The sequence below is a fragment of the Acomys russatus genome, chromosome 26 (assembly GCF_903995435.1).
Source record: "Acomys russatus chromosome 26, mAcoRus1.1, whole genome shotgun sequence".
NCBI classification, from domain to species: domain Eukaryota; kingdom Metazoa; phylum Chordata; class Mammalia; order Rodentia; family Muridae; genus Acomys; species Acomys russatus.
In genome coordinates, this window is record NC_067162.1 from 20,855,659 (window position 1) to 20,994,832 (window position 139,174).

The window sequence follows — 139,174 nt, forward strand, 5'->3', positions numbered from 1 at the left end:
CGCTGAACTGTATGTAGCCTCGCTCTGTACTCACCCCTGCTGTCTTGTCCGCCTTCACCAGTTAAGGGATGTCAGGTTGGACATTTCCGGCCTAGCGAATGGGCCGTTTCCCTACGGGGATTCCATGCCAGTCTCCCAGCTTATCTCTGCCAGTGCTCCCTTCCATACCTCTGTTCCATGCCCTGGGTATGAATGTCCCTTCCCGCTCCTCCGGGTGGGTAGGAATTCTACCTGCAAAAACCTGCGAATTGCCACCTCCTCCTTAGCAGGCCTCCACTTCCTGGGTAATCTCCCCAAGCGCAGAGGGTGGGCTGCACGGACCTGAGGGCACACCTAGGCAACTGGCTCTGCTGCCCTGCCCCCCTCAGGTCAGGAGGTGGCCCCGACAGAGCCTTCTGTTCTTGTTGCCTGACTGCTTCCCTAGAAGGACGGGGGATTTGGGTCTTTCTGGAGAAAAAAGATCTGAGTGTGCAGTCAAACAGAGGCCTTGAAACCCACACGGGGAGTTTCCCAAGTGGTGCTTTAGGCTGTGTCCCCAGCAACAGCGTTGTTGATTGCCGCATAATCAACCATGACTGTGCTGGGAGCACACAGCAGCGTGTGCTGGCCTCTGCCACAAGAGGCTGGGCAGGGCCCACTGGGAAGAGGGTGCCAGCGGGGATAGGTGCGGGCGGGCGGGCGGGGAGGCGGGGAGCGAGGGGTGAGCACAGTGAGGTTAAGAGATACTTATAAGCGGCAGATCAGCAGACAACTCCCTCCCACCTCTCTCTCTCAAGCTTGGGGCTCCCGTTTCCAGGCTACAGCCTCCTGCCCCGGACTTAACTGGGTCGCGGCTAGGCATAGGTCATTTCTTAGGGCGTGCACCCTCCCTTGCCTTCCTCTCTGAAGCACCGGAAGCCTGGCCTGAGGTGGGGGCGGGTGGGGCGGGTAGGGGTACAGCTTGAGGAGCTACGGGGCTGTAGGAAGGGCAAAGAATCTGGCAGCTGTGAGACTCCAAGGGAAACAGAAGAGTTGCTCAGATGAGGTCTGGCCAAGGAAGACCCCATCTTTGTCAGTTCTTTTTTTTTTTTTTTTTTTTTTTTTTTGGTTTTTCGAGGAGACAGGGTTTCTCTGTGTAGCCTTGGCTGTCCTAGACTCGCTTTGTAGACCAGGCTGGCCTCCGAACTCACAGCGATCTGGCCTACCTCTGCCTCCCAAGTGCTGGGATTAAAGGTGTATACCACCACACCCCAGCTTTGTCAGTTCTTAAGGAGGTTCCTGGGAATTGTCTGGACTTCCCTCCACAGGGGATGAAATTGAGGTGGGGAGAGCATTTGTGAGATGCCTTAGGTCACACAGCGAAGCAGCGCAACGCATTGGCAGGGGAGCCTGGACAACAAGGAAGTTTAGCTAAAGTAGGGGAAAGTCCAGGCCTCAGGACCTGAACCAGCCAGCCTCCTGCAGGGGAGGAAGAATGCCTGGACTTTCTCTCCAGCTCAAGAATGTCCCACGGACTGCTGGGTTTATATTCTGACCACTGTTGCCAGGAGTCAACAGACAATGGCTGCCATTCTTACCACCACCACTCCCAAGACAGGGTTTCTCTGTGTACCCCTGGGTGTCCTGGAATTCACTCTGTGGACCAGGCTGGCTTCGAACTCACAGAGACCCCCACCTGTCTCTGCCTCCCGAGTGCTGGGATTAAAGGCGTACACCACCATCACCAGGTTCCTACCATCACTTCTAGTGAAAATTTAGTGGCAGTTCACAGGACCAGGACCTGGCAGCATTGGGGTTGGGGGATGGGGGAGTACAGGGTTTTGTTGGGGGATGGGAAGTTTAGCATTTTGTTGCAAACTGCCTCTGGTTACCTGTAGGCACTGAGAAGCCAGGCACAGAATTCAAGTGTCAGTATCAAAGCCCAAACACCTGCAGGCCTCCACCACCCTGCCGGCCAGAACGCTGCACACCTGGGACAGGCGTTTAGAGGATGGAGGCTTTGGCTCGGAAGGCCTCTTAGTCTGGGGGACAGAGCAAATTCAGTGATGCTGTGGCCTTGGGGTAGGGTTGAAAGAAAATGGAGATGTGGGAAGGGAAAGGGGCCCCTCACTCTGGGTTTTTCTTGCTGGCTGAGAGCCAAGAGTCCTAACACAAATTGCTGGGTGGGGCTGAGATGTGTCTCAGTTGGTAGAGTGCCTGCTAGCACATACATGTGGAACGTCCATACACATAAATATAATAAAAAAAATTTAATAAAATAAATAAAAATTTAAGAGTAAAAGAAAAAAAAAAACCCAAACATCGAAACTGGGCATGGTGGCACATACTTTGTGTGATGCCCTGGGTTACACAGCAAAGCAGTGACATTCCCCTTTATTTTGTGATAGAGCCTCACCAGGACCCATGCTTTGGTAGCTGAGGCTGGCCTTGAACTTGAAACCTCCTTGTCTCAACCTCCCCAGTCACTGGGATTCCAGGCCTAACTAGGCCTGTTTCTTTTTCTCAATAGACCCTTACTTTGCTTCATAGTGACTCATCCTGAAATGCTTTTCTGGGCACTGATGTGACAGTCTCAGAGCGACGCTGAAAGTGCCACATAGGTTTTAAAAGTGTGCTTGGAGCCTAGAAATGCTAATCAGGCTTCCAGGGTGGCCTCTGGTGTGTGGCACTCTCTTCATATCAGAGGCAAAGGGGCCCCATTTCTGGGAACTGGGCTTTCCAACCCCCTGAAGTGCAGATGTGGGTACACAGTGATTAAAGCCCCACTGGGCTTAGCCTCCTGGGGTCAGGGTCAGCCTGCGGAAGAACAAAGACAGTCTCTCAGCCTCGTGTGAGCATCTGGTTTCCTCAGGATGGAGCTAGGCCTTTTCTACAGAACTGCCCCCCCCTCCTGTGGACCTCCTGGACCCCAGAACTCTGACTGGCACAGTCCCTAAGAGCTCTGTCTGGTACCCCTGCCCTGCCCCCTGCCCCCCGGGGCACTGGGCATGAAGGAAGTTCACCAGCACTAGGACAGGGGATGAAATGAGTTGAAGCTGAGGCCCTGAGTCTTGCTGACAGAGGAACCAAGAAATGTTCCCTTTGAAAAGAGAAGTATGTCATTGTCATGGCCCCACGGACCCCACCTCTGTCCCAAGTGGGGTGCCCATTCTCCGGAAAGCCACAAACATTCCCAGGCAGACTTCTCCTGAATTATCTCAAATTCTCTGAATTTCTCTGATCTGGAAGGATTAAAGGAGGGGACAGGAGGTGTAGGGTGACCACCGAAGAGGTTAAATAGGTCATTTCAACTCTGGACACCAAGGCAAGCAGAAGGACCCACGAAGATCGTCACTTGGGCTTCTAGCACCATGATGTCACTTCAGATGCTGCTCCTGGCTGCCCTGCTTCTGGGGACCTCACTGCAGCATGCCAGCGCTGGTGAGAGCTGGGCACAGACAGGACAGGGGAGGGGAGGAGCCCCACAGCCACACACAGACCACAGGCAGAAACACCAGCTGTGTGACTTACACCCTGTCTGAGGCCACAGGGTTGGCAGCAAAAGCCCTGTGGGGAGAATAGTGGTGCTGGGATGATGAGGACGCCTGCCTGGTGACACCATGGGCAGCACATCTCATCCTGAGACGTTAGGACATAGCAGCCTTGGCTGTGGGCTCATGATACAGAAGGAATGATTCTTAGAATGGCAATCCTTTGTTTCATTAATGGGCTTTCACATATCATCAGGGACAGCATAAAGAGGGAGAGTTGGTTCCAAGAATGTATGAAAAGAGATTTTTATATTTACTTTAGAAAGGGAAGTTGAAATAAGGTTCCTGGGTACAGACAGGCTGCACTTGCAGACGCACACAGATGAATATGCAAACATGCAGACGGAAGGAGACCATATAGACACACATGTACACAGACACCCAACCTCCATGATAACATACATACCAGGAACAAACAATACAAAGAGAGGCACTTGCAGCTATCATCACCCATAGGCTTACACATATGGGGACACTCTATGGGTCCTCAAGCACATGTCCAGACCCTTATAACTTCTTCTTATTGCTCTTCTAGCCCGAGCCACCAATGTAGGCCGAGAGTGCTGCCTGGAGTACTTCAAGGGGGCCATTCCCATCAGGAAGCTGGTGACATGGTACAGGACCTCACTTGAGTGTCCTAGGGATGCCATCGTGTGAGTTCCTCTCTGTTCCATTCCTATACTCGGGACCCAGAGTGGTAGTGGGAGGGCCTTGGAGTACCCAGGGAGGCCACTGGGACAGAGGGAAGGAAAACACAGCCTTCTTCCCGTGGGCCAGTAGCCCTGAGCATTCAGGGAAGTCCTTGTACCCCACACAACTGAAAAGGGTTTCAACCTCTTCATTTATTTATTGTGAAATGGAGGCGGCAGGATGGATAGGGCATCCCAGGTAGCAGAACCAGTAGACAGCAATGCAGTCACCTCTTCCTCTCGGATCTGAGTGTCAGGTCACTTCTACTTGCCAGGCCCGAGGTGCTGTGAGGCGCCAGGCATGAAGTCCTGCAGCCCCGGCCCTTGGGAGGCAGGAATGGAGTCAGGACCCCAGTAGGAGAGAATTGCACAATGGCACGTGTGACTTCGTGGAGGTCTTGCCTAGGGGACCTCAGTGTTCAGGTCAGCGTAGGTGTGGCTGGTTGCAGAGTTCTGGAAGGGCTTCCTGCCCTCGTACTCACTACCTTCTCCTGTGTAGGTTTGTGACTGTCCAGGACAGGCTCATCTGTTCAGACCCCAAAGACAAGCACGTGAAGAAGGCCATCAGATACCTGAGAAGCCTAGAGCAGTAGCCTGTGATCTCACCCGCACACCCCATCTCACCGCGCACTTGGAGACTTGGTATCCATGTGTCCATTGGCATCCATGATCTCAACCTAAAGCTGCCTGTGCCAGTGGAGGCCTTAAGAGCCTAAGAGGAGCTGTAGAGTGGGAGTTCCTGCCCCCTCCCCCTTATGGACTTGAGCTACAGGCACCAAATAAATAAATAAATAAATAAATAAAGCCCACACTGATTAAAGTTCTCTTCCTTCAGTCTGGGTCAGTGTGCTCTGTCCCCACAGTGCAGAACTCCTTCCACTTTGATGGGTCACACTGGACAGCTGGTCCTGCTCTGCCAAGGCTAACTGAGGCTTCAAGGGAGGCATGGCCTCATACAAGTGAGAGGTGGGACTGAGGGAAGATGGGGCAGGGGCAGGGGCAGGGGCAGGGGCAGAGCAGAGGTGGTTAAGGAGCACAGCAGGACTCTCACAAATGGTCCCTCCTCCCTCTGTAGTCCATGGAAAGTGTTTGAAGGAGTTCCAAGGAGGATCTGTCTTCTCTGCACCCCAAGTCTCCCGATCACCCCAAGGCCAGCCCCTGTGCGGGACACTGTTGTAAACATGTCCAGACCCTCCTGCGTGTCTTCCTGTAGACCCTGTCTCTCTCCTCCATTTCTGAGTGCCCTCACTGCCATGTCTCTGGCTCTGGGACATTGTTGTCCATCCCTTTCCCATGGATTGGGTGCCTCTCTATGTGCTATTTAGCTGTACAGCTAAGCTGGCTTCATGGGGCCCGGGGTCCCCTATGGTTCCTGGTCCACTTCATCTTCTTCTGGCCTCAGGTTCCAGCTGGCCCCTGGCCCACGATTCCTCCTTAGTCCCCTCTGTACATGTGGAACACTGCTCTGATGCCAACCTCACAGGTACTGGGGATTTCCTCCCAAGCTCTTAAGGGCTGCCTTGCCACTGGCCTGTGGTGCTGGTGGTTCACCAAAACTATGCCTGTGTGTGTTTGTAGACCTGGCTCTGCCATTCCACTGGGGCTCTGTGAGCACTCTAGGACCACTGTGAGCCACTGAAGAATTGGCACAGGAGTTTATAAGGCCCCTCTGTCCACGCCTAGCTCAGAGCTGGAGCCACCACGGCCTGTGGGGAGAATTAAGGTTTTAGTATTCCAGATCAACTTTGCTCAGCCAGCAAGCCTCTCTTTCTGGATCGTGTTATAACACAAGCAAGGGTCCTCCTCCTCCCAGGACTCTGCCAGGCTGAGCTGCAAGTTACCTGGGGGGAAGGTTTTTCAATCTGCTGCTGCCACCTTTTGGCCAGTCTTTGCCACAGACCAAATGCCAAGATAAGCAGAGGCCTGTGAGAGGTAGGTTTCCTGTGGTCACTGGAGAGAGTAAAAGGGCTGTTTCAAGGCCTCTGGGTAGGAAAAGTGTGGGGTCACAAGTGGGAACAAAATGTTGGGTTAAAAGGAAGAAGGTGTAAGCTATGTGTGGTGATATACCAGCACGTTCCTGGGGGGCACGTTGAGGAACTGTGGCTTGAAGACTCCTGCTTAATAAGAGGGGAACAGGCATGAGAAAGCTGGGTGGGCAATGAGGGAGGAGGCTAGGCATGTGTTGGTCCTTCTGTCTTCAAAGTGCCTCCTCTGTCCACTTCTAAAATAACAGTTTCCTTTTGGTGCTCAGTGCAAATATGGCCACCTTCAGGAGACCTTCTATGGTCTTCTTAATTTTGTAGGATACTCCCAGCCCAACATACACAAGCCTAATCTTGGCCAAATGTCACCTGTTAATTAGGGGGCTTAGATTTCCCCCAATAAGTTTATAGTCTCCGTGTACTCAGTAAGCAAATTGTTTATATAGTGGACATTTGATGATATATCTTGTCAGCAACGGCTGGATGAATTTTAAAAGGCACACCCATGGGGAAATACATTTCCAGAGATTCTCTAAGACCGGGGTTTGACGCATCCTTCAAGATGTGGAAATTGAAAGTGGGCAGTTCTCCAATTGGCCACCACGGGGCATGTCAGCATTGAAATAGAGGTCTTGGCTGATTGAACCTACAGAAGATCTTAGCTAAACAGAGGTGTCTGCAGCTGGCCCGGGGGATCCCTGGAGGATCAGAGGTCAGCAAGACACCAGATACACTACCAGAGCTAGCAGGATGAAGGTGGGGATCACGGGGACTTGCAGGGCCACCAACACCAGAAGGAGCTAGGGCAATCTCCAAGAGCACTGAGCAAGAAGCACCCAGGCTTCCATCTCCTTCACCTGTCATTGTCTATTTGGCATCCATTTAAATACCAGTGTTTGTATGTCTGTGATCCAACTTTTGTGAGTTTTAAAAAATTATTATAGCTGGCATAGTGGTGCACACCTGTAATCCCAGCAGCACTCAGGGAGGCAGAGGCAGGAGGATCTCTGTGAATTAAAGGCCAGCCTGGTTTACAAAGCAAATCTAGGACAGCCATGGCTACACAAAGAAACTCTGTCTCGGAGGGGAAAAGACAATAAAACGAAGAAACAAACAAAAAACTAGGCATGCTGCCTCATGCTGGTGTGAATGTCTCCAGAGTCAGCAAGAGCCATGCAGGTCCAGCTTCGGAGACTTCTGAAGTCACACCCTCAAGGGGGCTCTCCAGTTCCTCCTCTCCTCCTTCTGCCTCCCCCTCTCGTTCTAGGTTGGGTCTTACTATGTGACCCTGGTTAGCCTAGAACTCAGAGATCTACGTGCCTCTGCCTTTGGAACACTGGGATTAAAGGCATTCATCACCATGTTAGGCTAGGAAAATTTTCAAATGAGATCATAGGGTGGTTTCTAGGGTGACCTGGAGAGGAGTACAGGCTGGGAGATGAAGCCAAAGACCCTGAGGATTAAAGAGATCCTTACTATCCTAGGGAGTTAAGACATGTTTTGACTACAAAACAAAACTCACAGTTGTGTTTGTAAGATTCTCTCTCTCTCTCTCTCTCTCTCTCTCTCTCTCTCTCTCTCTCTCTCTCTCTGTTTTTTCAAGACAGGGTTTCCCTGTGTAACCCTGGCTGTCCTGGACTCTCTTTGTAGACCAGGCTGGCCTCAAACTCACAGAGATCCACCTGCCTCTGCCTCCCGAGTGCTGCTATTAAAGCCATTCACCACTATGCCTGCTTTTATCTTTCTTTTTTGTAGACGACAGTTTTCTTTGAAGATCTTTGTGTATGTGTGTGTCAGTTTATGTGTGGGTATCAAGAGGCTAGAAGGTGTCAGATCCCCTGGAGCTGGATATACAGGCAGTGTCAGCCATCTGTCTTGGGTGCTGGAAACTGAACTCAGGTCCTCGGGGAAAACAGTAAAATTTTAACTTCTTTTTTTTTTTTTTTTTTTTTTTTTTTTTTTTTTTTTTCAGCTCGGTGGTTTTCTCTTTATTGATGTGCCTCCTCCCTCCCGCTCCCTGTTCCAGTCCCTTCCATCTACCCCAGAAAAAGGTAGTGAAAGGAAGGGATGGTTGGGGTTCTAAGCCCAATGGGCAGTTAGAAAGGGAACAGAAACCAAAACAATCAGATGTGACAGAGATTGACAGTCAGGAAGTCTAAAGCAGAGTGGGGGCGGAGGGTGAACAAGGGGAAAGAGAGATGTACAGAGGCTGCATCTACCATTACCCCTCTTGCTGAGAGGACTGGAGAGGCAGCCTCAAACATTAAGTGCAGGTCCTGAAGAAAGGAGATGGTGTTCTCGCCTGAAGGAGGAAGTGCATGTCAAGGAAGGAGTGCCACCTCCTTGCAGAATGGAGCCCCCTCCTCGGGTGCAGCAGCCTCACAGACCGTAGACGCTCTCATCACTGTAGGCAATGTACAGAAAGAAGTCTTCTTCATGGTGTTCCTGGTATAACTGGCCCATCGTGGCGCTGGTGGGCGGAATGACATTGTTGACAAAGAAGAACAAGGCGTCCTCAGCACGGAGATGAATTCGCTTCCGGATCAGGAAGTAGAACTGACCAACTGTAAGATCAGAAGGCACCAGGTATTTCTTTTTGTCCAGATCTCCTATCCGAGCTTTGGGGGCTTTTTCCACAATCACCGGGACCCGGTCTGGATATTTCTTTCGGATTTTCTCGCCCTCAGAGCGGCGCTTCTCGAACGGATGCTCCTCTTTGTACACGAACTTCATTCTCCCGAGAACCGGGCTGGACCGAGCTGGGCTGAGGGAACCCAAGGGGGGGGAAAATTTTAACTTCTGAGCCATCTTTGCAGACCTTTATTTTTTCTGGCTAATTCTTGAATTGTGTCTGTAATTACTTTGGTATTTTGTGTTTTGTTTTGTTTAATTTTTCCATTTCACTTTGGGCTTTTACTGCCTTCTTCTGCATAGCTCTGATTCCCAGCCTTTTTGTATTTTTAGGGTGGGGAGATGGCTCAGCGGTTAAGAGCACTAGCTGCTCTTCCAGAGACCTGGTTTGGATTCCCAGGGCCTACATGGCACTAATGCGCATCTAACTCTAGTTCCTGGGGATCCAGGCCCCTTCTGGCTTCTAGGAGAACTGCATACACATGGTACACATGTAGATTCTGGAAAGACACCCACACATAAATCTCAAAAAAGTTTCATTGAAGGTGACTCATAAGATGGTGTGTGCGCGCGCACGCGCGCATGTATTAGGTAGTGAGTCACTCCATGTGATGAGACCCTATGTGGCTGACATGCCCATAAATTTATGGGGAGAGGATCTTTTACAACAATGGGGTACTCAAATTAATATTCCTATAATCTCAGAGACAGACAATGATGAGATTAGGGGTGAAATGGTGACGCTTCTGGGGTAGGTATTGACATGTGAAATCAAGAACAATCACAAGCTGTGCCCATGGCCCAGACACGAGTATTGAACTTCACAGGTATTTAGTTTCCAAATGTATAAAAAGAAATAGTTTTTAACCCTATCTTTCCTATCTAGGGTAGGTGGGTTGGAAAAGATGTATAAGCATTTAAAGAGCCTCAAACAAAGTAGGTTTGGAAAAGGTCGGCGCCTACATATCCTAAAATACAAAATATGTGTATGTATAAATCAATGATAAAATACTGATACCGGCAGTGGTTGGGTCTGCAGCTCAGTAGTTATGTGTGCTGAGCACGTGTGAGGGAAGCCTTGGGTTGGATCCTCACTACTGCAAAAATAAACAACCTTAGCCAGGTGGTGGTGGCGCACGCCTTTAATCCCAGCACTCAGGAGGCAGAGGCAGGTGGGTCCCTGTGAGTTCGAGGCCAGCCTGGTCTGCAATGTGAGTGCAGGACAGCCAAGGCTACAACAGAGAAACCCTGTCTCGAAAAACCAACCAACCAACCAACAAACAAACAAACAATCTTGCTAGTGGATGTGGTGGCCCAGTCTCATGTCAGCACTCAGGAGGCTGAGGCAGGAGGACAACCTTTTGAGGTTACCCTTGGCTGCAAGGTGAATTCAAGGCCAGCCTAGGTTATCGAATGAGACTTAAGTCTCCAACCAACCAACAACATTCCTGCGGCCCTGGAAGCCTACTTCTCTATCTCATCTCCATTTCAGAACAAACATACTTTGTGTTCACCAGTTTTCTGGAACTTCTTTGATGTGTACTCAAGTTATATGTTTGTGTCCTTCAGATATTTAAACTTTTCCTTTCACCCCCACCCATCTCTTGTGCGCTCACTGCACACCCCTCTGGCACCTGTAGCTCTTCCACACCCACAGCTACAGCTCACCCCTACAGCTGTAAGCCCTATGATGTGCCCCATAACTTGCTCCTACATTCTCTTAATGGTTACCTGATTCCCCTAGATTCTTGCTCTTGGAATATAGCTGCTTAGTTTGTTTGTTTTGTTTTTAACAGTCTCATCACGTAGCCGAGCCTGACCTAGAACTTTTGCCCAGGCTAGCTTCAAACTTTCAATCCTGCTGCCTCACCTTCCAGAATGCTAGGATTATGGATGTGCACTGTAACCATTGGCTGCTTTTTGTTGTTGTTTTTGTTTTTAGCTTGTTTTATGCTGCTGAGAACAACTTTCTCTCGCACAGAATGCACTTTAGATTCATCTGGGAAAGCTCCACAAAACACTGATGCCCTTGGCCCACTACAGAAGGTTCTGATGTAACCGTCTTTGTTAATAAAACCCACACACAGGAGTTTGGGGTTTTGCTGTTGTTTGTTTTGTTTTTTTGGACAGCCACACCTCAACCCACATCGGGCAGGGTTTCTGCTTAGCCTTTCCCATCCCCACACACTGGTTGAAGCACCAGCTTCAAGCAATGGCAAGGTTCCCTGTAGCCTCCTCTCAGCCAGGAGTATATGCGATGCCTAAGCCCTTCACCTTTGCAGCCTGCCTCACTTATTCCCCTCCAGCCCCTTAAGTCCCGGCTGTCACCAAAGCCCAGGGGAAATGTGGCTTGTTTCTGCTGCCTATACCAACAGAGTGCTCTTAGAACCAGGGGAGACTTGATGCCACACTACCCGATTCTAAGCCAAAGACCCTAGAGAGCCAGGGAGGACTCCTCAGTGGTTAAGAGAACTGAGTTGCTTTTGCAGAGGACCTGGATTTGATTCCCAGCACCCACACAATGCCTCACAGCTCTAACTCGAGTCCCAGGGGATCTGATACCCTTTTCTGGCCTCCATGGACACTGCACAAAGCTGATCCAGACATACACATAAAATGAAAACTTTTATTTTTAAAATCAGGTATAACATGATGGCACATGCCTATAATGCCAGTATTTGGGAGGCTGAGGATCACTGTGAGTTCCAGGCTAGTTTGGGATACACAGCAAGACTCAGGCTAGGGTAGCCGGACCTTGTTTCAGACAGGGGGAAGAGAGGAGGGGAGGGAGATGGAGGCCAGCCTGGCCTACATGTAACCCAAGGGCCAGTGAAATTGCTCAGTGGGTAAAGGCCATGACTGTCAAGCTCAATGGCCTGACTTTGATCCCTGGGACCCCCATGGTGGAAGGAGATCCAGCAAGCTACCCTCTGACCTCCACATGTGCACCATGGCATGCATGCCTGCACACACAAACACAAAATCATATTTACTAAAAAAACAAAACAAAACAAAACAAAGGCTCCCAGGCCCACACACGCATTCATGTAAACTTTAGGGTGAATTCAGTGACAGCCGACACTGTTTTTAAATTCTATACTATAAGCTAACAAATGGCTGAAACTTCCCCTTAGGCTGGCACCACGGAACCAAGACAAACAGTTGTGCCCCTGATTCCTCAACATTCAGCTGTAGCCAGGATGAGGCCTACCTGTGCTCTGGGAAAGGGCTGTCTCCTAGGGCCTAACGGAGCTGGCTGCCTTCCTCTGGGCCTTGTGGAAAGATAGACTGCCACCAGGGCCCTACTATCCATGCCAACCGAGCCATTGTCCTTTGTGCCAGTCAGAGCTGGAAATTAGCAAGCAGGTCTGGCATTTAACCCACAAGGAAGCTGTCAGGAGCTCCTCCTCGACCCAGAGGCCAAAATGTTTGTGCCTCACTTTGGTAACTGCAGCAAAAGCAATCAACAGGTCTGCGGCTGGGCCGGTTGGTCAGAGCTAACCCTAAACCCATGCGGGGCTGTTAGTTTTGGTTGCTGTGTGACAAATCATAGTCAGCCACGCACCCTCTTATTATCCTGGCTTTTCAGTCAACTGCTCTGTCCTGAGCAAACCTTTTTTGGTACTGGGAACCAAAAACAAGGCCTTGTGTATAGGCAAGCGCTCTAGCCACAGATCCTAGCCGCTACCTCAGGCAATGTGTTCTTATTTGAACCTCTTACATCCCGTTCCAACCTGGCAGTGCTGGCAGAACCCAGCTGCTTGTAGTTATGAGGCTGTAGCCCCACGTTCTTGTTTGCCATGTGCCAGGCCATACCGTGAACCTCTCAAAACCTCAAAGCTAAATTCTGCATGGGCAGCAAGACAAACCCTTTGTTTTCTAGTTCTTTTAAAGGATCAGCAGGGTGGGCCAGGCTTACTCAGGATAATCTTCCTTGTAATTAACTTTAAGTCCAGCAAGGGCTGTGAGTCCATCCCCAAAATCCTTTCATTCAGGCCCAGAAGAGAAGTAACACTGGCTTTCAGGTCTTGCTGTAATTGGAGGGGAGGGGATACAAGGCAAAGGTCATTGTGGTCAATGGAAATTCTTCTCTCTCTCTCTCTCTCTCTCTCTGGATTTACTTATTGTATATGATTGCTCTATCTGCGTGTACACCTGCATATCATAAAAGGAAATCAGATCCCAGTATAGATGGTTGTGAGTCACCTATGGTTGCTGGGAATTGAACCCAGAACCTCAGGAAGAGCAGACAGTACTACTCTTAACCACTAAGCCATCTCACCAGCTCCAAATTCTGCTTCTCAAAGGTGCTTTCATCATACCCATAGCTAAACTTCACCAGCAGGGACCAGCACGCTAGGAAAATCAAGTTTCAAGGACAGGTAGCCGTGGATCCTTTAATTCAAAACAGACGATCAGGAATGATGGATTACAGGTGTGTGGACAGGCAGCAGGGCGACTGAAGGGGTCTTCTGCTGGTCCAGCCTGCCCTGTCCTGCACTCTCCTCAACTTGGTCTCTCCTACAGGAGATGGAGACAGGTCCTAATCTATAAAGGCAGCTCTGGCCCCACTCTTGTGTTACACTGACTTCTTCAAAAACAAGTTTCATAGTCCAAATTGAATGTGGCAGACTGATAGATCTCCCTCCCCCAACTCTCCTGCCACACACACACAAACACACAATAAAAGATACATAGAAACATGAAAGTTTAATACTTATTTAACGGAAATGACCACAGGACATAGATACAACACTACAATAAAATGGGGCGAGGTGTGAAAGGCAGAGGGACACAAGATGGATCACAGCAACTGGGAGAGTGACTTCTTTGGTGCCCCTGAGGTCTTTTGAGAGCTGGTCCATAGCTCCAAGAATGATATACTGAGGAAGATCAGAGGGTGGCAGCATCACTTAGTGGAGCCTGGAGCTTATACAGCATAAGTATTCAAGGATGTCTAGCCTCGAGGTTGGAGAGGGTCAGCCCTGTAACGTCAGGGGTGGAGCTCCCTGGGGCGCGCCCTTCTCCTAACGCTGTTAAGAGGCAGGCTCCCTCACACCTTGGTCTTCATAGCAGCACCACAGCCCACTGCGTCACAGTGGCTTCACTCTGCGACAAGCCTCTCCCTGCGAATGTTTTCAGAGTGACTGAACCCAGAGGTGGGAGGAGGCAGTGGCAGGAGCTGAGGAACAGGAGTTGGCTGGAGGAGGAGGAGGAAGAGGAAGAGGAGGAAGAGGAAGAAGAGGAGGAGGGTGTGTGCTTGAGGTTTCTCCTAGGCATCCTGGAGGTTGCTATTGCTCAGGAGCACCTGTTCTCCAGGCTTGAAGGCTGGCATCCCAAGGTAGGGGCAGTTAGCGCAGCGGAAAGCATCACCCAGGTAGCACTGTGGAGAGAACAAGTCACAAAGAAAGGCTAAGGGGCAAAGGAAAGGGCACCTTGGTATGGCCATAGGTCTCTTGCTTTATGAGCAGTCAGTAAAGGTTCCAGCCAGGTGAGGCGATACACACCTCTCGTCACTGGGCTTGGAAAGCTGAGGCAGGTTTACAGGCTGCCTGAGCTATACGAAGCCCTGTCAGAAGGAGGCGAGAGGGCTGGTAGCTGAGGTAGCCTCTGCTACAGGATCACAGCAAGGTCAGCAAGATATGGCTGAGTAAACCATATCCCACACCAAGTTAAGAGACAAAACGGCTAACAAAAAGAAATGATAACCACCCCTCAGCAGGGGCATGAGAATGCTGACGCCCTCTCGGGATGCCCTCTTCCCATTACAGCTACATGCACGGCCTTACATTGGCCCACTATGGCAGGACTTAATGACAGATTCCTTAAGTTCAGCTAGTCTGTGTCCAGTTTGGGGTGGTGGCAATACCACCCAGAGTCGGCGAATGGTGAGTGAGGTGCAGGTACGTACATTTCCACAGGCTGACTTGGGCTGAGTGCTCTGCTCCTTTGACTTCTCTTTCTCCAGCTCCTCTGCAAGGCCACAGGTGCTAGGAGGGGAGCCAACGGCTGATGAGTGAGACTTGCTGCCACCCAGAAACTTTCACTCTCCCCCAGTGTAACACACACTTCAGACTTCTCTCTTTCTGACAAGCATCAAGTTAAATGCTATGGAAGCAGCAGGCTAGAGGTGAGGCTGCTGAGGAAGACGGTGCAGGGAGAGGGACGGAGAGCCATACTGCTGACTTCTTCCATGGGAAGCAGACCTAGAACTGCCATATTTTCCAAATTCAAAAACAGAAGGAGCTGAGATGCAGCCCAGCAGTAGAGCACTTGCCTAGCATGTGCAGAGCACTGGGCTGTAGCTCCAGCACCATAAACATACAAAAATAAAAAAAATAAACAAGAAAATCTGGATTTTTAGTTGAAATCCTTTTACTTGCAAATGTTGAGAAATTGGACCACATAAAGACTGATGAGGGCTGCATATGGTGGTGCAGGCCTGAAACCCCAGTGCTGGGGAAGTAGACAAAGAAGAACTCCAAGTTCATGGTCAGTCTGAACTATATTGTGAGACTATCTCAAAAAACAAAACAAAAATAAATATAATAAAAAACATCCAGTGGATGAGTAAGCAAGCACGAGTACAAATACCAATACAAGGCCTCCATGGCAGGACATAACGACAAGGTACTTAACATTTTACTTTCTCTCAAGGCCCCCGCCCCCAGCACTACAAGGACGACAGCAATACTCTGTTGGAAACTGTAGGGAAACATAAACCACCACGCCTGCTGCTTCTGAAACCTCCAGGTGCCAAAGGGCTGCTAGTATACATAGAAGACTTACCCTGAGGAACCCAGCCCCTGTAGAAGACACAGGGCCTGGAATTTAGAGCCCTAACCACCAACACTTGCCTAGGTTCCCTTCAACAAAGTGAACAAATAAAACCACTTAGATGCTGTTACATGACCAGCTTGTTTTTGTTTATTTTACAAAGTTTTTGAGACAGTCCTGCTATATAGTCCAAGCTAGTTTTGAACTTGCAACCCTGGCTCAGCCTCCTGCACGCTGGCCTGGAACTCTCTAAGTGGCCCAGGCTAGCCTTGAACTCAGAGACATCTGCCTGCTTCTGCTGGGATGCCCAGCCAGGCGCTTTTACTTCTTAATCTACACCATGGTGTGTGGGTCTTTGCTATTCTTTAAGGTTTACCTTAAATGAGGCAGAATGAGGCAGAGAGATGACCTGACAACTAAGAAGTACCGAGCAGACCAGACCTGCTCAGCCAGCACATACCAGTTCTTACAGGCCTTCCTCTTTTTCCCCTCCCCACATGAAGGAGCCTTCAGGGATGCTGGATCGGGCTTCTTCAAATCTTCTGGATCTAGCAGCTCGTCTGAGTCAATGAGATCCTGGAATGATCAAAGCAATTAGTAGCACAGCCACGGTCTCTCTGATAAAAAGCTGAGGTAATCACAGGCTATGAGCGCAAACATACACAGTGCAAAGTAAAAGTAGCACTGTGAGCTAGGCCACAGGCTGAAGAGGCCAGTGGTCTACAGGAGACTGCACGAGCCCAGAAATAGCTGCAAAATTAGCTGGTAGTATGCAGAGAATCTCAATCAATCAACCCCCTCCCCTGTGTGTGTATGTGTGTGTGTGTGTGTGTGTGTGTGTGTGTGTGTGTGTCTGTATGTGTGTCTGTATGTGTGTGTGTGTGTGTATGTGTGTCTGTGTGTGTGTGTGCATGCACGTGCATGGGGAGGGTGGAAGTAGGTAAAAAAGAGGAGTGCTGTATTTATTTCAATATATGAATAGTCATGGGAATAAAACAAAGCCAAAGGAAAGTAAAACATTTTCCATAAAATTCCAGAGGAAAAAAAAAGCAAATAATTATACAGATATTTGTGTTAACTTTTTTATAAATGTGAAGACAGTTATGTCTGTAAGTTCTGAGAAAATGAACCATATTTTGATGGCATATTTTATCACTCAATAGTAAAAGGTATAGAAACAAAAAAAAAAATTTTTTTTTTTCTCTTTCCTTATTTTTGGTTTTTCAAGACAAGGTTTTTCTGTGTAGCCCTGGCTATCTTGGAACTTGCTCTATAGACAAGGTTAACCTCAAACACATATCCACCTGCCTCTGGCTCCCAAATGCTGGGATTAAAGGTGTGGCCACCACTACCCAGCTTAATTTTCTTTCTTTCTTTCTGTTTGTTTGTTTTTTTGTTTGTTTGTTTGTTTTTTTTGGGGGGTTTTCAAGACAGGGTTTCTCTGTGTAGCCTTTACTATCCTGGACTTACTTTGTAGACCAGGCTGGCCTTGAACTCACAGCGATCCACCTACTTCTGCCTCCTGAGTGCTGGGATTAAAGGCATGCGCCACCATGCCTGGTCCCCAGCTTACTTTTCTTATAGGTAGGGTAGATCAAAGGTGCAAACACTGAGTTTAAGACAGTGAACATTTGATGACTTGCCTAGACAGAGGCCAGTAAAATGTCTCAGCTGCCATTCTTCCCTGGCTTATATGTCTACAAGAATCTTTACTATTTTACGTAAGGGAAGAAAAAAAAAATCTATGGGGAAAAAAGATAATTTAAAAAGTACATGCAGTAGCCATGTACGCTGATGCACGCCTTTAATCCCAGCACTTGGGAGGCAGAGGCAGGCAGATCACTGTGAGTTCTAGGTTAGCCTGGTCTACAAAGTGAATACAGGACAGCCAAGACTGCACAGAGAAACTCTATCTCGAATACAAAAAGAAAGAAAGAAAAAAAAAAAAACAAAAAACCACATGCTGCTCTTGCAGAGGACGTGGGTTTGGTTTTGAATACCCACACAGCAGCTAATAAACTACCTGTAACTCAACTCCAGTTCTAGAGGATTCAGCACCCTCTTCTGGCCTCTAAGGGCACCAGGCATGCATACATGCATACATACAAACACACACCCATAAACATGAAATTAAGAAATCTAAGGTCACTTTTCACTACAGCTGCTCACACTTAATGTAAGGCCTGGGGGTGAGAGGGGCCATCAAGTGACTAGAGGGCCAACTCACCACGCTGTCATCCTCCATGTCATTGGCTGAGAGGGTCCAGAGCTTGGCAGCATCGGGATCCACAACAGGCTTCACTGAGTCCAACAATGAAAGAAAAAGAACTCTTTGAACAGTCAGAAGCAGACTACAAGCCAGCAACAGCACCTGTGGAGACTAGCTGAGGCGGGAGGGCAGGCTGGGTGCTCAGCTCCACTATGGGCTGCAGGCAGCACTAAAGGAAGGCTGCATCCATTACATGTTTGCCCTAAGCCAGGCATTCCACCAGCACTTCCATCATTTCACCTAACCATGCTGCAAGCCGTGCGAAGTGCTGGCACCTTGTTTTATAGCTGTGGGTCTGTTATATGAGGGCACAACTTCCACTCCACGCTGCCTGTTCCTCACTACCCGATTCACACCCCTACACCAAGGGTTGTTAGCACTCCCTCTGCCTACTGTAGGTAGTTGGAGAATCAAATGAGAAAGTACCAGAAACTCCATATATAGCTAAGATTTAGCTCACGTAAGCTTGTTACAGAAGAAAACTGACTCCAGTGCTGCTGGTGGCCAGGTAACAGTTAGTGACAGAACATATCCCATCTAGGTCAGGACACAAGAAAGAATCTATGACCTTGGAGCTGAAGATTTAGAGGGGCAAATTGTCAGTAAGGCCTTTTGGGTAAGCACACACCAGGATCACCACTGCCATAGCTGGATGCTCAGAACATCCATAAGATCAATTGCTGATCTAAGGTGTCATGGGACCATGAAATCAATGGTCCAAGTATTTCCTGAGAACACAGGCCTATAATTCCTGCCACTCAAGAGTGCAGAGGAGTGAGGACTGTAAATTGAGGTCAAAGTACTTCATAATAATTGAGACTAGACAGCAAAAGACTGCAGTATGGACATGCCGGCTAACATCTGTTAAATCTCTGCACTCCTCACAGCCTAGACACAATTGAGACATGAGAAAAGTCAGAGGCAGGATGGGAAATGAGCAAAATGTGTGTGCACACAAACATGCACATAATTTTTTGAGCAGAAGAAACACAAGTTTTGTTTTTAAGCATTTAAACAGGATGCATCCTGAAGGGTGTTCCATCAAAATCAGACCTGTGGTTATAGCTCTGACAAACACACTGAAATAATATCTACAGGAGATAGTAGTGAGGGAACAAATAGGAGCAAGATACAATGATGTGTATGAAAATGTCATGATGAAAACTATGTATGAATATGTTGTGTATTAAATTGTTAATTTAGGGGCTGGGGAGATGGCTCCGTGGTTAAGAGCACTGACTGCTCTTCCAGAGGACCTGGGTTCAATTCCCAGCACCCACATGGCAGCTCACAACTGTCTGTAACTCCAAGAACTAACACTCTCACACAGACATATATATGTGAAGCCGGCAAAACAGCAATACACATAAAATAAAAATAAAGACATTTTAAAATGTTGATTTAAAAAGGCATGTTAAAAATGGCTGTTGCACATAAAAATTTACATAACTATATTTTTTAAATTCTGAAATATATCAAACATGCACAAATCAAACTAACAAGCAATCTTTAGAAACAAGTTCCTGACTTTACAAGCACAGAAAAAGTCCTAGAGCCGGGCAATGGTGGTGCATGCTTTTAATCCTAGCGTTCGGGAGGCAGAGGCCAGAAGAGCTCTGTGAGCTTCAGGCTAGCCTGGTCTACAGAGCGAGTTCCAGGACAGCGAGGGCTACACAGAGAAACCCTGTCTAAGGAAAAAAAGAAGAGAAAAGAAAAAAGAAAGAAAAGAGAAAAGAGAAAGTCTAGGAACTGAACGAGAGGTGCTATCCACTATTAGCACCACTGAAATCTCAAGGATAAACCCTACCTCCCAGAGTCTCCCTAGGGCAGAAGGGGTGCACTAGGATGAATCCAGTTCACTTCAGGTTTAGACACTAGCATATTCAAGAGAAGAGCACAGAAAGCATCCTGCACTGTGCAAATGACAGAAATTAAGACTATTTAGAACAGGCCCATCACAGAGAAGAAAGTCCCCAGGCTAGTCTTACCTGAAGAAGACTTCCTGTTGGTGAGAAGCTTTAGCTGGCTAGAAGAGCCCACTTCAAAGTTTGGCTTCCTGCCAGTGATATGGACGGAGAGCAGGCTGTCACTGTGGTAGCCCAGGTGCTCCTGGACAGATTGTACCTCCTCAGGACTCAAGGGCTCCCTTTGCAACTACAATTGAAGATATCCTAGGTATCAGTTCATAAGCCTCCATCCACTGTTTCGCCAAGCTAGCCATGTGGCCAGTTTGGCCAACATCCAACAGTGAGTCTCTGTCTCAAAAAAGAATTTAAGGCCCTGAACCACATAAAAAAAAAAAAAAAAAAATCAGAAATATAATAATAACAACTATCACGGAACAACACCTCTCCCAAACCAAGGAAATGCTAATGTTTTATATTTTATTTTCTGGAGAATACAGAACAATAAATGCCTCTGCTCAACTGTGCTGAGCGCACAGCCCCCAGCCTTAGTCTCGACTCCACCAAAAGGTCTGATGGGCAGTACTGCATCTGAGTTGTACACACCGAGATGGACAAAGCAGCAAGCACCGCTCTCCCTGCAGCACAGCCACCACTGCTATACAGCTCTAGGAAGACCAGCACGAGCCACCCAGTCTTCAGACAGGATTTGCTCCAAGGGCTCCTTCTTCAAAGCATCCCGGATCTATGTCTCAGGCAGCAAGTCTCAAGTTACTCCCTGGTTCTGTGCAGCAGCTATCACCTCACGTGCCCCTGCTATTCTGACTAACACTCTGTGGGTTTCCGTCATCCAAGGCTTATATACCTAACAAGGAAGGCTATCTACACACCTACCTCTTTTACTTCCACAAGGCCAGAAAGAGTCAGGGCTGAACACAGCTTAGAGGCCGTCTTCATTTTGTCATTGTTAACTGTCAAGGAAAACCCCTATTAATGGCTCCATATGTCAAAGTTGGGAAAACTATAAAGGCTCTATCCTTTGTGAGTCATCAGGCTCTCAGACAGGAAAACCTACTGTAATGTACACATACCTTAGTAAGAGCATTTTAACCTAAAAAATCTGTCAGTTGTTCCAAGTATTCTTACTTAGGCTGATAAGGTCATAATTCCATTACTATTTATAATTCTGCTTTTTGGAAACCCCTCCCAAACGATGTTAGATAGTGAATAAAGTTACAAATTGTGAAGTACAGAGAAACCAAGTCTCTGTAAGGTTCTGTCAGGGATACCATTTAGTGACCCAAGGTTTACATTTCCAGCAAGCAGGGGCTAGAGAGACGGCCCAGTGGTCAGCAGCACATACTGCCCTTGCAGAGGACGAAAGTCAACTTCCAGCACCCACATCAGGAGGCTCACAACCACCACAGTTCAGAGTGGGGCCCAGCACATCTGGCCTCCTGCACTCCGTTCATATAACCACATGCAGACCGACAGACAGACAGACACACACACACACACCCCTCTCTTAAAAATAGTGAAATCATAAAAATATATTTCTAGCAAAAAAGCTGGTGTCTTCCATAGACATCATAAGGTCACAGCTGTAAATACATAATACATCTTTAGTCACTCCAAAATACTTTAATTTCTACTATTTCACTTTATTTGAAGGAATATATTTCCACATCATGATTGAATTTAGTGAAAGGGGGAAAAAAAGCTAAAAATGCAGAATTAACAATTCTGACAGCTACACTATTGAGGCAAAAAGGTTTAATTTTTGGAGACAAGTTGTAGCTTCCTACATATTACTCTTTACTCCCAGAATTCCAGCCATTACTTTAAATATCTTTATTCTGGAATAACTACAGACTCACAGGAAGTTGCTATGTGTGCTCCCCCTTTCTGCTGCAATGTTCTCTGTGTCAGAAACATGACAAAGATGAGCCTTTCATCTGGTGACAGTCAGCCACTTTAGGTGGCAATTTCCATCTATTTATGACCCAGTGGGTCAACCAACCATCACACTGTTTTCAGCTCAGTTGCCTCATCTTTCCCTGAGAAGGTTCTACTACACGAATACTCATCTCCAAGTGCTCCCTCTGGCTCAGCAGACAGTGTGCACATGCAAAGACTCAGCGGTGTTAAACAGTCATCTTCTGACTAGCGATATCCTTACCTGCAGCTGTCTCCACTGGTTCTTTGAGAAAAAGACAACCCCCTGGCCGAAGGATCCGGGCCATCTCCGCCAGAACCTCAGCACTGTGCAGAGAGGTGCTTCCTGGGACTATACCCGACAGAATGACATCGAAGCTCGATTCTTTGTGGGCAGCTGCAAAGAGTAATCGACAGCTGCCTAAGCAGGGGGAGCAATCTCGCAACCTTCCCACAACGACCTCCATAGCAACAGGGTGCTGAGAGTGCTTTGCTCTGTATCTTATTAATTCTTAAGCTCAATAAGATCAGGGAAGAAGGGAAAAGAGGCTTTTTAGGCCAAAGAACAGCCTCCAAAGAACAAGAGCATGCAGGAATCACCAACCACGTGTCTGGCCCACCATAATTCATCCAAACAGCAATGGGGAGACTCCAGACAAACTGCATTTCCATCGAAACTCTTCTAGCCCTATGGGGAGAAAGGGGCAGGTAGGTACTTACAATGCAGCAGCTGGTTGATGTTTTCCATGAATACTTGGCCCTCGCTGCCAGTTAACCCTTGAAGTCTATCCACCAGTTTTTTCAGGGCCTCTTCAGGAGATGACTTGTCCCAGAACACTGCCACAAGCTGCCCAGGGGAGATCCCAAACTCTGCCATTTCTGCAGTGCTGCTGGACCTAAAAGATACTGGCAGAAGAAATCAAGACAGCGGTGCAATTTAATCCATGGGTCATCGCCAAATATTGGTCAGAATCATAGTCTACCTCCAACGGCCCCTCCTAAGGATGGCATGGCAACACTTGGTGTAGACCCTAAGAGCCTGACTAAATGAACCTGGATCCTCAAGGCTTCATTAATCCCAACATCCCCCGACACAATAGGTAGATATGTTGGATAAGGCAGTCAAGACAAGGGCATTAGAGGCCAGTTCTTACTTAGGTCGGAGACAGAAAGATTATTTCATCTCTGAGATGATCTAGCTTGAGCCGACTATAGACAAACAGGGCATTCATCAGGCAGAAGGGAATCAGCGAGGAAGGCAATAAGTGGGCAGATAACCCAGCCCATAGTGGTCTCTTTTTAAAAGGCACTTAAAATTTACAAACCAAACGCGTCTTATCATTACTTTAGAAAAGTTCAACTCCACTGAATCTGTAGTAACCGGCACCACCTCCAACATTTAACCCTGGCTAGCCTCTTCACAGCACCTCACACACACATCACCTCAGCCGACCCTGCACACAGCCTGCTATTAGGTTATTCCCAATGTCCAGGTAAAGAACTGGGTCAGCCAATACCATACACAACCAGTATTATGTAGTGTAAGACCAAAGTGGGATTGGAATCCAAACCTATGTTTTACCTATGAAAACTTCCCACCCCAGGTCAATTTTCTCGTCCACTTGATCGGAAGGTCTGCATACAAGAGGCTTACTGCGAAGGAGGTCAAAGCACACCCCTGTTCAGCTCCTCCCTCCTTAAACATTGATGCTACCAAGTGTCTAACTTCAAGTAAGTGAAACCAAGAAGCAGTGGCAGGAGGTTCATCCTGAAGGCTTTTGACTTCTGCACAGATGGCCAACTCTGTGACAATGACACCACACTCCAAGGCTGAATTTAAGTCACATGCGTTACACTTTCCTTCTATAAAAAGTCACTTCAGGCGCCAGCATGATAGATCATCAAGTAAGGCTACTCGTTGCCAAGCTTGATGACCTGAGTTTAAGTCTTCATGAACCCACATGGAGAACTGACTTCTACAGGTTGTCCTAAGACCTCTGCATGTGCAGGTATGGCATGCACACATGCACAAATAAAACATAATTTAAAAAATTTGTTTCATAGCCAGGCATGGTGGTGCACACCTATAATCCCAGCACTAGGGAAGGCAGAAGCAGGCAGATCTCTGTGAGCTCAAGGCCAGCCTGGTCTACAGAGTGAGTCCAGGACAGTCAAGTCTACACAGAGAAACCCTGTCTCGAAAAACAAAAACAAAAACCGAAACAAAACAAAAATTCGTTTCATTTTCCTATTACCTTTTGGGGGAAGGGGTCCAGGCTGACCTTGAACTTCTGATCCTCCTTCCTCTAATTCTCAAGCACTAAGATTACAGGTATGCAACATCTTGTCTGGCTTTTAAAAAATGTTCATTTCAAATAACTGTTTCCTTTGCGTCTAAAAACTATGACCTTTAACCAGTCACCCTTGAGTACACAGTGCTTTGTCATTTCAGAAATAAGTTACTAATGGTTTCAATTTCTACAGCAAAATTGAGCTCCTTAACTGGCTAGATTAAAATCCAGTTTCTATTCCAAAATGACTCTCTCCTTATTGCAGTTTCTCTCAGTCATACCTTTTTGTTTAGTTTCTTCATGTGAACACTAGCTCTGTGCTACCCTCACTCAGCAAAAAGTCCAAGTAAAAGGATGCCTCAGGGTTATCAGACAAGCAGGGTCCTTGGGTTTTTAGTTTTGGATTTTAAGTTCTTTAAAAGTACAGCATCACCAGGCAGTGGTGGCCCACACCTTTAATCCCAGCACTTGGGAGGCAGAGGCAAGCAAATCACTGTGAGTTCGAGGCCAGCCTGGTCTACAATGTGAGTCCAGGACAGCCAAGGCTACACAGAGAGACCCTGTCTTGAAAAACAAAACAAAACAACAACAACAAAAAGTACAGCATCAAGAATGAACACTAAGCTTTTAATTGTCACATGATGCTGAGAAAGAATCCCTGTATATCTTCAAGTTGGGTAACTTGGGCTCCGTCTCACACTTAAGAGCCTGCCAGTGAAGACAAGAGGACTTACTGCTGGGCAATAAATTATTAAAAACAAGCAACCTGTAGCAAACCCACTGCTTGTTTCATTAGACACATGACTACGGCAAGTCAGCTTTTCCTGTCAATAAACAGGAACAGTAAAATAGCCTAACCCTGGGACAGTAAGTCACAGATAGCACTCGGCAGATGCCGGGACACAGGGTTCAATGTGACACTGCTTTGACAGGACTCGGAGCCTCTTGCTTCTCTGCAGCCAGTTTGTTTCTGTTTCCAACAGTCTTGGTAAAACCCTTCTCTTCCTCCTTAAGGCTGCTTGTAAGGAAGGTGTGCTAAGCATCCTTTTCTCCTTAGGACCTCACAGCAGAGCCTCGCCTTTTCATCCCAATAGGACTGTGTCAGCAAGTTACTTAAATAAAGCATTCTGCTTCCCATAACAAGAGGAACCTCATGAGTAGATTCACCTTAAACCCACCCCTCCACCAAAATACACAGTTTTCTTTCAGTCAGCATTTCCTAAATAGACAATGTTCTAAGTGTTCTAAGTGACCATTCCCATCTGATTTGTTACTGTGGCAAATCTGTTTAGAAGAAAAAAACCAAACCAAACCAAACCAAACCAAACCAAAAAACCAAAACCCATCAATAACAAAACCAAAACTATTTTTAAAAAATCCAGGGTCTAAGCCAGCATACTTAGGAGCTGTGACTCAGGGCTGTTTCACAATTACAAAGGTGAAAGAGAAGTCAATGTCACATAACTGACCTTGCATTTTGGATGCTTCTCCAACTGAATTCTACCTATGGGTTTTTAAAAATGTTACTAGCAACCAGGTATGGTGTCATTTGCTTTTGATACCAGTACTCCACCATGACAGAGCCAGGCAGATCTCCAGGAATTTGAGGCCAAGTTCAAAGGCTACATAGCGAGGCCCTATTTCAAAAGTCCCCAGCAGGCAATAAGAGCAGATGTCTGAGAATCTTTTGGAGATGGGCTGACCTTTAAGGCACCTACCAAGCATAGATTCTAAGGTTTGTGGTACCACTGAAGTAGCTGAGGGGCTGAAGAGGACTCAAGTGGTCGCAGGTGTAGATGATTAGGCATAGGGGTACCTTTCAGTGGTGTGAGCTCACCTAGCTTGTTCAAAGCTCAGTGCCATAAAGCCAAACAAACACCAACTTAACAGCCAAGAATGGTGGAGCGTGCCTGTAATTATAGCTCTTGTGAGTTCTTTAGACAGGTTGGGCTGAAACTTTTTCCTCAAAAACCATTATCAGAGGTCCGGGGATGGCTCAGTGGGTAAAGCCCGTGCTTTGAACACACAAGGACTTCAGTTTGAGTCCCAGAACCCACACAGAAAACCTGGCTGTGTGGGCCATCCTCGGAACCCAAAATGGAAGTAGAGAATCAACTCCTGAAAGTCGCCATCTGAGTTCTACTTGAGCACACAGCACCCCCCCCCCAACAAAATATAATATATGTGTATTTTTTAAAACTCTCATGTGGCTGGGTTTGTAATCCTCCACTGGGGAGATGGAGGAGGGCAGGCTTAGACTTAAACTGTCAAGCTCCAGGACAATGACAGGCCTTGTCACAAAGGAGATGGATACAGTTTGATGAAAAACGAATTTGTCCTCTGGCTTCCACATATACCCATATGGACATACCTACACATACATGTCTCCCCTCCATGACCATGACAATAAACACATTCAGTTTACTTCTTTCTAACAAACACTTTGCTTTCCCCTGGAAGACCCGCAGCTTGGACCCAGGCACGCCAGACACTAAGAAACAAGACTCTCTCAAGCTTGCAAATGGCTTGTTAATGCTAGATTACCTGGCCCACACCCTGGCACAGGGTCAACTCCAGGACAAAAGGCTGGGTAGTTCGTTTTATAAACAAGGATCCTAGGTAAGTCGGCCCCACATAAGAAATAAGTGCCAGGCTCAAATGGACAACCTGTGACTCTAGGTTCTCCCCAGCTTTCGAGCTTTCCGCTAAGTGTCCTGAAGGAGACTCAAGGTCGCCGCAGATGGCTAAGAGTAAACCGGCGATCCCGATGTCAGCTCCAGATTTTACGCGGAAAAGAGGCGGCAGACGAGTCCCGGTGTCAGGCACGCCGCCGCATGCAGGGGCCCGATCGCCGTGGTCCTTCACATCGGCTTTCCCAGGCACGCCAATGACCGCGCCGGGAGCCGAAGGGAGAGGACGGAAGACCAGAGAGGCCCCGAGGAGAGCCGTTAAGTCGGGTCGGGTGCTCGAGCTGCCCCGATTGTCCTCACCTTCCTTGTAGCCTGAACACCCACTCTGCAAACGCGCCGGCTTCTCGTCTCCGGTCTCTCGCGAGAAGAGACCGCACAGCACCTAGTTCTAGCAGGTAGACGCGCCCCGTGACGTCATGACGCTGCTCGGCACGTTGCCGCCGTCGGCGTGAGTGCCCACTTGCAAGATGGCGGCGGCAGCGGCAGCGTCTGGCGTCCTGGGCCGGGTGGGCTGGAGGCTCCTGCAGCTGCGGTGCCTGCCCGGTGAGGTGACAGCCAAGCCGGGGCGCGGGGGGGAAAGCAGGGAAGGAGGCGCGGGGCGTTTCTGGGCTTGGCGTGGGGCGACAGAGGCCGCGGTGAGCTAGCAAGGTGAAGGGCATCGGCCTGGAGCCGCTGGAGTCGCGAGTTGGAAAATGCCACTTAGTGGGTTTCAGTCTCCAGACTAGAGCTGTGAGGGGCAAAAGCAGCAAGGCAGGCCAATCACCCCAGTTCTCCCGAGGTAATGGAGCTTCAGAGAGGGCTCGGTGTGCCCAAGGTCACACAGCTCGTCCGTTGCAGAAGCGTTCTCAACTCGGTTGCCATGGGCGCTGGGCCAGCCTTGCTGGAGGGACCCACGGAACCGCCAGAGAGCGCCCTGTCCGTTCCTTCTCCTGAGTCAGTCATTGCCACACCATTATCACTGAGTTGGTGACATTCGTCATTGCTGCCATATGCCCAGTATTTTTATTTCCACATTAATATAGACATTTACCTTTAATACTGTCATTAAGTGGAAAAGTAAAAATCACTGCCCATAAGTAGAGTATTTCTACACTGATACATTAACATAAATATGCAACTAAAATCTCTTGAAAGCCGCAGAGATTTTACAGCCCTACTTTGAGGGACTCCTCACTTCAAATTTTGTGGATATTTGCTCCATTTTCTCCGTATATGCTAAAATGCTGGTGTTTTTAATGCATGATTCGCTGTGTTTCTTTCCACATTATTGTTTTCAGTGACTTTCTTTTTGTCACTTTTTTTTAATCTAAAGTTTCAGACAAAATATGTTTAGTAATCTTAACGCCTCATGACCCAACAAATCCAGTCTTGGGTATTTGCCCAAGAAACTGTCCGCAAAACGTTCTAGTGTATTCACCAAAACTTTATAATGGCTGAATCATGAAAAACCAAACATTCATCTTTTTCAGTACTATGCAAACAGGCTACAACAGGTACCTCCAAAGCAACCCTCCCCTTTCTAATATTTTTTTGAGACAGGGACTACCAGTATTCCCTGGCTGACCTGGTACTTGATACTCTCCAGACTGACCTTGAACTCACAAAATTGGCCTGCCTCTACCTCCTGAGTGCTTAAAAGCGTGTGCCATCATGTGTTTCTTTTTTATTCCTTTTTTTTTTTTTTTGAACTTGTGTAGTACTGTCTCAGCCTGAGTTATAGAGAAAGACTATCTCAAAATAATATGGGCTGATCTTTTGATTGTGTGTGTGTGTGTTTAAAACAGTTCAAGTTTAACAAAGGGATTTTAATGTAGGCTTAAGCACAAGGCTAAAGGAAAAGACACACACACACACACACACACACACACACCCAGGAGCATGGCTCTTCGGAGAGTCACAGAAAATAAAACATTCCCCAAGTGTTATACATTCCTCAAAGAGTTACCTAGTGTGATCTTAAAAAAAAAAAAATTGCCAGGCATGGTGGCACACCCCTTTAATCCTAGCACTTGAGGCAGAGGCAGACGGATCTCTGTGAGTTCAAGGCTAGCCTGGTCTACAAAGTGAGTCCAGGATAAAGAAACCCTGTCTCGGAAAAAGTGTGTGGTGTGTGTGTGTGTGTGTGTGTGTGTGTAATCAGGGAGACTAGGGAGATAGCTCAGCAGTTAAGAGTACATGCTGTCCTTGCAGAGAACCCTAGTTAGATTTCCAGCACATAGGCTGGGCTGTTCACAACCATCTATAACTCCACACACAGACTGACACCAATATACATAATTTAAAACTAAATCATGGGAGAGATGACTCTGGTTAGGAGCCCTGGCTGTTCTTCCAGAGGACCCAGGTTAAGTTCCTACCAGTCACGTGGACCCAGCAGCCTCTTTGGCCTCCATGAGTACAAGGCATGCACCTGTAGCATACATAGAGGCAAAACACCAATACACAAAAATAAAAAAATAAATTAAAAAATATAAAAGGGCTTGAGAAATGGCTTATCAGTTAAGAGCACTTGCTGTTTCTGCAGATGTGCCGGGTCCAGTTCCCAGCCCCCTCTTCTGACCTTTGTGAGCATCAGGCAGACATGCGGTACGCATACCTACATACAGGCAAAACACTCATACACATACATAAATGTCTAAAAATTAGCTGGACAGTGGTGGCGCACACCATTAAAAAGCCTTTAATCCCAGCACTCTGGGTGGCAGAGGCAGGCGGATCTCTGAGTTCGAAGACAGCCTGGTCTATTAGAGTGAGTTCAACGGCAGCCAGAGCTGCACAGAGAAACCCTGTCTTGAAAAAAAAAAAAAAAAACAAATAAAAAAGTTACATATAAAACAAAATAAACTTTAGAGAAAAATTTAAAGCAAATAGATAAAATCCAAGGACAAGCAAAAACGAACCTAGGGTGTAAGTTTCAGAACAGTTATATGGGGCGCTGACTGAAGGAGTTTCTGGGGTGATAGTACCGTCTGTCTACGTAGGATTCATGTTACACAAGTGAATGTGTTTGCATTGCTCACAGGATAATGTGTTTAAGATTTGTATATTTCACTATGTATAAACAGGTCATAAAGGAACATAAGCAGTGAGCTCTAATGATACGTAGGCTAAAATGTTGGAGATGAAGAACACTGAGGTCTGCAATAAATAATCAGAAACCAAAGCAGATTAGTGAAAAACATGATACATATGTAGAGCTAGAGTGTCCACAGTTCCTTCAACTTACCTACATGCTTGCAATTTTGATGATATGTTAGGAAAGAAGAAAGGAGTATGAAAAACCACTGATATTTCATAAAGTAATGGCTGCAGGGGCTAGGGAGACAGCTCAGAGGTTAAGGTGCTTGAGTGTGAGGACCTGGGTTAAAATGCAGGATGCAGTAAAGCACACCTTTAATCCCAGTACTCAGAAGGCAGAGAAGCAGATTTCTGGGAGTTTGAGGCCAGCCCATTCTACATAGTGAATTCCAGGCCAGGTAGGACTACATAGTGAGACCTTGACCAAACATAGAGACGAGGGATTTTTTGTTTTGGTTTTTCGATACAGGGTTTCTCTATGTAGCTTTGGCTGTCCTGGACTCGCTTTGTAGACCAGGCTGGCCTCGAACTCACCGCAATCTACCTGCCTCTGCCTCCCGAGTGCTGGGATTAAAGGCATGCACCACCACGCCCAGCTATACTCTGGGTGTTGTTGAGAGACCCTGACTATAGGAGAACAGATGCTTTTAGGGTAATTCCCAAAACTGACCTCAAGCCTACAGATGCTTGTGCATGCTTACCCACATACATGCAAACATACATACGTACACCCGTGCACATAAACATGAAAAAGGATAAGAAATGCTTTGTAAACACTTGGCACTATTATATGTATATAGGTATAGCATTTCACATGGGGAGCATACCTCAACATTGTCATTGAACAAGTACAAATCAATATTCTTAGTTAGTGGGGTTTTTAAAAGCTACATATTGTGGGGCCAGCAATGTAGTTCAATGGGTAAAGGTGCTTGACACATAAACCTGGCTGTCTGAGCTCCATCCCCAGAACGGATGTAAGAGTAAAAAGAGAGAACCAACTCTGCAAATGTCTCCTCTGCACCCTAAACATTCGTCACCCAGTGAATATCTATGCACATGCACACACCGTAATAATTAACTATTTTAATCTGCATATTGAAGGAAACAATTTCTACAGAGCCATACAGCTGACTAATGGTAAAAACAGACCAAGAAGACAGCCAGGTCTTCTGTTAGTAGGATTACATGTCTCAAGGTTTCTGTTTTACTCATGGCGTCTATGGGGGAGCAACACTGGAGTGAGTGGCTGCAGAGGCATCCCTTCTGTGCATTTCCTCATCATTCTTAGCATCACTCTGGGTCACAAAGGGTCTTCCATGACCAATGTCCCTGACCAACAGTCTTGTTTCTGTTTCAGTGCCCCGCTGCCGATCACCTCTGATGCCACGTGCCTTCCACACTTCTGTGGGGTTCAGGTCTTCAGAAGAGCAGAAGCAGCAGCCTCCCCACTCTTTTTCTCAGCAGCACCCTGAGACACAGGGCCCAGAGACACCTGGCTCGGAGTTTCCTCGTCCACCCCCCAGGTCAGCATTCATGTCCAGACCTCCCCAATACTGACCACTTCGCATGCATCAGAATGTACCCTTTCCTCACCATCTCCTCTTGCCTTCTTTTCCTTCTTTCTATTCCAGTCCCTTCTTCCCTCCCTCCCTGTTCCTCCTCTTCCCTCTTCTCTCCTTCCCTCTTTTCTTTCTGATAGGGTCTTGTTATTTAACGACTGTGGTTTTTGAGACAGGGTTTCTCTGTGCAGCCCAGGCTGGCCTGGAACTCACTCCATGCATCAAGCTGGCCTTGAACTCAGAAATCCGCCTGTCTCTGCCTCCTAAGTGCTAGGATAAAAGGCGTGCATCACCACTGCCTAGATTTATATATATTGCTCCTACTGAGCTGGTGTACTTACTATGTACCCCCAGGCTGAGAGCCCAAACTTGCCTTGAACTCTGGGGATCTTTCAACCTCAGTCTCCAAAGTACTGGGATTAGAGGTGTGAGCTAATGTCCTAGGCTACTTTCAGTCATTTCTAAGGCTAAAAACAGTGCCTTTCCATTTTAGAAGGTCTAAGCATAACAGAGATAACTCAGCTGACATAACAATGCCTTTTGGATATTTCTATTTTTGAGGGTTTTGGTTTTTTAAAATTTATCATTAGTGCTCTGCCTGCATGTACACCACAGGCCAGAAGAGGGCATCAGATCTTATTATAGATGATTGTGAACCACCATGTGGTTTCTGGGAATTGAACTCAGGACCTCTGGAGGAGCAGAAGTAAGTGCTCTTAACCTCTGAGCCGTCTCTCCAGCCCTTGTTTTTTGTTTTAAGCTAAGCTCTCACTCTGTAGCCTAGGCAGACTTTGAACTCAGCAATCCTCCTGACTCGGCCTCCCATGTGCTAAGATTATAGATATATACCACAGCCAGCTCAACAGTAGATTCTTAGTATTTTTTCACTGTTTGTGTGTTTTTAATAGTGGTATAATACTCTGGTAAGGAATGAACCAAAAATGTATTAACCTGTCTTATTGATGACTATTTAGATTTCATTGTTTGGTAGAGACAATATAATAAAGCACGTTGTGTCTCTCTCCTTAGGAGTAGGAACTTTAAGTCAGGCCTGTAATCCCAACTACTGAGGTGTCCTAGTTAGGGTTTCTATTGCTGTGATGAAACACCATGACCAAATGCAAATTGGGGAGGAAAGGGTTTATTTGGCTTACACTTGCACATCATAGTCCATCATTGAAGTAAGTCAGGACAGGAATTCAAACAGGGTAGGAACCAGGAGGCAGGAGCTGATGCAGAGGGCATGGAGGGTGCTGCTTACTGGCTTGCTCCCCATGACTTGCTCAGCCTGCTTTTTTATAGAATCTAGGACTGCCAGCCCATGGATGGTACCACCCACAATGCGCTGGGTCCTCCTCCATCAATCACTAATTAAGAAAATGCCCTACTGCCAGAACTTACTGAGGCATTTTCTCAATTGAGGTTCCCTCCTCTCAGATAGTTAGCTTGTATCAAGTTGACATAAAACCATCCAGCACAATAGCTAATTGTCACTTGCTGTTGTCTTCACATACTAGGTTTGCTACTTAATACTTTAGCTAGGATATTCTTCTTATATTTGTTTTCAAATTAGCATGTAAAATAATCCATTATGTATTTTATATATACTGTGATCGGTTTTTGTTTTGTTTTGTTTTTCCTCTCAAATGACAACTAGCTATTGTTCATTGGTAAGAGACTCTGTGCTAAGGACTTTGCAGGCTATAAACATTGCAATATTATGAAATAAACATGCCTTCCTTAAAAAAAAACAAAACTATCCAGCACATAAGAAGTCTGAGGAAGGAGGATCATAGGTTCCAGGCCAGCCTGGGCTACCAAGCTGTTCTGAGCAAGTGGCAAAAAGATACACACATTTAAAGTTTCGTTGCCTGTGTGGGGCAAACTTGGCTTCCACAAGGTAATAATAATTTAGTTTCCATTAGATCTGTTTTTCTTATTAATCCTGCCACTGGAAATTGAACTTTCCTCAGTGGAAATTGTTAAGTGTTCATCAGGTTTTCTACAGTTTTGTTTGTTTTGAGAAAGGTCTCCTATATAGCCCTGGAACTTACAGAGATCCACCTATGTGTTTCCATACCCAGACCAGTGTTTCAAGTTTTTTGAAATACTTAAAATAAAAAGTATGTGTCTGTGTGTTTGTCCATGTGTCTGTTATGGTATGTATACATGGGTGTTGGTGCCCAAAAAGGCCAAAACAAAAGGCATCAGATAACCTGGAGCTTAAGTTACCAACAGCTGTGAGCTGCCAAGTGTGAGTGCTGGGAACTGAGCTCAGATCCTCTGCAAGAGTACTAAGTTCTCTTAACTGCTGAGACATTCTCCAGCCCTGTTGTTCGTTTTACTTATTTGTTTGGGTTTTTTTGTGATATGTTCTCATGTAGGTGAAACTGGCCTGTAGCTCATGAACTTCCTCCTGTCTCAGCCTCCCATGTGCTGGGATTGCTGCCATGTACCCAGCTAAAATACTTAGCAAGTCAACAAAATTTTTTTGAGGATCTATACTTGTGAATAGAATAGTCATTTTTCTTGCAGACATGAGAAACCGCCCCCGCCCTTCCTTTTCCCAAGACATGGTTTCTCTATGTTACCTTGGCTGTCCTGGACTCGCTTTGTAGACCAGATTGGCCTCGAGCTCACAGCGATCTGCCTGCCTCTGCCTCCCGAGTGCTGGGATTAAAGGCGTGCGCCACCATGCCTGGCTAAGAAAACCTATAAACACCATGTGTTAGCAAGTGTCCCACATAATCTTGTACTGAGCCATATCCATTGCTTTTCCAGGTCACATGTAGCCCATGGGCCCCAGGTTGTCTGAGGATGATAAGCAGAAACCCAGGCTGCCACAGGATCATTGTCTTCATATCATAAGAACTCAGATCCCTCGACACTCTCTAGTGTGGGAGGAGGGGAAGTGTGATAGGATCTAAACCTTGTTGGTATTAAAACTTCCATACTAATGCAGAAGTGAAGCCCCTCTTAACCTGCTTAGAGGAGACCCAGGACCTCTGCTCCTAGTTGAGCACATTCTGCATGCCAGGCTGTAGACAGTGAGGTGTGATGTGTGCTTGGCTTTTTGTCTCAGGTACACAGACCAGAGTGGAGAGGAGGAAGAGGACTATGAGAGTGAGGAGCAGCTACAGCATCGCATCTTGACAGCAGCCCTAGAGTTTGTGCCTGCCCATGGCTGGACCTCAGAGGCCATTGCTGAAGGAGCTCAGGTAGGGAGAGGTGAGGGTAGGCAGCAGACCCAAATGAACCCAGAGCCACAACCACAAAGGGCCTCATGCTTCCTTCTACCCTAGGCCAGGGCTTCACGTCTACAGAATTGTCTGGTTTCCTTTTTCTTTCTTTTCTTCTTCATAAGATAGGGACGGCTTGGGGCTGAAGAGATGGCTCAGAGGTTAAGAGTGCTGCCCACTCTTCCAGAGGTCAACTCCCAGCAACCACATGGTTGCCATCTATAATGAGGTCTGATACCCTCTTCTGTTGTGTGTGTAAAAAAAAGAAAAAGATAGAGATGGCTGGCTGGTTGGCTTCCTCCCTCCTTCCCTTCCTCCCTCTCTTTCTTCCTTTCTATTTATTTGTTTGCTTGTTTGTTTGTTTGTTTTTAAGATTTAAGATTTAAGATTTATTTACTTATTACATATAGTGTTCTGCCCCCCATCCATGAATGCCTGCACACCAGAAGAAGGCACCAGATCTTATTATAAATGGTTTGTGAGCTACTGTGTGGTTGCTGGGAATTGAACTCAGGACCTCTGGAAGAGCAGACAGGGCTCTTAACCAGTCCCCGCTTGTTTGTTTAATAGATGGAATCTCTACATAGTCTTGGAACTCACTCTGTAGACTAGGCCAGCCTTGAACTCACAGAGATCCTCCTGCCTCTGCTTCGCAAGTGCTGGAATTAAGGCATGTGCCACCACACCAAGCTATTTTTTAATAATTAAAAGAATGAGTCCAGGACAGCCAAGGCTATGCAGAGAAACCCTGTTTCACAAAAGAAACAAACAAAAAGAATGTAGTGTAGAGTTGGCTCTTGAGAGGTATATCCTTAAGCAGCTTGTTTTGTGGCAGCCATGTTTGTGTGTTTGTGACAAGGCCTCTTTCTGTAGTCCTAGCTACACTGGAGCTCACTCCAAACACTAGGCTGGCCCGGAACTCACAGAGATCCTCCTGCCTCTGCCTCTAAGTTCTGGGACTAAAGGCCTGTGCCACTATACCTGGTTTAAGAAGCACTGTTTTGTTTTGTTTTTTAAAGATTTATTTAATATGTATACAATGTTCTGCCTACATGTACACCTGCAGGCCAGAAGAGGGCATCATATCACATTATAGATGATTGTGAGCCACCATGTGGTTGCTGGGAATTAAATTCAGGACCTTTGGAAGAGCACTCTTAACCACTGAGCCATCTCTCCAACCCCAAGAAGCACTGTTTTTAATTCATTGGTTTAAAAACAAATGTTGGGCTAGGCATATAGCTGTAGTACAGTGCTTTTCTAGCATGCATGAAATCCTGGGTTTAATCTATAGCAGCTCGTAAAACCAAGTATGATGTCACACATCTGTAATTCCAGTATTCAGAAGGTATGAAAATCAGAGGTTGAAGGTCATGTGTGTGGTACAAAGTGAATTCAAGGCTAACCTGCACTATATGAAATCCTACTTCCTCCCATTAAAAAGCAATTAAACTGATGCATCACCAATTCTGTAAAGCACACTGATTTTTAAAAATTATATTTATTTGTGTATATATATCTTTATTTGTGCACATTTGTACAAGTTAGAGGAGCAGGTTCTCATCTTCTGCCATGTGGGTCTCAGGGATTGAATTCAGGTGGTCCAGCTTGCCTTGGCGATCTTGGGGCCTTTCTCTGCTGAGCCATCTTGATGGCCCCTATTGCATGTTTTTGTTTTTCTTTAATTTAGAGACAGGAGTTAACTGTAACCTTGGCTGACCTGGAAGTCACTATGTAGAAAAAGGCTGGCCTCAAACTTGTCCTGCTACCTCAACCTCCCAAATACTAGGATTATAGGCATGTGCACCATGCCCACACCTTTCAATGCCTATTCTTTCAACATGAAAAAAATTTAAGAAACTGTTAGTATATTTTTAAAATATTTATTGAGCAATGATGTGCATCAGACTAGGGACTGTGACAATGCACACAGGTCAACATTTTTTCCCTTGTTGAGCTGAGTCTAGCAATATTTTTCTTTAAATTTAAGTATTTATTTATTTTATGTGTGTATTTTGCCTGCATGTATATATATTCACCATATGTGTGCCTGTGCCTGAGGAGGCCACAAGGCAGTGCTGAATCTCTTGGAAGAGATGGTTACAGATGGTTGTTAGCTGCCATGTAGGTGCCAGGAACTGAACCCAGGTTGTCTGTCAGAGCAGCAAGTATTCGTAACTGCTGAGCATTCTCTCCAGTCTCCCAAGTCCAGCACCCTTCACATATGCTATCGCTGGGATTGAACTAGAGCCTCATGCCTGCCAGCTAAGCACTCTTCACCATTGAACAGTGACCCAAATTTTCTTTTTTACCTTTATTTTATTTCTTTAATTTAAAAATTACTTTTGTTTCCATGTGTGGGTGTTTTTTGTTTTTTCCGAGACAGGGTTTTCTCTGTGTAGCCCTGACTGTCTTGGACTTGCTTTGTAGACCAGGCTGGCCTCGAACTCACAGAGATCTATCTGTCTCTGCCTCCCGAGTGATGGAATTAAAGACGTGCACGACCACTGCCCTGCTTCCATGTGTGGTGTTATGGGTGTGTGTCTGTGTGCCGCATGCATGACTGGTGTCTGTAGAGGCTGGAAGAAGTTGTTAGACCTCCTGGAATTAGTTGTAAGCTGCCATGCGGGTGCTGGGAATTGAACCACCACCACCACTCATTCCACCCCGTCCTCTGGAAGAGCAGCCAGTGCTCTTAACCACTAAACCATCTCTTCAGTGCCTACCCTTTATTTTAAAACAGGGCTGTCTTTTGCTACTTTACCCAGACTGCCTTAAACTCACTCCAGCAAGTCTTGTTTATTGTGTATTGAGAATGGAAACTTAGCTTTATGTATACTAAGCAAGTGTTCCATCACTGAGTTTTTACTGTCCTGAACTTGCTTTGTAGACCAGGCTGGCTTTGAACTCACAGAGATATGCCTGCCTCTGCCTCCCAATTTCTGGGATTACAGGAGTGCACCACCACACCCGGCTCCTATGTTACCCAGAGACAGGGTTTCTTTGTCTAACATCTCTGGCTGTCAGTAGGGCGTGGTGGTACATGCCTTTACTCCCAGCACTTGGGAGGCAGAGGCAGGAGGATCACTGTGAGTTTGAGGCCAGCCTGGTCCAAAAAAATGAGTCCAGGACAGCCAAGGCTAACACAGAGACCCTGTCTCAAAAAACAAACAAAACAAAAAACATCCCTAGTTGTCCTGGACTCACTTTGTAGACCAGGCTGGCCTCAATTCCACAGAGATCCGCCTGCCTCTGCCTCCTGAGTACCGGGATTAAAGGCTTGCACCACATGCCTTCCTGAATACAATTCTTTTGTGTATATTTGCCTCATTTTCTTTATCCATTCATCTTGTTAATGGGCAGATCAGGACTAGATCCATATCTTGACTATTGAGAGTAGTATAGCAATAAACACAAATGTACAAGTATCTCTGTAAGTGATGATTTAGACTCATTAAAGTATACACCAAGGTGTGGTATACTAGATCACAAGGTAGTTCTTTTTTTAGCTTTTTGCAACCCTCCATACTGATATCCACAGAGCCTATACCAGTTGACATTGCCACCAACAGTGCCTAAAGCTCCCACTGTCTTTAAGGACAGGCACAGTGCCTCACACCTGTAATCCCAGTACTTGAAAAGCAGAGGCAGAAGTATCACTGTAAGTTTGAGGCCGTGAAACCAAATTCTTCTTTTTTCATATCCTTGACATCATTTCTTGTCACTTGTTTTCTTTCTTTCTTAATATTTATTTGTTTATGTAAGCTCAATTTTCTTAACAATTATACTTTATTATGAACCCACTAACAGAGCGTACCTCGCTTACAACCCAACTAATCCAAACAATAGGAAAAGGAGATTAAAGAACGCAATAATGAAACCTTAAGGCTATCATTTCAAGGAACTATTCTCCTGGCGTAGTCAGCAGGACCTCAGCAAACCTGCAGTTCAACCAAGGTTGCTGCTGGAACCTGGAACAGCAGCTGAGCCTCAGCTGGAGCCCAAAGCCTTTAAGCCTTCCCTGGAGCAGTTATCTCTAGGAGCATCTCTTGAAGTGCAGGGATGAACAGCCGAAACAATCCCAAGTACTCCCCCACACCCCCCCACACCCCGTCTCCCCAGCCTCTTGTTTTGGGCATATATATATCAATCAGAGTCTCTACTAGGATATTTTCTGCTGGCAACATCCAAGCTCCCCCATGAAGTGGTTTGACTTCTAAGGAGATAAACATTCTGCTCTCTCACTAGTCTTGTTCCAGCTTCTGGCATGTGAGAGCCTCAAAGCACAGGGTGTGGCACCTAGCCTCTTGAGCCCAGGGGCTTGCTCTTGTAGAATTTCTTGAGGTTTTCTTTCTCCTTTGCCTTGAATGCTGGGATTGAAGGTCTGAGCCACCACACCCAGCTCCTCCTGACTGTAGTTAATGACTAATGAAAACATGGAATCTGCAGACAACTTGGAGTTTAAAGAGCCAGGATTTTGTGCCACTTGTCACTTTAGTGACATGCAGCTGGGACAGCTCCACCTTTAGATGTCCTAGCCATTTATCAGTTTCTCCTTGCCAGGAAGGTCCCAGCCCTTCATCTAAGCCATAGCTGACCTTGTGGTCGTGACACTGCCTGCTCTACATGAACAGCTGTAGTTCTTTTGAGATGCCAAATGTTGATTCTCTGCCCAGTGTAGTTAGCAAAGCTTTCCCCTCAGACTGTCTCTTTGCTCTGATGACTGCTTCCTCTGCTATACAAAGGCCTTCTGATTTGATATAATTCTATCAGTTAATTCTTTGTTTCCTGTACTGTTGGTTCTTGTCAGAAAGTCCTTGCCTGTGTCTATATCTTGAAGTGCTTTGTCTGTGTCTTCAATACCCAGTAAAAGTTATTCACTGTATGGCTCAGATGAAACTGTGGCAGTGACCTTAGGCGGATAAATAGCTCCAGTGGTTGGTGGGTCCACTGCCCTTAGCCTTAAGGTTGCTAAGCTCTAGAGCTGTTCTCATTGATGCTCTGCTCCTGGAAACTGGGGTGGCACTGTGGTTCTTAACATGCTTCACTTTCTGGGCCAAGCATTTTGCCTTGTGTACTTTTGATTTGTTAACATCTGGCTGTCCTCCAAGCTGGAGTTGTCCAGCATATATATGGTCTGAACTTGAGGAGCTAGCAGGTCTCCAATGGCTATTTTGAGTATTCTAGCGTATGCCTGAATGTGAGTATATGGCGAGAGTATAAAGTGCGGAAAGAGAATTCCAGTATTATGTGGGGGCTCACACCTGTAGTTTCCACACTGGGAATCTGAGGCAAGAGGGCTGCTGCAAGTTTGAGGGCAGCCTGGGCTACCTATTGAGAGCCTATCAAGAGAAGGGCTGGGAAGGAGGGTAATAAGGTCTGGCTGGGTTAGAGCATCTTAGTAGATGAGAAAGAACAAAAGGTACGTTCCACAGCCAGCTATTGGTTATTACAGCAATAGCTATTGGGGTTCTGGGTCAGAAGTCAGAGGGAGGGGCTGTGGCATGGAGGATGTAAGGAACCATTAGGCTGAAAAAACTGTGCCAAGCAGGATGGAAATTGAGCGTGATTGAATACTTGTGAAAAACACAAATGAGGGTGGAGATAATAGAAGAAGGCAGGCAAACCAAGACCATGAGGTTCCTAAGGCAAGAGTTGCAAAATCAGCTGGGTATGGTGGTGCACGCCTTTAATCCCAGCACTTGGGAGGCAGAGGCAGGCAGATTGCTGTGAGTTCGAGGCCAGCCTGGTCTACAAAGTGAGTCCAGGACAGCCAAGGCTACACAGAGAAACCCTGTCTCAAACCCCCCCCCCCCAAAAAAAAAAAGAGTTGCAAAGGCTGGAAAGCAGGTAGAAGGATTAGCCTTAGTTTGGGGTTTAGTTGTTTTGTTGTTTGTTTTTTTTGAAACAGGGCCTCTCTATGTAGCCTTGCCTGTCCTGGAACTGGAACTTATGTAGACCAGGCTGGCCTCAAACTCACCAGGTTTAGTTTCTAAACTTCTGAACTTTAGGGACGTTCCCATGAGATGACTTTTTTATTTTCTTTGTGGAATGCATTTGTTTTGTTTTGTTTTGTTTTTCGAGACAGGGTTTCTCTGTGTAGCCTTGACTGTCTTGGACTCGCTTTGTAGACCAGGCTGGCCTCGAACTCACAGAGATCCACCTGCCTCTGCCTCCCAAGTGCTGGGATTAAAGGCGTGCGCCACCACGCCCGACTTGCGGAATGCATTTGCTAGCCTGGGGAACCTAAAGTTAGGAAGGAGTAGGAGAAAGCAGAAATGTGTAGAGGAGGGAAAATTTGATGAAACAAACATGAGAGAGATTAATAGGATTGTTTGGAGAAGGCGGATGAAACAGAATTCTCTGTTAACCAGCTTTCCTTACCTGCTTATCTTCTTTCATACATGTGCATAATACCTGTAGACTCCGCCAACCTAGTTTGTGGGTGAAGCTGCAAGCCTCAGTTTCCTGCTTTGAATAGAGCTGGTATGCACTGCAGTGAGACACTGTGTGTAATGTGCACAGCGGCCTACAGTGATCGTGCAGCTGCCATTCATGTCAGAGCGGCTGCACCCTCCTTAATGGCCCTGCTCTCCTACAGAAGAGAGGCAGTTCCTCTGCCCAGCAGGAGGAAGTCATCCTAATGTATTTTGTTCCTTTCCTGTCGTCTATTTCTGTTGCCATCTCGGTTCTGTCTCCAGTAGATGCACAACAATCACTTGTTTAGCTCCTCAATGGCGCTAATGAAAAACTTGTGTTTTAAACACTGCCAGAAGCTTGGGGTGTAGCTCATTGGTAGAACGCTTTCGCAGCATGTACCAGACCCTAGGTTTGATCCCCACACTACAGAAAATAATTGAACAAATGAAAGACAGGCACCTGGCAGGCCATTTTGCTGGAGCTCGGGGTGAAAGGAGTGTGTCAGAAAGGGAGTATTCTCTCTGCAGCCCCTGCAGTGTTAGTTAAGGCCCCAGTGCTGAAACTCAGCCCTAATGGGCCTGTGTTAGAAAGGGCTCTTTTGACACATTTAATAAAGGGCAGTCTGGAAGAAGCCTGTTTCAGTGTTTTGGGCAGTGTTGCTAGATTGTGTTCACTGGGAGGATCACAGAAAGGTCCTCTGAGTTCCTTTGCAGCAGGCCCCCATGCAACAGGGCTCTAATGGACTGTCCCTTCCTACCATGGTTAGCTGCCAAGTTGCCACAACCTAGAGTCACCTGAAAATGTTCGGTTGAGAAATTATCTAAATCAGGTTGGCCTGCGGGCGTGCTGCTGGGGGTTGTCTTGATTGTTGCTAAGGTGGCACTATATGAAGTGATGAGCTCTAGCTGTGTAAGAGCAGAGGCAGCTCTCAGTACTCAGTACACACAGCAGCTAGCTAGCGTGGGTACACTCTCTCTCTGCTCTTGACTGAGTATTAAAGGACCAGCTGCTTGAGTCCTTGCCCTAAATGATAGCATGTAAAACCTGGAATTGGAAGCCAGGCAGTGATGATGCATACCTTTGTTCCCAGCACTTGGGAGGCAGAGGCAGGCAAGTCTTTGAGTTTGAGGCGAGCCTGCTCTACAAATCAAGTTTTAGGATGTCCAGGACTACACAGAGAAACCCTATCAAAAAAAAAAAAAAAAAAAACCAAAAAAAAAAAAAACCAAAAAAACAAAAAACAGGAGGCTGAAGAGATAGATGGCTTAAAGGTTAAGAGCACTAGCTGCCTTTCCAAAGGTCTGGAGTTCAATTCCCAGCAACCACGTGGTGGCTCACAACCATCTATGAAATTTGGTACCTTCTTCTGGCGTACAGGCATACATGCAGGCTGAACACTGTATACATAATAAATAAATCTTTAAATCAAACAAACAAGAAACCACAAATAAACAAAACCCTGGAATTGGAAGTCATATAAACTCTTCCCTGTGTTGCTTTAGTTTAGTTTAGTTTTGTTTTGTTTTTAGAGAGGCAGCGTTTCTCTATGTAGCCTTGGCTGCCCTGGAACTTTCTTTGTAGACCAGGCTGGCCTTGAACTCAGAGATCTGCTTGCACCTGCCTCCTCCTGAGTGCTGGGCTAAAGGTGTGCGCCACCACGACAGCCTTGTGTTGCTGTTTATAGGGGTATTATCAGAAACAGAAATGAAACTAGATTCTTCCCATACTAAGTAAGATTCCTAAGGGTGACACCTGAGTTCTATGCTTGGTCACGTACCCATCCTTGAGTCAGCTACTGAACTCCAACATGCATAGCTGTAGTAATGCTTTGCACAAACTAAGGGGCTCGGTAGACCAGTGGTGGTCCCTGAAATCATAAGCGCGCCAAATGAAGGGTCAGAGATCTTCACTGAAAATCTAGCCCCTGTTAGAAGAAGAGGCTTTTAACACCAGTATGCTTACCCATCACTTTGCTGCCTTCTCTTCTGTAGTCTCTGGGCCTCTCCAGCGCAGCAGCCAGCATGTTTGGGAGCGACGGCAGTGAGCTGATTCTGCACTTTGTGACCCAGTGCAATGCTCGCCTCACTCATGTGCTGGAAGAAGAGCAGAAGCTAGTGCAACTGGGCCAAGCAGAGTAAGTTTCATTATAGCTCATGGTGGCAGCAAGGGTTTGGCTGATACACGAAGTGCCAAGAGAATAGTGTTGTCAGCCTACAGCTTGAATGGGTCTGAACTCCAGCAGCCTGTCCTGACCGTAGTCCTCAGCAGCTGGCGGCATAGTCCTCCTGGGGTTGAGTAGGCAGTATGGCCCCTGCTTTTGAACTAGAGACACTGTTTTCTTTTCCCTCCTCCAGGAAGAGGAAGACAGACCAGTTCCTGAGGGATGCAGTGGAAACCAGACTGAGAATGCTGATCCCCTACATTGAGCACTGGCCCCGGGTAGAGTCCATAGTAAAGCTGCAGAGCAGCAGTAGTAATGTTCCATCCTCAGCACTGTGCACTTCAAGGACTTAGCACACTGTTGAGCAGTTAGCTCCTGAATCCTTACCATGGGCCAGGAAAGCCTAGCCCACTTGGCAGAGCATGGTTCTTGCTGGGGAGTGCCATAGGGAACAACTCCAAGCCAGCTGAGTCCAAGTTCATAGACCTGTGAGTGGCCCTGCATATCATGGGTGGATCTGGTACCCTGAGTGTACCACCAGGTCTTTAAGGTCAGAACAGTCAGAAGTTGGTATCAGCCATCTTTGTTCAATGAATGCCCTATTGTGTTTCAGATCTTGAGGACTGGGGCGTCTTGTTGTATTGTTAGGATGTGTAACCTTGGTCAGGTAGCAGCTGATGGGCTCTGATCACCTGTGTGGCAAATAAAGTCCAGGCAGTGCAGTATTGGGCTTCAGCTGCCTGGATCAGCACAGTGCTGCCTTCGGGGCCTTTTTGGCAAAGGAATGCTTTCCAGCTAGTGAAGGACCTCTCTGCCAGCCCCGCAGCCAGGAGGATTATAGAATTGGTGAAGTGTCAAAGGCATGCTCAATCAGGCCTGGAGGAGCCGGTATTTGCTAAAGGAGGTACTCAGATTGGTGCTGGCACTAACCAGTACCAACTGGGGGAGCTTTGCCTATTGGGACTAGGAATCAACTTGAGTTAAGCAAGGCAACAAGAATTTATTGTGACAGAATGGGGTGCCCTTGTCATCCTTGCTCCAGGACTCTTAGACAGGAGTGACCCCTTCCGCTGTCAGTATTTCCAATTTCAACTGTTGATCTAGAAAATCTGATTAAGTCATCTTAGGACAAAACCAGGTCCCTGGCCCCATCATCTCTAGTCAGAGTTTCCTGGTGCTACCTCCACCCATGGTAGCTTTCAAAGAGCAAGAACTAGACTGACTTCTGTGACACCCCCCCCCGGCAACCCTCATGTGAGTCCATGTGTGCTGCTGTTACCTGCATGTGTACCTCCTCTGTCATTTGTTCTTCAGGCCCTAAGCATCCTCCTGCTGCCTCACAACATCCCGCCCAGCCTGAGCTTGCTCACCAGCATGGTGGATGACATGTGGCATTACGCCGGGGACCAGTCCACTGATGTGAGTGTTTTTAGTAGGCCATAGGTTGCTAGCAAAGGCTTGGGTCAGACATTCCTTGAAGTTTGTGAAATTTCTTTGATCAAAAGTCTGGAAGGGAAGGTGACCTATTTCTATGCCCCTCTGAGCTCAGTTTTGGTCAAAGGGTTATCAGGGTCACTGAGAATAATGTAGAGATTGCCAAGGACTTGTTCAAAGGAGTTTTCAAGTCTGACCGAGAACTCTGACATTTATACATAGATAAGAAGATGGGGATATTTAAAAATCATGTTTGTCTTTTCAGAAAAAAAAAAAAAGAAAGGCTGGAAGGGCAGCAGTGTCATTCCCATCTCAGGAGGAAAGGTCCTTGATGAGCCGGAGTGGCATGTGGGACATTGTCATTCAGGGAGCAGCAGTTGAGTGTGAACTGCTTCTACCCTGCCCACTGTGGAGGTGGCACAGCTCTTGGGCTGCTTTACCATCTCCCCTCAGTCTCCTAAGATGTGGGTTCTGCATCAAAATCCCTCCATGTGTGCCTTTGCTGAGACTGACTTTGAGAGAAAAAAAAAAACAAAACAAGAAAACCCATGGAGACACCCATTGCTTTAAAAAGAAACTCCTCCCCGTCTTGACCTGTTTTGCTGGGAGATCAATAAGCCCCTTAAGCAGGCACCAGGAAGCATATGACTTGTTAATGCCACCATATTTCTGATGGGGTATTAAAAGAAAAACAAAATATACCTTCATAAAGGAAATTAAAAAGGGATGGTACTTTGTGGCCTCTAGGATGGGAAGGTATGCAGATACATGCTCCCACCATACTTATAACAAAGTGCTTTAATAAACTTTCTCTGTGTGGGAATAGACCACCAACAGAGATGGTAGGAAAGCAAAATTAGAAAGCGAAGAGATTAAAGGAATAAAACACCAAGTAGCTGAGCTGGTCCTCTGAAGAGCAATTACTAGAGCTGGCAGAAGTCACCAGGGATGTGAACTCTCAGCTTTGCCCAGTGTTATAACCTGTCCCTTATCCTGCCTCAGCCCTCCCATGTGGTAGACATGCTAAGGTTTAGTCATGACTCTTGGACTGGAGAGCCTCCTCAGGATTCAGAGGGTTGGGCATTTCACCAGTCAGATCACCCTGGCTGCTGGCTAAACCTCCTGGTTCCTGCTGCTTAATTCAGACCTTCTGACTCCAGGCTAAGATGTTGGGACTAGGAGCTTACAGTTTTAACCTCACAGGCAGTTTGATGCCCAGCCAAGTTCAGGGCAGCAGTGGTATCCAGAGGGCCGTATGTGTCTGTGAGAGAGAGAGAAGAAAATGAGAAAGAAGCCTGGGAGTCTCTGAGCTTTTGAGTGGAAGGAACCCAAGACTCCCTTAACCCACAGAGCAGTGATTTCCCCACCTGCTGGGTGGGTCTCTCTGCAGTTTAACTGGTACACCCGCCGTGCAGTGCTGGCTGGCATCTACAACACAACTGAGCTGGTCATGATGCAGGACTCTTCCCCAGACTTTGAAGATACTTGGCGTTTCCTGGAAAACCGGATTAATGATGCAATGAACATGGGCCACACAGCTAAGCAGGTATTTGGGGATTGGCCATTTGAAAACCCTTTTCAGTAGTAGGCACATCTGTCTGCCTCAAACATATGAGCACCTGGCTGTTCTTTTGCTTCCTGTTGTCCTTAACTGACTGCCCCACAGGTCTTCCAAGGAGGCTGGCTCTTCCTTCCTTGTGCTAGCCCTTCCTTAAAAGTCTGCTCTGTCTGTGTGCGCTTGTGTTGTCCATAGGCTCTTGCAGTACATTAACTCACCTTGACTCCACTGTGAGGCTTGTAGGCTTCTTGAATTGTCCTACCCGTCTCACCTTTGAGCTCACTCTGGGGGCTTAAAAGAATCTGACCCCAACTCCTCATAGGTAAAGTCTACTGGAGAGGCACTGGTGCAAGGACTGATGGGTGCAGCAGTCACGGTGAGTACTGCCCAGTTCATCACTGCCTGTCTCCCATTCCGCTCTGGTCCTATGCTATTTGTAACATGTCACCAACCCATATAGCTTAAACTGAAGCAGAATAAAACTAACCTCAGTTTATCCTCAGTATCTTATTCTTGAATGACCTACCTCTTCTTTGTTGTTAAAAAACAATCACTAGAGCTGGGGGGGAGGGGCAGTGTACACCTGTATTCTATCTTTTATTACACTAGGGCAGGAGGGTAAAAAGTTCCAGGTCAGCTTGTCCATATAGCAAGTCCCCTCTCACCCGCAAAAAACCAATTCTGTCTCTGGGCCCCAGTATGCTTGAATCTGTACCCTAGCTATCCCTGCTGCCTTGAATGCCCAGGGTCTTCCATTGCCTTAGAGATAAGGCAGGCCTCACTACTCTCTCTGCTTCTACTCCTGTGTTAGCTCAAGAACCTGACAGGTCTAAACCAGCGCCGGTGAGAGAAAGGGAAGCCTCTGTGCCTGGAAGGAGCAGCAGTAGATATGAAGAGCTTTAACAAGATGCACCATCCATTGGACAGGATGTTAATGAGAACACACTGAAGAATTTGAGTCCCTATGACAGCCACAAGGCTGGAAATCACAGTGCACTTGCTACTGTTCTGACCTGGGATTGGGCCACTTCTTCAGTTCCTAAAACCAGGCCTGGCCTCCTGATGCCTTTCTGCATTGCAGCTGTGTGATTGAAAATGAGACTTACATCCAAGCTTTGAAACCACAGAAACTTGGATCACTCTGCATGATCTCACAGGCATCTTGATCATGTCTTGACCTTAGAACTGCTCTCTGGGAGTTGACCACGGTGACATATAACTATTCTCAGCACTCAGGAGACTGCTATAGCAGGATCGAGAGTTCAAAGCCAGGCTTGTCTATGTAGAGAAATAGAAGCCGGATTGAACTTGATAGTGTGATGCTGTCAAACAAAATCCCCGAGAAATATTCTTAGGGCTCACAAGCGAGGTCTGAAGCCAACACACAGCGACAGCTCCTCTGCATCTCCTCAGAAAGCTGCTTCCCATAGGCAGGTGCCTTCTGGACAGTCATGCTGAGCCTCACCAGAGCCCAGGCCTGGCATCATAGACACCAGCAAGCAGGATCATTGGTGTATTTAGAATCTGTACAAATAATAAATATGTTTGAAACAATATCATGTTGTATAGTTTCTATCTAGACAAGTGTCTGCTATCCACGACTCCAACGGTAAACAGTAGTATGTGGAAGGGGTCTGAGTTCTGGCCTTGGGCATTGCCTCAAACCTACAGGGCCACTGTGACAGCTCTGCATCTCTGGGTCCAGTCAAATGAGGGTAAGAGCTCTTTCCCCAGGCCCCAAGCTCGCTTGTCTGCTCCTAGTCTGACTACTTGACCGCAGTCCTCAGCTTCCTTAGTCCTCCAGCCTCAGCACTGGCTGGGCTTCCTTTGCACCCATGGTTAGCGCACTCTTCTCTACTCCTGTTTAAATCAGCTGATGGGGAGAGTTGAGTTTCAGATCTTTTTTGGTGGACTGTCGGGTTCTTTCTGTACCTTTCTGGTTTTTTAAAAAATGCCTCTTGACATCCCATAAAGTCACTGCCATATGATTACACTTGATCTGTTCTTTATCCTTTATAGCATCCCCCTCTCAGCACACATGTGAGATAATTTACAGGGATGGAGTGTGCTGTGGAGCAGGCCCCCTCTGTAAGTGCCTTCCTCTGTGCTGTCTTGTTACAGCATCTCTTTGTTCTCTGGTAACTTCTGTCCTCAAAATGTAGTTCCTTCAGGATTCTTTTTAAGCACCTCTCTTCTCTGTGTGAACGAACAGCTGCCTCCCTTTTAAGGTCCATTTAAACTCTTCAGATCTGTAGAAGTAAAGAGCATTGTATCTTTACTTCAGAAGTACATTGTGCAATCTGGAGTAGGAAGGAAAGTGTGTGTATCATTTAACACATGGGCGTTGTTGAAGTATACTTTGAGGACCTTTGAGGTGGCTCAGTGGGTCAGAGCACTTGCAGTCAGGCCTGACATCCTTAATTCAATCCCTGGAACCCACATGGTGGAAGGAGAGAATTGACTCCCACATTGTCCTTTGACTTCCACACACATGTGTTGGTACCATCACCATCACATACATACACAACATAATAAAAATACCTGTGTTTTGTTTCTGTGTGTGTGTGTGTGTGTGTGTGTGTGTGTGTGTGTGTGTGTGTGCACGCGCATTACACAACTCCTGCTGACCTTAGCTCTGGAGTGAGTCTTGCATTGCTTGCTGCTTTGCTCATCATCTAACTGGCCTGAGAACTTCTAGGGGATTCTTTTCTCTCCACCTTTAAACTCAAAAGACTTTTGCATTAACATACCCTGTTTCACATGTGTTCAGAGGATTTGAACTTGGGTCCTCACTCTTGTACATAATCATTTTACACATTGAGTCACCTCCCAAGCCATTTTGTTTATGTATAGATAGATCTACGTTTTGTTTGCTTGTTTGTTTTTTCAAGACAGGGTCTCTGTGTAGCTTTGGCTGTCCTAGACTCCTTTTGTAGACCAGGCGGGCCTCGAACTCACAGTGATCTGCCTGCCTCTGCCTCCCGAGTGCTGGGATTAAAGGGGTGCGCTACCACGCCCAGCCTAGATCTACACACCTGTAATCCCAGCACACAGGAGGCAGAGGCCAGCCTGGTCTACAAAGAAAGTCCAGGACAGCCAAAGCTACACAGAGAAATCCTGTCTTGGAAAAACAAAACAAAAGGCTTCATTGTATTCCTATATATTTCTTAAATTATTTTTATGTATATGGGTGGTTTGCTTGCACGTATATCTGTGTACCATGTGCCTACCTGGTGCCCTCAGATGCCAGGAGAGGGCGCCAGATCCCTAGAAACTGGAGTTAAAGAGATCAGCTATCATGCGGGTGGTGAGAATCCAATAGGCGTTTTATTGGAGAGTAGCAAATGCTCTTAACCCCTAGGCCAACTCTCTCGCCCCATATATATGTATCTTTAACCAAATCTCCATCAGTAATTGCCTAATGAGTTATTTTTAGCAATTACAAATAACATTGACATGAATGACCATGTACATGCACTTTTGTGCTATATATCTTAGGAATTTCAAGAGCGTAGGACCTGGTGCATTTGGCAGCAGTGTGCTTAAAAAAATGCAGGCCAGGGGAGTCCCGGCCTCCGGTCAGCAGGTGGCGCTGTGCTCACGTCAAGACGGAAGCGCCAGTTATCCGCCGACAAACTGCGGGTAGCTGCGCAGGCGCGCTGCGGGACTGGCGGGGCGGGAGACTGGCTGCGGGTCGCGATGCCGTACGCCAACCAGCCAACCGTGCGCATCACGGAACTCACCGAGGAGAATGTCAAGTTCATTATCGAGAACACGGACCTGGCGTAAGGCGGCTAGGGGGAAGGCGGGCGGCCGGGTCCTCAGGCCCCTGGCCCCGGGGCTGTGGCTTCGGGGTCGCTCACACCACCTGCCTTTCCTCCTGTAGGGTGGCCAACTCCATTCGGAGGGTCTTCATCGCCGAGGTGCCCATAATAGGTACGCGACCCTCCCTTGGGACCCTTGCCGCCAGCCCTCAGCCTGGGGGTGGGGGCTAAGAACACTTCGGTGCTGTACACTGGGACCGGGCCACCCAGGCCCGCCTTGGTGCGTGCCTCGCTCAGAAGCGCGGTTTCCAGCACAGGTCGTCTACCCAAAAGCAACAGAAATCGAAACTATAAACATCATTAAACAGCTGGGAGCTGTGGTCTCCTCATCTGTAAAGTGTAGACGCTAGGAGTCGTTAGCAGGTGATGCCAACGATTACTGAAGTCGGGTAGATTATGCACCATTGCCTAAAAGTCAGTGTTCAGTACCGGTGGGTGTCTTGAAATAGATGTTAAGTTTACAAAATAATGGGCTTGGTTATAACATTTTTATACATACACTCAAACACTGTGCTTGGATTGTATTCCTTCCCCATCACTTCCTTTTATTCCCCTCCCACTGATCCCTCTCGACCTTCCAGATAGTACCCAGACGTACTTTCTTATCTTTATCTCTCCCTCTTTCTTCTTTAAAACATTATATGTATTTCCCATATATGTGTATATCTCTGCGCTCGAGAGTACCACAGTGCGTGTGTGGAGGTCAGAGGGCAGCTTGTGGTGAGGGTTCTCCTCTTCCATCATATGGGTTCTAGGGATTGAACTTGAGTCTTAAGGTTTGATAACAAATAAGTACCTTTACCCTACTGAACCATGTCCCAGGCCCTGAACTCTCTTTAAAAAACAAAACAAAACAAAACAAAACAAAAACAGGCTGGTCGATGGTGATGCATGCCTGTAATCCCAGCACTTGGGAGGCAAGGGCAGGTGGATCTCTGTGAGTTTGAGGCCAGTGTGGTCTACAGAGGGAGTTCCGGGACAGCCAGAGCTGTTACACAGAGAAACCCTATTTCAAAAAAAGAAGAAGAAGAAGAAAGAAGAAGAAGAAGAAGAAGAAGAAGAAGAAGAAGAAGAAGAAGAAGAAGAAGAAGAAAAAGAAAGTGAGGTTCACATGAGAGAAAGCATATTTGTTATTATGACTTTCTTTTACAATCAACATGCTTTTGTTCTTTTTTGGTTTGTTTGTTTTTCGAGACAGGATTTCTCTTTGTAACTGCCCTGGCTGTCCTGGACTCGCTTTGTAGACCACGCTGGCCTCTAACTCACAGAGATCTGCCTGCTTCTGCCTCCTGAGTGCTGGGATTAAAGGCGAGCACCACCACACCCGGCCAAACTTTTAATTTTTTAAATTATGTTTAACTGTGTCTCTGTGTGTGGGTGTTTACAGGTGAATGCAGCCAGAGGAGGCCAGAGGTCTCAGATCCCCCTGGAGCTGGAATTACAGGCAGCTGTGAGCCACCTGACATGGGTGCCAGGAGCCTCTTAATCTCTCAGCCATTCCTCTAACCCACGTTTCCCCAACTTTTAAGCGCCCAAATAGCCTTTTGTTCTTCGATTCGGTATTGGCACAGGTAGCAGATTTAAAGTGCTCTTTAGAGAAATATTCAACTCTCTAAGTATCTCACACCCACAGCATTCTCTAAGTGAGCAGAGTTTTTTTGTGTGTGGCACCACCAAGCCCCATACCCAGTTCACTGGGCAGGAAAGTGTTAGGTGTGGTGTGTGTGGTCTGTTAAAACTGGACACCTGAACCTTGAGCTGTCACTTTGGAGTCAGAGCCTCTGGCAGCCTGGCCTGGGCACCTTCAACTAAAAACACTGACTGGTTCTTCCTTTCTTTTTTTTTTTTTTTTTTTTTTTTTTTTTTTTTCTTCTTGGTTTTCAACCCAAGGTTTCTCTGTGTAGCCATGGCTGTCCTGGAATTCACTTTATAGACCAGGCTGGCCTTGAACTCACAGAGGCTTGCTTGCCTCTGCCTCCTGAGTGTTAGGCACTCAATGGATTGAAACAGTGCTGTAGGTTTATAATTCAATCTGTCCTTAACAGTGCTGTTTTGTTGCCGCCTTTTTCAGCCATCGACTGGGTTCAGATTGATGCCAATTCCTCAGTCCTTCACGATGAATTTATTGCTCACAGGCTTGGTGAGTGCTGGTGTTGAGGTGGAAGGGATTAAAAGTGGGAGGACACTTTTGCTTTCTGTCCCTAGCCCATGTGACCTACTTTCGATGGCTTCGCTATTGACTATTCTTCAAAGCACTTTCCTGTGTCTTGCAGGCCTAATCCCCCTCACTAGTGATGACATTGTGGACAAGCTGCAGTACTCCCGGGTATGTGTGTTTGGGTATGCTGGAGGCACAGGGAGGTGGAAGTCGTGGTGGGGCTGGTTTCCTGATAGCTTCCTTCCAGCTGACTGTGGCGCGGTCAGTCACTGTGGAGCTGATGCCTTGATACTGCGGTCCTTGGTTCTGATGGGGCTTCAGATTGATTATGCTCTCAGCACATCCAGCCTCACAGGAAGAGAGGGACACACAGCCGGGCGTGTAGCGCACGCCTTTAATCCCACCCAGCACTTTGGAAGCAGAGGCAGGCAGATCTCCATGAGTTGGAGGCCAGCCTGGTCTACAAAAAGTCCAAGACAGCCAGGGCTACACAGAGAAATCCTGTCTCAAAAAATCAAAGGGGCAGGGGCCCCATAATTTTTTTTTTAAGTTATTCTCACTTTTATGTATGGATATGTGTATATAACTGCGTTTATGTGTGTACAGTTAAGTTAGGGTGCTAGAAAAGGTCAAAAGAGAGCCCCCTGGAGCTAGAGTTGCAGCCGATCGTGAGCTGCTGCATATAGATTCTGGGAACTGAACTCAAGTTGTCTGCTAGAGCAGCAGGTGCTCTTAACCTCCCTGCCGCCCCCCCACCCCCACCCCACACACATTTATTCTTTTTGTTTATTCTTTAAGAGAGTCTGACTCTGTCACTCTAGCTGGCCTTGAACTGAGATCTGTCTGCTCTCCTGAGTAGTGCTCAGTTAAGGCATGTGTCACCATGCCTGGCTGAGATCTGTCTGCTCTCCTGAGTAGTGCTCAGTTAAGGCATGTGTCACCATGCCTGGCTGAGAAACATTAATGAGACACCTGTTTTGTTTTTTTCTCTGTAGTTATGAGATGCTAATGTTTTACTACAGTTGCCTTATTTTTCCATATGGTATTTTTGAGTATCCTGACCCTTCTCTTGTAAGTCCTTGAGCACACATCAGTGTGCTGTGCTCAGTCCATGATTTAGGAGGCTACCAGGTGAGCTATGCCCTGTCTCAGAACACACAAAACACTCACAATGAATGGCAAATGTTGATAATTAAGAAAGCCAGAAGGTGGGGATATGATAGGTGGTGATCGGCTTTAGTCCTCTCTGGTTTTGTGTATGTGTGAAAATTTTCATAAAAGGTTCTGAAGGAAAGATTAGGTGGATGTCGGAGCACCTGCCTGTAATCCTGGCACGTGGGAAATAGGAACAGGAAGATCAGTATTTAAAAGTTCGTCTTCAGCCACAGAGTGAATTCCAGGCCAGCCTGGGCTACATGAGGGCGCCCCCACCCCAAGTAATCTAGACCCTGAAAGATGTTTTGTTGTTTTATTTTGTTTTTGTTTGCTTGTTTTTCAAAACAGGATTTTTCTGTGTAGCCTTGACTGTCCTGGACTTGCTATGTGGACCAGACTGGCCTCAAACCAGCAGAGATCTGCCTGCCTCTTCTGGGATTAAAGGCATATGCCACCACAGCCCAGCTAACCCTTGTTTGTATTTTCAGTAATTCCCAAGCTGTCTACATAGGCAGAACTATAGTGCCCTACAACTTTGGTTCCCAAGGCAGTTCTTTCTGTGCACTGCTATATTAGCAGTGTGCCCCCTAGTGGTAACTTGCAGCAGTAGACGTGGAAAGGAAGAGTGTATTAGGCAGTGGTTTACAAGTTGTCATGAGGATGGTATCCTAGCCCAGAAGAGGCCTGGGAGTGTGGTCAGCGCCTTGTCACGAGACAAAACTGAAAGGAGCTGGTCAGTAGAAGCAGGGAGCCCGACCTAGTGGTTCCTTCTGCCTTTCCTGCCTCAGGATTGTACATGTGAAGAGTTCTGCCCTGAGTGTTCTGTGGAGTTCACTCTTGATGTGAGGTGCAACGAAGACCAGACGCGCCATGTTACCTCTCGAGATCTCATCTCCAACAGCCCCCGGGTTATTCCAGTTAGTGCCTTTGCTCTTTCTTCTCTGTGGGACAGGTTGGTGTGGATCTTTCTGTTCACCTGCCCTATGACCATCTACTTTTAACTGCCACCTAGAAGTACTAGTCCTAAGTTCTTTTTAAGGTTTATTTATGTATTGCTGTGTATACAGCGCCATGCCTACATGTACACCAGCAGGCCAGAAGAGGGCAGCAGTTCACTTTATAGATGGTTGTGAGCCACCATGTGGTTGCTGGGAGTTGAATTCAGGACCTCTGGAAGAGCAGTCAGTGCTCTTAACCACTGAGCCATCTCTCCAGCCCTGGTCCTAAGTTCTTGAACAGAACAGTATTGGTGCCGTGTATCCTCTGTTGTCCAAAGACCCTTCTAAAGGCCATGGGCTGTTTGGATAACTCTGCCACCACCTTCACAGGCCTCCTTTCCCTGGCTTGACAGATTATAGGCTGGATTTATCGGGTTGCCAGAGGTGACTGAGAGGTGAGAAGCTAATGCGTGCTTGTTTGGGCTTCCGACAGGTGACATCCCGGAACCGGGATAATGACCCCAATGACTATGTGGAGCAGGATGGTAAGGGGTTGGGGCATTATGGTAAGGGGGTGGGGCATTATGGTAAGGAGGCGGGGCATTATGTTAAGGAGGTGGGGCAAATGTGCCCAGTGGTTGGAGGATGCAGAGGTCAGATGTACCCTCCTGAGCTGCCAGGTCTCTTTGTCACTCACCTTTAGACCCTTCTGCCCAGGTGTGGGTTGTCTTCATGCAGCACTGCAGGTCAGAGGCTGAGACCTGACCTCTTGGTTCCTGGCTCACTCTCACCTCTCCCTGCAGACATCCTCATCGTTAAGCTGAGGAAAGGCCAGGAGCTGAGACTTCGAGCCTATGCCAAGAAGGGCTTTGGCAAGGAACATGCTAAGTGGAACCCTACCGCCGGGGTGGCTTTCGAATATGATCCTGACAATGCACTAAGACACACAGTGTACCCCAAGCCTGAGGAATGGTACGTTCTGTGGGGGAAGGGGCACGAGCCATGGCTGCAGAGAGAGATCGGGTGGGCAGATGCCCTGAGAGCCTGGCTAAAAGCAGAGGTAGCCATTTGTGCTTTACCTGTGCTTGCCCTCAGGCCAAAGAGCGAGTACTCCGAGCTGGATGAGGATGAGTCACAGGCTCCCTATGACCCCAACGGCAAGCCCGAGAGGTAAGGCCAGGCCCTGCTGGGACTGTGAGTGTAAGAACATAGGTATGGGAGGCTGTTAGGCAGTCACACATGCTCGCTCACCCACCCCCACCACGTGACAGGAGAGCTAACTGCCAAACTCACATATACATCCTGAGTTGGTCTTCAGCCCTCTCTAGTCACCATGAAGAAATGGGCCTTCTTATTGCCCTGTGCTGTTTCTGGCCTGCCTCTTTAGGCTTAAGGCAGAGCAGAATTGACCATAGTCCCACCCTGAAGAACGGTGTCAGCATCGTGTTTGTTTGTTTCCTGCTGTCTCCAGTGTAGAAAGGTACATACAGTCATTTTGGGGTTTTTACAACAATACCCTTTTGAAGTAGCTGTAGCTTCCTTGAGGAACTGCAAAGAGGATCTGGACCCTGGAAGGGGAAGTCAGCTGTGTCCCAAGATGAAGTCACAGGACAGAAGGGAAGTCTGGCCACAGCTCAAGCTCTGCCTCATGGGAGCTCTCACCCTGCTCTTGTCTCTCAGGTTTTACTACAATGTGGAGTCGTGTGGCTCACTGCGCCCTGAAACCATTGTCCTCTCAGCCCTCTCTGGGCTAAAGAAGAAGCTGAGTGATTTACAGACTCAGCTGAGCCATGAGATCCAGAGTGACGTGCTCACCATAAACTAGCTGCAGCTTGCCTGCTGCCGAAGACTAGGTTCAAGGTGGCTGCCTTTCAGGTCTTGTGAGCACTTCTGGCTTCTGTGCTTTGGACTGCAGTTGCTCAAGCTGCCTCCTTGAAGGTCATTGGAGAGATTGCCAGGGGTTCCACTGGTGTCAGACAAAGCAGTTTTTATTAGGAGGTGGTTAGCATCCTTGGCCTGACCTTGTTGGTCACTGTGATATTCCTCAGAATCCCAGGTACCCCTTCCAACCTGTTTCCTAGCTCACTAGTAGGGGGCTTTGTTGCTTTCTAGTTGAGAGTCACTGAGCTAGACATGTGGTCACTAAAGCTTTTAAAATCTTTTCTCCCCAAGGGAAGGAGTTTTCACAGCCTTTCCTTAGGCCTCTGCTAGGGCTGAGGGCTAGAACCTTGGTTGAAGCAGCCACCTTTCAGGTCTTCCTCCCAGGGTCGGGGCCAGCTGTCACCTTTTGGGATTAGTATTAAGCCCTGGTTATCCTCTCTGTCCACTGGTGAACTTGGTGTTTTATACTCTGACCTTCTCTCCCCTAGGGAATTGGGGGGGGGGGGGCAGGGGTGGTAGTGCTACAGGTCCCACCCACATTTTTTTTCTCTTTAGTTCCCTTCAGGCCCTGCCCTAAGCATGTATCCAGGGATGTGAAGGCTTGCCCACCATGATTTTTAGGCAGCCTGGGGGAAAGCACACATCAGCACAGAAAGGAATGGATATTTACTGATCACCAGTAGTTGTCTTTTTAAAAGTCTTTATTTTTGGCAATAAAGAGCACAACATAATCTCCTTCATGCGTCATCGTGCTGCTGATTAACCAGCTCTGCCTTCCTCCCAAGGGTCTGGGCCCATTTCTTCTACAGACCAGCTGACCCCTGGGTGGTCATTTCCTGGGTCTGTCAGAGCTGGGCCAGTTGAGCCACCTTCCTGGCTCTAGGACCCTTCTGGGAGGGGCCTTATTGTCACTGCCACAAATGTGAGTGAACAGTGGTTATTTACAAGGTCTGTTCCCATAAATCAGAACTCTAAAGTATTAAAAAACAGAAACACGCAACAAAAGGTTTGATGTGAATAGAAAGATAGCCCTTCTGCACGGTAGTCAATAAATACCAGCACTAGAAAATCAATTGCTTTAATTGCATTTCAGCAGGGAGCCTCAGCACCTTGTCGGGAGATGGGTTTTCGACTGGCCCAGGGTGGCTGGCCCAGGGCAAGGGACTCCCCTGCTGGAGCACTATGCTCCTGGTCAGTAAAAGGGGGCAGCGAGGTACTCCCCACACAGTCCTGCTGCAGCCTTCCTGGCTGGCTCCAGCCATCCTCCACTGCTGAGGTAATGGGCACCCCACCCCAAGACATCCTCAGCCTACTGAGCAGGAAGGACCCAGTGCAGAAAGTGCATTTTAAAACCAGATGCCACCTCTGCTTAAAACTCCCAAGTGCAAGGCTACCACACAGTACAGTGAAGTTTAGGTCCTTCCTGTGTCACTGTAGGCCCAGAGGACAGAAGCTACCTGCTATCTCGACCCTTAGGCCTCTGAGGAAGAGGCAGCAGACAGCACCAGTCTGATTGTCCCCTCCTCTGACCCTGGCAGCTCAAGCAATCTTGGCAGCAGGAGAGTTGTATCACGGAGGGCAGGAACGGCCGCTCTCATACTCAAAAACGGCCTTGACCATGCCTGGTCAGGCAACTAAGATAGGTATGGGGAGGGTAGAGGGAAGCCTCATTTATACAGAATATGTCATAAGCCATATATATTAAAACCATTAACAGTATATAGTCCCACATCGGCTCTAGCCCCTCATGCTCAGGTGGTGTGGCCAGCCATGTGCTGAGGTCCAGCCTCACCCTTGAGGGCAAGGACGGACAGCTTGCTCGCCTCTGGCTCTTGGCCAACAGCTCCTTGAGGCTGTCCATGGGCTGTTGCAGCTAGCCTTCCAGCAGGTGGCCCAGCAGTCATCAGTTTCCAGCAGTCCAGTTGTCACTGGGAAGGGGTCTTGCTCTCAGTGCTGTCCTCCTGCCTGGGCTTTGGCTTAAGCAGGATGAATCTGTTCAGGAGGTCTGTTTCTGAGCTGGCCTGGGCTGCCCCATACCCTTCACCTGTGGACAGAAACGCAGGCTCAGAATTTGAGTCCAAGACCAAAGACCCTTGCCCAGGAGGCCTCCCCAGGGATGGGACCTGACAGTACTCACCATAGCTGGAGGCTTCAGCAATGTTCTGAGAACCTGTGATGTGGTGCCAGTACGCGCTACGGGGCAGCATGGCGGTGGGTGTACAGGGGTAGGAGTAGTGCTCGGTGCCCTTGTTCAGCAGCTGTGGCACAGAGAAGGGGTCCTTTCTGTTAGTTCTGGGGCCACCGCTGCCAGCCCAAGGCCCTGCCTGACTCACCTGTGAACACACTGGTGGAGACTTAGCTGGCATGTCTGCCCCACTTCCCAGTGCCCTGGAGCAACACCCACTGCCTCACCCTCACATTCTTCTCCATTTCCAGCAGGACCCGCTTGTGCTGCTCAGCGATGGCCAGGGTGGCACTGTGAACCCGCTGGTAAATCTGCTCCCCCTCTTGTGTCTGAAAGGTGTAGAGTCCTTCCCCAGCGTCACACATCCTAAGGACACAGGTAGCAAGGAGGGCAAGGTGTCAGGAATTCCACTGTCACGCACACGCTCGTGTGTGTGTGTGTGTGTGTGTGTGTGTGTGTGTGTGTGTGTGTGTGTGTGTCTTCCAAATGCCAGCTGTGGTTGTACCAAGGCCTTCGGGGACAGGATGGTCATGGTCTAGGGGCTTGGCCACAGTACATGAGTGGTCACCTGGTTACCACATACTCAGTGGAGGTTTGAAATCTTCACACAAATTAATCTACTCAGCTTTTCCACCACACTCTGATACCTACACACTGACCAGTCTCCTCACACATTTTACAGAAGAGGAAACTAAAAGCATCCAGGAAAAGAGTAGCTCAGGCAACGATACGGAGGGTGGTGCAGAGGTGGTGCAGAGCTGAAGATGAAGCGAGCTGGTAAAGTCCCAGCAAGGGCCATCCCTAGCCATACCATCACTCTGTCAGGCTAGCCGCCTTTTTACCCCTCTATAGGAAACTGGTACTAAGGCTACAGTCGCAAAGCCAGAAAGTGTCACTGCCAGAGAGCTGGGCTTTGGTATACAGCTCCGCCCGACCTGCCTGATGTAAACTAATTACTTCTTCAGGCCTTGAGTTCCTCATCTGTAAAACTGAAGCTGGGTTGCCATGCTGAGGAATGAATGTGCCTGGCACTATGCAGAGAGCAGTCTCCATAATGGCCACCATGGTGGGGCTGGATGGGAGGAAACTAGAGGGTACTACCTGCCCGCCTCAAAGGTAAAGCGTGTGGCATCGCGACCATAGCGGCGCAAGGAGCAGAGGGGCCACGAGACGAGTTTCACACGGGGGTTGTGTATGTCCCAGAGGTAGATGTTTTCGTGGGTGATCTGCAGCTTGCACTCGCCATACACGTCCAGGTTGGGGCAGGGCAACAGGAAGACGTTGAAGCGATCTGCAGCAGCAGAGGATGACGTCAGGGCTAACTGAGGGTCCCACATTCCCCCTCCCCACCTCGAGACCCTGCACCAGCCTTACCTGTCTGCTCACACTGTACTCCTGGGGCCAGGAGGTCAGGCTCTCCCAGACTGATGTCATTGAGTCGGGACCCCAGACATTCCACTGACAGTGTCTTGTACCACTCCTCTGCCTCCAGCTCTAGAGAAAAATCCCAGTTGATAGTTCTACCAGTTCAGAGTCCCCAGCAGCCTACCCAGTCTGCCCCTGCTGAAGTCATTGCATTCTGCAGGAAGGAAAAGCCTTGCTGCCTGCCTGCCCACCTAGAGACCCACTCCACCAGGGGCATACCTCTCCCACCCTAACCCCCCGGGGTTGGCCTGCCCGCTCTGTTACCCCCTGCCCAGACCACTGACTGTTACCAGCCCAAGGAGACCAGTTAGAGCCTGCAGCCATGGGGCCTCACCAGAGTCACAGGTGAAAGTACGAGCCGAGTCATCGGTGAATATGATGGCCACCGCCTGCCTCTTGGTCTCCTTGGGGAGCCGTGTGACACACTTGACATTGCTGATCTCAGTCACCTGGGAGGACATCTCAAGAGACTTAGCCAGGCTGGGGCACTTCACCCTGCCTCCCACAGATGTGTTCCCCAGGAAGGTACTCTCAGACCTCAGGACTCAGCCAGTCATCTTTGCTTACAGGTAGGGGGAGCTAGGGCCCAGGCCCCTAACCTTGGGGCAGCCTCGGAGGCACACAGACTTCTCATCAGGATATTTCTCCAGCCGCTGGGGCCCCTTGCTGGAAGACTTCCTGAACACCAGCCAGCACCTCCGGTAAATCTGTGGGTTTTAAGAGGCTGATGGTCAGATGGTTGCTGCATCATGACCCCCAACAATGCTGCCCGGAAGTTACCCCCAGCCTCCTGAGGGAGCAGTACCACACCCTTCCTGGGGCCCTAGCTTAGAGAAAACCCGAGGATGGTAACTACAGGACAGCAGCCACCAGAGCGGCAGCCCTTGCCAAATGGCCAAGGTGGGTGTTCCTGATCAGCTCTTCCTATGATCCTCCGTGTGCAGATCATGGCTCTGTGTAATGGAAGGAGCATTTGTGGAGTGCTCCCTAGCCATGTGTTGGGTGCTGGTACTCTTCAGTGTTGGGGTCACTCTTGAGGCCAGTTCCATCGTTGCCTCCATTTCAGAGATATGTGGGCTATGAAGAAGATAGGAGGAACTAACCAAGTGGTGGAGCGGGTGTTAAGATGGGACGGCCAGAGACACACCCATTCCCACAGTCCAGAGTGCCCTGGCCGCTGCATGGGCTCCCCCTGCACTCAGCCCACCCCCACTATGCATCATCAGGGCCCTGTTCTTGGGCCCAGGCAAAGCTCTGGTGTGGGGCACATCACTCTTGCCCCCAAGGGATCTCCCTCATCACTTAACTAGCAGTGTACCACAGGGGGTTCCCATGGGGACCAGAGGCCCACAGGGGGTAAGAAGCAGCTGTGCCCCACAGCACAGTACCTTCCCTACATTGTATCTTGGGTGGCCTAAGCACTAATGCCCTGTGCTCTGTGCCACTGAGTTTCTCCAGAGCTTCATCAACTCCTAAGGAGGTGACTGTTCTTCAGAGGCAAACTGGCCTATCAGACACCACAAAAGGCTGTCCCAGCACCTCCAATAAACTGCCCATCTGACTTCTTGCAGAGCCTCTCTCCCTCCTTCTACAGGCTCTTGAGCTAAGCTGTGATGGATTTACCAGCTCCTGCCAGCAGTCTTTAAGCCTGGCAGGCCTATTTCCCAGGCACCCTTGTGCCCCGGTCATTGCGAACAGGAGGGTCCGAAAGGGAGCCTAGGCTAAGCAGAGGAAGGGAGGAGGTCACTGAGCCACACACACTGGCCATCCCAGCTACCTTCTCTGCCGGTGACAAAGGTGTATGAGGCCTTAGGCAGGCAGATCACAGAACAAAATGAACCTAGACTGTCCTTGTCGCTGGGAAGTCCCTAGAACTGGGCCACTTTAGGCTCTTGTCTAGGACCCTGGGAAGCATGTCTGCCCTTGCACCCCTGTCCCTAGCTTGGCCCTGATCTGTCCACCTGAGCCCTTTTGGAACAGAGACCATGTATCCCATCTCACACACTCCCGGCTTACACCAGCTAGCAATCACTGACTGCTACACTGAGCAAGTGCATGTGAAGAACAGGGTGGACAGGCAGATGGACAGACAGATGAATGGTGAATGGACAGACAGATGAATGGGTAGGAGCTACCCAAGCGCCCCACCCTACCCCAGCAGGCAGCAGCAAAGGAGGCCTGGGGGCCTGAGCACCCTGGTTGCCTGGTTACGGGATACACACTCACACAACCCCAGGGAGCCACGCACTCAAGAGCTCTCCTCACTTCTCACAGGTCTTTGATCAGCACTCTGCCAGGCTTGGCTCTGCTGAGAGGAGGCAGCCCTAGCAGGTAGGGAGGGAGGGTGGGCTCCATCCCTTCTCCATTCCTTTCAGCACACCCCCACCCTTGATCTCAGGAGACAGAGATAAGACACTGCCTGGGGCAATTGCAAACTGCAGCCCCTCACACTATGGCAGAGTAAGCTCAGGTCTGTGGAGAGTAGAGGTGCCTGGACAGAGCAGACACCAGTCTGGGCCAGGCCACACCCCACCTGCCAGTTCTTTTCCCCCTGGTCTGTCCGCCTCTCCCCTTGGGGTGTGGGAATCCTCCTGGAACAGGTCTGACTCTGATCCCACATGACTTCCCTGTAGCCAGAGCTTTCCTGCTAAGCCCTGGCCTGGACAGGGTCCCCCTGGGGAGGCTGGGGGGGGGGCTTGCTGGATCTAAGCATGGGAATCAAGAGTGGTGGCAGAGGCCCATTCCCTGGGCCTCTTTGCCTGGCCTTAGCCTTGCTCTTTGTTCTGTCTTGGAAAGAGCGGGGTCTCTACCAGGCTTGGGCCAAGGAGTCTCCAAACATGCCCAGTAACCCTGCCTCAATCCACTGAGGGCCCAGCTGATGGCAGTGGGACTGCTGGCCCTTGCCTGGACACACGGCAGCCCCAGAAAGGCAGGGGGAACGAGAATCACCCCGCTCTAAGGTGGCCCCTGAGGAAGACAGATCCCTGGACCTCTCACCCTAGGGAGCCTTGAACCTAACCCATCAAGATAGGAGTCCTCAGTAAGAGAGACTTGAGTCACCTGTCACCAGGACTCTCTTTTCTGCTGGTAAGAGCCCCTCACTGGAGGTAGGGGATGAGCAGGGGAACAGAGCTTCAAAGGGCCCCTGGAGCCCTAACTCATGCCTCTGGGGGATTTTCCTCAGTTGGAAACCTCTATGAGGTGGTGAGAAGAGGTATGTGCCCCTCTAAGCCCCAGCTCAGGGCCACCGCCAACAACTCTGAGGAAAGCAGTGTGTCCCAGAGCAAGGGCCATTTCACCTACACACCAGGGAAGTGTCAGCCTCAACAAACCTCTGCCCCTACCCCCTCCCTACCTCCCCACAAGCCACCCTCCTTCCTAACATTTCTTTAGCATCCCCCAAACAACCGCGTAAAATATGAGTACAGCCTCAGAATATATTGAGGAGCGGGTAGATGTTTTTTTTTTGGGGGGGGTCAGTTTAAAGAAAAAAGGACAGGAGAGGTGGAGAACAAGGCAAGGAAGGGAGGAAAGGGGGGAGGTGGGGAGCAAGGGGAGGAGGCCCAGGAGCCAAAGCTGCTCTCCACTCTGACAGCCTCGCTCTCCAGTCACTCCGCTACCCTGCTACTCGGTGGTAGCTGCCACCTCCGCTGCTGCCAGTGGCTACAACTTCAACAATGGCAGGGATGCCTCTGCCAGCCTGTCAGCTACCACTACTGGTCCAGTGGCTGGGATGCCAGCCAGCCCAGCTGGGGCAAGAGATGCAGTAGACAGAGGGCTGGCCAGCCACATGCCAGCCAGCCAGTGTTGAAAAGCCTCAGACCACAATTGCACAGTACCCAGTGCTGGCGGGCAGCATGCCCTCACACACCATGCCTCCAGACCCATCCACAGTACTGTTTATTGACAAGGGCCCCCACCAGGGTGGCTCACCCCGAGCTTCCTGCTCTTCATCTTCACATAGCCTTGCTTGACGATGTCGTTGAAATTGGTCGCCATGGTTGCCCCACTGTCTTTGGAGTGCCGGCTGGGCTGAGTCCGGGAGGGGTACCCAGGCGGGAGGGGTACCCAGGTGGTAAACCCAGGTGGCTTGGTCTGATCACCTGTTTAAGACACTCTTCACCTCCCCCACCTCAGCATTGTTCTAGCAGCTCCTTCGCCCAGCTCCTGCTGGAAACCCAAATGACAGGGAGATTAGAGCCATTGACATCTTTCTCTCCCCCTGGCAGTCTCTCGGTCTTTTTTCCTTCCTCTTCCCACACTCCTCCCTCCCTCCCTCTGCCTGCCCGCCCTTCCTCCTTCCCTTCCTCCCCACCCCAGGACGGCAGAACCATTCAGGAAAAGCGAGGTGGAGGCAAAGCAGGAAAATGGTCCAGCCCAGTCCCCTCCCTCAAGGCTGGGGCTGGCAGTTAACCCCTTCCTGGGATGGCTGGCTCTCAGTTGGCTTGCTGTAGGGTTGATGGCAAAAGAGGGGAAGGGAGGGAGGTAGCCGGCTCTGGAGGAGCCCAGGCTCTCAGTTTGGTGGCACCTGGCCATCCTCTTACAATTTCGGGCAGACTTAGAGCAACTTGCCAGAGTACCCCGCCCCCCTCCCCCCTCTTGGGTACTGGAGTCCCAGAGGAGAACTTCCAGGAAATGGTGAGGAGTCCGGAGATAGCCCTGGGTCCCTCTGGCCACCAAAGCCTGCACTTTGTTCTCACAGACCCCAAGCCCTCTGCCCACCAGTATACCTAGTTCTCTCCAGCCCTGGGAGAGAGAGGCTGGGAATCACCAGTTCAACCCATTCAGATCCTGCTTCTAGTCCCCAGATTCTTGGGCAGCCCTTCTGGGTACTGGTGTTTCCTGGGTAGGAAGGAGGGCAGAGTCCAGGAGGTGGGGCCCTGGGTAAGTCTGAGGAATGTGTGTGGGACTGTCAGCTGTGGCCTCTGAGGAAGTAGACACTTACCCTGGCCAAGCCAAGCAGTGTCACGTCCTGAGCACGGACAGGCATTAATTATAGAAAGGATGCCCCAGGGCCTGGGATGGAGCCTAAGCGGTTCAGGAAAAATAGAGTAACAGGGGGAGGATTGGGTTCAGATAACACAGACCCAGGCAGTCTCAGCCGTGACTCAATCTAACACCTTCATATTTCGTTGGAAAAGAAAGTTGCCCTGCCCAGAGTGAGTGAGCCACCAGGCTTAGGTCACACAGCAAGCCTAGGACATAGCCAAAAGTGAATGAGGGGCTCCCAGAGTGGAAAGTTGTCATGTAGCCCCCTCTGGCTTCCTGCCACCACCTAAGCATTCTATGCCATGATGCCTCAGCTGTCAGCGTTGTGCTCCCCACATCGACAGGATCACTGGGTGGTGAGGCACTAGCATTTCTGGGGTCAGCTGGACATCTGTGCTGCCAGGATGGGGCTCTAGGGCAAGCCTGAATGCCAATCTGCCAGCAGCTTGGCATTAATTAATGTCCTGGAGGCCTTGAGTCCCTAACGAGGAGCAGATGGGGTACCCCATTGGGCACATGCAAACAAGAGGTGGGGCAGAGGGTTGCCTCTCCTCTGTGCACAGTAATAATCCCCTTAGCCCTTCACAGCCTCTTCCCTAGCTCCCATGTCCAAGGTGCTACCACAGCCAGGGCTCTGCTTCTTCCAAGTCAAATCCACCCCAGTCCTATCACACCTGGGCTCTGGCAGCCAGAGAGGGGTCAATTTTCCCAGCTTTGTCTCCACTACCTGCTTCTGGGGTTATCTAGTCCCCCAGAACAAGTACTGGCTCCGTGGAGTTCCCCCCTAAGATGACTAGCAAGCTAGCCACTGGTGGTCAGTCCTCAGCATTGAAAGCCAGTTTCCCAATCTACCTAGAAGAAGCCACCAGGCCCTGGGTTCATCAAGGTGGCCTAGAGAGCAGGGAGTATGACTCTAATAGGCTGTGTAGTCCCTCCGTGTTCACATTTTTTTTCCCTCTAAAAGATCTGGGTAGGGTATAGTGGTATATGTCTGTAATCCCAACACTAGGGAGGTAGAAGCAGGAGGCTTGCCACAAGTTCAAGGTGGAGCCAGGAGGTAGCTACACACTCCCGGATCTTCCTGCCAAGTCCAGGCCAGAAGCCCAGTGCAGGCCTCTCCTCGCTGGCTCCATTAGCCATCTCCCTATGTATATATAACCCATGGGCCAAAGGGCCACCAAGGTTTCAGTGTTTACTGCTGTGTCTATCCAAAGAATATCCAGTCTGGGCTGGAGAGATTGCTCAGCAGTTAAGAGCACTGTTTGCTCTGTGAGAGGTCTGAGTTCAATTCCCAGCAACTACAGGGTGGCTCACAACCATCTATAATGGGATCTGATGCCCTCTTCGCATGCAGGTGTACATGCAGATAGAGCACTCATATACATAAAATAAATAAATCTTAGAAAGAAAGAAAGAAAGAAAGAAAGAAAGAAAGAAAAGAAAGAAAGAAAGAAAGAAAGAAAGACGGAAAAATACCCAGTCCTAGAACCACTGAAAAGTGACATTTACGGGTAGGGGTGGGGAGCCCCAAGACCTGTCAGCCCAGTTAGGTTGTAGGTGCAAATACGGACCCAGGGCCGAGAGGTGAGGTGAGGACAAAGAAGAGAGTATCAAGAAAAGGATCCATGGATTTGACAGGCTACAGGGACCCATGCCCACCCACCCCCTGCCAAGAGGAAGTCTTAAACAGAGAGCAATCCCCAACCTGCCCCAAAAAGGTCCCTTGAAGGTTTAGTAGACAAGAAACAAGGGCAGTGAGAAAGTCCCTGCCCATCTCTAGCCCCTCACAGGCCTGCAGAGGGACAGATCCCTCCAAATGGGACAGGACCTGAGGTGTGGCACCTTCAGGATTTGGGCATGAAACCCTTGAGTATATATTAGATGGGCTAAGCCAGGTCTTCAGGAGTCATGGTTCTAGAGAGTCAGTTCCCACTTACACACCTCTCTGGCCTGGTATCAGCATGGCTGGCTGTTCCTGGAGGGACAGTAGCTGCCCTAGGGCAGGCCACCACAGTCAGGCTGGACCAGGGCACTGCTGCCTCCTGTAGGGAGGATGCAGGAAGCCTCCAGGGCCCTCCCTACCCACCTGCCCCATGGACAGCACTGGGTGCGCCCCTCCCAGAATCCTGCCTGGAGGCTTTCGCTCTAGAACAAACACCACTCGCTAAGGCACCGGCAGGCTGCGGCAGAGCCTGAGTCCTGCCTGTCTAGCCAGGCTGCCCCACCCCTGACAGATGGGATCTCATCAGGGCTGCAGATCAGCCCTACCTGGACACCATCTCACTGTCATCTGTCTGTTGTCACCTCACAGCAGAGATGTGATTGCAGGTGGGTTGTCTCCTGCATGACTTACTCTTTCCCCCTTTATGTACCTGGCTGCCCCATCCCTCTGTGCTTGCTATCTAGGGCCAGCAGGGTGCGCTTCCACAGATTCCCATGCCCCAGATGGTCCTGTCCAAGGAGAGCCACAAAGACAGACCAAATACTGAATTGGGCAGAGGAACATCATGGGTTAGGGCATCTGAAAGCTCACGGTCCCCAGGAACGTGGTCCAATGCCCTACACCATTGCTGTCTGTTCGCCCCCTGGTAGTCTGCCACCTCTCAATATGCAAATGCTTTCTCGGGAAAGCTCAGTGCATTTGCTTTTTCCTGCTTCTAACACAATTCACCACTGCCTTATTCAGATCTCCGCTGAGAGTCTGCCTCCTCCCAAAGACCCTTTCTGGCCTTGCTAATGAGCTGTCTGGCAACATCCAGTGTTACAGTCTGTCACACATCACTATGAGATTTGATTTTCCTGTTCCTTCATCTGTTGCTTGGCCATGTAGAGACACGTTACAGTGACAGCTCCCAAGCCCCTTTTTATCACAGGACACTGATAGGAGACAGAGTAGGTGCCCAATCTAGGGAGGGACACATTTTATCCAGGATTGCCCCCATCCCTTTTCCCTTCACCATCGATAGCTAGCTAGCTCTGCTTCCAGAGTTATACGAGGAGCAGCAGCAGGCTCCCACTTCTCTGCATCTCAGTGCCAACTGGCAGGACCAGCAAAGTCCAAAAGACCAGGAGACCCAACCCCCTTCCACGGTCCACAATTTGGTTCAAAGCTGCCTCAGGGGACTTAATGCTGCCTCTGACACTGTGTCTGAGCCTGGCTAGGGACCCTACCTTGGCTAGAGTTGTTGAATGAGGTCACATCCAGCCTGTTGCCCTGCCCAGGAATACCCAGCGCTCAGGCACAGAAGCAAGCAACAGAGCAAGAGGGACACAGCTCCTGGGACCCACCTGAGATACAGACACAGCAATCACACTTCTCTGAAAAGGGTCAGCAAAGAATGTGCAGGAAGCTCAGCCCCTGGCGGCTGTTGGAATGTGCAGGAGCTGACACCCGGGGCCCCTGGCTGCCCTGCCTTATCAAAGCCCTCCACCCCAGTCCCCCAACCAAGTGCCTGGCAACTGTTCTGCTCCCAAGGCTCCAGGCAGTCACGCTGCACAGAATCCCTGTCTAAGCAAGACCCTGCTCGCGTCCCTTTGCAGTGACAGAAAGCAATTAGTTGTCTCCCAGGGAAGAAGGTGTAGACTCCCAGGGCCAGATGAGAAAGGTTACTGGCCCGGCTACTGGCCCGGAGGATTGCAGTGACTATGAAAGCCACTTGCCGGTCAGGGAAAAAGTATCTCTTGGAATTTGGGGAGCAGGAAGGCGAGGAAGGCTGCTTCCGGAAAGAGGCTCAGAGAGCCGGGGATCTGGGTGTCTCTGATGGGATACTGGAGTGGGTGCAGGTAAGAATGGTCCAGACCAGGGCTTCCCAGAGATAGGATCTGGGTGGGGACGGCTCAGGGAGTTTCAGGGGTCCTGCTGGCTCTGAGGGGGCGCCTCTTAGTTCTCCTCCTTTAACGTAGGACGCCCCCATAGCTGGAAGAACCCGCAGGTTCCGGAGGTGACCGAGGGCGCCCCAGGATGAGAGTTGCGGGAATCTCACGGCACGGCGAGGCCTACGGACCCCCTCCCGGCTCCGCACACCCCTATTTACCTGTGCGCTGAGGCCCGGGCCGGAGGCGCTGGCTCCGCGGAACGTGGGGCGGGCTCATGCCCGTGTCTCGGCGCGGCCGGGCCGGGAAGGTAGGGTGGCGGCGCGCGGCTCTAGCGGTAGACTGGAGAGAAGCACAGTCGCCAGCTCGAGTTCCAGAGGTCTCTCGGAGGTAGTCGGTACTGCCGTTTCGCGACGCCACTCCCCTCGAAGCCACGCCCCGCGCCGCCCTGGCGCCACGCCACGCCCCAGCCGCCACGCCCCCGCCCATCCCTGGCGTCGTGCCACGCCCCACCCGGGAGATCCGCCCTGTCCCGGAGTCGCGCCAAAAACCGTATTACTCTGAACTACCAGGGCAGAAGTTTCTGCGGGGCAGCCTAGCCTTCTGTTCACTACTAATGCCCAACTCAGTCGGACCAGCTCCCTATGCTCCAAAACCCAAGTCCACGTTGCTTCACATCTGCTAGAGGCTGAAGCCCATGCCAATGTCCAATCTTTGAACTTCACCTTCCAACTTCAGGAGTCAATACCCTCCTACCCTCTTGCCTAGTGACTCCTTTTGCTACCACCCAGGCCCGCCCAGGACCTGCTCGCTCACCTGCTTTCCCCCATTTATTTAGTTTTTCAAGACTAGGTCGTGTGTGTGTGTGTGTGTGTGTGTGTGTGTGTGTGTGTGTGTGTGGTGTGTAGTGTATTCTTACTTGCCCAAGTAGAGGCCAAAGTCTGATATTGGGTGTTGGCTCTCTGCTTTGTATTTTGAGATAGGGAGCGCTACAATTTACGCTACATTGGTTTTCCCTTAGACATTAGGATCTGTCCCTCTCAGCCCCACAGTGCTGGGGTTACAAACATATACGGGCTCTGTTCCTGGCTTTGAAATGGTGCTGGGGAGTCACACTGACCCATCTCCCCAGCCCAGGGTCTTGATGTGTAGGCCAGGCTGTTCTTGAACTCGCTGCAATCCTTCTGCCTCCATCTTCTTCCTGCTAGGCTTCCTTTTGTCACCATGCCAGGCTACGTCTATATGCCTTAACATCAGTGGTTTTGAAAGCATGGCTTTTTTTGTTTGTTTGTTTGTTTTTGGTTTTTGGAGACAGGGTTTCTCTGTGTAGCCCTGGCTATCCTGGAACTCACTCTGTAGACCAGGCTGGCTTCTAACTCAAAGAGATCCACCTGCCTCTGCCTCCCAACTGCTGGGATTAAAGGTGTGCACCACCACTGCCCAGCTGAAAGCATGGTCCTGAAACCAGAATTTTGGGTGTTATCCTGAAATAAGTTCCACCCCCCCCCCACACACACACACTCCAGACATGTGAAATCAGAATTTGCGAGAGTTTCAGGCAGAAATCTGTTCAACATTTCTCTAGGTGCTTCCGTCAAGTGCTGACATCTAGAGACCCCTACTTTATGCCATAAATACAAAGCAAAAAGCTGTACCTAATTGACGGAAATCCTGAGAAATGAAAATGCTCAACTCTAACCCGTGTTAGAGGGATTAGCCTAATGCACCAAGGAACCAAGACCCTATCCACCTCCCCACCCCACCCCCAAACAACAGAGACTCAGCCTTGTCCAGTGAACCAATGGAGCCATGTTCTGTCCCCTTAAAATGTCCCAGGATTGTCACTAAAATGTGTGTTATGTGGAGGCCATGAGGCTACAGAGGTAGGAGGTGGCTTTCTCTTTTCTCACTGCTGAGCTGAACCTCCTGACCTTCCCATGACCTCATGACCTTCCCATGCATCTTCCAAACTTGACCCTCTGCTTTACTTCAAACAGCAGCTCATAAAGTCCTCAGCACTCCGAGTCATCACCCTGAGCTGCTTTCATCCCCCGGACTGTTGGAGAGGTTGTACTGCCACAAAGAGAAAATGAGTTTCTACAAGGAAGAGCCCTCTGAGCCTGGCCTGGTGGCCCATGGCTATAATCCCAACTGAGGCGGGAGGCTGATGAGTTCAAGGCCAGTCTTAATGAGATCCTGGAGGGGGGGAGGGAGGGAGGGAGGAAGAGAGAGAGAGAGAGAGAGAGAGAGAGAGAGAGAGAGAGAGAGAGGAGGTTATAGGTGAGTGGTAGAGCACTTGCCCTAGGTTCAATCACTTGAGCTGCTGCAAAATTGATCATTATAATAATGTAATAAAAAATATAAGAAGCATCTTCTCTAAGTGAGTTTTTTTGGTTTTGTTTATTTGGGGTTGTTTTGGTTGGTTGGTTGGCTTTTTGGAGACAGAGTTTCTCTGCGTAGTCATGGCTGTCCTGGAACTCACTTTGTAGACCAGGCTGGCCTCGAACTCACAGTGATCCCCCTGCCTCTGCCTCCCGAGTGCTGGGATTAAAGGCAATCCTCATTTCTACACTTGGTAGAAGGCTTTACAGTTGGAGTCATAAAAAGTATAATCCTTGGCAGATTTTCACTTGGTAACTTTTTTTTAATGGTGGTTGGACCCATGGCCTCTCACGTGGTAGGCAAGTGTTCTACCACTGAGCTACACCCCAGCCCTACTTTTACTTTTTAATTCAAGGTAGGCTCTCAGTAAGTTACCAGACTGGCCTTGAACTTACTACATGTAGCCCAGGCCTTAAATTTGTACTCCTGCCTCAGCCTCTGGAATAGCTGGATGTATTGGTTATGTGTTCAAAAAAAAAAAAAAAAAAAAAAAAAGCCCATCCTGCTCAGTAATGCTCGGCAATTCATCCAGGCCATAGTATGAATCAATAGTTTGTTCCTTTGTATAGTATTCCTAGCACTCTGCTGTATGGGCGTATCACTATCTGCTTATTCGTGCATTCAAGGACATCTGGGCTGTTTCCAGGTTTTCTGCTATGGATTTTTTTTTTTTTTTTTTTTTGGTTTTTTGAGACAGGGTTTCTCTGTGTAGCCTTGGCAGTCCTGGACTCGCTTTGTAGACCAGGCTGGCCTCAAACTCACAGGGATCCACCTGCCTCTGCCTCCTGAGTGCTGGGATTAAAGGCGTGCGCCACCACCACCCAGCTTGTTGTTGTTTTTTAAAGGATTTGTTATTTTTTTCAGGTGTGTTATATGTCTGTGCAAATGAATGGCACAGGTGTGTGGTGCCTACAAAGGCCGAAGAGGGTGTTGGATCCCTTGAAGTTGGAGTTCCTGGTGGTTGTGAGTAACTTGCTGAGGGTGGAAACCAAACTCAGGTCTTTCAGAAGAGAACAAGAGCTCTCAACCGCTGAGATAACTCCCGGCCCCCTCCCTCCCTCCCTCCCTCCCTCCCTTCTTTCCATCATTTCTGTGCAAGGGACCAAACCCAGGGAGTGCTGTATCACCAAGCCACCTCCCCACCTCAACAGATATACTCCTACAAAACAAAACCTATTACATTTTTATAAAGGGCACATAATTAATTTTTCCTTTGGAAGCCAGTCTAGAAACTGCATTTTCTTCGACATTTTATTTCACATACTTGGTAATATTTTAGGTTTTACACTTAGATCTCTGATCCTAAGGAAAGTGTGGCGGCGCCTGCCTATGATTTCAGCATGTGATTTAGATGCCAGCCTGGACTAGGCAGGAAGTCCTAGGACAGCTAGGACTACATAGATTCTGTCTCGAAAACAAAAAAAATGTAAATAAATAAACTGATGCTCCTTTGGTGGAGGTTTGGGTGGGATGGGGGAAGCTGTTGGTTTGGTTTAAGTTTTTTGAGACTGAGTTCTCTGTAGTCCAGGTTACCCTCAAACTCATTATAAAGATGAGGTTGGCCTTGAACGGCTGATCCCTCTAGCCACCACCCCTACCAAGCACTGCGATTATAGTCACTCGCCTCTGTACTAGCTGGTTTTGTGTGTCAACATGACACAAGCTAGAGTCATCCGAGAGGAAGTAACCTCAGTTGAGGAAATGCTTCCACCAGATCCAGATGTAAGCCATTTTCTCAATTAGTGATGAATGGGAGAGAGGGCCCAGCCCGTGGTGGGTGGTGCCATCCCTGGGCTGGTGCTCCTGGGTCCTACAAGAAAGCAGCCTGCGCAAAGCCATGGGGAGCAAGCCAGTAAACAGCGACTATCCATGGCCTCTGCATCTCCTGCCTCCAGGATCCTGCGCTGCTTGAGTTCCTGTCCTGACTTCCAGTGTGGAAATGTAAGCGAAATAAACCCTTTCCTCCCCAGCTTTGCTCTTTGGTCCTGGTGTTTTCCTCACAGCAGTAGAGACCCTAACTAAGACAGCTGTCGCACCTGCCTGTTTGCTTTGCCTGTGAATATCCACTTGTTGGGAAGGTTCTCTTTCTTTCTTTCTTTTTAAAGATTTATTTATTTAATGTATATGGACACTCTGTCTATATTATGTCTACACACCAGAAAATTTCACCAGACAGTTGTGAGCTGCCATATGGGTGCTGGGAATTGAACTCAGGACCTTTGGAAGAGTAGTGAGTGGTCTTACCCACTAAGCCATCTCTCCAGCCCCAAGGTTCTCTTTCTTGCACTTAGTTGTTTTTGCAACTTTCTCAACAAAACAGAAACCACGAGGGACCATTTCTGAATTTCCTGTCCTGGCCCATTAATATATATCACCATTCATCGGCTAAAAGCACACTGTTTTGGTGACTGGAAAGATGGCTCAGTGGGCAAAGTGTGTGTCGTGCAAGCATGGGGACCTGAGTTCGGATCCCCAGCACCTTAGTCATGTGTAACCCTACAATGAAGGAGACAGATGAGGGAGACCAAGAGTTCACTGGTCAATCAGTGAGTCTAGCCTATCAGTGGGCACTGGGCTCAGTAAGAAAGAGACAACATTTTAAAAGATAAGGTGGGATGAGTGACTGAGGAAGAACTCACGCACTCTGGAACATCTGCACACACACAAAGCACACAGCCCTCCTCTGGCTCCCTGACTACTCCGGAAATCAGGTATGAATTCTCTCCCCTTCACTCCCCTTTGAAGTTGTGACAACTGGTTTATGTCCTTTGCCTCTTCGTATAAAATTTAGAATCCACTCATCAACCTGGACAGAAATCTTTTTTTGTGATTCCAACAGAAACTGCATTAAACCTGTATGTCAGTCTCAGGACAACTAACTCTACAAAACACCCACTCTTCTGACCTAAGACACAGTAAGTGTTTCGGTTTCTTTGTGCCTTCCCTGGTTTTCCCATCAGCATTATATGTTTACCATACAAGTCCTTTCCACTTTAGACTTACACTTAAAGCATTTAATTTAATTATTTTTGGCAATCTGAAATGTGTGTGTACATATATATATGCATATATATAACATTAATTTGGCCACCATTAGAAATAAATCTTGGCATATATATCTTGTACTTTGTAGTGACTCTGAGCTCATTTTGTGCTGAGTGTTTGTAACTTGAAGAACTTAGACATCTCTCATAGATAGTCGTATCCTAGAGATGGGGCTTTATTAGCGTTTAGTGTCTTTGTTGTTTGTTTGTTGAAATAAAGTCTTACTATGTAGACCTGCCTAAGCTGGAGCTCATTATGTAAGTGTGTAAACCTTCAAACAGAGACCCACCTGCTTCTGCCTCCTAAGGGCTGGGATTACAGGTGTGCAGCACCATGACAAGTTGAGAATTTATTTAGTTATTTATTTTAATTTTTTGTCTTTTTTGAGACAGAGTTTCTCTGGGTAGCCTTGGCTGTCCTGGACTCACTTTGTGGACCAGGTTGGCCTCGAATTCACCAAGATCTGCCTCCCTCTGCCTCCCAAGTGCTGTGATTACAGGCATGCGCCACCGTGCCCGACATGACCAGTTGAGACTTTAACTTATATGTATATGGAGGGAGGGCTGTGCATATGACTGCTCCTGAGTACAGATGCCTTCAGAGGCCAGAGAGGATACATGCTCTGAAGCTGAAATGTCTAACATGGGTGCTAGGAATTGAACTTGGGTCCTCTGGAAGAACAGAGCAACACCATAATTGCTGAACCATCTCTCCAGCCCTTAAATAATAATAATGAAGAAGAAGAAGAAGAAGAAGAAGAAGAAGAAGAAGAAGAAGAAGAAGAAGAAGAAGAAGAAAGTTGTTTATTTTGAGATAAGGTCTTGCTATGTAACCCAAACTGGCCTCAAATTTTTAATCCTCCTGCCTCAGACTCCTGAAGGTTAGGATTACAGGTATGTGCCACTATGCCTGGCCTGCCTGCATATCCTCTGCCCTGGTATGTTTATTTTGAATAGGGCCTCTTTAGCTCTTAGATACTTTTCTATTGTGATAAAGCGTTATGACCAAGACAATTTATAGGAAAAAAGATGGCCCACAGCCATCTCTATAACAATTTCATCACATTTTAACCTGAATATGCTGGTCTCTGTCTTTCTTTTTTCTTCTCTCTTTCTTTTTTTCTTTCTGAGACAGGGGTTTCGCTGTGTGGCCTTGGCTGTCTCAGAACTAGCTCTGTAGACCAGGCTGGACTTGAACTCACAGAGATCTGCCTGCCTCTGCCTCTGCCTCCCAAGTGCTGGAATGATAGGTGTGTGCCACCACTACTCAAACAGTGTCTTCTAACTGGCATGTTTAAATCACTTGTATTTAATGTAATTATTGATATGCATGCTTACGGAATCCTGAGGTCTATGTTTGATGTCATTCTGAGCCACTCTCTACTTTATGTGTTAAGACAGGACCTTCTGCCAGGCATGGTGGCGCACGCCTTTAATCCCAGCACTCAGGAGGCAGAGGCAGGCAGATCTCTGTGTGTTCGAGGCCAGCCTGGCCTATAGACTGAGTCCAGGACAGCCAAGGCTACACAAAGAAACCCTGTCTTGTTGCTGAGACACTCTGTGGTATCAAAATCACCTTCACTGAGATTCGAATACAGATGGAAGACTAGCAGCTCTCCACACGTCCTCCAGAACTCATATATATAAAGTAAACAAATCCCTGAAAGATCTTTTTTTTTTTTTTTTTTTTTTTTTTTTGAGGCAGGGTTTCTCTGTGTAGCCTTGGCTGTCCTGGACTCACTTTGTAGACCAGGCTGGCCTCGAACTCACAGTGATCTGCCTGCCTCTGCCTCCCGAGTGCTGGGATTAAAGGCGTGCGCCACCACCGCCCGGCTGAAAGATCTTTTTTGAAGTAATAAAACTTGAGGTTGGAGAGACAGCTCAGTGTTAAGAGTGATTACTGCTCTTCCAAAAGATCAGAGTTCAGTTTCTGTCAGCAGTGGTAGTGCATGCCTTTATTTCCAGTGCTTGGGAGGCAAAGGCAGGCAGCAGATCTCTATGAGTTCAAGACCAGCCTCGTATACAGAGCGAGTTTCAGGACAACCAGGACTACATGCAAAGAAACCCCGACTCAACAAACAAACAAAAATCAAAGTTCATTTGCCAACATGCACATCAGGTGGTTTACAGCTCCTTGTAATGCCAGCTCCAAATCCAATGCCCTCTTCTGGTCCCCTGGCACCTCCAGTGGCACGTATATATATGTATGGGTGAGTAGTGTGTGTGTGTGTGTGTGTGTGTGTGTGTTGTGTGTGTGTATGCGTGTGTCATGCGCACACACATGCAAATAAAAATAAAATAAGTAGTCTGGGTATGACAGGGCATATCTTTAGTCCCATCACTCAGAGGCAGAGGTAGGTGGATCTCTGTGAGTGTGAAGCCAATTTGGCCCACACAGTGAGTTGCATGCTAGCTAAAGCTACATAGTAAGACCCCTTCTAAAACAAAATAGAGGGCTGGAGAGATGGCTCAGCTGTTAAAGGCTGGGCTCACAACCAAAAATATAAAATAAAATAAAAACAATAGGAAATATAATACATATTAATATATAATATATTAATATAGAATTATATTTACATATAAATTTATATGTGAAATGGCATATATTTTATATATAAATAAAATATATAATAAAGTTATATGTTATATAAATATGATACATATTAATATATAAGAGTGTTTTCCCCTATGTTCTAGCATTCCTCCCGATCACCTATGGAGCCTCATTGTCTTGCTTCTGTTTGGAGAGTGTTAGTGATGGGTAGAAATTGTTAGTTCACTTTTATGGTAAAAACATTAGATTTGCTTTGTATTCCGAAAGGTCATTCTCCCTGGACATAGGATTCTGTGTTGACAGCTCTTTTTCTTCCCCATATGGAAGTTAGTATTCCATTTCTTTCTGGCCACCGTGGTTTCTGGTAAGAGGCCTTCTGTCATGGCACTGCGTCCGTTTCCCCCTGCCTGTTTTCAAGACTTTCTTCTTTGCCTGTCAGTCGTTTAATTCTGGTGAGTGTTCGATTCTGTCCTATTTGAGGTTCACGTGGCCTCCTGACTCTGGAGGTTTCTATCCTTTAGCGGATTCCAAGGTTGATCAGTTGTCCTGTGTTTGCACTTTTCCAGTTCTTATTCCTTCCCTCTCTGGGGGACTCTGCTGACACAGACATCGGATCTTTGCTAGCCTAAAGATCTAGGAAGCTGTGCTCACTTTTCTTTCTTTCTTTCTTTCTTTTTTTTTTTTTACTTTATTATTTTATGGCAAGCCTGACTGTTCTCTCTTCCAGTTCAGAGGACTCTGCCGCTGAGCCACCTGCAGAGCTTTCCATTGCTGCTGTTGTGTCTTTTCAGTTATAAATTTCCCATTTGGATCTCTTTGTTTTTTCTGTTTCTTTAGAGGATTAAAAAAATGTATATGGGCATTTTGCTTATGTATATGTCTATGCACCACATCTGTGTCTGGTGCTTGAAGAGGTCAAAAGAGGACATCCCATCCCCTAGGAACTGGAGTTATCGTTGTGGGTTCTGGGAACTGAACCCAGGTCCTCCGGAAGAGCAGCCAGTAGCGCCCTTAACCACTGAGCCATCTCTCCAGCTTTCTCCTGCTTTTTACTGAGATTTTCTACTTTTGCATGTATTTGTTTCCAGCACCTTCATAGTTGCTCGTTGAAGTGTTTTATAGCGGCCACTCAGTTTCCTCACTAGAGAACTCTGGCAATTCTACCGTATCAGTATAGGAATTCATTGATTGCATTTTAAAAACTCAGTTTGGGGTCTTTGATTTTCTATATAGATGCTTTTGGGGAGCCTGAATGTTTTTTTTTTTTTTTTTTTTTATGAGAGTCCAGGTCTCATTTAAGCCTTCGGTGTCAGCTGGCGTTTGCGGCTGCGCTCCAGCAGGGCCACCGTGAGCCTGGTGGAGTAGAAGGCGGAGGCATAGAAGCACAAGTTCTTCGCTTGCCCATGCTGACACCCTGCAGATTCCCGTTGCTCATCACTGCAAGGCAGGGGTGGCATAGCTCCACTGACACCACTGTGGGGGGGTGCCTTCTGGGCCCTGGGGGTCACGTGAAAGTCTCCATTAGCCACTATGCTGCCTCTGATGACCACTCCAGGGTGGGAGGAATTGGGACAGCCCATAACTGCCAGGTTGGCCAGCTCTACACACATAGATGCCTCTGTTTCTGCAGCAGGAGGACCTTGTTATTAGCTGGTAAAAAAAAGTTGGGGTGCTTCATAATAGCCTAGCGAATATGGAACACTGTAGGGTCCCCACACTAATAAGGATGGAGAGTCGACTACAGATTTTCCTGTGCTTTGGGGCTACAGTAAGGCAATATTAAGGAAGATGTTCTGTCTAGTGAGGAAGCCTCTTTCTGGGACTTTCTGGGACTTAGGTTAGAGACAGCCTTAATGGGTTTGCTCCCTGTTTGCTGTCGCTTTTATCTGTGCACACAGCACCGCGGGGCTGTTGGAATCTTCAGCCCCACGGTGCACTACTGAAGACAGAACAAAAAGCCAGGGAATTCCCTGTTGTGCTGTTTCCTAGCCTGTGAGCCTTTCAGCATCTTCTTGGGTCTATGCACGTATCACTTCTGGTGTTATTAGTTGCACTTAGTGGAAGGCATAATGGACACACGGGCCTGTACCACTTTCCCAGAAACAGCTCGCTCAGAAGAAAGGAAAAAAAAAAAAAAAAAGCTAATGTTACTACCACTTCTGATCTGCCCTTGAATCAAGCAATTAGTGTCTATTCATTCACGGCTCTAATGGTGCTAGGTTGAGTGCACGTGAGTGTGCGCACACATGCACACACGCACACATGCACACATGCACGTAGTAGCTGCTGTATAACTGACACATAATAAACTTCACATAGTTCAAATGTGTGGAATTTTGACATAGGCACACACTCATGAAACTATCAACACAGTGAACATCTCCCCTTCCCCCGGTCCCTGTGTCAGCACTCCCCTGGCCTTGCCAAGCCCTGGCTATTCACATGTTAGTTTGTAATACTGAAAAACTGGAGTGGCAGTGTGTGATTTTAATCACAACCCTCCTCAGGAGGTAGAGGCAGAAAAGTCAGGAGTTAAAGGCCAGCTTCAACAAGGTGGAGGTCAATCTCAGCTTCTGGTGACTTCAACAACACAGGCGACTATTTCTACATAATCATGCGGTGTGCGCATGAAAGAAGCACGTTAAAAAAATCATCATGAACTAAATAATTTCATACACATGCATGCACACAGGCATACACAGATGCAATGCATGCGTACCTATGTGTCACAGTATAGCCTATATGGTATACACACACATATATGTGTAATATAGATATATTTCATATCTCTATATGGAGCTGTTTCATTCCTACGCTATCTAAAATTAAGTTTTCACAAATAGCTATTTTGAAAAATCTTCCCAGAGGGCAGGTGAAATAGCTCCATCAAGCAAAGGCACTTATCAGGGATGATGATTTCTCACCCCAGGACCCAGATAGGAGAGAAAGAGAATGACCCTGCAAACTGTTCTCTGGCTTCTATATATGTGCTATGGCATATGTCCTCTTCCTAATAAATACATAAATAAATAAATGTAAAAAAAATCTTGTCCAGACATAGTAGTGCACACTTTTAATATTAGCACTTGGGAGGCAGAGGCAGATACATCTCTGTGAATGCCAGCTCAGCCAGGCCTACCAGGCTGACCAACTTCACTGTATGTTCGCTTCTGCCTCACTCCCTTCAGGGCCTGTGTAGTATGCTCCCCTCTCTAGGTCTCCTAGCCCACTTTGGCTGGAAGAGACTCTAGAGTTAGAAAGCAGTCGCTAGGTAAACTGAGGCAGGGAGTACAGTGCACCCAGATTTGTGCCTTCATTTCCCTGTGAGTTCACAGAGAATGGGTTCTTATGGTCCAATGAGAAGCTGTGCTCAGGAAGCCAGGAAGACCCAAGAATATAAGGGTTGTGCTCAAGCCCATGGGGTGAGTCAGGCCATGGTTCCACCGTTGGGAAACTCCTCTTGCTCCTTTGCACCTCAGTGTGTCCTCTGTGAAGCAAAGGATGGTAGTGGTGATGATGATGACGACGACAATGACAACAACAATAATTATGAGAATGTAGTATTTTTCCCCCTTAGAATTCAAAGAAAATATATACAAAGGCCTTGAGTGGGACCTGGTACCTGGAAGGAACTCCCAAAATATTTATTTTATTATTTTTATTTATATGTGAATGAATGCCTTGTGTACACAGGGGCCCATAAAAGATGGTATCAGATCTCTTGGAGGTAGAGTTACAGGTGCTGTGTACTGTCCGATATGGGTGTTGGGAACTGAACTTCAAGAGCAGCAAGCATCTTAGCCTCTGAGACATCTCTCTAGCTCCTGTTATTTCATATTTTTAACAGATTTACTTTCCTTTTTAGTCGTGTGTGTGTGTGTGTGTGTGTGTGTGTGTGTGTGTGTGTGTGTGTGAGTGTAGGTGCTGGATCCCCAGGAGCTGAATTAATAGGTGTTGTGAGGCTCCATGTGGGTGCTGGGTGCTGAATCCCAGTCCTCTGGAAAGAAAAGCTCTTAAGCTTTGACCCATCTCCCCACCCCTTAGTTTTTAGTTTAGTTTTTTTGTTTTTTGTTTTGTTATGTTTTGTTTTGTTTTTGAAACAGGGTCTCATTTTGTAGCTCTAATGGGTCTGGAGCTTCCTATTTAGACCAGGTTGGCTTTGAACTTGTGTCAAGCACTTACTTTTGCTGAGAGCTGGGATTACAGATATGTACCACCTCATACCTCTGAAATGTGCTCCTTCCCCCACTACATGCACTTACTCCTCCTGCTTCCTGCCATGGACTGTCTGGGTCTGGGGTGGGGATGGTACCCAGTGAGGGCTTGATTCCATACCAGATTCTGATCAGCCCAGTGTGAGGTGGGGCAGTCCATGGACCTAAGCCAGGCATTGTGCTGGGTGAGGGTAGCGAGAGGCACCAGCCCTGAGCACTTGGCAGTGTCCCTGAGGACAGGAGGAGGCAACCAGCGCCAACCCAGTGCCGTCTTGAAATGAACCCCATTGGGAGCTCAGAGGGGCATGCTGGCAGCTTTATTGCCAACAAGGGCTGTTGAAGGAGTGTGTGGTGCCTGCATGTGCTGAGGGCAGTCTTTTGTTGTTGTTGTTGTTTTGTTTTATTCTTTTCTGGTTTTGGAGACAGGGTTTCTCTGTGTAACCTTGGCTATCCTGAAACTCACTATGCAGACTCAGAGATCCACCTGTCTCTGCGTCCCAAGCGCTGGGATTAAAGGTGTGTGCCACCACTGCCCAGCCCAGCCAAGGGCAGACATATTTATTATTTGCAATTCTCTTTGGACTTTTCTAAGAGTTTTTCTTCTCCCTGAGGAACTGGAAGCCTTTCTCAAAGCTGACCTTTAAGTTCCCTGACTCGACTCCACATTTGTACCTCTCAGCAGCTCCCCAAGAAGGCCATGAGTGGCTTTGCCAGATTCAAGCAGCCCCCATTCTTTGCTGAGATTCTTCCTTACTTGTGTTGCTTCCTCTGCTCCCCACCCCCTCCTCCTCTCCCCATCCTCTCTTCTCTTCTCTTCTTTCAGAACTCAGGCACGCATTCTACCATGGAGCCATATCCCCAGTCTCTTTCTTTCTTTCTTTCTTTTTTCTTTTTGTCTTTTTCTTTCTTCTTCTTCTTCTTCTTCTCTCTCTCTCTCTCTCTCTCTCTCTCTCTCTCTCTCTCTCTCTCTCTCTCTCTTTTTTGAGACAGGGTCTCTCTGTGTAGCCTTGACTATCCTGGACTCACTTTGTAGACCAGGCTGGCCTTGAACTCACAGTGATCCGCCTGCCTTTGCCACCCAAGTGCTGGGACTAAAGGCATGTGCCACCACCACCGGCTCTTTCTATTGCTATCAAAAACCAATCTGTTTCTCTCTGTCCTTTTCTCGCCCTCTTCTCTCTCCTTTCCCTTTTTCTTTTCTTCCTCCTTTTCCACTTAAAAAAATATTCATCTTTGTTGTTTGTTTTTTGAGACAGGAGCTCTCAGTGTGTAGCCCTGGGTGGCCTGGAACCCACTCTTGAACATGTCCAAGCAGCTCTTGAACTTACAATAATCCTCACCCTAAGTACTTGGAATATAGACATGAGGCACCACACCCAGTTTATTATTTCCTCCTCTTCCTCCTCCTTCTTTTACTTTTTGGTTTTTTGAGACAGGATTTCTCTCTAGGCAAGATGGTGCACGCCTGTAATCCTAGCACTAAGGGAGGAAGAGACAGGTGGATCTCTGTGAGTTTGAGGCCAGCCTGGTCTACAAAGTGAGTTCGGACAGCCAAGGCTACCTTGTCTCGAAAAACAAAACAAACCAACTAACCAAACAGACAAACAAACAAGAGATGGGGTTTTCTATGTAGCTCTGCCTGTCCTAGCATTCACTTTGTAGATCAGGCTGGCCTCAAACTCAGAGATCAGTTAATTAGCTAGGATTAGAGGCATGTGTCACCACTGTCTGGCTCTTCTTTGTAAGCATTTTAAATTTTATTGTTTCTCTCTCTGTCTCTCTCTGTCTGTCTCTGTCTCTGTCTCTCTGTCTCTCTGTCTCTGTCTCTGTCTCTGTCTCTCTCTCTCTCTCTCTCTCTCTCTCTCTCTCTCTCTCTCTCTCACTGTGTGTGTGTGTATCCATGTGTTACAGCATATGTGTGGAGGTCAAAAAGCAATTTGTAGGATTCAGTTCTTTCTTTCCTCCATGTGGGTTCTGGGGTCATCAGGCTTGGTGACAAACCCCTTTACCCACTGAGCCATCCATGAGCCAGCCCCACACTCAGTTCATTCTAGTTTTTTGTTTTGTTAAGGATTTTATTTATTTTAAATTTATGTGTCTGGATGCTTTGCCTGCATATATGTAAGTGAATCGGGAGTGCGCAGTGCTGGACAAGGCCGGAAGTGAGCAGAGACCTCTGGGAACTGGAGTTGCAGAGCATCCAAATGGCCCTCACAACCATCTGCAACTCCAGCTTCAGAGGATCTGGCCCTTCTCTGCCCACTGTCAGCCCCAGACATGCCTTTGGAGTATACATACATACATACGCACATACACACACACACACACACACACACACACACACACACACACACGCAAAACACTCAATCATTAAAAAAGACTATAGCAAGAGCTAGAGAAGTGTGAAATATATGGCCCACCTTCCCAAGGCTTTTTCCTTCAAAACTGTCCTGAGATGGGGGAGAAAATAAAACAGGGGAAGGGGGAACAGTTGTGGTGGTGAAGGCCTATAACCCCTGCCCACAGGAAGGCTGAGGCAGGAGAATTGTGAATGTGAGGCCAGTATAAGCTCCATAAAGGGTCAAAGGCAAGTTTGTTCAACTTAGCCCAGATCCCCTTCTTTTCTTTCTCTTTCTTTCTTTCTTTTCTTTCTTTCTTTCTTTCTTTCTTTCTTTCTTTCTTTCCTTCTTTCTTTCTTACAACTCACTATATAGGCTAGTCTTGAACTCACAGAGATCTGCCTGCCTCTTGTCTCCTGAAGGCTGAGATTAAAGGTGTGTACCACCATGCCTGATCAGACCATAGCTTATAGTAACTCTCTGTTTTTAAAGGACTGGGGCTTATAGCACAATGGGAGCACTTGCAAGACACAAGTTCCCAATCTCAGACTTCAGTACTGCAAGGGGCAAAACAAGAGAACAGCAAATGTCTCCTGTCCTCTGGCCCGGTGCTGGCTAGACCATTCAGCAGCAGCCTGAGATGGATGCTGTGGTTCCCAAAGCAGTGTGAGTTCACCATGGAAACATGGCCCTGGCATCCTCCATCCAGAAGAGGCAGGACTGGTCCCACTTCACACAGAGAAACCGAGGCCCAAGAGTAGAAGAATCTACCCAAAGGGAGATGGCTCAATCAGTAAGGTGCTTGCTGTCCAAGCATGAGGACTGTGTGTGATTCCTAGAACAGAACCATGTTTTTAAAAAAAAGGTCAAGCACATGGTAGCACATGCTTGTGATCCTGGTGCTGGAGAGGCAAAGACAGGCAGCTAGCTTCCTGGGGGCCTTGCTGGCCAGTCAGCCTAGATGGCTTACTAAGCTCTTGGCAAATGAGGCACCCTGTCTCTTGAAGAAAGGTACCTGAGCTTGACCTCTGGCCTACACATGTGCTTGCACACATTTACACCCCCATACATGAGATCGCACAAAACACCACACACACACATACACACACACACCACACCACACCATGACATAACACACATACACATCATAACACACACACACACACACACACACACACACACACTTAAGATAATAATGAAGTTGCTCATAATGCTAACTGGTGACCCATGGAGACTGTTTCTTGGGGCCTTAACACAATCTAGAAGTACAGGGGTCCTTGCCCATGTCACTCCCACACATGGGGCCTCCTGCAAGGCTCTTACTGACTCCCTCTAAACAGCCCAGCTCCACTCTTGGCCAAAGAGCAGGCTTATCGGAGGTACACCCAAGAAATGAAACTGGGATCCATGGGGAAATCTCCAGCTTCCAGCCACCTGTCATGGCCACCAGCTTGGTGACTTCCTTTAAGTGAAGCTGGTGAGCGTGGTGAGTGGCCAGTGTCTTTGAGATCCTAGGTTCCTCTGCACAGGAACACTGTGCACTGCACATCCCTTAAGATGAAGCAAGCCCTTTGTGCTCCCCAGCACCAGCTGACAGCCTGATTCAGGCCAGTCTCCCCAGGAAACTTTACATCAAAGGAGACGGACCAGGGGGAGTGGAGAGGAAAGACGTGGGCCCCTAGCTGCTTCTGCTTCCTTCCTCCAGGGATGCCAGCAAGGGGCCACTTCCTATTTCTGATAGGCCAGGGGAGCAGTCCTCAGGAAGGAGGCTCAAAACAACAGCCCATCCCTCCTCCAGCCCCGAGCTCTCATGACCCAAGGTCACTGTCTTGAGCACATGTAAGAACAGAACAGCAGGTCAGACAAGCTGATCCCTGGGGCCAGCATGCCCATCAGCACCAAAGAGAGGCTCTTTATCCTCCTGAGCTCACTGAGTCAGTCAGTGAACACCTGAGCACCTGTTGTAGGCTAGGTGCTGGGCACCAGGGCCACTGCGGCCCACAAGTATAGCGCATGCTCTTTCTTCTTTCAGAGTCCATAGCCTAGGACAAGAAGCAAGCCTTGATCTAAGCATCAACTAGTTGCAGGTGCGGCTTGAAGAAGGGCAGAGAAGAACAAAAAAGAACCGTGGTGTTGGTAGAGAGATAGGGAGGCCAGACTCAGAGTGGAAGAGTCTGCTAATGGGAAAGGAAAGCAGTTAGGGAAGCATGTGAAAAGAGTGTTCAGTCTTGAAGGAATGGCACAGGCAAAGGCCCCGTGTCAGATGCAAGCATGGCCTGTCCAGCATGGCCTGCCCTGGAGCATGGGAGGGAGCCAGAGCGAAGCATAGAGCTTGGTGAGCCTGGCTACCAGGAGCTCAAAGGACCATTTAGGGATCAGTCTCCATCTGAAGAGTAAGATTGCTATTCAAGGTGCCCCTGTAGAGAAAAGATTCCACTAGCATCTTGAAAGATGTTCTTGTGGCCGCTTGTAGAGAATACATAGAGGGGCCTTTGTGCAACTGGAGAGTAAGACAGGAAGTGAAGGCAAGCCTGTGGAAAAGGTGTTGGGCAGCCACAGCAGGGTGATCTCAGACGCTTCAGGAAGATCGGCGTCCCTGACCATGGAGATTGGCTCCTGGAAACCAGGAGATTAGAAAAGGTCAGAAAAGCAATGACCTCAAGACTCCACTGAGTGTTGATTCCTCCTTCTCCTTCCTTTCCTCCCTCCCTCCCTCCCCACCTCTCAGCTGTATGCTTTTTCAAGACTGCCTTGTCTCTCTGGCCTTCCTCCTCCTCCTCCTTCAAAAGGATGCTTTGTGAGTGTCTGAGGGCCCCAGAGGACACCAACGCCCATTTTGCCACCATCGCTTTGTGGTCTTTTTGCTTTTGTAAACAACACTACAGTGAGTGCTTGTGTAGCTGAATATTTGCACCCACACTTGCATGTGCTCACACATGCCCTGGGGGTGACATGCCCAAAAGCAAACAGGCTTTGTTTTTGGTGCATTTTGCCAGACTGCCTTGTTGCCATCTAAAGATGGGCATCACCAATGAAGGAAACCTTCCCAAGGCCTAAAGTCAAAGCCCTTGGACCTTAATTGTGCATTCCTGAATGATAAAAAGCCCAAACACAACAAGATGATGAAAGGCCACTGTGATGTCCCAGGTCATTTAAATGTATTTGTATTCCCACTGCTCTGTTGGTTCACACGTCCCTTGGCCAATGGTTGGATGAATGAAGGTAAAATGATGTGTGTTCAGTTCACAAATGAATCTTTTTTTTTTTTTAAACTGGTGAGCATGGTGGCTCACTTGTAAACACAGGATTCCTTTATCTATTATTATATATACAGTACTCTGTCTGCATTTACATCTGCAGGCCAGGAGAGGGCATCAGATCACATTATAAATGGTTGTGAGCCACCATGTGGTTGCTGGGAATTGAACTCAGGATCTCTGGATCTCTGGAAGAGTAGACAGTGCTCTTAACCTCTGAGCCATCTCTCCAGCCCCAACAAATGAACACAGGGATTTGGGAGCTAGTTAGCAACTTAGATGGAGACTTAGAAGGCTGCGGTAAAGTATGCATATGATCCTGATGGGACCTCGCAGGACATGGTGGGACCTGGAGACAAATGAGGAGAAAGAAGGTGGGGGATACACCAGCCTTCAGTAGGGTCAGTCTATGGTCAAGAAGCAGAGGGTTGGTGGGGAGGAACGACCTTTGGGACCTAGCCTATGGCCATTTTCTGAAACATAGCTATAGGTCATGGGTCACTCGGTGAAGAATGAGCCAGGGTTCAGCCTGGCCCAGCTCAGGCCTGGACCACTGCTGCCAGGCTGTGGGTCAGGGTGATGGAGTGAATGCATGGTGGTGATGGTAGGGAGCAGTAGATGGAGCAGGAGTAGAGTGGGGCTAGAGACCTGGAAGACAAGTGTGTGCCGAACAAGGCTGTGAAGTACTCTGTGTGTGTGTGTGTGTGTGTGTGTGTGTGTGTGAGTGTGAGAGAGAGAGAGAGAGAGAGAGAGAGAGAGAGAGAGAGAGAGAGAGATTGGTTGACTGATTGATTGATTGATTAGAGACCCTTTGCAGAGTCAGCAAAAGGATGCTGGGATCAACCCAAAACTGTTTTCGCACATCGCTGTTTACCAGGCTCTCAATCCTCAGAGCCAACCCACCTTCAGTACTAGAGCAGTGTTACCCACTGGATCCGTGAGAAGCAGAGGTGGGAAAGGGGCAGAAGTGGATGCTCTGTCTCCTGCTCACTCGCTCTTCTCTTTCACCTCAGCCCACCAGGCAGGGATGGCAGGGGAAGGGAGCAGGTGCCTGGAGTGGGTGTGGCCCTGGCCATCAGTGTGGCTGGGGAGGACCCAGGTTCAATCCATTCCACGGGGCCTTTGATCCTCTTGCCTTCATGAAGCTTGGCTAAGTCTGAGAGAGTGTAGGAAAGCAGTGTCCTGGACTCACGGACACTTGTCACCTTCTTTGAGGGAGTCAGCTCCAGCAAGCTAGCATCATCCATAGCCAAAGCTGGCAACGTGGCCCCCAGCTGTGCATCCCTGGCGCCTTGGCTGCCATTTCGCAATCATAGTGTGGCAGCCCTTCCACTCTTACCAGGGTGTGCTCATCCATAAAAGAATTAATGGTCCTTGCGAATAAAGAGGTACAACGGCAGAGGAAGGCTTTTTAGACAATCAATTAAAAGCCTAGAAGAGAGATTATCTCATTGAAGTATCAATTTTTAATAGCTCTGCATCTTTGAGTTTCCTCTAAAAAAACTTTGCTCAGGCCATTAGCCTGCTTGCTTCTGACTTTGACTCCTGCTGCCTCGACAGAGTGGGCACTCCCCATAGTGCCCCACCACCCCCTCCCCCAGCAGAATACAAGTGCTTGCTCACTTGTTCAATAGCCCACTTGCTTGCTCGCTCGCTCGCTAGCTCGCCCACCATGCTGTGCAGTGAATTCAGCTGTGGAATAACCTGGTGAGCCAAGAGGAAGAATCCCAGGTGACTGAGGGACCAGAAGGTCAGCACAAGCCAGGTAGCCATATTAACAGCTGCAGAAAATAATGTGGAAAACAAGCTGGAAACATAATTATCAAGGAACAGAGGAGGAGGGGCCATGGAAGACAGGAAAGGGAGTCTCTGGGTGGCTGGCAGGGGAACCCTTGTTACTATTGCCTTGTCTTTGGGAAGCGGCATTAGAAATGAGACTAGAAGCATGTGAGGAAAGAGGTTCCAGGCAGAAAGAGTGACAGGTCTGGTGGCCCTAAGGCAGGAGGGGTTTGGAGCGCCACAGGCAACAGAAAGGGGTCGTGGGTAGTGGAAACTTAGAAAGGAACACCATGATGTTGCAGCTCTGCAGAACTAAGAAGGGGTATGTGGTACATTCAAATGCCCCATGAGCTTCCGGGACAGTGGTGAGCACACATCTGCTCTAAAGAGTCACTAAGACACCTCAGGAGGCTGCTGAAGGCCTCACCTGGGTTTCTCACCTGCAAGGTGGGAGAACAACTTTGATTGTCCCCCTTGGGCAGTTAGGGGTGTGGCAGATGACCGAGGCAGACTGCCCCACCCAACATCTCCTCCTCCTTTCTTCTACCCATTTTCTCTTGGCAGCGTATTCAGTTTACCCCTCAGGGACTTTGGAATCAGATAAGCTCCATGTGATGAAGGGTTCCCACCAGCCAAGTTCCCAAGGGGAGAGTTACACCCCCAAGCCCCAGTGCCCCAGCCGGCAAAGGGGCCAGGAACAGCCAAAGCTGATTTGCTTTCTGCGGTAACTCCACTCCATCCCCTCATGCAACTAACCACCAGACACCTGAGTAACCATCAGGTTGAGAGTCTGAGACTGCCCTGAGTAGGAGGGAGTGGGAGGGGCCAGGTGGGGTGGTCTGTCTTTGCCCCTGGACAGGACTCCAAACCTAATAAGGACACATACATGTTGGCTTTCTGGACAACTGGCTTTCCACTCAGTCCGGACAAAGGTTGAGGAGTGATGCACTGCTGGAGGCTTGGCACGTGTGTCTTCGTTTCCCATAGGCTATCCCCAAGGTGCATATGTGGAAACCGAGGCTCAGAGACATGGTCCTCCTTGCTTAGTTAGCAGGGTAGGCAGTCCTCAACTGCCTAGTTGCTCTTCCAAGTTATTTTATTTATTCCCCTCTCTCCTCCTCCTGCCTCTCTGTGTATGTACATGAAAACCAGAGGTCAACATCGGGTGTCATCCTCAGTCACTCTCTATCTTATTTTTGAGACAGGGTCTCTCCCTGAATTAACAGTTATTGGATCCTTCTGCCACCCTGAGCTGGGAATATAAATAATGCTATTATACCTCTCTCTTTCTCTCTCTCTCTCTCTCTCTCTCTCTCTCCTCTCCTCTCTCTCTCTCTCTCTCTCTCTCTCTCTCTCTCTGTGTGTGTGTGTGTGTGTGTGTGTGTACATGTGTGCACACTCGTTTGTTTAAATACAGGGTCTGATTGTCTAGCTCAGGCTGGTCTTGAATTTTCAGCACGGCCTCTCAGCTTTAGCTCTGGAGTACAGCATTACAGACACGAACTCCCACACCTTGCTCACCCTCTGTCCCTGTCCTGGCTGGTTTTATGTCAACTTGACACATGCTAGAGTCATCAGAGAGGAAGGAGCCTCAGTTGAGGAAATGCCTTCATGAGATCCAGCTGTAAGGCATTTTCTCAATTAGTGATCAAGCAGGAGGACTGGGCCCATGGTGGGTGGTTTCATCCCTGGGCTGGTGGTCCTGGGCTCTGTAAGAAAGCAGGCTGAGCAAGCCACAGGAAGCATGGTAGTGAACTGCACTCCTCCACAGCCTCCAAATCAGCTCCTGCCTCCAGGTTCCTGCCCTGCTTGAATTCCTGTCCTGACTTTCTTTGGTGATGAGCGGTGATACAAAAGTGTAAGCTGAATACTCTTTCCTCCCCAAGTTGCTTTGGTTGTGGTGTTTCATCATGGTGATAGTGACTCTGACTTAGATAGTCCCTCCTTTCTTTGCAGCACTGAGGATGGAACCCAGGGCCTTGTGCAAGCCAAGCAAGTGTCCTACCATTGCGCCTCATCCTCTTCAGTTACTTGACTGTAGGAGCAGGTGCTATTGGAAGGGTCTGTGATTTCAAGGATGCAGCTGCAGGGTCAGGGATAACCTCTCCAGACCTCAGCTTCCAGGTGTGATGCAGTTCCTAGCTTGATATACCTAAGTGAGAGGATGGAGTGAGGCTTGGGTAGAGAAAGGGCTCCGCAAAGAATCCAAAACCTGGTGATGGCTGTGGTGGCATCCTTAGCTCACTCCCCACCCCTTAACCCCTCCATCCTTGCCTTCCTTCACCAAGCAAGCTAACCAGCAACTTCACAGAATCAAGCTTCAGAATCACCTGGATCCGGTTGCTCACTCGCTGGCTGGCCCTTCCCCTCCGTGCTCTCCGGTTTCCTACTTACTCCCCCTCCCCCAGGCAGTTGTGAAGATTAACACTCAACAGCACAGGTGGGAAGAAGCATGATTCTAAAGCCTCCTACTCCCCTGCTGGGGTTGACCAGTTGGCCTTCCTTGAAGGTTGAAGTTCAATCCAGCTAGGGATAGATAGGTAGTTCTGAAGCCCACCTGGTATGGTCTGGAATCCAAAATCCAGATTGACCTGCTTCAAGGGTGCTCCGGCCACATGGCAAGCCCAGATGGTGGTGTTTGGGAAGTCAGCAAGGGAGGAGGAAAGAGGCCCCTCCTGGCAGGAGGCCTGTTTGGACTGTGGCTGAGTGCCAGGGTGCTAAGAAGGCTTGGAGGATGTCCTCAAGGCAAGAGTGGGTCCCTGGGTGTGTGGATGGAAGCTTGTGCAATGCTGGACAGCCATGGCTAGTTCTTGGGTGGAGATGACAGAAACCTGTACGTGGGAACCAGGGGTTTCTGTTTACACCTCTCCAGGCTCCTCCTTTTGGAGGACTAAGCGCTGCAGAGATCACCAAGTGCTGCAGCAGCGGCTATGGACTGGAGGAGGGCTGGAAGGCCTTTCCAGGGAGCCCCTGCTCGCTTGAGAGGCACCTGCCTGGGGCCAGGGAGGCAGCTGGCATCTCACAACCCTGTAATTAGTAGATAGAGTCAGCCAGCAGCCTTCTGCTGATGATAGCAGTGGGGGCAGTGGGCTGAGCGGCAGCTGGCTTCGGGGTGCTACCTCTGCCTCCAGTCTCCTCCCAATGCCTCAGAAAGGGTGGTTAGAATGGCTGTCAGCGTCCTAGGTGGGCTAGGCACTAGAATCTTGGGTAGCTGTCCAGAGTAGTGGAGGAAAGCAGAAAACATGGACAAGTGATCTTTAGAAGGTGAGCTTGGCCAGCCCATGGGTGTGCTCCCCTTTTTACAGAGAAACTATCGTGGGTTAGAAGACACATAGCCAGTGGGGAAGCGGGAAGGGCCATAGGTCATGCAGATCCGGGGGGTTCCAGTGAGTATGGGTGTCCTAGAGAGACAGCCTGATAGTCTCTTTGGGTTAATGATCTTGGATGGAGAGCAAGGGCAGACTCTGGGGTCTCCAGTCCTCAGTCACAACGCAGAGGGAGGAGCCAAACCTGGGATGTAAGCCCAGTCTGCCTGGGAGCTCCAATGCCTGGGATGAGAGGCACTGAGGGTCTGGGTGGCTTTGGAACCAAGTCCCTGGAATGCCTGTTCTCAACAGAAGATGCCCCACCTCCCAGGACAAGTAGCTGGGGTGGGCTGGGATCTATCTTCAGCATTCTATCACCCAGTTCTCCATTCTTCCTCTACTCTTCTATAATACCATCCCCCCTTCACTTTTTTTTAAAGATAGGGTCTCACTATGTAGCTCTGGCTGTCCTGGAATTCACTATGTAGAACAGGCTGGCCTTGAACTCTCAGAGATCAGCCTGCCTCTGCCTCACAAATGCTTGGATTAAAGATCTGCACCACCCACGCCTGGTTTATCCTACCTTTCTCTATTCCTGTCATTCCTCCCTCTCATTATCCCTGACACTGAGCTGGGGGCGGGGAGGGGGGGCTGTAGACAAATAACCATTCACACTAAGAGAGAAATGGGTAAGCTGAGGCTGTGAAGGGCTGTGGGGGGAGGGGAATTCCAGGTGGTGGTGGGGCTTCAGCCTGCCTTGGAAAGGCCAGATATGCAAGAAGTGGGCAAGACCATACACTCCTTATCCTGGGTGGGCAGCATGGGCAGGCTCTGCACTCAGACTGCCTCCATAGGGGAGGGACCATGACTACTCCACTGTGTGGTGGTGGGATAGTTATTTGCCCCCTCTGAGCCCCTGGATGGCGGCGTAAATGTGACAGTGATCGTGGAACCCGTCTCACCAGCTGGTGGAAAAGACTGGTGAGAGCTGCCTGTGAAACTTCTGGCAGTCACTCTTCCAGGGACCCAATCCTGTAAGTGACAAGTGGCATGACTGTACCCTACACTGGCTGCCTTCTGCCCCCCCTCCCCTGCACTGTTCAAAAGGGACCCTGCCCTCAGATGCCTCCCTAAGTGGGCACAAGATAAGGCTTCAGGGGCTGGTGGGGACTGGGGTGCAGAGTGCTTCTTGCCTTCTGGAAGCAGCTGTGGCCACATGGGAGCAGGGGCTGTGTGGTCAAAGGTGCTGACAGCTCAGGAGAGGGAAACCCACATTTGGACGGGCAAACTTCCCATGACTAATATTAGCAGTGCATTAAAGATTTTCCTTAAGGCACCATGAGAACCGAAGCTAATGCTTCTGTGGGCCATGACCCCTGGATGACTTTCGCTGAAAGTAACAGTGACCCATGAAGGGCTGTGAGCCGGGCCCAGCCTCCATGCTCCACCCCACCCCCCTCTATTTCCCAAGCCTTCCTTCCCTTTCTCAGCCAGAGCCTCTTTGTCCACTGCCGCTCTCCAAGCAGCCTTGTGGGGAGATAGACACTGTGAGGAGGCCCCTGGCCCACACTATCTCTCTGGAGGTGCCAGGGAGTCTGGGGGAGCCAGGGCCCTGCTCTGTGTCTGGGAATGGCAGCTGTCAGTGAGGGCCTGGCTTCTAGCTCCTGGGGGTCAAAGGGCAGCACTCTCAGTCTTTCCTAGGGGCCCATTTCCTGTTTGAGAGAGGAAGAAAGATCCCTGGCAGGAGAGGGTCCTTTCCTGCTAAGGTGACTCCTGGGGACAGCTTTCCGGTATTGGGGGTGGGGGGATGGGGGGGAGTGCTGCCTCTTCTCCCTTCTTCCTTCACCTGGGAGGCCAGGAGGGGACTAGGGTCTCTCACCAGCCACCAACACCATCAGTTAGGCCTGGTGAGGATGTTGACTTCTGCTCTGAGCTCTGGCTCCCAGCTGGGGCCCCTCAGCAGTTTCATCCCTTCCTTAGTCCCCAAGGCTCACGGCACCTCTGCATCCTGGCAGTGTGGCCTCCAGGGATCTTCCTGAGCAGATTACACAGAGATAAAGTCTTTACTGCAGCTCTCTGAACCGGAAGACTTTTTATGAACTTAGCTTTACCTCTCTTTGCGCTAAGCTGAGCCTCTTGTACTCTGCCAAGTACAGGAGGAACAGTTCTCACATTTACAGAGCTTGGCAAGATGGCTTTAGGAAACTGGGGGTGCGGGGAGGCGATGGGATGTAAATAGAGTTTCTTTGAGTAACCCTGGCTGTCCTGGAACTCACTCTGTAGACCAGGCTGGCCTCAAACTCAGAGATCTGCCTGCCTCTACCTCCCAAGTGCTGGGACTAAAGGTGTACACCACCATCACCTGGCTGGCTTTAGGAAATTTTAGTGTCTGCTGCTGTGACTCTAATGCCCATTTCCTTCAAATTCTATATAATCTGCTAATTAAGTTTGGAAATTAGATATCAAAAATTTAAGAATTACCACCTCGGTGTGGTAGTGCATGCCTGTAACCCCACTACTTGGAGACTGAGAAAGGAGGACTAAGTTCAAGGCCAATGTGCAGTTTCAGGCTAGCCAGAGCTACAAAAGACCCTACCTCAAATATACAACTCAAAATGAGGGTTTTCTATTTCTTGTGAGTAAATTTCCACCAATAACCTAATCCTGCAGCAATCAGCTCTTTGCCCTGCTGGCAAATCCTCCTGTCCTCAGTAGACCTCCAGAACTGTAACACAGTGTTTTGTTTTGTTTCAAGACAGGGTTTCTCTTTGTAGCCCTGGCTGTCCTAAAACTCACCTTGTAGACCAGGCTGTCCTTGAACTCAACAGAGATCGGCCCACCTCTGCCTCGGGAGTGCTGGGATTAAAGATGTGTACCCCCGCCCTCCTGGTGTAACAGTTTTTTAGTTACAACATTTATTACTATTATTATTAGTGTGTGTATGCCTGTGAGGGTGAAAAGACTTCATGGAGTTCGTTCTCTTTTCCACCTTTATGCTGATTCCGGGGATCAAACCGAGGTTGTCAGACTTGCGTGGCAAGCACTTTACCCAGTGAGCCACGGAACGTTGACTTCCAGGTGGGAAACTTGAGGCCTGGAGAAGGTGAGGGATGTCCCTGAGGTTGCGCAGTCAGTAAAGGGCAGAGCAGAGATTTGAGCCCGTGAGTTTCTGTGACTGAGATCTCTTCTTGCCTACACTGGACAGGCACCACACTCCCCTCTTTCCCAACAGGTTGGATGCCAGGTCTCTCACCTACACTGCTGCTACCCATTCATTCATGCAATTATCCTGGACTCTAGTTCAACGTTAGGTACAGGCTATGCCAACCCTCTGTGCCTCCTCCCCGAGTCTCCTGAACTTTCAGGACTCTGCCCTGAGAGCTTGAACTCCATTTATTACAAAATTCACGGTATCTTATTATGAACACCCCATGCCATACCACCAAGCCTCCCTCAGTTCGTCCCATCCTTGCATGAAGTCCTATGCATGCAGGTGGAGTCTTAAGAGCTGCTGTGTTTATAAAATTGAATGGGTCCAAGTAACCCTGGGCATATATACAATATACATATCCAACAGGCTCTCCGCTCACTGGGGTGTGAGTAGGCGAAATCGCTGCCTTCCTGGGAGAGAGGGACATGGTCTGAAGCAGGAGGATGGAACCCAAGCGAGTGCAGAGAGCAAGAACAGCTGCATTGTTTGATGCGCAGCTGGGCATCCTTGGCTTTGGGTCAGTCCTGTTCCACCCTGGATGTTCTAGGCCACCTGGATTTGCAGGTCCTCATCCTCATCTAGGTCGCTGGCTCCATCTCCGGCTTCCTCGGCACCAAATCGGGTACTACGAATCTTCCCAAAAAGGGGGGCATTTTGCTGCTGCCTGCGGAGCCTGAGGGGTAGGTGGACAGGTCAGAGCAGGAATCATAGTGCATCTGTGCTGGCAGTGGCTGTTCCCTTCCCAGCTGCAATGCACTCTGAGGTACCTGTGCTCATATGGGGGAAATGCTATTGTCACCCCAAGTTATGCACAAGGAAACAGAAACATAAGGAAGTTAAGTGACTTGCCTAAAGTCACTCAGACAGGAGACAGAGGGGTTGGGGCTCTGAGCTGCAGTGCCATTGCTGGTGTAGATGACAGACTTAGAGAAGTGACTGAGATGGGACTGATCCCTCATAGGGATCCAAGAGACCAAAGAATAGGGCGTGTGGAGCATACTACATCTTCAGTGTCTCCTCAGCCCCTACTTCCTCACAGAACAATTCCTAAAGCCAAAATGTGCCAGGCAAATGTTGCCAAAATGAGGAGAAAGGGGTGGAGGAAACACCGTCCCCAACAAAAGCAGTTGCCCCACTGCATCTTACTGGAAGGCATGAATTATTAACGTGGCAGGGAGGGGCGAGAGTGTGGCTCCATTACTGCATGGTGATTTAGTGCGCTGTCCCGGAACATTAAAGCAAGAAAAAGTTACAAACTAAAATGAGGCAGCAATCCTGGGTGGCCCTGCCCACCCCCGACAGAGGTGCTGGCGAGGCTGAGCAGAGCCAGTCTGCCCATTTTGAGAGTTTATGGCTCTCCAGGAATGTGGCTGAGACTTCTGGAGAGCCCCAGGCTCTGTGAGTGGCCTGTTGAGCGGGGGTGGGGTGGGGGATGTGGGGTGTGTGTGTGGGGGGGGGTTGGACCATGTGGAGCTGGGCCTGCAATAATCCTGACTCAAATCTGTGCCTGGGCCCTGTGTAAATTTCAGGTGTCACTCCAGGCATTGGGGAAACTGAGAGCCCATTGATTATGCCACACAACTGTAAGGCTTGGCTCTAAAGCCCATCCTACCCGCAAGCTCTCAGCACACAGCAGCACTAAGCAGATGTTCAATAAACCTGTTGCTGATGACCAGGAGATCCTACCAGGCTACCCACTACTGAGCAGTCATTGAAGGGCTTTCCCTTGTCTTTCAGTCCTGAGAGAAAAGATCACTCCCTTCTTTGCCTCACAGGAGCCTCTTGACACAGTCTTTAGCCCACACCTTAGTCCCTTCCCAGGGGAGGCAAAGAGAGTGGCCAATAAGTGCAAATGGTGACTCAGCATTTGCTGGTCTAGATGCCTCCTAAACATTTTTCACGCAGCTCAGGCTAGCCTCCAATTCCCTTATGTAGCTGAAGAGGACCTTGAACTTCTGATCTGCCTCTCTCCCTCGAGTACTGGGATTACAGGCATGTAGCCCCATATTCAGTCTGTGCGGTGCCGGGGATCAAATCCAGGTCTTGGAATATCTGCAGCAAGCTACTGAGCTACCTCCCCAGTCAGGTGCAAATGACCAGTCATGGCATCTGTTGGTTCAGGTGCGTTTTAAAGATTCAAGACGCTGTCTCACTTTCATAGTGACTGTTCATTTTACAGATCAGGGAGCTGACCCAGGAGGGTTCAGTGTCCTAAGGTCACCCAGCCTTTTCCCTACCCAAAAAGTCTGGCTGCAGACCCCAGGTCCCTCTACCTACAGCTAAGAACGCAGGAATGGGTGTAGCCACACTGGCCATATGCTCTCGGGGATTCCCAGCTATGACTCTGGAGTGTCTTTGTGCTCTGACATGTCCAGGTGGTCTTGGAAGTGGAAAGTGTATGGAAGAGGCAGGATTAAGAGTTGGAACAATGGGGTGGGGACAAGAGAGGTGGCAGTGTGCCAGGTGGGTGGATCTAAGCGCCTCTTCAGTTTCCTTCAAGGGCTGAGGGTTCCTGCCACAGCTGAGGGACTTGGCCTGTCACTCTCTGCCATTCCTTGCCCTTCAGCTTTCCATATTCCTACTGTCCCTGGGGTCCCTACTGCCCCAAGACTCCCAGCATCACTGGCCCTGTCCAGAGCCCGGGCCTCCTTGGCAGTCCTCCACGTATTCACACCACCACCGTCACATCCACTCGAAGGAGACAATTCCAGAGCCCACAGCTGGGCCGTCTTCCTGCAGCCACTCCCCTGCAGCTTCCTGGCCCTGGCCTTTCCTGTTCGGAGGGGACAGGATTCTGGCCCCAGGAGCTCTTCCTTCTTGGTCTTCCTCTCTGGCCCTTGCCCTGGGGGCTCAGGAGCCATCCCCCCACTCCCACCTCCACAGACGTGCCCCGCCCCCTCCCCGCCGGCAGAGCATCCCTGCCTACCTGGACTGCAGGTGTTCCAGCTGCACCTGGAGGTTCTCACTCTGCTCTGTCTGCTCATCCAGCGACCGCTGCAGCTTCCGTGCCTGGTTGTGGGCCTCATCCAGCTGGAGTGAGCAGGGAGAGCAGAGAACAGGACATTCGGCTTGGGCAGAGGCTGCCTGGCTCAGCAGCTTCCCCTGTTCCGCTCTGGGACCGTGGTGTCCCATCCCAACTCTTGTTCCTGAGGCCTTGCCCCTAGGACCACTTCCGTTCCACTCTCCATCCCACCAGTCTCCAAATCTACCCAGCATGCATCAATCTACCCAGTACCCACCCAACCACCTGGCCACATAGCCCTTCACCCATATCCACCTGCTTCTCGTCAGATGCCCTTCCTCCCCTGTCCACTGCCCCACCAGGCATCAATCTATTTGTACACCCAATCATCCATCAGTCACCTGTTGACCCCACTCATTCATCCATTCCGCTCTCCATCCATCTGTCCACCCAGTCCTCTGCGCATGGGGGAATCCTCCTGCCTTCTGCCTAACCATTTGCACCTCCATTCCCCTCCTTTGCACACTTGCCTCATCCTTTTTCCTTCCCCTCCAGAGGCTGCCCTCACTTGCCCACGGTCTCAGGCACAGGCATATAGCAGCACATGGTGGGCTGCTCCCCATGCATATGGCCCACTCCCCTCAGGCCTGTTGGTTGGTACTTGCCTCATCCTCGGCTTGGGCCAGCTCTTTCTTAAGCTCTTCCACCCGCAGCCGCAGCTTCTTTACCTCTGCCTCGTGCTGCTCCACGCGCCGGTTGGCGTGTGCCAGCTCTGCCACTTTCTCCTGGGACTGTTTCTTGAGCTTGCAATGTACGTGCTTCAGATCTGCCAGCTCCTGCAAGGGTGGGGTGGGGGGCTCAGACCACATGCTCACCCAGAGAGGCCCTTGGGAGCGGTCAGCTAGCGGACATGTCCCACATGGCTGCCTGAATGTTAAGGCTTAGTGGTCAACTGGGGGCTGGCAGTGCCACCTAGTGAGGTGACAAGGCTGAGTGCGTGACTCAGTGGCTCCACGGGGATGGACAAACTGTAAAGAACCAGAAAGGTTATCCGGCAGGCTGTGCCACTTCAGGTCAGGTTTTGGGGAAGCGATGAGCTCTACAGTCTTGGTGACAAGCACATCAGTCGGGAGGATTTAGGCTGGGAGAGTATGTGGCACAGGAAGAGAGCAGAAGCCAAAGTGGGAGAGCCAGGAAGAGAGGTGACCCCCCTACTCTGGAGTGTCTCCGTTCCTACTGAGGAGGGCACTGGAGTCCAGTTCTCCACCATCCCTTGCAACCTTGGGAACTGTGGTGGGCTCCCCAACCTCTGTCCTATCACTGCCTGCCACCTGGCAGCTGCCCACCCCACCTCTGCTTGCCGCTCTCACAACACAGCCCATGGTCCCTGCCTCTTCTACCTGAGCCCCTTTGTCACACCTACCCAGTCAGAGTCCTTCTGTGACACCTCCCACCCACCCCCACCTCGTTCTCACTCTACCCTCTGGAAAGTCAGTTTACCATCAGTTAACTTCTGCTTTTCCTGGAGACCTCAGCTCAAAGTCACTGCATCCCCCTCAGGAAGCCTTTTTGGGACCAGGCCTAACCATCTGTGATGGAGCACCAAGCCATCATTCGTGGAATAACAGATACACACACCTGTCTGTTCACTGCTGCCACAGTCACACAGTAGGTGCTCAGTGCACGTAGCTACCTTAATTACTTTCTATTTTTATCACTATTATAATTGCTTTATTATTCTTTCTTTCTTTCTTTCTTTCTTTCTTTCTTTCTTTCTTTCTTTCTTTCTTTCTTTCTTTCTTTCTTTCTTCCAGACAGGGTTTCTCTGTATAGCCCTGGCAGTCCTGGAACTCACCCTGTAGACCAGGCTGACTTCAAACTCACAAAAATCTGCCTGCCTCTTCCTCCCAAGTGCTTGGATTAAAGGCGTGCGCCACCTCCACTGGGCTAATTGCTTTATTTTATAGTAGTTGTTTAATAAATGCAGTTACAGGTTGAGTATCTTTTATCAGAAGTACTTAGGCTCAAAGGTGTTTTGGTTTTCAATTAAAAAAAAAAAGACTCAGGTAGTCCAGGCTGGTGTTGAATTCTTTCTACAGCCAAGGATGACTCTGAAGTTCTGGTCCTCTTGCCTGCCTCTACCTCTCAGGTGCTGGGGCCACAGGTACGAGATGCCATACTACCTTATGTGGTGCTGGGGACCCAGAGCTTTATGTATGATTGGCAAGCATGGTGCCAAGCTTTATCCTCAGCTTAGGTTTCAGAAGTTTTGGACCTTTGGGGTATTCACACATACACCACGAGGTCTCTTGGGGACAGGAGCTGGGTCTAAACATAGAATCCATTAATTTCAGGCCAGGTGGTGGTGGCACATGCTTTTAATCTCAGCACTTGGGAGGCAGAGGCAGGAGGATCTTTGAGTTGAAGACAGCCTGGTCTGTAGTGTGAGTTCCAGGGCAGCCAAAGCTAGACAGAGAAACCCTGTCTCAAAAACACCCCCCCCCCCAAATCCATTAGTTTCATATGAATGTCATCAGGGCCTGATGACATTTTCTTCAGCATTTTCATTTTCGTTGCCCTCACGTTTTGACTGGGACCTATCTCGCCTAGTTGTGAAATGTTGTATTCATTTAAGGCAGTGTGTTGATGCTCAAAGCTGGGGGGTTTGGGAGCCTTTTGGGAGTCTGGTTTGGGGATCGAGGAGGCTCATCCTATATCTCAGTTATCCACAAGGAAGACATACAACAGTGTGCTGACCGGCTGGCTGGGGGACCCGGGGTACCACTCCCCGCTCCACCTTGTTCTTCTCAAAGAGAGCGGCCTGGCTGGCCCTCAGGTCGCAGTCCAGGGCACTGGCATTCTGCCGCCGCCGGCGCGCCAGGGCCTCCTCCAGGTCGCCAACCTGTGCGCGCAGCTTCTTGTTCTCTCGCTCCAGGCCTAGCTTCTCTGTCTCCAGCCGCTCTCTGCGGCCCCACTCAGCTGCATTCTCTGCCTGGAGCCTTTCCATCTGCAACAGTGAGGGGTGCAGTGAGAGTCCTGGGGGACAGGGGTGGAGAGACGAGCTAGATGCACCCCCGCCCCTCCTGAAGCCAAAAATGGAACCAGGAAGCAGATCCAGCTGCAGCGGCTATAATTATGCTGTGCTTTTTTTTTCTTCACGGTGTGCAGGATGTGGGGGCCCTTCTGGGTTTTGTGTGGGAAAGGGGGTGCCTCCTGCAGGGTGTGGGCCAGCCCCTCACAGCACAGCACAGACTTCTGTCCCCACACCACCCCCCACTGCTGAATTGAACCCCTGAGCCCCAGGCATTGCCTCTCCCTCCTGCCGGCCACTCACCTCACCCCTCAGTTCAGCCATCTTGCGATCCATGCTAGAGCGTGCTCCCAGCTCGTCCTCCAGGTCTTCAGACATGCGGCCCAACTCATCCTGGTGCGTCTCCTTTAGGAGGCTGAGCTGCAAGGACATCACCCAGCCTGGTCATGAGGACCACCAGGGTATATCATAGAGGCAACGCTGGAGGTGAGCACCAGCCAGGGTAATGGAGGAGCAGGGATTCCAGCTGAATCTGCTCACTCAGTGCTTTGAAATGTCTGTCACCTCCCACTACCTCACATTCTGGCCTTTTGGTGCCTGTACTCAACCGGGTCTGCTCACTGTCTACCATGGGAGTCAACAGTAAACTTTAACAAAATCAATTCAACTCAGCACCCCTGCGCCCTGCACCAAAGTCTCTCTGAGGGTTCCTTGGTGCCTTGAGAGAGAACCCAACTCCGATGTTCTCAGAAAGACCTACAACATCACATGCTCCCATGCGTGTGCTCCTCCATCCACCTCGCCTCTTCCCCACTTGCCCATAAGACTGAAAGCCTAGAGGGCAGAGAGCTTGTCTGCTTTCTCCATGGCTCTCAACAACGGCGGGGTGGCTCTGAGCTCCAGTGTGCATGTATGGGCATAAGAACTGCTGTGGCAGCGTCTCCCAAGCTGCTGCTCCACACAAGCACACAGCAAACCTCTAAGACAATGCCGTGGAAGGAAGCCAAGGCACAAGAGGATTTTCTGCTCAACTGCACAGTGGTGTTCCATTTAGTGTCCTTCTAGCAACTAAGCAACTCTACTTGGCAGTCTGAATAGTGTGGGGCCAGGTTGTTTCTGGACCCCAAAAGAAGAAGGGAGATTAGATTCAAGTAGGCAGGCACAGGCCTGGGACTCTTTTATGAGCTTGAAGAGATTCCCGGGGATGACTAGGTCTGGCAGTTTTCCTAAGCAAATCTCTGGTCTTTTGACCTCTGTGATCCCAGAGAATCCAGCAAGGCTTTCCCAGGATGGCGGCGCCCCCTGGTGGCCATACCCAATCTGTACAAGAGGCGGAAGTGGCAGCCAAGCTGCTTTTGAGCGTCTTATTTCTGTAAGGGTCTCCCTCTCAACCTCAGTTGCCTCAAAACTAAGATGGGAACGTGAGGACGTAGCTCCTTTGACTGCCATGAGGATTCAGTGTCACTTGACACACATTATTAAATGGTCACAACCTCCCTGACATTTAGTCGCTCAATCCTACCTCTGTGAGAGCCATGCTAGCCTTCGGTGTCCAGCCTAACAGTGTCTGTCTACTCCAGAACTGCTGCTGTGAGCATCTAGCACCTCTGTTTTCTCAAGAATGGCTTCATCTAGCCCCATTAGGTCTCGCTTTAAGCAGCATCTTGCAGGGAGTGGAGGAGGGATGCCAAGGCAAGGTCTTACCCTGTATCCAAGTCAGCCTTGGCATTAAGGCAATCCTCCTGCCTCAGCCTCCCAACTGCTAGGATTACAGGTGTGACTCACCACACCCCAGCTCATATGTCATCCTATAGAGGCCTTCCCTGGCCTCCCACCCAATCTCCTTCATACTGTTTTGATGCCTTCATAACTCAAAATTCTTTTTTTTTTTTAAAGATTTATTTATTTATTATGTATACAGTGTTCTGCCTGCATGTATACCTGTAGGCATCAGATCACATTACAGATGGTTGTGAACCACCATGTGGTTGCTGGGAATTGAACTCAGGACCTTTGAAAGAGCAGGCGGCACTCTTAACCACTGAGCCATCTCTCCAGCTCCGTAACTAAAAATCCTCACCTTCTGGGCTACCACCATCTCCCCACCTGCCTGCCCTGGTGCTCAGAGAACTGTGGCTGACTTGTCCCCAAGGCTGGAACTCCCCATCGTGTGGCCACCATCACCCGGAAGCTCCGCACCCCCTCCCCACCTCTTCCTTTTGCAACCACCCCTGCCCCCCCCCCCCCCGCCACAGCCTTACTTGCTTGAGCATCTCCTGCTTGGTCTTGCTCAGCTCCTCGTATTTGATCTTCCACTGGCTAAGCTCCCCTTCAAGTTTCTCGATGTTCCTGCTCAGAGCCAGCTTATCCCTGGGGATTGGGACATGCAAGCACAGAGACTGTATTAGACAGTCTTTGGTTTGACTTCGTATTTCAGGGAGCCTGATCGCGCGCGGTGGTTATTTAAACAGTAGCCCGTCTTCTCCCATGTTCTGTGGCTAAAAGTCCAAGAGATGAGGTGTGGGCGGGGAAGATATTCTGGAAGAACCTATGCCATTCTCTCCCCAGCTTCTGCTGGCTACTGGCTCCTCTGGCATTCCTTAGCCAAAGATGCAATGGCACCCACGGAAGCATCACTGTAATTGTCATCACAGGGCATGTTCCCCCTCCCCCATTTTTAAACTCAGGACTTATTCACACTAGGCAAACACACTCCACTGAACTCACTCTCTTTCCCCAAGCCTTTGTGTTTATTATTATTATTATTTTTATTAGTTTTTCGAGACAGGGTTTCTATGTGTAGCCTTGGCTGCCCTGGACTCACTTTGTAGACCAGGCTGGCCTGGAACTCACAGTTATCCACCTGCCTCTGCCTCCCAAGTGCTGGGATTAAAGGCGTGTGCAGCCACTGCCCAGCTGTGTTGATTTTTAAAAGTAAAATCATATATGTGAACCAAGTACATAATCTATACACTTATTTCCTGGATACCAGAGCTGCAGAAATTCATGAACATGACGTCATACCCCCTCTACTTGCCCTCACCAAAGCCACTGATGACCTCCACCTTCTAACTCCATCGGTCACCTAGGTGCTCGGTTCGGCACCCACTCTCCTGCTAAACCGTCTCTCTTGGTTCCTTCTCCCTGCAAATGGCTCTCTTTCTTCTTCACTCCCCGCATCCTCTAGGCAGCCTCTGAACTTAACAGAGCCAGGACTCCATGCCACAGCCTTCTCCTTGCCTTTCCAGCCACCTTTCTGATTCTCAGATTCCTGCCTTTCAAGGCCACCTAGTCATGGATGACCCCTGCCTTTTCACCTGTAGCCCAGACCTGTCTGGGCCTCCAGCCCCATCTACTCACAAAACGGTTACCTTGCTGTGCCAAACACAACCCCTCTAAACCTATGCTTCCCAACTTCCTCTCTCATCCCTGCTACCGTCTCTGCCACCAGAAGTAAGCTTGAGACCACCATAGGCTACACAGTGAGCTCAAGGTCAACCTGAGTTCATGTACTGAGGCCCTCCTTGAAAAACAAAGGATGAGGGATGGAGATGGCTTAGAGGTAAAAGTACTTGCTACTCTTTATGGAGGACCCAGGGTTGGTTCCCAGCATCCAAAATGACAGTTAATAAACTGTAATAACAGTTCCAGGAGATCCAATACCCTCTTCCAGCCCCTATGGGCACCATACACTCACATGGTATACACACACACACACACACACACCATTCACACACATAAAATTTAACAAATTAAATCTTTATGAAATTTTTTTTAAAAGATACTGTAATGGGTTTCCTGCTATAAAATCTTAGATAGTGGGGTTGGGGATTTAGCTCAATGGCGAATATTTGCCTAACAAGCAGAAAGCTCTGGGTTCTGTCTTACAGTGGGACTGCACAGGGAAGGGAGAAAAATGACGAAACCAACAAAACCACCCTAAGGTACATAATCTGAGATTATGCCTCAACAGCTCTCATTCATGGGCTCAAGTGACTTGGGATTCTGGGGGTCCCGAGCTCCAGGCCCCACCTTCCCCCACAGGACTCACTCTCGCTCTTTGAGCAGAACCTTCTGGGACTCATCTAGGCGTAGCCGCAGGGCAGTCAACTTGGAGGCCTCGTCCTCTGTACTGGCTGTGTCCTCCCAGTTAAGGCGGCTGCGATCCTGGCGGCTGGAGCTGACCCGAGGGCCCCCGGCTGCCACGCTGCAGGTATCCCAGCAGCCCTCTGGCTCCTCTGGTCTGTTCTTCAGCAGACTCTCTACCAGGTCCAGCTCCTGTGGGGACCAAGGTAAGGAACTACACCTGGCCCAGGCATGGCCATCCCAGACCCTGCTGTGGAATGAGCTTGCTAAGTGACCTGGGGCGGGTGACACAGTGCCTCTGGGCCCTGGTTTCCTCTTTGGCTCCTTGCTTCATTCTCCTTCTCCGGCCCTTCCCCCTTCACATCCTGGAAGTACACTGCCAGCCACCAGGGTTTCCTGTATCCCGGAGCGTTCCCCAGGAGGGCCCCTGTCACCCCAAATATGCAAACACGGGGTGGACTAGTTGGAACAGATGGTGAAGCCAGGATTCCTTGGATTGGTACGGCTTAGGATGCCAGTCCCTAGGCAAACACGGGCTCACAGGGAGATTGGTGGCTCTGAGGACTTGAGGAATACTAACTTCCTATCCCTCTGACCTCAGATAGTCCTGTGCGGGGGCGGGGCACTCTGGTTGTCACCTGGGACAGATGGAACTACCAGAAAGGAGGGTCATAGAATAGAGTGTCTGAGTTGGGGTGTAAACACAGACTCCAGGCCTGGGGACTCCCTAAACAGTCCCTGGGTGGGTGGGGGCACTGTGATGACAACCAAACAAGAGGGAGGGCAAGAAGAGCACGAGGTCCTGGTAGCTAGGTTTAAAAAAAAAAAAAGTCTCCAAATGCCAGGCCACAGGGAGAGGGCTAGGCCAGAGAAAGGTGGGGGTTGGAGTGGGGGTGAGGTGAGGGGGGAGGGCAGCTAAGAGTCTCATTGCTAGGATCTGGTCTCCTGGAGACCAAAGCTGAGACCCTGCCCTTGCACCTGCCCCAGGCATAGAGTGTTACCAGGAGCAAACAGAGCAGCTGGAGCAGCCAACAGAGCTGAGTTCTGAACCTCCCTGTGTGTCAGGGGTAGCTGTAGGGACTAAGTAGATACTGTATCTGTAGGCACTGAGAACCAGGAGTCAGCTCCTTTTCTAAGCCAAGTCACAGATTTCTCCTGTGCATGGCATGGAAGATTCTTTGACTTTGATGACTTCCAAGGTATGGGGGTGGTGGAGGATGCGACCTCCAGAACTTGGGGATTGCCAAATCAAGGTGATTCTTATCTACGCCCTTCCACCACCATCACGTGGGGGCTCTCAGACACCTCACTGGAGATCAGATCTTTTCACTTCTCCCTCCCACCCGGGCCCCTGTGCAAGGCTGATTTGAATGCCAGCCTTCTTCCATGCCGCATAGCTGGGCACACCTGGCTCCCAGGCGGCCTCTCCGCCCCGATGTCGCGCACCGGCTCATGATCGCGTTCAGGTTCCGGGCCGTCCTGTGTCTTGTCCACTGAACTGCGTGCTCCCCGCAGTCGGGCCAGCTCGCGGCCGCGGGCCTCGCACTCGCCCTGAGCCTCCTGGCGCTCGCGGCGCGCACCCGCCAACTCCTTGGTGAGTGTGTCCAGGCGCTGGCGCAGCTGGCGCACCTCTTCCCTTGCACGGTTGCGCTCGGCGCGCACCTTGCTCCACTTCTCCCGCCAGTTCGCTGTGCAGTCCGACCACCAGCGCATCGTTTTCTCCATCTGCGCGGCTCGCGCTCTAGCCTCCTCCAGCTCTCGAAGCCGCAGCTCCTCCCGGCTCTCCCAGTCGCCATCAGCAAGGAGCGCGGGTGCGGGCAGGGGTAGGGTAGGTGGTGGCCCTGGCGACGGTGTGCCGCTGGGCGGCGTGGGTGGCAGCGAGTCCACCGGACCCATGCGCTCTGGGGACGGGCTGCCCAGGATGGTAAGCAGGCTGCTCTTGGATAGCTGCGGGGACTCGGCCAGCCTTGGGCTGGGGCCGTGACTCATAGTGAGGCTGGGCAGGCCCTGGGTGCGAATGCGTGGCTAGGCTAAAGGATGGTGCTCAGGACGAGAGACCTACATGATACCACTGTATGTGACAGGAACCTCGAGGCTCTCTAGGATACCCATCTGGGACGCCTCTTCAGACCTGCGGGAGAACACAACCATTATTGGGCTGTGCCCATCACCAATAGCCACCTGATCAGCCATGTGCATGCTCAAGGGAATACAGAGGGCAGTACTGGCTGAAGCAGGAGGAGGGAGGTGTGTTCCAGGGTGTTCACAAAAAGGCCTGTAGGGGCCTTCAGGCACTTTCTCCCTGGCTCCAATCCCCCTCATCCCTTCAAGGCTGAGGATCCAAACCCCTGCTTTGTTAGGTTTGATCTTTGCGGAAGCCACGGGGCCTTTCTGGGCTTCCCCTTCTCCATCTGTACAATGGGGGCAGGGTAAGGATGCCCAGGATACCTTCATCAGGGTGTGCCTCAAGTTCACCTGGACCCTCACTTAATTAACACCAGTTCCATGGCCAGGGGTGCTTGGCAGGCATGCAGCAGAGACTACATTTCAGGACTCCACGTTTGGAGCATGTGAGCATTCAAGCGACCTCAAGTCTCTCTGCCTCCCCACCATGCAAAGCCACCAACAAGCCCTCTACCCTAAGCCCTTGTCACCCCATTACTTACGGCTCCATGTGTATCTCAACCCCAAAGACGCTCGTGTGAACAGTCACCAGACTGGCCCCCCACAGACCCAGGCTCTGGTTCCTAACAGGCAGTGTGCCCTCTGTGACTCAGTGTCTCGGCCTGCATGAGTTGGTAGCCTTGGCGCCCACAAGCATCTAGACATTTCTGCTCACACAGACATGTCTGGGAACATACAAGCAATCCCACCCACACAAAGCAGGGATAAATGACACATACAGTCAGAGATGGACTTACGGGCACACAGCTATACAAATAGATACAGATACACTTGTATACATGCGCCAGCACACCAATGGGCCCCCAAACACACACACACACACACACACACACACACACACACACACACACACACTCCTCCTTCCCCATTTTCCTGGCCCAGTTCCATCAGAACACTCCTATGAAACTGTACTAGCATCTGCAGGGGGGAGGAGAGGAGGAGGGCTGGCAGAAAGCCCAAGTACCAGTCCTAAAGGCAGGTCTTCCCTTAGCCCGCCAGTAGAAGTGTGGCAGTGGGGGCTGCTGCCACATGCACTGCCTTGGAACTGCCAGGCCTGGCAAAGGGCTCTGCTTGGCTCAGAGAAGACTCCAACTGGCTCCTTCTAGAAATTCTAAGCCTATAAGAACAGAAGCAGAGCAGACATCATCCAAGCCTCTAATGGCTTCCAGGATGGGGCCTCCAACGTCATCCCTGGCTCCTCCGGGTTTCAGGGTGGGGGAAAGGTAGGAACAGTGAAGCAGGGAGGCTGTAAAGACCTTCTGCCTTTCTCCTCAGGCCCAGGACAGGTATGCACACGCATGAGGGAAGAGGTGGGGGCACGTCCACCCCCCCCCCCACAAGCACACCTGTGCAGACCCTGGTGCAGCTGGCCTCTGCCTGCCTAGCAACACTTCCCCACTCCCACCCTACTCACATAACAGCCTTGGGAACACTCAAGCAGCTGTGGTAACCCAGGTACACAGAGGCCCTGCCTCATGCTGCACATAGGCAGGCAGGGTCCAGCTGCCAGTCACTTGCCCCTCCTCCCCAGGTTCAGTGTCATCTTTGTTTGGAGCAGGTCAGGGGGGAGGGGGGGGGCAGGCAGAGACTTCCTTTCTGTCTTCACTCTTCCTAAAGCCAGCCAGCCCATCCTTCCAACTCAGGTGCCACTACTAGGGAATGCCCTGATATGCCCATAGCCACCCATAACTGGCTGGAGATCTTTCTTACAGTACCACCTTCCACTCAGTAGGGGCATCTGTGCCACTTACAGCTTATAAGACAGGCCCTGCATAGAGTACTTGTTTAAAGTTGGCCGTGGGATGGCTGGTGTAGAGCTGTACTATGTGGCCTTGCATCTGAGTTGAGCAGGTCTCAGTGCTCCTGATCCCCAGCCAGAACTGTCCCTGTCTGTCCTTGGAAACAAGGGTGCTTTTTGATTGGACACTCATTGCAGGCTACAGATCCAGTACTGCCCATAGAAGGGGGCCAGCGTCGTTCTTTTGTTTACAGATTCATCGGAACGTCTCTCTCTCTCTCTCTCTCTCTCTCTCTCTCTCTCTCTCTCTCTCTCTCTCTCTCTCTCTCTCTCTCTCTCTCTCTACATCTAGAAACTGCAAGACCCACGGGCACCGCCCCCTCCCACGAGAAAAGACTTTCCTAACCTCTGGATGCTTCGTGCTAGTTTTCCTAAACACCAGAACCTGTTTTAGGGCAGCGGTTCTCAATCTGGGGAGGGGTGGGGGGGGTTTAACACATATCAAGTATCTATGATACAATTTGTAACAGTAGCAACATTAGCTATGAAGTAACAACAGAATAATTTTATGGTTGGGGGTCACCACAGCATGAGGAACTGTAGCATTAAAGGCTCGCAGCATTAGGAAGGTTGGGAGCCATCACTTTAGGCAATGAGCATACTGTGAAGCTCTGAAAGGCTTCTTGGTCTTGTTGGCTATATAAACAGGTGCTGTGTGAGTGTTTCTTGAGCCTCCGGAAGATGGACAAAGCTCCTATTTGGGAGGGGGGTGTCCCCTTGTGACTAGACAGAGTTTGGGAGAGTTGTGTCTTCCTAAAAATCAGAAGTCTGTTTTCAGCCAGGCGCTGAAAACACAGGGAGGTGTCTAAGCCCACCTGTGGCCAGGGTCAGCGTCAGGTGTCTGAGGAAGGAAGGCATTCTGACTTGGGGGAAGGAGGAGATATTCAACTTTGTAGTCTGCTCTCAGTGTTTCGTAGCTTCTCTCGGTATCCATGGAGACGAATGAGCAACACTGAGTCCTGGATGGGGGCCAGCTGAGGGAACAGGGACCTCCACAGTTCAGAATCGTCCCATACCCTCTCAGAATCTCTCAGGTGGACTCAGGGCCACAGGCCTGGCTGCGGGTAGGGATTAGAGCCCAGCAGGAAACCACATGGGGACTGCCTGATTGGATAAGTGCAGGGCCCACAGCTGGTCAGCCCACAGACTGTGGGCATCTGTCCCTCTGTCCACGGATAGTGAGAGCCCAGTTCACAGCTGCTGGACCTCTAGGAGAGAAACAGAGGAGTGGGAGAGGAAGGCAGGCTAGGTCTCCATGCTGGGGCAAAGCTCAAGTATCCCAAACCTAAACTGGGGAGCCACAGAAATACCCTAAGTCACAGATTCCAACCCTTTTCCTTACAGCTAGGTCAATTAACAGCTCCTTGTCTACCGGGCACAGCACGCTAGCAGTAAACAGAGTTGGAGGGGTGGAACTGGACGCCTCTCTGGCCGGGGTCATGACTACCTGAAGAGCATCACGCCCCTGGGAATATTCCTGGAGAGATCTTCAGACACTAGGCCCACCAAACAAACGTGGCCTGGAGAAGGGAAAGTGGAAGCCTTCGTGGGCACCTACTCCAACCCCAGGACTCTCAGCAACTACTGGAATTGCACATTCCTATAGAACAGACATGAATCCTGACTTTGCTATCGATACACCGTGTGGTATGTAGCAGGTTTTCTCTGCTACGAAATAAGCCAATTCAAGCCGAATTAAGAGTATGAAAGCAGGTTTATTGGGGGCAGCTCTCGGGTGGGTTCACTTTAACCAAGGATCAGGGGGCCGGGAAATCGCCATGCAGACAAGCAGACAGGGAGACGGGTGGGGGTGGGGCAGAAAGAAAGAAGTATGTGCAGAGCTCTGGCCTCTCTTGGGCTTCAGTTTCCCTATGTATAGAATTGATAGGCACCAACAAAATTCCTAATACCTCCAGCAGGTGGGCAGACTCGGTGCCAATAAGAACCAATCACACTCCCACAAAAGCTCAGGGATCTGGGCCCAGTAAGGGGTACATTTCACTTACACAAACTGAAGCCAGCCGCGAGATGGGGAAGAGGCTTGCAGGCTTCCAGGGAAGTAAGTGCGCTGTTGGGGCCCCGCCCTTCTCTTTGCCCCAAACCCTTGCTCCACCTGTCCCCCATTCCTTCCCGGAGTTACTTTTCTGCTTTGCAGGGCCCAGTGCAGCTTTAGTCCCTACTTGGTAGCCCCTATGCCGGCCACCAGCCCCGCTCCCCCTAGCGGCTGGCGGGGTTGCGGGGGTCCAGTCATCCCGCCCACCCCACCACAAGACTTCCATTGGCAGCGCCACGGGTCTGGTCGTGAAGCCGTGTTCTGATTGGCTAGTGCCACCCGTCAGTCCTGCGCTCGCCATGGTGACCACGTTGGGTCCCCCGGGAGAGTTCCACATTCCACCCCCGCCCGCTGCCCGCTGCCCCTCCCGGCTCCTCCGGCATTCCAGGGGCGACCCCTCCCCCACGGTCCCGCCGCAGGACCCGTCTTCTACCCGGGTGCAGGGGGTCTGGGGGACCCCAACTGGGGACTAAAAAGTTGGGCTCAGAGTTTGGGGTGCGGCGGGCCCCGCCCCGGCTCCTGTCCTGCCCGCAGCAAAGCTCTTCCCGCGCGTGAGAGGCTCTGGGCCGCAGCGAGTCCCTGGCCGCGGTGACCCCCCCCCCCCCCCCCCGCCCCGCTGTCCCCGCTCACCTCGGGCTAGGACCGGGATTCTGGACGTCAGAGCTGCTGTGCAGGGTGGACGGGGCACAGGGCTGGCTGCTGCGGCCGGTCGGGAGGCCGGGGGTAGGGCCGCCGAGTCTCCTCCTCCCTCCGGGGGAGGGGAAGGGGAGCGGGCGGGGGCCCCGCGTGGGGCGCGGCCTGCCGCGGGCTGGGGCCAGGCCGCTGGACCCCCGCTGGCCCACCCAAACGTGAGGCCTCCCACTTAGGTTCCACGACCTCGGCTTTCCCGCCAACCACGGACTAGGTGCCCGCGACAGTAGTGGGCACTGGGCACCCACGTGGAGCTTCACCAAGCCCTCACTTTGATTAATTGCATTCTTCCCAGTGCCAGCGCTGACACCGACTGGCCCTGGGCCAAAGAGTCCATATCCTCACCTGGCCTCAGTTTCCCTTATTTGTACAACCAAAGCGACTTCTAGGGGTAGGGTGTCTGTAGTCTTGTCAGGGCAGAGGAAGGTCAGGATGATGTCTCTCTACCACATCCTGCTGCGAGGTCAATCTGTTTTACAGACAGGACCAAGTCATAGAACTGTGTGGGCAGCTAGGCTGGGTTGGGTTGTTGTACTGAAAAAAATAAAGATCTAGGTTAAGAATGTTTCAATTCTAACTACGGCCATGTACATAGAGGTTTGTGAAGAATGAGCCAAGTACCGAGTGTTGACGGTTTTTTTGTTTGTTTGTTTTTGCTTTTCTCACAAAGTTAAGCAGTAGCATACTTCCTACCAATTTGCTGTAAGAGTGTAAGAGGTTGGGTTTTGTTGTTGTTTGGTTTTGTTTTGCTCCAAAAATACAAGGGCTAACTGGTTATGATGGTGCACACCTTTAATCCCAACCCTTGGGACCTCTAATCCCAGCATTTGGAAAGCAGAAGCACGTGGGTCTCTGGGAGTTTGAGGGCAGTCTGGGTTACCGCCATAATGAGTTCCAAAACAGCCAGGGCTATTGTAGAGATACCCTGTCTTACAAAAATAAAACAAACAAACAAACAAACAAACTAGGGCTTCCTCAAAAACAAGGATCATTTTGGGAACACATCCCCTTCCCCAACACACACACACACACACACACACACACACACACACACACACACACACACACTTTAAGGGTACCATGTGTGTATCTGGTGGCCTTGGGGGGTCAGATCCCTTGAAACTTGAGTTATGGATTCTTATGAGCCACCATGTGGGTAGTGGGAACCAAATTGGGCCCCTCTGAAAGAGCACCAACCTCTGAGCCACCTCATCAGCCCCCTGCTCTGAATCTCCTGGGTGCTCAGTATTTCTTTTTGACGTCAGTCACTTCCCTCAGACGCCCTTCTCTTGGTCTTCTGTCCCCTTCTCTGCTTTGCCTCCACCAACTTTGTAAAACTCCACAGATTTTCCAAGTTTTGTAGTTTCGTTTGTTAGTTCATTGGCTGTGTGAGTAGTGCACAGTGGTTGCTTGACAGCTCCTGCAATCCACGGGAAACCAGTTTGGGTGAGGTTGTTTGTGCTTTAGTTAGCACCTAAAGATTACTAGCCTGCAGATGCTCCAGTGGCTGTCCTCTGCTTTGTGTACAGGTGTAACTTGTGAGAGTCACACATTGAGAACTCATGACAAAAATATATTCCTTTTAGAGGCGGGGAGATGAGAGTTCAGATTGGCTTTTGGCTCTGATGGGATCTCACAGCTGTGAGATGTCCCAGTGAGTCGGGATGCCCCAGGAGTGACAGCCCTGAAGCAAGATCCCAGAGCTAGTGTTTGGAGGTGGTAAAGGGTGGGACGGGAGGGAGGTCAGGCTGATGGTGTGCCTGGCCCCTGGCTGGACTTTATCACAACTGAGCTTTCTCTTTTTGGAGAGGAAGTGAATTGCCCTGGTGTGTGTGTGTGTGTGTGTGTGTGTGTGTGTGTGTGTGTACATATGTCATGCATATAGTAGGTGAGGGGAGCCACTCACTCATGGAACCCAGTACATGATGGCCATAGGCTAGCCCGCTCCCTCAAATTACCTAGCTGCACAGCTACTCTGTGTACTGGATGCCATTGCCACCATGTCATGGTGAGCCCAGAGAATATCAGAAAGTCACAGAGCCTGTATGGCTCAAGATTGATCACCGTCTCTTCTCCAGGAACCTCTGTGAAATGCCAGGGTGGTTTTAGCCTCCTTCATCAGTGGACAGGGCAAGGAGTTTTGTCTTCAGACTCAAGACACTAGAGACTGATTGTGGCTTGTGTTAGTTAGTCCTTCTGTATGTCACTTCTGTACCTAGCTGTTACCTTTACCATCACTTCATTGGCATATTTTACTTTGTAGAATGTAAGTATATTTTAAGGGAATGCTTCATATTATTAGATTACATTGGAGATCTGTATATAAGATGGTGCTAATCAAAGAAAATCATAAAATGAATAGCACTCAAATAAAACAGTGCCATGAAGACTTGATCTAGAAAGCTAGGTGTGGTGGCATGTGCCTTTAATTCCAACACTCAGGAGGCAGAGGCAAGCACATCCCTGAGAGACTAGTCTACATGGTAAGCCAGGCAAGAGTTGCAGAGTAAGACCCTATCTCAATAAAGTGAAATAAATACAGTTCCTCTAGAAACTTTATCTTTGTCAAAAAAGATTGCTTGTATACCCGTGCACACTGGGGATATTAACAACAGCAGCCAGGAGGCAGCTGAAGTCCCTGCCCATCTACAGGTAAATGGACAGGAAAAAAAAAAGCATGGTGCATATACACAGTAGAATATTAAACATTTTAAAAGAACACTTTGCCCCCCGCCTTCATCTTGAGACAAGGTTATGTAGTACAGGGTAGCTTGGATAAATGCTACTGCTTTATTCTGCCAAGTGTAGGAAACAGATTCTGCCATTTGTTTGAGGTAAGGTCTCATGTAGTCCAGGCTAGCCTCAGACTTGATCTGTAGCTAAGGATGACCTTGAACTCTTGGTCCTTCTGCCTCGACCTCCCAGCTGCTGGGATTACAGGCACATGACATCACATCTGTCTGGAAGGACATTCTGATCTATGCATAACATGACTAAATCTTGAGGGTGTATATCGTGAAATCAGCCAGTTAGAAAAGGACATATACTGTATTATCCTGATTTTGTTGTTGTTTTTGTTTGTTTTGTTTGTTTTTCGAGACAGGGTTTCTCTGTGTAGCCTTGGCTGTCCTGGACTGGCTTTGTAGACCAGGCTGGCCTCGAACTCATAGCAATATGCCTGCCTCTGCCTCCTGAGTGCTGGGATTAAAGGCGTGTACCACCATGCCCGGCTCTGTATGATCCTGTTTTTTTTTTTTTTTTTTTAATATTTATTTATTTATTATGTATACAGTATTATGCCTGCTTGTACTGCATGCCAGAAGAGGGCACCAGATCTCATTGTGGGTGGTTGTGAGCCACCATGTGGTTGGGAATTGAACTCATGACCTCTGGAAGAGCAGTCAATGCTCTTAACCGCTGAGCCATCTCTCCAGCCCATGATCCTGGTTTTAAGTGTTCCCTATAGTTGTTGCATTGATAGAGACAAATTAGAAGGGTGGTTGCCAGGCCTTTGGTGAGTGGAGTGTTATGTTTGGGGAAATAAAAAAGGCTTGGCGATAGACAACAGTGATGGCTGTACAACAGTGTGCATACTTCATGTTGCAGAAACCCAATGCCTATAAATGGATAAAATGGTAAATTTTGTGATACATGCCTATGTTACCATGATAAAATTTTAAAATAAGGGTTTTTGTTTTGGAACAAGATCTCACTATGTAGCTGAGGCTAGCCTTGAACTCAAGGGCCTCTTGTGGAGTCTTGACTGCTGGGCTTCGCCATACTCGACTCAGGCATCTTGCTTTTGGTGTTTAAAAAAGGAGTGAATGGAGAGGGGTGGAAAGAAGAGGGGTGTAAGACTGGGTTAGAAAGAATCTGAAACCTGCCAGGCACAGAGGTAATCCCAGCTAACTCCAGAAGGATTGCTGGAGCCCAGAACTCCTGGGCTGAGGTCAGCTATGCTGATTGGATGTCACCACCAAGTGTTGTATTAACATGGCTACTGCCAGGTTGCTTTAGGAATGGGGGACTGGCCCAGATCAGCAACACAGCAGGTCGGAATGTCTGAGCTCATCGAAAGAGGCTAAAGACACTTTGTCTATAATGGAGGTTTCTGATTGCCATCAAGGTTGGGGAAAGATCTGGAGGGTAAATGACTCACTCTTGGTGTTACTCACCTGTTCTGATGTCCAGCTCAATCCTTCACAGATTCCCTCATGTGGGGAGACCATTGGCAAGGGATGGCAATGACCTCATCCACTCCAAGGGACTGCGGCAGGTACTGATTTTGTCTCCTCATGTCTTAGTCTCCATATCCCCCCCCCCCCCCGAGGAGCAGGACTGGGGCTTATCCCTGAGGGATGGAGTGAAGTTGGGGGGCTGCCCAGGTCCATGTGTGTCACAGCTGGCACAATGCATGAATGTGGCTGGCATGTGCAGACCTTGGGCAGGACTAGGAAGTGGCTGGACGGCAGACCATGAAGACAACAGGGAGCCATTTCTGGCTTCTGAACGTGAATGTTGGAAGGTGAGTATTAAGGTATTGTATGCAGGGATAATTGGCATCCTGAGCTGAAGCAAGAGCAGTAAGGAAACAGAGAGGCTGTGGGAGCCTGGGAGCAAAGCCCTACCTAGGCCTTTCAGTGCAGCTGCTCACCTCAGAGCATGAGGAGTTGGCAGTTCAGTCCTGGAGGCAGCCAGGAGAACCCTGGTATGACAGGCCAGGAGTTGAATGTCTGGTTATAATGGTCAAAGAAAACTAAAGCATAGGCTGTGGGGGAGTAAGGGTGTGGCTCAGTGTGCAGATGCTTACTGTGCATACACAAGGCCCTGGGGTTGAGGCCAAGCACCACAAAAGACAATAACAAGGAAAAACAACATACAATAAGGGCAAGTGCTTATCTAAGTCACCCACTGGGAGTACGGCCAAGGAGTTGAGACACAGTTGTATGGAGTCCCTGTAAAACATTTGATGGCATCTGTGGTGGATGCCCCTTTCTTTTCCTCTGAGCTCCTTGTGCCCACTGTCAGCTGTGCTGAGCTGACACTAAAGGGCTTGGCTTGGGTGGGCAGAGAGGAGGAACACTGTGCTGGAACCTGCCTGATTTCTTCCTTCGGCTGCATTCCCCCACATGCCAAATCCAGGGGTAGAAGGGCATGTTATTTTTTTTCAAGACAAGGTTCCTCTGTGTAGCCTTGGCTGTCCTGCACTCTCATTGTAGACCAGGCTGGCCTCGAACTCACATCGAACCTCCTGCCTCTGCCTCCCAAGTGCTGGGATTAAAGGCATGCGCCACCACGCCCAGCTCGAAGGGCATGTTCTTGAGTTATGGTTTCCCCTGGGGAATTTGGATAAGAAGAGCAAGGGACAGCATCTGTGCTTCCTCTCCCTGAATCACTTCCTCATTCTCTTTAGGGCTCTGTAGAGAACATGGCTGGTATTATAGGGTAGGATTGTGGGACTCCTGGGTGGAAGGACAGGCTGATTTGCTTTGCCTCCGCTGCTGTTCTGGCCATACTTTCTGAGCTCTGCCCTGGGTTGTCTGGAGCTGGGTCCTTGTCCTCTCCAGGTTATCAGCTTAGCACCTCTGACACTTGCCAGTAATCCCAGCACACTGAGCAAAGGCAGATGGATCTCTGTGAGGTTGAGGCCAGCCTGGTCTACAAAGCCAGTCCAGGACAGCCAAGGCTACACAGAGAAACCCTGTCTCAAAAACAAACAAACAAACAAACAAACAAAATCTCCAAAACCAACAACACCACACACACACACACACACACACACACACACACACACACACACACACACACACATATAATCCTCTTTTTATAAATGGGGAAACTGAGACTCAAGGAGTAGCCATAGCTTGCCCAAGCTTGAACTCATCTTGAACTCCCCTCCCCCCATGGTACCTCTTCCTGGAACCACTTTGGAAGCTCAGCCCACCCCCAGGAAGTGCAGCAGGGGCCCTGGACTAAGATCAAATAGACTTTTATCTGGCCAATAGTTCAGAGGAAACAGGCTGTTACCATGAAAGGAGAAGTGAGGCAGGAACATAGGGGTGAAGAGAGGCCAGAGAAGCCAAGGGGCAGTGGGCTGAGGTGAACAGAGAAGCCGCAAATTTTGACTCCTCCCAACTTCCTTTTCTCCCAGCAGAAGCTGGAGGACCAAGTCGAGACAGCAGTGAGGACGTGGCTACAGCAGCTTTGCAGGTTAGACCCCTGGACCCTTCCACCCTCCTATCCATTGGTCCTCATCCCCACATGCCCCTTCACCTCATAACATCCCAGGAATATCGAGCTAGGGATCTACCTCCTTTCAACTCCAAAGGAAACCCCTGCTTTCAGAGATGGCTGTTGAAAGTTAAGGCATGATTATGTTTTGGGGATGGGGGGGTCTAGCTCTCCTGGACCCCAGTTTCTCACATATGAAATGAGATGAATCCTGTAACCTGAGTCTTGAGTGACGGAGGGCAGACTAAGATGCTCTGCATGAGGTCTAGCACCAAGCCAGCCGATGGGAGCTGGTAAAGTTCTTGAGCAGCTTGGGGGACACAATGTCTCAGAGAAAGGGCTTCCAGGCAGGATGGGTCAGACCCTTGGTGTTATACTGTGGCCGCCTTTGCCAGCCTGTAAAGCAGGCTGATAGTAGCATCTTCCTGGGCTGTGACTTGCTGATACACTGGTCCATTCCTCACCCAGACCAGGGGCAGCCAGACAAAGCCAGAGGCAGATCTTAGCCTGTGGTCAGCAGGGGTAGCTGTTTGTGGGGAGCCATGTATAGATGGGAACACTGTGCTAGGCAGGGCCTGGCTGCTGCTGGGGTACATGAGCTATGCTGGGGAGAAAGCAGGGGCTCGCAAGCCTCACACACAGATGACGTATTACTGTCGAAGGCCTTTGGTTCGAGGACTGGACCCTGGGCAGGGACTGATTCCTACAAGTAAGGATCCTGGAAATGGTTGAATTCTTCTCCCTGGGAAATAGGTCTAGTGGGGCCAATTTTACACATGAGGAAATTGGAGGGTCAGTGAGTTCAATTTTTCAACCCAACGCCACACAACCTGGGCACTGAATAAATGGAGTTGGTTATTCAATCCACCTTTGGGAAGCTGCTACTGGTGCTGGCTTGGAATTTGGATCCCAGGTTTGTGTCCTAGCTTGGCTACAGGGCTGCTGTTAGCAAACCTTTTGCTTTTGTGGTATTACACTGTCTTGTAGTTTTCTGGAACCATCTGGAGAGTCAGGAAAGGGATTCCTGCTTCCCTTCAAGTTGTGAAGTGTAGGGCTAGAAAGATGATGCCTGAGGGTACAGGGGTGATGGTGCACGGATTTTGCTCAGCAGGGACAAGGAGGGTTCCTGGGTTAGAAACAAAAGTAAAAGTCGTGGTTTGCCCTCAGGATGAAGTGGGAAACACAGCATCTGTCTGGGGTATTGGGGGTGGGGGGTGGGGGATGGGGAACTTCTGCTCCGGCCTTGATTTTTATAGTTATACACGGGGTACAGGCTCCTCTGTCTGTGTCTGCTCGGGAGCAGCATGGCTCCTCATGGAAGTCAGGCCTTAAGGCCCAGACTCTGAAGGTCAAATTCTTCTACCCAGTGGGTTTCAGCTTTTCCACTAATAGTTCCATCTGCTGAGATTTTCTGCACTACTGAGTCCCTTACTACCTGTCTATCTCACTGGAAAACAGTTCATGTTGTCCCTTCCAAAGCTTCTTGAGCCTTCCCAAACCTTGCCCACATCCCTTCTCTGAGATCATAGGAAGGAAAGTCAATCTTCTACTGTAGCGTCCCAACTCTACTCTTTTTTAAATATATTTTATTAATTTATTCATATTACATCTCAATTGTTATCCAACTCTATTCTTAAGACTGGCTTATATATTAATACTGAGTATTAAGAAAAGACTGGGGGTGTAGCTCAGCTTGTAGAGGGCTTTGCCCAGCACGCACAAAGCCCTAGGTTAGGCCACCAGCACCACATGAAAGTAGGGGCAGTGGTGCATGCCTTCCTGCTTTTGCACGTGCAAGAGAGACAGGACTACGTGGTGGCTTTGCAACCTTACATTTTCTTTTATTTGATATGTAAGGATGTTTGGCTTGCATTTATGTCTGTGCATCACTTGTGGGCCTGGTGTCCAGAGAAATTAGAAGAGGGAGTTCAATCCCTTGGGAACCAGAGTTACAGATGGTTGTGAGCTTCCATGTGTGTGTTGGGAATGGAACCAGGTCCTCTGGGACAATAGCCAGTGCTCTTAACTGCATGAGCTGTCTCTCCAGCATACAGATTTTTTTTTTTTTTTAACAACATTAAGACTTTGTTCTTCCTCTTTGAGTGTTGTCGATCAAACCCAGGGCCTTGCATATACTAGAAGTGTTTTGCCACTAAGCTACACCTCAGCTTCTGTGTGTGTGTGACTTTCAGAATCTCTTCCACTCAAAATGCTATGCTGTGTTCATTTTTAACTTTAAAAAGTATAATTCAATATACTTTTTTTGGGGGGGGGTTTCAAGACAGGGTTTCTTCTGTGTACCCTTGGCTGTTCTGGAATCACTCTGTAGACCAGGCTGGCCTCGAACCCACAGAGATCCACCTTCCTCTGCCTCCCTGAGTGCTAGGATTATGGGCATGCACTGCTGTGCCGGCTTGGTTTTCCTTTTTTTTAAATTAATATTGGAAAATGTTTCAAATTCACAGGTGCATACAGAAACTCATACAGAAAAGTTCTGTGCATTCTTCATCCGGTTTCCACCCATAGTGATGCCTTACACACCTGCAGCAGTGCTTTAGACACTTGTAGTGTAATTTCAAGCTCAAGAAATTTACTTTGGCTGGGTGGTGGTGGCGCACGCCTTTAATCCCAGCACTCGGGAGGCAGAGGCAGGCAGATTGCTGTGAGTTCGAGGCCAGCCTGGTCTACATAGTGAGTCTAGGACAACCAAGGCTACACAGAGAAACCCTGTCTCAAAAAAAAAAAAAAAAAAAAAGAAATTTGCTTTGGTGCAATTCCCAGAGATCATCAGCTCAATACGTGCTCATTTACACAGCAGTACTGTGTGAGTAAGGACTGCATGCTATGCAGTTTGTCACACGTAAACTGGAACAGCTAGCACAGTCACAATACAAATTGTTCCAGCATCACATGGGCTCTCGTGCTCCCCCCACCCCCTGCCCAGACACACAGGAGCCCGCCCTTGTCTGTGGCAACCGCTGATCTCATCTTTGTATCTGTAATTTTCATTTCAAGAATGTTCATCTAGTCACGTCACACTGTCTTAACATCTTGAGATTGGTTCATTTGGTTTACTCAGCACAATTCTCTTGAGATCCATCTAAGTATATAGTTTGTTGTTTGCTTTTTTCCTCCTTCTTCCTTCCTTCCTTCCTTTCTTTCTTTCTTTCTTTCTTTCTTTCTTTCTTTCTTTCTTTATTTCTTTCGAGACAGGGATCACTATGTATCCCCGACTGGCCTGGAACCCCCTTGGGTAGACCAGGCTGGTCCAGAATTCACAGAGATCCACCTACCTCTTCCTCCTAAGTGCTGGGATTAATAGTACATGCCACCATACCTGGCAAGTATATAGATTCTTTTTTTTTTTTTTTCAAGACAGCATTTCTCTATGTAGCCTTGGCGGTCCTAGACTTGCTTTGTGGACCAGGCTGGCCTCAAACTCACAGCAATTCCCCTGCCTCTGCCTCCCGAGTGCTGGGATTAAAGGCGTGCGCCACCATGCCTGGCAGTATACAGATTCTTAAAAACATATTTTCTCTAAATCGCTGAGTCACATCTCATAGCACAGCTTTATTTCAGTCCATTCACACCAATCAGAACATTGGGATTGACCCCAATTTCAGCCATCGTCATCACTGTTGTTGTTGTTGGCACTTTTGTACATGTGTGATGTGTATATGAGTGTGACGCACATGTGCTATTGAGATAATGCTGACGTCAAAGGACAACTTCATGGATTTGCTGCTCTCCAATCTTTACAATGGGCTGCAGACATGGAACTCAGTCCCCAGGGTTTTGTGGCAAGTGTCCTTACTCACTGAATCCATCTTGCAGTCCCCCAAACTTTGGGACATCATTAATAAAGCTAATCTGAATGTTTGTATACAGATTGTGTGTGTGTGTGTGTGTGTGTGTGTGTGTGTGTGTGTGTGAACATAGGTTTTTTTTACTTTGATAAACAATTAAGAGCTATTTCAGGCTCATATGGTAGACACTTAGATGCATGTTTAGTTTTAGTTTCAGTTTGTTTGTGGTGCTGCCATGGGACAGATGAGGCAAGCACTTTACCACGCAGTCGTCTGTCTCCTTCTTCTTCTTCTTCTTCTTCTTCTTCTTCTTCTTCTTCTTCTTCTTCTCCCCACTCTCTCCCCCTACACACACACAATTGCCAAGCTGTTCTCCAGGATTCACTGAACTCTATCTTATCCAGCTTTTCCCTCTATTAATAGGCATTTCTGCATTTTCCTTTTAAAAAACATTTATTTATTTGTAATTTTTTAATTTTGTGTGTATGAGTGTCTTGCCTGCATGTATATATGTGTGCCATATGTGTGCTCATTGCCTGCAGATGCTAAAAGAAGAGAGGGCATTAAGTCCCCTGAAACTGGAGTGACAGACGGGTGTGAGCACTCACGTAGGTGCTGGCAACTGATCCCTGGTTATTTGCAAGTAATAAGTGCTTTTAACTGCTATACCATCTCTCCAGACCTTCGACTTTCCTTCTATAAATTAATTTTTAAAATACAGGGTCCTAAAAACAAACAAACAAAAATGCAGGGTCCTACTATGTGGCCCTAGATGGCTTGGAACTCCATAGGTAGACCTGGATATCCTAGACCTCACAGGGCACAGGGATTGGCTTGCCTCTGCTTGTGTACTGCTTTGAGATTAAAGGTGTCTGTTGCTGAACTAGGATTTACTTGTTTGTTTGTTTGTTTGTTTGTTCTTTGAGATAGAGTTTCTCTGTATAGCCTTGGCTGTCCTGGCTGTCCCTTATGTAGGCCAAGCTGTCCTCAAACTCTGAGATCTGCCTGCCTCTACCTCCCAAGTGCAGGGATGAAAGATGTGAGCTACTACTGCCTGGCTGGATTTACATTTTTAAATACATTTATTTATTGCATATGTGTGTGTACACATGTGTGTCCATGTGTGCCACTCACAATACCTGTGTGGAAGTCAGAGGACAACCTGTGTAAGACTGTTCTTTCCTTCTCCCTATGTGGGTCCTGAGGATTTAACTCAGGCTATCAGGCCTGGTCACAAGTACCTTTACCCCTTGAACCATCTTTCTGGCATAATCTTTTTTTTAATATATTTTTATTCATCTCTGTGCACGTGAGTTTCTGTATACATATACACAGAGGCCAAAAGAGAGAGTATTGGGGTATCTTTCATCACTCTTATCTGTTCCTCTTAGGCAGAGTCTCTTGAACCTGGGTTTATGCTAGGGGTTTGGCTAGGCTGGAGGTCCCAGACCCCAGCAATTCTCCTGACTCTGCCCACTTTACTGGGGCAACAGGTGCTTGTAGGGAACATTGGTTTGTTACAGGGGCTGGGATCTGGATTCCAGTCCTCATGACAGCATGGCAAGCATTCTGAACGGTGCAGCTACCTCTCCAGCTCCAAGCTAACTTGCCTTTCCTTCCTTCCTTCTTTCCTTCCTTCCTTCCTTCTTCCTTCCTTCCTTCTTCCTTCCTTCCTTCTCCCTTCCTTCCTCCCTCCCTCCCTTCTTTCATTTCTTTCTTTCTTTCTAAACTTTAAATTAAAAAAAAAATGTGTATTGATGTTTTGCTTGCATGTATATCTACTCACTATGTATGTGCCTGATGCCTATGGAGGCCTCAAGAGAGGGTTAGAAATCCTAGAACTGGAATTACAGGTGGTTGTTAGCCACCATGTGGGTGCTGGGAATTCAGCTGAGGTCCTCTGGGAGAGCACTCAGTACTCTTAACTGTTGAGCCATGTCTCTAGCCTTCAGCCTGCTTTTTAAAAGCACCTAGGACCACCAACCTGGGCGTGACACCTCTTACAATAAGCTGGAGACTCTTCCATCAATCATCAAAGAAAATGCCCCACAGGTCAGTCTGGTAGGGTGAGTTTTCTCAATTGAGGTTCCTTCTTCCCAAATCACTCTAGCTTGTATCAAACTGACATAAAACTTATCCAGCACCTTAATTGGTTATTGTGTTGTGCGTAAGTGTGCATTCACCTGTGTGAGTGCAGACACATGTGCGGTTTATTTGTTTATTTCTTTTTTTATTAAATATTTTTTATTTTTACATATACATTTATATTATCACACACACACATATATAATAAACTACTTACAGCAAGAAGAACCATGACACAATCAGGAATTATATAAATGTTACATTCTTAGTGGTTTGGCTATTTGTATTTGGCAGCCTTGAAGAAGACATCTTTCCTATCTTGGTGCGTCTAAAATTCTGAATGTAAATCAATATCTATCATATCTCACCTCTGTCAACTTAAAACATCTATCTAGACCTAAAAACATCTTAACCCCTAAACAACTAAGCCTAATTGTAAAACTAAAGTATCTGGTCTTCATCCCCATCAGAGACTTGAGAAGGAATAAAATTGATTACCTGAGTATACCAGGAGTGTAGGTTAATAGATGACAGACACAGTTTGCTACCTGAACAGTCACCTAAAATTCTATAATGTTGGAGCATCATCTTCAGCCTTCTGGGCCAATATATCTGACAGACATATTTGTGAGGCAGGAACTATTGAGGACTTGCTTACCCTGTCTTGGCAGAGTTTGGCTGTCAACTCTGCTTATATCCGAGCTTGCCCTTTTTTAAGTAGAATTCTGTCTGTGGTAGAAATGAGGACATTTTGCCCAGTGACTTATTTGTCACATTTGAAGCCATCTCCATAAGGAGGTTCTTTGATGTTCATCATTCTCTTTGAGGTAGGCTGTTGCCAGGAGTTAACCTGTCTCATTGTCAGTAAATCTTTAAAATAATAAAAAAACATTTCAAAATGTTATATTCTGTATGTCTCTGAGGTTTTTGAAGACCTTATTGAACTATTTTGTCTTATCTTTCTATAGAATCATATCTATCTGTTACACCTAAGATTGTATAATCTTGTGATAAAAATAGGTTACACAGAGAAACCCTGTCCCGAAAAACAAAAGACTAGTAATTGATATAACCATGATTTGATCAGCTATCAATTAACTTGTATAACTTATTTACCCTAAACAACCTGCAATAGCACTTTCAAAGTATTGGAAGTAAACCTTGTATTATAATTGAGTTATATGAATACAATACCTCATATTAGAGTAGAAATATATATATATATATATATATATAATGTGTGTGAAGAATTATCTTACATTTGAATTCTATGCCACTGTATCTAAAATTAAACTTATTTTGCATCTATATACAAAATTCTATACCAGTGAATTAAAAATAACCTTGTGAGTCACAATTAAGGCATTAAGTTGAGGAGTAGATTCACTAATCTACTTTTTGTTCTATCTTCCCCATATATTTCTATATTCCCCCTTCTTTTCAACCCCTATTTCCAAGCCTAAGAATGGAAGATAAAGGAAAAGAGAGACATCTCTGAGTCCAACCTTGTTCTCTTTCTAAATAAGACCAATAATAACTTGTAAACCAACTCCCATTGAAAATAACCCTCTATAGCCCAAGAAAGCAACCAAAAACCTACTCGACCCCCTCTTAAAGGAAATGGCGTGTTGTTCTCTTAAGGTTTCTTCCTGCTGATTTGAGATGAATAATATCTTTGTAGGGCCCCAAATAAAATCGGGGAAATGGCTAAACAAGCTAGGAATAGCATTTGTGGTCCAGTTTCTAAATGTTGAAAAATTCTAGACTTAATTAGAGTCCTGTGTGGGACAGTCTGAAATGCTGGACCAATTGAGATTGGAAGCTTTCTTCAAACGTGCCCTGGGAGCTGACTTGCTCTGATGAGGACCAGCAACTGAAGCATTTGGTGTTATTTATTTATTCTCGTGCGTGGTCATGCTCCTGCACGGCATGTGTGTGGAGGTCAGGGTCAGCCTTTGGGAATGCGTTCTCTCCTTCCGCTGTGAGTTCTGAAGAAGGAACTCAGGTAGTCTGGCCTGCGAGGAGCGCTAATTCGTTTGTCCCCCCCCCCCTCAATTTGACGTAAGCTATAGTCTTCTTAGGAAGAAGCAGCAGTTGTTGAGGAACTACCTGATTGGATATTGTCTTGATTAATAATGATGAGGGGGGGCCCGGTCTATTGTGAGTGGTGCCACCGCTGGACAAGTGGTCCCCTGGTTCTATAAGGAAGTCGGCTGAGAAAACCATGAGGAGCAAGCCAGTAAGCACAGCCCTTTGTGGATGCGGCTGTAGTTCCTTCTCTGGCTTCTCCTCATGGTGGAATGTAAACTGTAAGCGGAAATACAACCCCGACCCCCACCAAATGCTTTGGTCATGATGTTTACTGTACAGAAGGCACTCTTACTGCCTGAGCCGTCTCACTGGCCCTATTCTTAAAAATTCTTTCCTTAATAGCTTTAATTCATTCCTGAAAGTTGTTTAATGAAAAGAAAGCCCCACTGAACAGGTTAGGCACATTCTGAACAGATGATTAAATAAACAGACTTTGGACACTGACTGCAGAGGTGTGAACGATTGTTTTGCTTATTTTTGCTAAACTGCTTTTCTTTCCAAATTTTCATCCTTTGGGGCACATGGTTGCATTTTAATGCATAAAGTTACAACACAGAAATACAATTTGGGAAGCATTTAGGTCTGATGCTGCGATGTGTCAAAAGAAGGCAAAAGCACATGTGGCCAACACAATGGATATCTTATTCCTGTTTGCTTGACAAAAGGACCAAGCAAAATTCTTCAGGTCCATTCAGACAGTGTACATATAATTCTGTCGATATTATTTTATTCTTTGACCAAGATTTTTTATATCAAATAGATTGGCTAGTCTGTCTTTGCCTAAATGAATAGTGTTGCCATATCACCAAACAATGGTGTAGGGCCAGGATGGTAGTCATGCCTTTCATTCCAGCACTCCTGAGGCAGGGGCAGGGCAATCTCTGTGAATCTACATTTGTGAGTTCCAAGACAGCTAGAGCTACACAGTAAGACCCTGTCTCAAAAAAAAAAAAAAAAAAAAAAAAATCCCCCAAGTCTGTCTATCTGTCTATCTATATATCTATCTATCTATCTATCTACTTACTTATTTTCTCTCTCGTCTTTATTCAATGAGCTAGGGGCTCTCAATCAAACCCAGAGTTCATGGATATGGTGGATCTCACTATCCAGCTTGCTCTGGGAGATCCCCTATCTATCTATACTCTGAGGTTAGAATAACAGATGTTCATTATGCTCACCCAGCGTTTACATGGGCTCTGGGGATTCAAACTCTGGCCCTCACGGTTATGTGGCAAGGGCTTACTTACTGAGCTATGTCCATTCATTCATCTATTCCCCTCTTTTTTTTTGAGGCGCTAGGGGTTGAACCAGAGCCTTAAGCATGCTAGGCAAGATCTGTCAACACTGAGAGAAACCCAGGAACGGAAGCCAAAGATCCTTATGCATGAAGTTAATGACAGGATGGGTCGAGAGTATGTTTTGTTTGCTTTTAGGAGTACCCCACCCACAACCCAGTGAGGCCGGGGAACCCCCAGGGTGACTGGCTAATGGCAGCTATTACTTCAGTGGCCAAGCTTTCTGGGGTCAGGGACATTTGGCTTCAGCCACCTTCAAGCAAAGACAGACTCCTTGGCTTCTGAGCCTGAGTTCCCTTATCTGTGAAACACAGGAGGTGTGGATGGCACAAAGCCGCTGTCAATCCTTGGTCAGGGATGCAGTCCAGTGTGTTTACCTAGTGTGCACGAGGCCCTGGATAGTTGGGTATTGTGATGAACTACTGCCGTCTCAGCACTTCGCTGGGAGGATGCAAGAGGATCAGAAGTTCAAGGGCTCTCTCAGCTACATAGCAAGTTTGAGGCCAGTCTGAGCTACAGAAGACCCTATCTCAACAACAACAAAAATGAAAACAACAAATGATACAAAGAAGAAGGAGGAGGAGGAGGAGGAGGAGGAGGAGGAGGAGGAGGAGAAGAAGAAGAAGAAGAAGAAGAAGAAGAAGAAGAAGAAGAAGAAGAAGAAGAAGAAGAAGAAGAAGAAGAAGAAGAACCGGGGCAGTTGGGTAGGGCATGGGGATGGATACACACTGTCTAGAAGGCAGTGGCAGCATCCTCACTGCAGTGACCATGCTATCCCCTCTCCAAGGCCAGCAGAATACCAGCTGAGGACATGGATGTACACAGGTCCCTTTTCTTCTGCCTGTGCTTTCTGGCTGTTCAAGGGGCCCTAGAAGGTAGGTGATGGCTCCCTGGCGGGGAGGAGGGCTGAGAAGCTGGGTCAAGGTCTGAGTCCCACTGTCCACAGAAACACGGGGGCAGCTACTGAATATGATGAGGCGTCTGGAGCGACCAGTAGGCCGGGCCTTGTCTCCTCGAGTGAGGTGAGTCAGCTAGCTTTTCCTTCTGCCATTTTTAGCAGGCAGTGACTGAGTACCCACTGCCTGCCTGCTACCAGGATATGGAGTTGTAAGGAGAACCTTGACACAGCCTTCCTATAGTTTACTGTCTATTGAGGACCCTTGATGAAGCAAGGGCTCTAAAACTTGGGTGGAGGACACGGCTTACACGGGGTTACACGGAGTGGGGGTGGGGGGGGCGGCAGCCCTGGTGGTGGTGGGGGGAACCCTTAGGTTATCTCTAGCTCCTCCCTCCCCACTGCTGCGTGTTCTCAGGTACATCCATGACCTGGAGCAGATGCTGCTCAACGCCAGCTTCTGTGGGCACAACTTGACCTTGCAGACAAACTCCATCCAGTCTCTGGTCTTCAAGCTGAGCTGTGACTTTCCTGGTCTCTCCCTGTCCAGTGCCACCCAGATGAATGCCTCCCAGGTCAGAGGCAGGCAGGGAAATCCTGCAGTCCCCTGTCCATACTCTACCCCAGCAGCTGGGAGTGGCCTCCTCTGCTTTACTGCGGGAAGATCAGAAAGCAGGGGAGGGGTGGTGGGGTGGTGGGGTGGTGGGGTGGTGGGGTGGTGGGGTGGTGGGGATATGGTGGAGGTGGTCTATGACCCCTTATGGTCAGGGTCTTCATCCTGATTCTGCCTGGAGGGTAGAGGTCAGGTCCCAGGTCCACAGGGCCACCTGTGTCCTTATAGGACTCTGGTGGGAACCAGATGGGATGCTTGACCAGTGTTGGGGTGTGCTCCAGGGTGGTTCTGTTCTCAGGGGATGAAGATGGGTGAGGAGGCCTCAGGGGAGGTGTAGTCAGAGGTGGAGGCTCAGGTGAGGCCTGAGAAGGTTTCATGGGGAGGGAGCCCAAAGGCATTAGGACCCTATCTGTGGTCTCAGCCCATCTGCTGCCATCCACAGGCCTGGGCCCCGCATGCCATGCAGTTCCCTGCTGAGCTGACCAAGGGTGCTTGTGCGACCTCCCGGCCTGCCGAGCTTCGTCTCATCTGCATCTACTTCTTCACCACACACCTCTTCCAGGTCAGCAGAGGGTGGAGCCAAGGAGGTTTCTGTATCACGGGTTGGCCTGGAGGTGGGGACCAGCTCGCTGTTCAACTGTAGCTGCTCACTGCCTCTGTGGGCCCCGTTCTCCCTACCTGCTCTACAGGGAGACAAAAGTAACCTAAGGAAGGAAGGGTTTGTTCTTTCCGGGGTGGAAGTCATGCAGGAGTGTGCAAGGCCTATCTAGAGCCTAAACTAATGTAGATAACCCCTTACAGGGATTGACTCTAGGCCATTTGAGATCTTGTCAAACTGGCGATATCTTATATCAGCCATCACAGGGAGGTTGCAATCTGCAAATGAGACCCAAGACCTTACGGCGTCAGTGTCTGCGCTGAGATGGGAGACAGACCGAAGGCACTGCGGATGGACGAGGGGCTGGGATGAGAATTCCCATTTCACCCAGGCTGCCTTGTACTTAGCCCCTTTCCTAATGCCCTTTCCAGGATGACCGGAACTCAACCCTGCTCAATAACTACGTCGTGGGGGCCCAGCTGGATCACAGGCCCGTGAACAACCTTCTGAAGCCAGTCAACATCAGCTTCTGGCACAACCAAAGTCTGGTACTGTCAGGGCCTCCCTCCACCCCGGACCTGTGATGCTTTCCCATTCAGCCCTGGTTTTGGCCAAGCCGAAAGCCATCTGGGAAACAACTTTAAATCTGTTCTTTGAAATATTCCTGTGAAGAAATGAGAAAGACGTTTTTTCATAATTTTCTTTTTAGTTGCTAGGGCTAGAGAGCCAGCTTAAGCACTTGCTTAAGCGCTAACAGGAATGTATGTGTTCCTCTCAGTGGGTGTTCAGGGGAGCTACACCTTCAGGTATGGCTGGATCCAGGCATGAATACAAGAGCTCAGTCTTCTCTAGTTTCAGCAATGTTTTCCTGCCTTGGCTTTCTTTCTTTCTTTCTTTAAAAAAAGATTGATTTATTTATTAATACGGTACTTTGCCCACATGTGAGCCAGCAGACCAGAAGAGGGCACTAGATCTCATTATAGATGGTGTGAGCCACCACATGGTTGCTGGGAATTGAACTCACGACTTCTGGAAGAACAGGTAGTGCTCTTAACCTCTGAGCCATCTCTCCAGCCCCCTTGACTTTCATTTCTATGGTAAGATGGATGCTGAAGACACTGGGCCTCCTTCTGTTCTCAGAAGGCTCTTCCCCACCAGTGCAAACCAGAGCCTGATTCGTGTCTATGGCTGAACCTCCAATGTCATGTGTAGATTTGCCAGGCTGGGTCACATGGGGTGCGGCTAGGCTTGGTGCTGATGCCAGAACACAGAAGGGCACATGTGATACACAAGTCCCGAGAGGCCTGTCTATGTCCCTGAGAAGGAGCCCAGACTGCTATTTTCTGGCTCCTTTTATGTTTGCAGCCTGGGCAGGAAGGCTTGCTTTCTCAACTTCACAGTCTTTTCTTTCCACCTCCTTCGTTTTGCCACCACCCTTCCCTTTGCAACGAATGTCCTGTTTCACTTCCCTTCAATCCACGTTCCCTTCATCCATGTACCTCTGTCCCCCCTCTGCTGCTTTCCATGGCATGCCTGTGTCACACCCCTTACCTCCACCACTGGGCTTTGGTCTCTCAGGATGGGAGCCTTGGAGGAGGCAGCAGACAGTGGATTATAAAAGGCCTGTGGCATGAGGGGCCAGCACCGTCCCCGCCTAGAATACTGAATGTCCTTTTGTGCTTCTGCCAACTTTGTGACTTGAATATGCGCAGTCCATTTTACAGATGAATAAACCGAGGCTCAGAGCAGATTGCCCTCTTGTCCAGGACACTGAGAACTTGTGGTGAAGGTGGGGCTGGTGTCTGGGATTGTCAAAGCCCAGCCAGCTCCCACAAAATGTTGACAGTGGTATAGTTGAATCTCTCTTGTGAGTCCCAGGCCCTCAGCCCCTAACATGGGATCTTGTCCTGCACCCCTGGATTGACCCTGTCACATCTCGTTTCAGGAAGGGTATACAGTCACTTGTGTCTTCTGGAAGAAGGGAGCCGGCAAGCGCAGCTGGGGAGCCTGGAGCCCTGAGGGCTGTTACACAGAGCAGCCCTCACCCTCTCAGGTTCTCTGCCACTGCGACCACCTCACCTACTTCGCTGTGCTCATGGTATGTGGGCATTCACCTTGGGGTGGGGGGCGGGGAATGAGAGCTGCAGGAGCCCCTGACATGTGGTGCTGGAGCAAAGCTGAGGACAGCCCAAGGGACAGGAAGCCCAACCTTTCAGACTCAAGTCACACAAGTCAACTTAGGAACTTGTGTTCCTTCCTAAGTCTCTGTAGGCATCAGGCATGGCTTGACCCAGGGCCTGAATCACACTAAGACAGGATTCCATCTTTACCCCTCAACTATGCTTGTGGTGCCCTATGGGAGAATAGTGCAGCTGCCTGTATCTTTAGGCTTATGCCTTGCTGGCTTTCTGACAAATGGAATTCAAGAGTTTCTCTTGCCCAGCCTCAGTCCTAGTAAAGGCTCTTGAATCAATCACTATGGGCCGCAGGAGGAAGGCCTCAGACAGATCAGGGTTGGTGTACTGGCCCGTACAATGGGCGATGTGGTTCCCCAACCTGTGTGCATGGAATGGGGTAAGAGATTTTTTTTCCAGGGAGGAACAGGGATTAGAATTGTAGGTGACGGAGGTGGGGGTGGGGCTGGAGAGATGGCTCAGAGGTTAAGAGCACTGCCTGTTCTCCCAAAGGTCCTGAGTTCAATTCCCAACAACCACATGGTGGCTCATAACCATCTATAATGATATCTGGTGCCCTCTTCTGGTGTGCAGACATACATGCAAGCAGAGTACTGTATACATAATAAATAAATAAATCTTAAAAAAAAAAAAAAAGAATTGTAGGTGACAGAAGCCACAGTGCAGGCTATGGCTTCATCCAAGGTAGGACTGGGCTGGGATGTAGGGAAGGGACTTGGAGCTGAGGTCTGGGAGCCTTCTCTGGTGGAGCCCAGAGAGAGAGAGCGAGAGAGAGAGCTGGGCATCTTCATGCTTTAGACCCTCAACCCCTTTTGCCCTGTAGCAGCTCTCTGGAGACCCGGTGCCCGCAGAGCTGCAGGTGCCTCTGGAGTATATCTCCTTTGTGGGTTGCAGCATCTCTATCGTGGCCTCGCTGCTCACCATACTGCTTTATGCCCACTCCAGGTAAACCCCTGCCTTATCCAGCCTGCCTGCCCCACCACTGCTCTGTGTCTTCCTTCTTGCCCCAGCTTCCCCGTGCGAGTGGGGCTACTCAGAGGGAATGGCCACAGGGTACAAGTCAGCCTAACAGCACACCAGCTATTGGGTCCCTTCCCCCATTGGCTTCAATTTCCCCCATCACTGTGCATCTGCGAGCCAGGACATGACACTGTCCGGGTGATGTCATACCCACAGGAAGCAAAGTGACTCCATTGCACGCATCCACATGAACCTGCACGGCTCTGTTCTGCTCCTGAATGTCACCTTCCTTCTGAGCTCCCAGATGGCCCTGCCCGTAGTGCCCAGGTCAGTCTGCATGGTGCTGGCTGCCACCCTACACTATGCACTGCTCAGCTGCCTTACCTGGATGGCCATTGAAGGCTTCAATCTCTACCTTCTCCTGGGGCGTGTCTACAATGTCTACATCCGTCGATACTTATTCAAGCTCTGCACGCTGGGCTGGGGTAAGGAGCATCAGGATCATTTGCCTCTGGAATTTCCAGTGTAAAGGGGGCTGAGCCCAAGTCCTTCTGTCTCTCATGACCACGAGCCACCATTCCTGTCAACATCCACCAACCTATTCTCTACCACCTCTAACTCCACCTTCATCAGTGACATCAGTTCCACCATTGCTCCTGCCATCAGCTCCACATCTACTTCCGCTTTCAACACTATCATTTATGACTACTGTTTGCTGTTCCCACCATCACCACCATCGCGTCCCTGCCTCTGCCACCAATGCCTGCCTTTACTCCCACTCCTACCACCCCATCTCTATCATCCTCATCACCTTCCTCACCTTCACTGTATCCCCACCGCCATCCCTGTACTCATCTTTACCTCATCAGCACCATCATGGATGCTTCCATCACCACTTAAGTCCACCTTTCTATTGTCTCTGTTGCCTCTCAAGCTCCCCAACCAACACCACCTCCCGTTAGCTCCCTGCCACCTCCCAGGTGACCACCACCACTGGGGCCACTCAGCCTTTGGAATCTCACTAATAACATCTTGGAGATGAGCCTCTTCCAAGACCAGATTCTGAAGCTGGAACTTGTGTGGGGTTGCAGCTTAGCACACTGTACACCCCTCCTCTGTCAGCAGGCCCAAGGACCGGAGCTGGCTCATCTTGGGGCTTCCTGAGTCTTTGTCTCACCCCTCAGGGTTTCCAGCCCTCCTGGTGCTGCTGCTTCTGGTGGTCAAGAGCTCAGTGTATGGACCTTATGTGATCTCTTTCTCCAAAAGCCAGGAAAATGGTACAGGCTTCCAGAATGTGTCCATGTGAGTGCCTGGTGAGATAGAAGGGTCATGCAGGCCTGGGCTCTCTTTGGTGAAGTGATCGCTGGGGGGCAAAGAGGGAGCCTTAGGTGGAGGGATTAAACTTAACTCTTTCTTTCCTGCACAGAGTGCAGGACATTGCCAGCACCCCCAGCTCCCATGCTGTTGGTGTGGGAGGGGAATGCTCTGTGTGTGTATGTGTGTGTGTGTGTGTGTGTGTGTGAGAGAGAGAGAGAGAGAAGAGAGAGAGAGAGAGAGAGAGAGAGAGAGAGAGAGAGAGAGAGAGAGAGAGACTCTGCAGGACCTGGGGGGAGGCATCAGAAGTGGAGACAAACTCTGCTGTGGCACTCTACATGAAAGGACAGCAAGTTTATCATTACAAAACACTTCCAGCAACGGAGGATGAGTGAGATGGCTCATGGGTAAAGGTACAAAGCTTACAATCCAGGTTTTCCCCCTGGAACCTGTGATGGAAGGGGAGAGCCAACTCCCCAAAGCTGTCCTCTGACCATCACATCTGTGCATGCCATGGCATGCATGCCTGCACACACTATACACATATAACAATAAATACAATGATAAGACCCTCATGAAACCATCTGGAGAGTTGGCAGTTCAGCCTCCATGCCTTTCCCTGGCAGCACAGGATGGCTGAGGGCTCGTGGAGTAGGCTTGGTAAATGAATTTATGTTCAATGCTCACAGTGAGGGCTCAGCCCCATGTCACAATAGGGCCACTGAGGCACAGAGAGCTCAAGAACTCATCCAAGAGGTCCTAGGCTGTCAACTAAGAGTTGGGACCCAGACCACCAACAGCCCGGAGTGGTCCCGCAGACACTGCCCATCTACAGCTCCTGGCTGCCACCAGGAGTTTGGGGAAGAGTGGAGAGTGACATGGATATTGTTGAGGGTGAGCCCCTTTAGAGATATATTTCATTATATCACATGCAGTGTGGACAAAAGAGCTTAGTTGACAGGTCCCCAAGATAGTAACACAGCAGTGTACAAATGGGAACCTCCAAACTGCAAGCATCTTCCCTGCATTTCTCTCACCCTTTTCTGTCCTTCAGGAGATTATTGTCCTGCTTTGATGACCTTTATCTCTTTATCTCCCATTAAAAGCCCAAGAACTCTATAATCTATCTATGTATCTATCTATGTATCTATCTATCATCTATTTATATCTATCATCTGTCTATCATCTATCTATCATCTGTCTATTATTTATCTGCCTACTTACCTATGTATCATTTATCTACCTATCTGTCAATCATCTTCTTACCTATCTGCTTAGCAATCATCTATTTATGTATTATCTGTCTATTATCTACCTATCTATCTACTCATCTATATGCCATCTATCTGTCTATCATCTATTTGTTTATCTATTCTATCTATCATCTAACTATCTACTATCTATCAATCAATCAATCAATCAACCAATCGTCTACTGACCTATCTCCCCATCTTTCACCTATCTGCATCCAGAAACTGAAAGGATGTTTGGAAAGGCTGTACCCCTCAAACACAGTTCAGCCATGCAGCAGGGAGGCTGGAGTAGCGAGCAGGGGTAGGGTCCTCATGCTAGAATATTCTGTAGCAGCAAAAGCAAAGGCTGATCAGTGTGCCAATGTGCATGCCTCTTGCAAATGATGTCCAAGGACACTGTGACTCCAGTGTCAGAGCCCCAGGATTGGGGGGGGTGGTGGGGGCGGTGATGGTGGACTCTAGATACATGATTGTGACAGGAAGCCAGACTCAGGGCCCAGACCAAGGGGCTTCAAGTCTCACCCTTGCCCCTAACCAGTGTGTGTTCCTGAGCAGAGACCTCAGAGATGGTTAGATGCCTACCCCTGGTCTGCCATGAGCATTGGCTGGGATAACCTATGTTAGCCATGGGGCAAGGTATCTATCTGATCTGAGCAAAGAACACCCCTGACTTGGAGATATCCTTGAGAGTCAGGGCCTGACAGGCAACCCAGGTGCCCTCAGTGGGATTTCCCTACTGAGTATCTGCTCCCAATCTCTTGCATGCTAGAGTATCTACCCGCCAAACCATGGGTGGCACTTCACGTACTGCTGAAGTCTAGGTTAAGGAAAGGTCTAGGGAGCTGTGTCCCATGGCACAGATGACAATGGCGGGGTAAGGTGGAAGAGGAAGCTTCCAGAGTGAGAACTCTAGTGCCTGGGCATTGCTCAGGCTGGCATGGAGGAGGTGAGGCAGCAGGTGGAGGGGAGCAGGTTCAGTTGGGTCAGATGTGAGACTTGAGGAACCATGGCTGTAAGGAGGTACTTCTGTAATGGGTGGAGGTGCCAGGTGATTTTCCTGTGGTGGCGGATGGGCAGCTGGTTTGCCATATGAACTATCGGCCAAGTTACAACCACTGGCACAGCACGACCAGGCAGGGACAAGAGCTGGTCCCAATGCTCAGCTGCACTTGGCCTCCTGCAGGTCTGGGGGCCCCATGCTAATCCTGGTATTCTTCCCTGTCCTGCAGGTGCTGGGTACGTAGTCCCATTATACACCGTGTCCTAGTCATGGGCTACAGTGGGCTTACATCTCTGTTCAACCTGGTGGTGCTGGCCTGGGCGCTGTGGATCTTGTGCAGGCTACGGGCACGGGAGAAGGCACTGAGTCCTTGGGCCTACCGAGACACGATCATGGTGCTAGGCCTCACTGTACTACTGGGTACCACCTGGGCCCTGGCCTTCTTCTCCTTCAGTGTGTTTCTGCTGCCTCAGCTCTTCCTCTTCACCATCTTCAACTCGCTCTATGGTAAGGCTGCAGGAGTTCAGGGGATGGCGAGTGCTGGGAGGGGGTCTAGTCACTGAGGGCTTCTGGGTCAAAGGGTGGATAACGACTGAGCACACAGCTCCACTCAAGCTGGTCTAGGGGCACATCTACCCAGGCGAGAGGCTTGCCTCTAAACTTCATGGAGGTTCTCTCTGGGTCTGTCCCTCTGTCCCCCAAGAATAGGAGGCCATTGGGTCTAGTGGCATCTCACCGACCAGCCTGTCTTGCAGGTTTCTTCCTCTTCCTGTGGTTTTGCTCACAAAGGCGTTACTCAGACAACGAAGCCAAAGCAGAGGTAGAAGCAGTCAGCTCCTCCCAGGTGATGCACTAACCCAGCTCCGGTTCCTGCGGCCTCAGCCTTTCCTGCTTCCCACAGCCCACGGCCTTGGCACATCCATGGAAGGTGGTAGGCTCGTGGCGGGATGAGGCCACAGAACCCTGTGGGGATCCTTCCCGCCTCCTAGAATTACCTAGGGCAGAAAGCAACGTATGGCTCTTCGTCCTGGTCCTTCGTGTCTGGGAGCAACTCCATTGGCCAGGCTGTGTGGACAGAGAACTGGCCTGGGAGTCAGGAGGCTACACTAGACTGGACCACACCTTGCATGCTGCTCAGCGTTTATAGATGCTTACAGTGTTGTGGCTTATGCTTGGGGCCACTTTTCTTTTACCCGTCTCAAGTGATGAAGACTCCAATCTTCCATCTTTCCAATAGTTAGGAAACCCAGCCCTTTCTCCTCCTTCTAACCCCGACAGGTGGTGCAGACCAGCAGCCAAGGCCAGGCTTCTGTCTCTTTTCCTGAAGCTGAGCCAACTGGGCTTGAGGGATACAGATGTTAGACCATTGTATAGGACTTGGTTTTCCTGGTGGACATGAGGATGTGTGTTCAGCATTTACAAACTCTCTCCCCACAATGGGAGACCATCTGCACTGCCTTAGACCTACCTGTGGGAGGCAGTGCCCCTTAAGTCAGTGCTTTTCCCATGATGGACAGCAGGGGGCGCTGTTGGCTTGTGCGCCAAGGCATTGGTGCCAAAACCGCCCCTGGAAATGCAGCTGTTAACCTGTCTGAGGACGGTAGGAGAGTCTAGGACCTCCAACGCCTTTGTCACACATCTATTGTCTCTTTCCCTGTGCAGCTGACTCAGGTCGCTTTTGGGGCTTTGTCCCCAGGCATTCATGGCACCAGAGCAGCTGGTTGGGGTAGTCAGTCATGCCCGCCATCAGACACATCATTGCAATAAGGTAATCAGAGCTGGACCCTCATCCTCCCAGGGGGTCCTGTGCCTTTCTGGATCATGTTCTTAGCTCCTCAGTAGCCAGTGAGTGGTACAGGCTCTGGGCCAGACTGCCTGGGTTCAGATGCTACCTCTGTGGCTGTGGACAAGTTCTTCAGTCTCTCTGTGTCTCAGTCTCCCCATCTACAGCAGGGACAACAGTAACAACGCTTTGGAAGATTCAGTGAAAGAAAGAATCCACTTAAGTCTTACCTAGTGAAGCCTCAGTAGAAGGTCATTGCTGTCATTAGATTTGTATTATATTTATTCTTTGTGTGTGTGTGTGTGTGTGTGTGTGTGTGTGTGTGTGTGTGCAGGTGCAGCACTCTTGCACATGTGTACTGAAACCAGAGGAGTTTGGGTGTCCTTCACCTTATCCCCCTGAGCTGAGGGGTTTCACTAAACGTAGAGCCAGGCTGACAGCCAGTGCTGGGGTTACAGGTTCATATGACTGTACTTAGATTTTTTTACATAGGTACTAGGATCTGAACTCAGGTCCTTCCACATGTGCACACAAGGCCTTATGTACTAAACCACCTCTTCAGCCCCTGTTACTGTTAACAGCGTCAGCTAAGGCAAGCTAGTGAGGTCCCAAGGCTGGGGCTGTTTGACCCCCCACCGCTCCTCCTGAGGTTTGTCTTTCCATTCCTGTTTTAGGGCCTCTCCCCCACCTTTCATGGAGGAGGGCCTTGCTCAGCCCTTCTGGATGAGCCCTATGCCAGCGATGCTCCATGCACAGCGTAACTGCAGGATGACCCATGTCTCCACCCCAAGTTCCATTGGTCCATGTATGACATCTTTCTCGAAACCTCCATGTTTGCACCACACGGAAGGCCTCTTTCCCACTCTAGTTCCAGGCAGAGGGTGCTGAGGGATCATGGGAATCTGGATGACCAGATTGGTGGGGGCGGGGGTGGCCCAGATGAAAGCAGGGCCTGGCCTCTCAGAAGAAGTAAGCCCACAGCCACCCAAAGGAGGATGTGGCCACACTGACAGCCCTAAGTCTGTGGCTCTGAGCCCCACTGGGGCCCAGGATCTGGGGTAGCACTTCATGAAAACACCCCAGTGGAGGTGGGGAGTCAGGGCAGCCAAGGGAGGTATAGGCTGCTGGGTTGGCTTTAGCTGTACTTCGGTCTTCCCAACAGACTCGGCTGAGGTGGTAGAAGCTCCTGAGCTTCCAGGAAGACACGAGAGTCTGGGATTTGGGCATGCTGCTCAGAGAAGGGCTCTGAGGATGCCCTTGGTGAAGGGCTGACAGTGTTTGTGGGGTCAGGAAGGCCGTGGGGCCTGTTGAAAAGAGAACTCTAGGCAATGCAAAGGAATTGTACTTTTGAAGGCATGCTGACACTAAAAAGTTACTCTTTTATCTGAAATTCAAATTCAGCCTCATGGCCCATATAGCTGCTATCTTTATTCTTGCTAAATCCAACCTTAATTAACAAGTATTGGCTCAGGAGTCTGGGCATGGGCTCTTCGTCTTTCAAGTCACCCCATCCAATACCAACTGAACACCCCCTCTATCTGTCAAATGCACCCACACACTCAACCGACCTGGTGTGTCCTTCCTATTGCCAGCAGTAGCCACCAACAGAAATCCCAAGGGGCCCCACTGTACCAGACCCCAATGCCCTGGCTCAGGACCAGCCTCTTTG

At 49.1% G+C, this 139,174-nt stretch overlaps 8 protein-coding genes across 8 annotated transcripts; 4 read left to right on the forward strand and 4 right to left on the reverse strand.

The window, feature by feature from the left end:
• The first annotated feature begins 3,211 nt into the window (after nt 1–3,211).
• On the forward strand, nt 3,212–4,870 carry Ccl17 (C-C motif chemokine ligand 17). The gene is made up of 3 exons (XM_051169044.1): nt 3,212–3,399; nt 4,045–4,162; nt 4,698–4,870. The coding sequence occupies exons 1-3, from the start codon at nt 3,330–3,332 to the stop codon at nt 4,789–4,791; spliced, it is 282 nt and encodes a 93-aa protein (XP_051025001.1). The 5' UTR covers nt 3,212–3,329; the 3' UTR covers nt 4,792–4,870.
• A 3,667-nt stretch (nt 4,871–8,537) lies between these two features.
• Nucleotides 8,538–8,962, reverse strand: LOC127209069 (gamma-aminobutyric acid receptor-associated protein). Its single transcript, XM_051168615.1, has one exon. The coding sequence runs from the start codon at nt 8,911–8,913 to the stop codon at nt 8,560–8,562; it is 354 nt and encodes a 117-aa protein (XP_051024572.1). The 5' UTR covers nt 8,914–8,962; the 3' UTR covers nt 8,538–8,559.
• A 5,108-nt stretch (nt 8,963–14,070) lies between these two features.
• On the reverse strand, nt 14,071–26,971 carry Ciapin1 (cytokine induced apoptosis inhibitor 1). Its single transcript, XM_051169328.1, has 9 exons — nt 26,532–26,971; nt 22,417–22,602; nt 21,941–22,093; nt 20,656–20,732; nt 19,846–20,011; nt 17,816–17,889; nt 16,049–16,164; nt 14,723–14,801; nt 14,071–14,194 (listed from the first exon to the last, which is right to left on the reverse strand). Exons 2-9 carry the CDS (start codon nt 22,571–22,573, stop codon nt 14,084–14,086), a joined length of 933 nt encoding a protein of 310 aa, XP_051025285.1. The 5' UTR covers nt 22,574–22,602; nt 26,532–26,971; the 3' UTR covers nt 14,071–14,083.
• Nucleotides 26,972–27,090: 119 nt separating this feature from the next.
• Nucleotides 27,091–47,490, forward strand: Coq9 (coenzyme Q9). Its single transcript, XM_051169327.1, has 9 exons — nt 27,091–27,220; nt 31,116–31,281; nt 34,400–34,535; nt 42,968–43,110; nt 43,331–43,415; nt 44,452–44,556; nt 45,962–46,117; nt 46,452–46,505; nt 46,941–47,490. The coding sequence occupies exons 1-9, from the start codon at nt 27,145–27,147 to the stop codon at nt 46,974–46,976; spliced, it is 957 nt and encodes a 318-aa protein (XP_051025284.1). The 5' UTR covers nt 27,091–27,144; the 3' UTR covers nt 46,977–47,490.
• A 2,314-nt stretch (nt 47,491–49,804) lies between these two features.
• On the forward strand, nt 49,805–56,444 carry Polr2c (RNA polymerase II subunit C). Its single transcript, XM_051168912.1, has 9 exons — nt 49,805–49,914; nt 50,016–50,065; nt 52,025–52,093; nt 52,227–52,279; nt 54,055–54,183; nt 54,698–54,749; nt 55,008–55,176; nt 55,300–55,374; nt 55,885–56,444. Exons 1-9 carry the CDS (start codon nt 49,829–49,831, stop codon nt 56,027–56,029), a joined length of 828 nt encoding a protein of 275 aa, XP_051024869.1. The 5' UTR covers nt 49,805–49,828; the 3' UTR covers nt 56,030–56,444.
• Nucleotides 56,445–57,730: 1,286 nt separating this feature from the next.
• On the reverse strand, nt 57,731–65,260 carry Dok4 (docking protein 4). Its single transcript, XM_051168975.1, has 9 exons — nt 64,426–65,260; nt 63,629–63,865; nt 60,295–60,402; nt 60,030–60,144; nt 59,645–59,764; nt 59,372–59,561; nt 58,498–58,636; nt 58,223–58,343; nt 57,731–58,129 (listed from the first exon to the last, which is right to left on the reverse strand). The coding sequence occupies exons 2-9, from the start codon at nt 63,692–63,694 to the stop codon at nt 58,011–58,013; spliced, it is 978 nt and encodes a 325-aa protein (XP_051024932.1). The 5' UTR covers nt 63,695–63,865; nt 64,426–65,260; the 3' UTR covers nt 57,731–58,010.
• Nucleotides 65,261–94,729: 29,469 nt separating this feature from the next.
• On the reverse strand, nt 94,730–111,337 carry Ccdc102a (coiled-coil domain containing 102A). Its single transcript, XM_051168825.1, has 9 exons — nt 111,327–111,337; nt 106,069–106,792; nt 104,627–104,853; nt 102,837–102,945; nt 100,879–100,995; nt 100,342–100,551; nt 98,210–98,380; nt 97,509–97,612; nt 94,730–95,255 (listed from the first exon to the last, which is right to left on the reverse strand). The coding sequence occupies exons 2-9, from the start codon at nt 106,648–106,650 to the stop codon at nt 95,126–95,128; spliced, it is 1,650 nt and encodes a 549-aa protein (XP_051024782.1). The 5' UTR covers nt 106,651–106,792; nt 111,327–111,337; the 3' UTR covers nt 94,730–95,125.
• Nucleotides 111,338–127,597: 16,260 nt separating this feature from the next.
• On the forward strand, nt 127,598–136,663 carry Adgrg5 (adhesion G protein-coupled receptor G5). The gene is made up of 11 exons (XM_051168711.1): nt 127,598–127,769; nt 127,841–127,916; nt 128,208–128,364; nt 128,845–128,964; nt 129,432–129,548; nt 130,946–131,098; nt 132,019–132,140; nt 132,372–132,640; nt 133,340–133,457; nt 135,952–136,229; nt 136,478–136,663. Exons 1-11 carry the CDS (start codon nt 127,706–127,708, stop codon nt 136,576–136,578), a joined length of 1,575 nt encoding a protein of 524 aa, XP_051024668.1. The 5' UTR covers nt 127,598–127,705; the 3' UTR covers nt 136,579–136,663.
• Nucleotides 136,664–139,174: the final 2,511 nt, after the last annotated feature.

Coding starts and splice junctions, on each gene's coding strand:
- Polr2c (XM_051168912.1), top strand. CDS start 49,829: ATGCCGTACGCCAACCAGCCAACCGTGCGCATCACGGAACTCACCGAG. Junction 50,066..52,024: donor CGCCGAGGTGCCCATAATAG/GTACGCGACCCT, acceptor CGCCTTTTTCAG/CCATCGACTGGGTTCAGATT. Junction 52,094..52,226: donor ATTTATTGCTCACAGGCTTG/GTGAGTGCTGGT, acceptor TGTGTCTTGCAG/GCCTAATCCCCCTCACTAGT.
- Ccl17 (XM_051169044.1), top strand. CDS start 3,330: ATGATGTCACTTCAGATGCTGCTCCTGGCTGCCCTGCTTCTGGGGACC. Junction 3,400..4,044: donor ACTGCAGCATGCCAGCGCTG/GTGAGAGCTGGG, acceptor TTGCTCTTCTAG/CCCGAGCCACCAATGTAGGC. Junction 4,163..4,697: donor TGTCCTAGGGATGCCATCGT/GTGAGTTCCTCT, acceptor TCTCCTGTGTAG/GTTTGTGACTGTCCAGGACA.
- Ciapin1 (XM_051169328.1), bottom strand. CDS start 22,573: ATGGCAGAGTTTGGGATCTCCCCTGGGCAGCTTGTGGCAGTGTTCTGG. Junction 22,094..22,416: donor CATCAACCAGCTGCTGCATT/GTAAGTACCTAC, acceptor TACTCTTTGCAG/CTGCCCACAAAGAATCGAGC. Junction 14,195..14,722: donor CCAAGTCAGCCTGTGGAAAT/GTACGTACCTGC, acceptor TTCTCTCCACAG/TGCTACCTGGGTGATGCTTT.
- LOC127209069 (XM_051168615.1), bottom strand. CDS start 8,913: ATGAAGTTCGTGTACAAAGAGGAGCATCCGTTCGAGAAGCGCCGCTCT.
- Adgrg5 (XM_051168711.1), top strand. CDS start 127,706: ATGGATGTACACAGGTCCCTTTTCTTCTGCCTGTGCTTTCTGGCTGTT. Junction 128,965..129,431: donor TCACCACACACCTCTTCCAG/GTCAGCAGAGGG, acceptor TGCCCTTTCCAG/GATGACCGGAACTCAACCCT. Junction 136,230..136,477: donor CATCTTCAACTCGCTCTATG/GTAAGGCTGCAG, acceptor CCTGTCTTGCAG/GTTTCTTCCTCTTCCTGTGG.
- Dok4 (XM_051168975.1), bottom strand. CDS start 63,694: ATGGCGACCAATTTCAACGACATCGTCAAGCAAGGCTATGTGAAGATG. Junction 60,403..63,628: donor TGAAGAGCAGGAAGCTCGGG/GTGAGCCACCCT, acceptor TAAAACCCACAG/ATTTACCGGAGGTGCTGGCT. Junction 58,637..59,371: donor TTTACCTTTGAGGCGGGCAG/GTAGTACCCTCT, acceptor CTGTGTCCTTAG/GATGTGTGACGCTGGGGAAG.
- Coq9 (XM_051169327.1), top strand. CDS start 27,145: ATGGCGGCGGCAGCGGCAGCGTCTGGCGTCCTGGGCCGGGTGGGCTGG. Junction 31,282..34,399: donor TTTCCTCGTCCACCCCCCAG/GTCAGCATTCAT, acceptor TTTTTGTCTCAG/GTACACAGACCAGAGTGGAG. Junction 46,118..46,451: donor TGGGCCACACAGCTAAGCAG/GTATTTGGGGAT, acceptor AACTCCTCATAG/GTAAAGTCTACTGGAGAGGC.
- Ccdc102a (XM_051168825.1), bottom strand. CDS start 106,650: ATGAGTCACGGCCCCAGCCCAAGGCTGGCCGAGTCCCCGCAGCTATCC. Junction 100,552..100,878: donor TGGCTGAACTGAGGGGTGAG/GTGAGTGGCCGG, acceptor TCACTGTTGCAG/ATGGAAAGGCTCCAGGCAGA. Junction 98,381..100,341: donor CTCTCTTTGAGAAGAACAAG/GTGGAGCGGGGA, acceptor CCACCCTTGCAG/GAGCTGGCAGATCTGAAGCA.